This window comes from Mercurialis annua, linkage group LG8, assembly GCF_937616625.2.
Source record: "Mercurialis annua linkage group LG8, ddMerAnnu1.2, whole genome shotgun sequence".
NCBI classification, from domain to species: Eukaryota; Viridiplantae; Streptophyta; class Magnoliopsida; order Malpighiales; family Euphorbiaceae; genus Mercurialis; species Mercurialis annua.
Window position 1 is genome coordinate 3,136,115 of NC_065577.1, and position 126,810 is coordinate 3,262,924.

Genomic DNA, 126,810 nt, shown 5'->3' on the forward strand with positions numbered 1-126,810 from the left:
TATTTTTAAGTTAAAATTAAAAGTTCATATCAAATACCAAAAACACGTGAAAGTTCATGATTTTTTGGTGCATTTAAACTTTTATTATATACTACTCGTGTTTACTAGGTACCGCTTCTCCAAATTACCTCCATACCTTTTTAACTAAAACGCAATAATGTTTCCTCTCAACGTCATTTGAATTCCAAAACTGTAATAGCTGATCACGACTCCAATTCGTCGGCAAAGAATATCAAGAATACTGAATGGAAGATATATTGATTATTTAGACAGAAAAACTAGTCAAATATATAAAATGTACATTCTTCAGTAACGATAAAAGTTTCATACATTAGCATAATCAGGTTAGAACAATCCAAGTATCGAAGATTAGAGCCGAGAAATAATCATCATCTAAAACATAAATATTACATATAGATAATAAGTTCAAATTGGATAAAATTAATAACATCCAGAAAGTCTTGCAAAAAGTAGAACTATGTTATGCCATCCTAATACTAATACACATCACAGATCATGGATATGGCCATCAGCAAAAGTATATATAAATAGGAATATGCCTGACATGTCCACAATTCATAAAGAATTTCTGTCATCTTGATGAATACGATTAAGCTTGGATAGCTGCCAAGAAATCAAAAACGCAAATTATATTATGAATATAGTTTCTATGTTATTTAGATTTAATTTAGAGTATCTAAAATTGAATATTATTAAAGTAATGCAACGCTAGCAAAGAACGGATATTATTTTTTGAAATTGAATATTATTAAAGTAATCAAGTTTTAAAAAATATATATTAAAAAACCAGTTATCTCTCTCAGCGTCCAAGTTATTACCGTGATGGCGAGAAAGAGATCTAAAATTCCGACTGCTGCTCCGGTGAAGACGACTCCTCTTGTTCATAACATAATGATGATTCTTGCTCCCCCATTACTGATGCTCCTGTTGTTACATGCCCTAATCCCTCTCTAGAATTTCAATGTGATTCTAAGCTAGTTGTTCCTGAAAATGGAGAAATTTATGTCCCAGTTTTGAAAGTGCCCCAAGTTAATCTGATTGATGATGAAATATTTGAGGAAGTTCCAACAATTAAAGAAGAAGTTTTAGATCCAGTGGCTCATGAGCAAAAAAAAATGGAGTTCTGTTTGATAACAGAGCCCGATGTGATTCAAGCGAGCTTAAATTTATTCCTCCCGCGGTTAAGGACGGAAACAGAATAGTGACAATTAACTCCAAGGAGATCTTTAAGGAGGAAGAAAAATGGAAGTATGTGATTGTTGGTTGTGCTTATGGTATGTTCCTTAAATTTGAGAGAATTAATTCATTTGTTAGGAACAGATGGAATAAGCTAGGTCTGCTTAATGTTTCTCGCATAAATGCATCCATGTTCATGTTCCAATTTGGTTCGGAAGAAGAGTGTACTAATGTCTTAGGGTCTGGTCCTTTCACCTTTGATCAGAAGCCATTGCTGCTTAAAAAATGGCACCCTAGGATAAAAATGGATCCTAATGAGATCAGATATGTTTCTATATGGGTGCAACTGCCTAACATGCCATGGGAGTTCTGGACTCCATATATTTTGAGCAAGATTGTAAGTTTATGTGGTACTCCCTTATACTGTGACCAGTGCACAATTAGTAAGACCATATTGGGGTATGCTAGAGTGTCAGTCGAGATGGATCCAACTGGCTCTTTCCCAGATGTTGTGGAGATGCAGGATGAAAATGGGAACATTTTTACTTAAAGAATAGTTTATGAAAGGAGACCTTTGATTTGTGGAAAATGTTGTAGAATGTGTCACTCTAAAAGTACTTGTAGAGTTATGCATGCCACAAAAAAAGATCTGGCAGAAAAAGAAGTGACGGACAACTCTGAGGTCATAAAAATATATATGAATCATGAGGAATCAGTAGAGGTTTTAAAGAATGATGTTATTGTTTCTGAGATTGTGAATGATCCTGGAGTCAGTAGTAAGGAAGTAGAGAATGAAGGCCAACCTGGTATGGTCAATACTATTACCTCTAACTCCTTCTCAGTTTTGAGGAGTAATGTTCCTAATTCTAGTAATAACCATAATCTTAATATGAAAGTGAGTAGTACCAGTAAGATGTGGGGGGATGCTCCTGGAAAAAGTGTTACCACTCCTAGGCTTAACTCTAGAATGTTAGACATTGATAGATGATCTGTTCTTGGAATGTTAGAGGGATTAATAATCCCAATAAAAAATCAGAGATTATTTCTTTGATTGGCAAGAATAAGTTGAAGGTGCTTGGATTATTGAGACTAGAGTGAATGCCTCTAAGTTTGATAGTATTTGGAAGAATATCAGTAGAAGATTACCTAATTGGAGGGTTGTCAATAATTATAACTGCTCTAGTATGGGCAGGATTTGGCTCATTTATGATAGTAATGACATTGAAGTAGAAGTCCTGGAGAAGTATAGCCCATTCATTCATTTAAATAGTGTGAATGATGATTTCTCTTTTAAGTGCACTATTGTTTATGGGTCCTATGTCTCCACTGATATAATTGAGCTCTAGAATAAGCTTCTTAGTCTTAGTATTAACATCAATGAGAGTTGGGTGGTGCTTGGAGATTTCAATGCTGTTATGTCAAATATTAATAGAATTGGAGGGATTGATATTGACAGACAAGCTGCTGATGAGTTTATTTCTTGGGTCAATGACTCTAATTTGTTAGAGTTAAAAAGAGTTGGTAATTCTTTTACTTGGACTAATAACCAGAGTGGGGAGGACAGAATCTGGAGAAGACTTGATTGATGTTTCATCAACAATCACTTTTATGACAAGTGGCCAGAAGCTTTCTATTCAGCTATGTCAGCATGGATCTATGACCACAGTCATTTACTTGTTCATCTTGACAGTAGAGTCTGTAGAAGGAGACATGGTTTTAAGTTTTTTAATGTGTGGAGTGAGCACCATACTTTCCTTGATTCTGTTAAAAAAGTTTGGGATCAAAATATCAATGGTTTCATTATCTATCAGATTTATCAAAAGCTTAAGGCCCTTAAGAAAGAGGTTAGTCTGCTTAATAAAAGAGAATTTAGTGATATCTTAGTGAGAGTGGACAAAGCCAGAAGTATGTTGGGGAAGCTGCAAGTTGACATTCAGAATGACCCCTTTAATCCTTATCTTCAAGATGAGGCACGAGCCATTTCTAAGTATTTCCATAAGCTGCTTAGCTGGGAAGAAAATATCCTTAGACAAAACTCAAGAATGATTTGGATAAAGTTAGGAGATCATAACTCCAAGTCTTTCCATAGAAATATTAAGTAGAGGCAGACCAGGAAGAGAATTGTGATGATTAAGAATGCTGATGGGGATATGAAGAGTGACCCTGAGAGTATTAAAGAAGTCATCCTTAGTCTCTATAAGAGGTTCTTGAACTCTTCTATTCAGGATAGGAAGAGTGTGGACCCTAATGTCTTCAATGTTGGGAATGTGTTGAATGATGAAGATAAAAATATTATAAGAGCTCATTTTTGTGATGAAGAGATCAAAGCAGCCATGTTTTGTATTAATGATGATAAGGCCCATGAGCCTGATGGTTATGGAAGTGTTTTCTTCAATAAGAGATGGAGTATTATTGGGGATGACATCATTCAATCAGTTAAAGACTTTCACAAATCCGGTAAAATGCTTTGTCAACTTAACTCTATTGTCATTTCCCTTATCCCTAAAATTTATTCTCCTTTGTCCTTTAGTGATTATAGGCATATATCTTGTTGCAATGTGTTGTACAAGGTAATCTCTAAAGTCATTTGTAAGAGGACTAGTATGATTCTTGATAAAATTGTTAGCCTTAGTCAGTCTGGTTTTGTCCCTGGTAGGAGCATTTCTGACAATATTCTTCTTGCTCATGAGCTTGTCAATAATTACCATAGGAATAAGGGGAATTCATGTGCTTTGAAAATTGACTTGCAAAAAGCTTATGACACTTTATAATGGGATTTTTAGAGGAGATCTTAATTGGCCTTAGGTTTCCTAAAAACTTCATCATGATTATTATCAGTTTGTTGGGGTTGTGCCTAATCTTCATAAAAGTTGTGTCTATTTTGATGGGTTTGAGGTTAATAGTAGGAGGGACATTATCAGTTTGTTGGGGTTCAAAGAGGGGTGTCTGCCTGTTAAATATTCAGGGCTCCCTTTAATTTCTACTAAACTCTCTAAAATTCATTGTTCTGGGCTGATAGATAGAATTACCAAAAGAATCAATTCTTGGGCCTTTAAGTGTCTTTCTTATGCTGGGAGGCTTCAGCTAGTCAAGTTTGTTTTGCTTAGTATGCATGTGTATTGGTGCACAACTTTCCTTCTCCCTAAAAATGTCATTAAAAATGTTGAAGTCTGCTGTATAAATTTTCTGTGGCATGGCTCTGATTCAGACAAGAAGGAGAGTTTGGTTAACTGGAATGAAGTTTGCTCTAGAAAGTCTAATGGGGGTCTTGGAATCAAGCAAGTGTTTAATTGAAATGTGTCTGCTATTTCTAAACATGTTTGGAATTTAATTTCTATGAAAGCTACTCTCTGAGCCACTTGGGTGATATATAACAAGCTCAAGTTATCTAGTTTTTATGAAATTGCTAAATCCTTAGACTATTCCTGGAGCTGGAGGAACTTGCTTAAAATAAGGTTTTTGATAGCCCCTTCTTATGAGTATAATATTGGAAATGGAAATAGATTTTTCTTTTGGCATGATCTTTGGCCAAATGGTGTTTCTCTTGCCGAGAGGTTCCCTGAAGTTGATATAAAGCTCTCTGATGTTCCTAAGAGATATAAGGTGAGTGATGTGTGGTATGGGAATGAGTGGAGGTTACCAGATCCTCTGGATGAAGCTACCAGAAGAGATTGGTTCTTTGTTGTGGACAATTTCAAGATCAAAAACAATGTTGAAGATTTAGAAAAGTGAAAGGGCAATAGATCTGGAGTCTTTACTGTTGGTAGCATGTGGAAAATGTTGAATCCTGTTATGGATAGAGTTCCCTGCTATGGATAAACTTTGAGGTTGATGATGATCAATAGAAGGCCCCTTTCTTGGCGTAGAGAAATTGTTTTTTTCATCAGAAGAGCTGCTGGCAGGTCCAAAGTTATTGTGTGTAAAAGAATTATGTTTGCTGCTATTGTTCATCATATATGGCAGGCCAAGAGTGATCTAATTTTCAACAAAAATATTCAAGAGATATAGTCCATAGTTTGTAAGATTGATTTTGCTGTTAATAGTTATGTCTAGCCTGTTGGTGTTTGTTTAAAAGCAGGGTGTTGCCTCAGATTTTAGCCTGTTATTTCTCTATTTTGAAAGAATTGTTTTCTTGGTCTATAGCAGCTGGGTGCTTCTTTTTTTGGTGCTTTACCAAAAAAATATTTTATTAAAGTAATGAAACGTTAGCAAAGAACATATATTATTTATAATTATTTTGTATTCCTTAATTTATAAACTTATTAAAATCTATTAATACTTTTTTTATAATCTCATTTTAATATTATTTATAATTATTTTATAAATAATTCGTACGTTAATTATGTTTATTCAATTAAATGTTTAAATCATAACTCTAATTCATTCTTTATCTAGGTAGGAAGTCCAAATGTTCAATTACTCTATTTTTAATCCACCAAAATCTAACTTTCACGATGATTTTGTATAGATTCCCAATTTAACTCCTATCTTATTGCCATTGGAGTATTTCAAGTTGTATTCCAACATAAAGAATGAAATCATCATACCAGCACGAATTTTAAAATGTGGATAATGAGGATATTCTTTTATGAAAATAGATTAATTGAGAATTAAAGAATTTAAATGATGCATTGAATCATGTACGTACAATAACAGTTCCACTAATAACATTGTTTAAATTACTTTAAAATTTATTATTTTGATAAAAGTTCTATCAAATAAGCTTGCTCTTGTTTGAAGTTTAATGAATTTCTTCCAACCAAATACAATATAAAGAATTCAAAAATTGCAGCTCTTCTCTTTATGCTGCATACGAATTTTCCATAACTCAAAAAAATCAAACCAACACTTATCAACATAAAAAAAAAATCTAATAACCGCAAAACTCATATGATTCAGATTAGAGATAATTAGCCTACATACGGATTTAGGCATTTTTAATGAAAAAATTACGATTCCAAATATCAGTTTGGACTTTTACGGTTACCATTTATATTTTTCGAATTATATGATTTTGATTAGCAATAATATACTTTTCAAATTAGAAAAAAAAGCCATTAACTGAAATGGTAACCTCCATCTCCCTTGTTCATTTTACATGTTGCCATTTCAAATAGATTATTCAGAGAATCTCGCCGAAAATAACTCCACATCCCACTTACCAAATCTTTTCACTTTCAATTAAATACACCAATTCCATTCACTTTTTTTTTACTTATTATCAAACTCCAGCAACATTGTCATGGGTTCTTCTTTTCCATTTCTTCTTCCTTTTTTCTGCTTAAAAACTATAATAAAACAAACTAAATGATGGGTTTAGGTTTTAGACTCAATCTAAAGTTGGGTTTTTCTTTTCTCTCTCAATCTCTCTCTAATTCACCTTCTAGACTCTCTTCATCATCATTATCACCTTCTGGTCAGTTCTATTTTTAATTTATTCAGACTGACATGTGCTCAATTTAATTAGGTAATGACTAATGGGTTTTGATTATAAAAATGATACAGTTAAATGCAGGGAGGCTTTTAAGACTTATGTTTATTCATCTGCAGTTCAAATCATTGAGAATGATTATTCTCAAACTGGAGGGTTTAAGGTTTCTAATTGTAATTAATTATTGAATTTTACTATGTATACCTACTATAATTAAATATTGTGCGTCGTAATCTTTATCAGGTGAATGTTGGCAAGAGATCTAATTATATGCAGTTAACCAATGATTAACTATGTATAAACTGACAGTTAACCAATATTTTTTTTACAGAAAAATGAAGCATACTAGCATACTAGCAACATTGACAGCGATGAGGAGGTGGAACCGAAACCAAAACTGAAGGGGGGCAGAAGGATTAGATGTATTGACAGATTGGAAGATTTAGGTTTAATTTTGTTTTATTAAATGAAAACGGTTGTAATTGTGTCACTGATTTTAGGCTAGTCTTTTTTTTCTTTTATTTTGTTATGAAAACATTTATTATTGTCAAACATATATTATATTTTGGTTACCAGTTGGTGAACTTTTTAGGTTTAATGTGTTGTGTGTAAATTATATGCACTATATATGTACTATCAATAAATTTAAATTAACTAATAATGTCCTACCAGTTAACTGCATGTTAACTTCATGTTAATTTTATTTTTCAACCGAATGTTAAGTTATTAAAAACAAATTTATGTTTTTTAATGAGTAGTAGTATACTAATAGTCAACTAAAAGTAAATCCAATGTCCTCATAAAGAAACTTTTGAAGTAGTAAATTTATAGATAACATGAGAATGGATTACAAAATAATAAAATACTAGTTAACTGCATGTTAACTTCATGTTAACTTTATTTTTCAACCAAATATTAAGTTATTAAAAACAAATTGATATTTTTAATTAGTAGTAGTATACTATTAGTTAACTGAAAGTAACCCCAATATCCACATAAAGATCTTCCTGCATTTATAAAAAAATTTATTAATTTTCATATTAGTTAACCATTAGTTAACTATTAGTAAAAGTTTATTATTTAAAAAAATTCAAATCGTTTTTTTTTTAAGAAATAATTACAGCTGCTTTAAATAAATTGGTATTATTTTTGAAGAATCATGTATTTGAATAATTATGTATTTGCCGTTATATATGAGAATTACATTTAAATAAATTGTTATTGTAATTAATGATTCTTGAAGATTCTTGGAAATCTTTTCTATATATGTAAGTTTGAGATTTTTTGATTTTTAGAAATCCACATCGTCTTTAATTAAAATTCTCTTGATCTTAAAATTTGAGTAGTTAAGATCTTCATCCCAAAATCCGTCATAGTAAATAACAACCTTCAATGGTGGTCATTCCTGCATTGATAATATATAAAATTTGTTAATTTTAATACAGGTTAACCTTCAGTTAACTATTAGTTAATTGTTGCTATTATACATACAAATTTCATATTTTCTCTTAGTGAGTATTACAAACTTACAACGACAGTTTACTAATATGATATAGATTGCATTATTTTTTAAATAAATTATGCACGAAATTGCTTTAACAATGCCTTTTTTATGTTCATCATACAAGCTTCCGAATCCAAATTTCATCACATAATTTCAGATGTTCATAGTTTTTTATTTAATTCCGAATCATATCTACATAAAATCATTGTGTCTTTCAAATCATTGATTCACATTTAATTCACCAATTAAAACACATCATTTCCAGAAAAAGCTTCCAATTCAGTTAATTACATAATCAAATATGATTTTAAGAACACTAACCTTTTTGATTTGATAATTTCTTAATTGTCTTCTTTGCTGAATTTTTTTGATTTCTTAATGAGTTTCTGATTTGCTATTTGTAGAATGGTGGTACGTTTTTAAAGAATCATTAAAATTTCATAATATATGGAAAGTTTGTTAAATGCAATATTATTTATCTTTATGGATCTTGAAGATTCTTGAAAATATATTCTCAATATGTTAGTTTGCCCATTTGTAGGAGATATTAAAAATCATAACAGTTGATTTCCTAATTCATGCAAACCGTATTTCCTATATTAAAATTGATATTTGTGCAATTTGAAATTTAGTAACTGCATTATTCAACTTTGATTTTTTCTCTAGTAAAATTTACAATATTTTCACACATCTAGGGTATTTGTCAATTTTTCTCTTCAGATTACACTAAATTCTAGACTTTCATTTTGAGGATATTAAACTCGATAAGTTACTCAGTTATTCATAAATTATAAAAAGAGTATTGAGTTAATTTTTATTAAAAAAAAATACCAAACTATGATTTTATTACAATGGAAGACCATTGTTGTAAGAAAAGGTCACTGAGTTTATCGTGAATTATAAAAAAAGATATCAAACTATACATTTTAAAAAAATATCACGTTACACCTCATTTTATAATTTTGCCATGTCAAATTAGCAAAAACACCGTATTTTAAACATTTCTTGAAGACAATGACTTCTTTTGTAATAAAACCATAACCGAATGACTTTTTTATAATGAAAGTTAACTTAATATTTTTTTGTAATTTGTGAATAGCTCAATAACACAAGAAGTTTAATACCCCCAATTTGACTGACTTTACCATAAAACTCGATCAATTTAAACCTAAACAACGAATTACGCATTCATACAATATATTCGAATAATAAGAGATATGGCAAAATTATTGCTTATTTCAGAGTCCTTCACAATTTTTAAATACTCCTCATAGTCCTTTTCCTGCTGATCGTTTACAGGCACCCAGAAATCAAATTAATTTTTTTTTTATCTGGTGAGTTCAGCAAGAAAATTGTAGAAACACTAAACCAGAAATAAGAGAAGTGAAACATGGAAGATATATTGAATATCTAGACAGAAATACTAGTCAAATATATAAACTGTACATTCTTCAGCAACTATAAAAGTTTCATACATTAGCATAATCAGGTTATAACAATCCAAGTATCAAAGATCAGAACCGAGAAATAATCATCATCTAAAACATAAATATTACATATAGATAATAAGTTCAAATTGGATAAAGTTAATAACATCCAGAAAGTCTTGCAAAAAGTAGAACTATGTTATGCCATCCTAATACTAACACACATCACAGATCATGGATATGGCCATCAGCAAACGTATATATAAATAGAAATCTGGCTGACATGTCCACAATTCACAAACATCTTCTGTCATCTTGATGAATACGATTAAGCTTGGATAGCTGCCAAGAAATCAAAAACGCAAATTATACTGTCAACAGATAGCAAACAAAGTCTCTATGTTATTTAGATTTAATTTAGCGTATCTAAAATTGAATATTATTAAAGTAATGTAACGCTAGCAAAGAACAGATAACCGTAGACAAGCTATTTTCCTAATTCTGTTGGAAGAGGAGAAAGGGATAATAGAAAAATATAATGATAGAGCTTAAATATGAAAACAGAAAATAGCTTAAGACTCTCAAAAAACTAAACTAACTATGATTTGCATAGTCGTCTATCCCCAAAGGTTACGAGCAACGGATAAATCCAATTGATTATTCATATCTAACGCTACGAGAAGAAGTCAGGTGGCGGATTACTTGCACTAAGGCACCACAAAGTCGAGAGCTGAACGTAGAGTTACGGATGCCGGGGAATCAAGTATGAAACTATCAACAACATTAGATTTACCATAAAGCACAGGCATGGAGTAATCAAATTAAATCCAGAAAAACAAATACTTTATTTGGTACTGTAGGACTTGTTGATTTTCACACAGAAATATAATTGACATTCTTTAATAAAGATGACAGTTTCATGCGTTAGCATAATCAGGTTGCGAAATCAAAAAGCAGAGTAGCGTGGGTATAATCACAAGACATGAATTAATTTTAGCACTGTCCAATGCATTCATTAAAAGACATGCAATTTTTGTAAAAGAGCTTGCACCAAGCAGCAGCAGGATCAAATACATGGACTACAAACTTAGAAATGATGACATCGAACAGTCTAGTTTCCACCTAAAACAGAAAAAAAGATGGCTGAACAATTATCGAACCTTTAACAGCCAAACATTAGAATAAGTTAGGTAAGAAGTTGTTTATGCTGCTGAGTTCGAAAAAGAATAGGCAAAGTGATAATTAAGAGCTTTCTCATAAAAACAAATGATCATACAGAAAATATTAGTACCTGTACTATCTCCACTTGGTTTAAGCCTGAACAATTCGACTCGAACCATGCCAGTAGACACATTGTAAAACATCTGTGATTGATAAGTGTCCAGCTTTTCTGTAGTCTTGTTTCTAGCTATAAAGGTTACCCAATAATGAATGCATCCTGTAAAATTTGCCTTAGTCACCTCCACAAATTCCAAATTTTCACCCTGCATGACAAAAATCCATGATGCAGTGACATGAATTTGAACAAAAATAGCATTAAAAGTCCTCTTAATACTGACCTTCTCCTCGTTGCGATGCTTAATTACAACAATGAGAGCGTCAATGCATTCCGTAAGAAGAGCATCATTGAAATTCTTCACATCAATTTCGTTTCTACCACCAATATGATTCGTAGGGGGATCCTTTCCGAGATCAAAACCCTAAATAAAACAGAGAGAAGCAAGTAAGCATAAGCTAAACACAATGACATTAGCATATTCATTATAATCTTACATCAGACTCCTCCAGAATTCTGCAATACTCCCGCATTTTATTTCTTTCTTCCTCGTTTTCAAAACCAGCAAAATAAGCTTCGGCAGATTTAGCAGCAGCAGCTTTAGCGGCAGCTTTAGCGGCAGCTTTAGCGGCAGCAGCTTCACCGCCTTCAGAAGCAGCAGCATCTTCACCGCCTTCAGAATCAGTATCGTCTTCGCTAGCATCATCATCAGAAGCATCATCATCAGAAGCATCTGCCTCTCCGCTGCTTTCAGAATCCTTCTTCTCCTCGTCATCAAAATCAGCCTTTCGCTTCAGCCTTTCATGATCAGCATCAATGTTCAACTCCGACACGATGTTAGCCATGATTTCTTACAAACCCTAGAAAATACAATTTGGGGATTTTGATTTTGAGTTTGTGCCGTGTTTTAGGCGTGTCCTTTTTTTTATTATACTATTATACTTTATACTATACATGAATCCTAAATCGAAACTACGCACAAGTCTAAACGACAACAGCTAAATACTTACAGTGCTTGCCGTTTCTTAAACAAAAAGCAAAGCAAGTCGATGAAACGACACAGTAACTCATGGGTTAAGATTTTTGCAGTGCGTGTATATGGCAACTTATGGGTTAAGACTTGGCACTCTCGCCTAATAAGCCAAATAAGATGACAAAGTAACATGTTTGCTCCATATATGTTTTAGAAGTTATACTTCAATCCTTAAATATTATTTTTCAACATTTAATTGTTTTTGATTTTTTTTAATTTGATAAATTATGATATTTTATTAAATTATTAAAATACACGTGTTATGTTATTATAGTACAATAACTAATAGTTTCAAATAATATTTTCTATATGATCACTTTTATTAATTATGGACAAAAAATTAGGGTAATAAATTTAAGATAATGAAATATATTATATTTTTATTTTAAATTTTATGAAGATATTTCTTATATATTTATAATTTGATGTGTTTAATAAATTTCAACATACATACTATGTCAATAAATAAAATTCCACATATGTAAACGTTTAGGTTAAAAATGATAAAATAAGCTCCTAATTTGATACTTTCAACTACAAATGCAAAGTATCACTAAATATAATAAAGTGACGTGAGTATACGATAAAAACATATATATAAAAAATAAAATTATTTTAGCAAATAATGATCTTTATTTGTTTTTATGCATGTTTTTATTTTGGGTTAATCTTAATAAAATATCAAACCTTTTCAGTTTGTGTCAGTTATATCCAAACCTTTTAAAATTGTCTATTTTAGCCATTTTTGCGATATGTTAAACCTTTTTTAGCCATTTGCGGTTCGATTCAAAAAAATTGACAGCTCACATGCCACATCGTTGTCCAGTTAGCAAAATTCATCTGAGTTAAGCTTAGTTGGCATAATTTAAAAACCTATTCAAACCAAAAGACCGAACCACTAACCTACCCGACCAAAATCAAATCAAACCCTATGTTACTACTGAAACGATGTGTTTTATCCTAAAATTTCAGAAGCAAAACGCACCGTTTGTAAACCCTAATATGTTCAGCAACACCTTCGTCAAAATAGGAAAAATCCCACCTTCATCTCAGAAAAATCTTCATCTCTGAAAACCCTAAGCCATAACCAATGTCTATGTCATCAATCTCTGAATCATCACGCACTATAGAAAATGCGATGACTGAGTGTTCCTCCCGCCGTTTGTCTCTCCATAAACAGCTTCGAGCTGTTAAACGAAGAAGCGAGGGTTGATCAACGAGAAGAACTAAGGCTTTGAGACGAGAACACAGACATTAGGGTTTTTCAGGGAAGATTATTGTGGAGTTAATCAGTTTTGACGAAGGTTTTCTAGAGAATGTGTTTTTCTATTTCGAATAAAGGTTTTTAGGGTTCAGAAACGCTGCGTTTTGCTTCTGCAATATAGGGTTTGATTTGATTTTGGTCGGGTAGGTTAGTGGTTCGGTCTTTTGGTTTGAATAGGTTTTTAAATTATGCCAACTAAGCTTAACTCATTGAATTTTGCTGACTGGGCAACGATGTGGCATGTGAGCTGTCAATTTTTTCGGTTCGATTTGCAAATGGCTAAAAAAGGTTTACAATATCGCAAAAATGGCTAAAATAGACAATTTTAAAAGGTTTGGATATAACTGACACAAACTGAAAAGGTTTGGTATTTTATTAAGATTAATCCTTTTATTTTAAAAATCATTACATGGGTTCTTCTTATAATAGAAATGGAAGTGAAAAAAATATACATAGTTAGAATAAAAAAGTAAAGAAAAATATTCAAGCGTCAATAAATAAACATTATCCTCATCATTTAAAATTTTATAAGAAAATTAATATAATATTTTGTTTGAGTTTTCTTTTAACCGATATTTGCTTTTTTGTTTGAAAGTTTTTCTTTCTTTCGCCAGTTTATTTTATTATCATCTGATGTTAAAGTTTTAAAAAGAAAAATAAAATTTAATTTAAATAGATATTTAAATAATAAAAATAAGAATATTTGTCCTGGGTAGTTTAATAATATCATCCTATAAAATATAGCTATTAATTTAGATATATAAAGAATAACAAAAATTATATACTACAAGTACATATATTTTTATATGGGTAACTATATATCTTATATCCGGTTAAACTATCAAATAATTGAGTAAAATGATTTTTAATATAAAACTACTACAAAAGTATTAACATCGTTATATAAATATTAATTAAATTATAATAAATAAATATTAATGTGTTTTGCACCAATAAAATACAGTCAATTTTCTTTTCATATTTAATAAATTAATAAATTATTAATTAATGTTTTTGTGGATCTAATAATATTTTATTTACAAAGTTTATCTCCAATTATTTTCATTATAAAAATTCTTTAAATGTATATAATTAATTTAAATTAACGATAGTTTTAAATTTATTTTGTTATTAATTTTTAATTTATTTATTTTTGATAATCGGAGAGGAGCGCTTGTGACAGGATTTGAACCCACGACCTAACAATTTGCTGTTATAATTCAATAGAATATATTTTTATTGATATTATTTTTCTTAATGAAATATAAAACTCTTATTAAGGTATATTATTATATTTTAATAAATGATATAACTTTTAAAATAAACGTTGTGTAATAAAATAAAATTGAAATGTTTAATTTTTTTACTTCAAATAATATATTATTTTAATACTAATTATTTGATTAAAATTAAAAAGTCAAAGCAACGCTTGACCATTTTATTTTATTTAATTAAATTTATTTAGGTAAAGATGGTCTTAATCATAAGAACTCTTCAATGGATATGTGTATATTCGTGGTGAAAGGCATTATAAAAACGTTGAATAGAGTGCATATGCTTACTAATCAAGATTTTGGTCATGTTATTGAAATTAATAATCAAATGCCAAAAGTTATAATTGTTGGAAATTTTATGGAGGACAAAAAAATATATATCTTGCTTTGCATAATACTTTATTGTAATCCGATCAAATACTTTTTAATTTTATAATAGAATAAAATATACTTACATATTATGAGACAAAAGTTTATAAATTAGTAATAATCATTAAAGATGTGATATAGTAATAAAAGATTATTAGGAAAAATGGGCAATAAATATTACTTTATCAGTATAATATCCAATTCCATTGTATTAATGTGTTTTTTTATAATTTTTTTTGATGTTTTACATACACTTTTATATTATATAATGAAAACCCGCAGCGTAGCGCGGGTGTTATGCTAGTTATACATGAAACCTAAAGAAAAAACGACATCAAGGACAAACGGCACAAAAATGAAAGCAAAATGGATATGGTGCACACTTAAGATGATAGTGTATATATTTTATTTTGAATTTTATAAAAAAATTGTTATATATAGATGAATTATGTGTATTTGTAATTTAAAGACATATAGTGTAATAAAATGAATTAAAACTTCATATATGCAAAATTTTAAAAATTAAAAATGATAAAGTGGGCTTATAACTTAATTTTTTTCTTCACAGTAAAATATAATTATTAACTTAGCTATATAAAGAGTAAAGAGGAAATTAGACGCTCCACTGTCACAACCCATTTTAATTTGAAAAATACAGTTTCCGTTTAGCGTGTTGAAAAATACTGTGTTTAATTGTTACATACGTTCTGCAGTTGCAAAATTATATTTTAAATCTTCTCCTCTTCTCGTAACATTCCAGATCTGATAATAACAAAACGAAACGGAGATGGACACGGAGACGGCGGACGTGGTTGAAGCGGCAGAGGAATCAAAACACAGCGAATTTGGCGGCGACGAAGATAGAGAAAAGGATTTGATTATGTAACATTTTTGCATTAACTTGACCTTATTGGAATTTTTTTTTTTTTTGAACTTTTGTCCAATAAAAAAGGTCAAATTAATGCTATGGGGTACAATTGAAACGAAAAAAATACAAATTAGGGTATAATTATTGACCAATTTTCAACGTCAGGATAGAATTGAAAAAAAAAAGTTAAAAGGTCGGGGTTTTTTAAGGGATTAGGCTTATTTTTTATTTTTATTTTTATCGGAGAAAACAAACTTGTTGACCCGTTCGTCTTTTCTGGTGAATAAATCTATATGGGTCTTTTCATCGGAGAACAACTTAGGGGGTTTACTGGCTATTAGGGAATTTTGTGATAGGGGTCTAAAGTCATATGCCATGTTTAATTAATAGCTAAAATATAGATATGCTAATTATTTTTAAATGAATTAATTTTCTATGTATTTTAATATCAATTAAACAACATTTCAATATATTCTAATCCGTCAATTTGGGATCCAATTCGGAATTTTTCTTGTGAGGTGTTGAGAAGGAATCGGATAATATAAAATTAATTAAATCATTTGCGATATCAATAAAGTATTATTTATAAATACATTATGAGCAAATTATTTAGATACTTCTCACATGTACCATAATTTAGAATTTCAAACTTGAAGACGAATAGATCGTCGTGAAATGGCGGCAGGTTTGGGGGTGATGGGCAGTGGGTGGTCGCATGTGTGAAGGCGGCGGAAATATGTGGAGTGGAGGAGGCCGAAGTGGGTGGCAGCGGAGGTGAGGGATGGTAGAATATTAGGATTCTTTAATTTTTAATTTTTTAAATTATTTTGGTTTTTCTATTTTTTCGTTTTTTTAATAACGTGTCAGATGACATGGAGCTGATTGTGCGTCTGTTTTTTAAATGTCACTTCAACATTATTGTTCCTTATAAAAATACACATATCATTGAGTATTTGCATATTTACCTAAATAATAAAAAAAAGGCTTAATTCCTTTCAAAACCCCCGCCTTTCACTTTTTTTCGTTTATACTCTAACCTTGTAAAAACACTATATGTACCCAATTTTGGATTTTTATAATTCATCTCTACCCAAAATCATTAATTTGTACTCTTTTTATTTGAAAAAGAGTTTAAAACAATCATTTATTTTTAACCTATATACTAATTAGATATTAATGCTATTAATAGCACAAAAATGCCATCTTCTTTAAAAAAAATTAAAAATAATAATATTTTTTTTAATTTTTTTTTTTTAAATATTTCTGAAACCGTTGCCGCTCTTTTTCATCGGAGAAGAAGCGATGAGAAGTAGCGGCGGTCGCTCCTTCTCCAAAAGTGGAGAAGGAGGAGCAGCTCCTTCTCCGAATCGGAGAAGGAGCGAGCCTTTTTGGAGAAGGAGCAGCTGCTCCTTCTCTAAATTGGGAAAGGAGCAGCGACGGTTCCATGTTGGTTCCAGATTTTTTTTTTAATTCTTTTTAATTTATTTTATTATTTTATAAAATTAACAAATTAATTAATTATTAGGATATATTTGATTATTTTTTTTAAGTTTAAGAACTTGTTTGTATTTTTTTAAAAAAAATATGATATAAACTCTTTTCCAAATGAAATGAGTACAACTTAATGTTCCGTACAAAAAAAGAAGGGCTAACGTTTCGTACAAAAAAATGTTTTATTTCCCTTTAACTCCGAGGCTGCAAAGATTGTACGCTTCCAAAGCCACAACTAAACATATAACATGGCACGCTGAACATGAAATGGAAGACGAGAAGATGTGTCATCCTTCTAACTCTCCGGCTTGGAAACGGTTCAGTGAGTTGCATACAGATTTTGCTGATGAAACAAGAAATATCAGGCTAGGATTATGTACTGACGAGTTTCAACCATTTGGTAGTTTTAGGAAAAATTATTCTTCCTGGCCAGTTATTGTGACGCCGTATAATCTGCCTCCTGGCATGTGCATGAAGGATGATTTCTTATTATTTTTTTTTATTTCTTATTATTTTTTTTTAAATGTTTCCAAAACCGCCGCCGCTCTTTTTCATCGGAGAAGGAGCGGCAAAAGTGGAGAAGGAGGAGCAGCTCCTTCTCCAATTTGGAGGAGGAACAGCTCCTTCTCCAATTTGGAGAAGGAGCGAGCCTTTTTGGAGAAGGAGCAGCCGCTCCTTCTCCAAATTGGGAAAGGAGCAGCGACGGTTCCTCATTGGTTCCAGATTTTTTTTATTTTTTTTTAATTTTTTTTATTATTTTATAAAATTAAAAAATTAATTAATTATTAGGATATATTTGATTATTTTTTAAGTTTAAGAACTTGTTTGTATTTTTAAAATAAAAAAAATATGATATAAATTCTTTTCCAAATGAAATGAGTACAACTTAATACTTTTGGGTAGGGATGAAACATAAAAATCCGAAATTGGGTACAACTGGTGTTTTTACAAGATCAAGGTATAATCGAAAAAAAAGTGTATGGTGGGTTTTTTTTTAAGAAATTAAGCCATTAAAAAATTACAAAATACTATCTCAATAATAATATATTATCCATGCTTAGGAAATAAAGTTGCATCAAACCATGTCTAATTTGATGTAGCAAGATAACCTAATCCATGTAGGACTTATTTGCCAGCTGAATGAACAAATTCTGTGGAGCACAAGAAATCTAAGGCTTCATATACTGTTTTAAATATAACAATCCAAGTATCAAAGATACGAGCCGAGCAATAATCATAGTCTAAAACATAAATAGTTAATATAGATAATAAGTTCAAATCGGATAAAGTTAATAACTTCCACAAAGTCTTGCAAAATGTAGAACTATGATATGCCATCTTAATACACATCACAAATATGGAAGTCATAGATGGTCATCAGCAAAAGTATATATACAACCTAAATAGAAATCTGTCTGACGTCCATAATTCATAAGCATCTTTCGTCATATTGATGAATACAGTTAAGTTTGGATAGCTGCCAAGAAATCAAAAACGTAAATTATACTATCGACAGAATAACAAACAATAGTCTCTGTTATTAAGATTTAATTTAAAGTATGTAAAATTGAATATTATTAAAGTAATGCAACGCTAGCAAACAACAGATAACCGTAGACTAGATATTTCCTAATTCTGTTGGAAGAGGAGCAAGGGATAATAGAAAAATATAATGATAGAGCTTAAATATGAAAACATAAAATAGCTTAAGAGTCTCAAAAAACTAACTATGGTTTGCATAGTCGTCTATCCCCAAGGTTACGAGCAACGGATAAATCCAATTGATTATTCATATCTAAAAGCTACGAGAAGAAGTCAAGTGACGGATTACTTGCACTAAGGCACAACAAAGTCGAGAGCTGAAACTAGACTTATGGATGCTGCGCGAATCAAGTATGAAACTATCGACAACATTAGAAGGACCATAAACCACAGGACTCTTCCACAGGCATGGAGTTATCAAATTAAATCCAGAAAAAGAAATACTTTATTTAGTACTGTCGGACTTGTTGATTTACACACAAAAATACTTGTCAATTATATGAAATTGACATCCTTTAGTAACGATAAAAGTTTCAAATGTTAGCATAATCAAGTTATGAAAACAAAATCCAGAGTTGTGTGTGTATAATCACAGGACATGAATTAATTTTAATACTGTCTAATGCATTCAATACAAGACATGCAATTTTTGTAAAGGAAGTTGCACAGAGCAATAATTAACAGCTTTCTCACAAGAGGATCATATAGAAAATATTAGTACCTGTACTATCTCTACTTGGTTTAAGATTGAATGAATCGACTTCAATCTCGCCATCAGCCAAATTGTTATAGATCTTCGATTGATAAGTGTCCACCTTTCCAGTAGTCTTGTTTCTAGCTGTAAAGGTTACCCAATAATAAGTAAATCCTGTCCAATTTGCCTTGATTACGTCCACAAATTCCAAATTTGCACCCTGCGTGAAAAAAATAAACGATTTGTTGGATAAATAAAACATCCATCATGCAGTGACATGAATTTGAAATAAAAGTGCACATGGACTGCGAATTCCCCCTTAATTGTAACCTCCTAATACTGACCTCCTCGTTCTCTAGCTCAATTGCTACAGTGACAGCCTCAATGCAGTCCGTGGTACGAGCATCTTCCAAATCTTTCACATCAAGCTCGGCTCTACCACCAATATAATTCTTTGTGGGAGCTTTTCCGATATCAAAACCCTGAATAAACACAAACAACGAAGTCAGCATGGAGAATTCTAACCTAAACAATCACATATATTAATTAAAAAAATAGCGCTATTAATGCTTACATCAGACTCTTCCAGAATTCTCCGATACTCCTGCATTTCCCTTTCTTCTTCCTCGGTATCTTCAGAAGCAGCATCATCTTCGCGGACTTTAGAAGCAGCAGCATCTTCGCCGCCTTCAGAAGCAGCAGCATCACCATCGCTCGTCTTTCTTCTCCTCGTCAGTATCAGAACTATCGTCCAAAGCAGCCTTTCGCTCTTGTCTAATTTGATGTAGCAAGATAACCTAATCCATGTAGGACTTATTTGCCAGCTGAATGAACAAATTCTGTGGAGCACAAGAAGTCTAAGGCTTCATATACTGTTTTAAATATAACAATCCAAGTATCAAAGATCTGAGCCGAGCAATAATCATCGTCTTAAACATAAATATTTAATATAGATAATAAGTTCAAATCGGATAAAGTTAATAACTTCCACAAAGTCTTGCAAAATGTAGAACTATGATATGCCATCTTAATACACATCATAAATAAACTCCTATGGAAGTCATAGATTTAGTCATCAGGAAAAGTATATATACAGCCTAAATAGAAATCAGAAATCTGTCTGACATGTCCATAATTCATAAGCATCTTCTGTCATCTTGATGAATAGAATTAAGCTTGGATAGCTGCCAAGAAATCAAAAACGTAAATTATACTATCGACAGAATAACAAACAATAGTCTCTGTTATTTAAATTTAATTTAAAGCATTTAAAATTGAATATTATTAATGCAACACTAGCAAGGAACAGATAACCGTAGATTAGCTATTTTCCTAGTTCTGTTGGAAGAGGAGAAAGGGATAATAAAAAAAATATAATGATAGAGCTTAAATATGAAAACAGAAAATAGCTCAAGACTATAAAAAAAAAATAACTATGATTTGCATAGTCCTCTATCCCCAAGGTCAAGTGACAGCTTACTTGCACCAAGGCACCACAAAGTTAGAGAGCTGAAACTAGACTTACGGATGGGTGGTCTATTCCACAGAATTCAAGTAGGAAACTATAGTATCAACAGCATTAGAAGGACCATAGACCACAGGACTCTTCAACAGGCATGGAGTAATCAAATTAAATCCAGAAAAACAAATACTTTATAGAGTACTATTGGACTTGTTGATTTTCACACAGAAATACAGGCCAATTATATGAAATTGACATTCTTTAATAACAATAAAAGTTTCATATGTTAGCATAATCAAGTTATGAAAACAAAATCCAGAGTTGCGTGAGTATAATCACAGGACATGAATTAATTTTAGTACTGTCTAATGCATTCAATACAAGACATGCAATTTTTGAAAAAGAACTTGCACCAAGCAATAATTGAGAGCTTTCTCATAAGAGGATATAAAAAAATGACCATACAGAAAATATTAGTACCTGTACTATCTCCACTTGGTTTAAGATTGAATGAATCGACTTCAATCTCGCCAGCAGCCAAATTGTTAAAGATCTTCGATTGATAAGTGTCCACCTTTCCTGTAGTCTTGTTTTTAGCTGTAAAGGTTACCCAATAATAAGTAAATCCTGTCCAATTTGCCTTGATTACCTCCACAAATTCTAAATTTGCACCCTGCGTGACAAAAATAAACCATTTGTTGGATAAAACACTCATCAAACAGTGACGGAAATTTGAAATACAAATGCAATTGATGTTAGTACTGACCTCCACCTCGTTCTCTAGCTCAATTGCTAGAGTGACAGCCTCAATGCAGTCCGTGGTACGAGCATCTTCTAAATCTTTCACATCAAGCACCTCTGTACCACCAATATGATGCGCAGTGAGAGCTTTTCCAATATTGAAACCCTGAATAAACACAATCAACCAAATAAGCATGGAGAATATTCTAACCTAAACACAATCACACAAAATGTACTAGCATATTGATTATGAAAAATAGCGCTATTAATGCTTACATCAGACTCCGCCACAATTCTCAAGTACTCCTGCATTTCCCTTTTTTCTTCATCGGTGCCCTCAAAAGCAGCATAATCTTTGCCGCCTTCAGAAGCAGCAGCGTCCTCGCGGCCTTCAGACGCAGCAGCATCTTCGCCGCCTTCAGAAGCAGCAGCATCACCATCGCTCTTGTCCTCCTTCTCTTCGTCAGTATCAGAACTGTCGTGAAAAGCAGCCTTTCGCTTCAGCGACGGTGATTCGTAAACGGCAAGGCCTTCATTATCAACAGCAATGTATGACTTCATCAACTCCGACATGATTTGCTAGAAACCCTAGAAAATACTACAATTTGGGGATTTTGAGTTTGTGCCTTGTTTTAGACGTGGCGTTTTATCTTTATATCTAGGCCTAATGTCTTAAAAAAACCCCGACCTTTTAGCCCCTTTTCAATCATACCCTGACGTTGAAAATTTGTCAATTTTACCCTATTTTGCATTTTTGTGTTTCAATTGTACCCTGAAAAATTAAATTAATGTCTTTTGCGTTTGGAAATTTGCTTAAAACATTCTCCATGTCTAGCATATATTGATTGTATATTTTTAAAATTTATTTAAATTTAGTTAAATTAATTAAGAATTTAAATTAGTGTTAATTTGATTATGGTTTTTAGTTAGTTTTTAAAAATAAAGGACTTATTTGTACTTTTTTGAATAAAAAAGAATTTAATTTCATGTTTAGACTTAATTAATTGAATGATTTCATCATTTAAGTAAAAAAAATAACAAAAATTAAAATATTGGGGTACAATTGAAAACGGAAAATTCAAAAGTGGGTAAAATTGACAAATTTTCAACGTCAGGGTGGAATTGAAAAAAAGTTTAAAGGTGAGGGGTTTTTGAGTGATTAGGCCTTATATCTATTACTCCCAACATATTAATTAATTTAAAATACATTTGGAAAAAGGAGAAGTCTAAAATGACTTAATTACCCCGTCTCTAAATTACCTCCCACCATATCAATTAATTTTAAATTAATCATAAAAAATAGGCTAATAGGCTGAAAAATATCTAACCTTTGTTTTTGTTTTCAATTCCACCCCGACATTGAATTTTTTCAATTTTACCCTACTTCGCATTTTTTATTTTCAATTGCATCCTGAAATAAAAAAAAATTATTTTTATTATTATAAGGATTAAAATATATAAGTAATTATATTTAAGGACCATTTCATACTTTTTTTCATGTCGACAAGTTTAAACAAATGTCAAATAAATAAAATTTTAATTATAATTAATTATTAATTTTCAATACATTTCACTCCGCTTTCATCTACCAATGTGTAGATTTTAGAGAGCTCTGACTTCTAATTTCTCTTCAGTTATAGTAGAAGAGTTATTTCATTTCTATTGTGTTCAATGACTACCTTAAGTTGGAACATCCGTGGGCTACGTAACCCACGTTCAATTCATGTCCTCAAGGACATTGTCGCTGCCAAAAAAACCAGATTTTGTGTTTTTGATGGAAGTAATGGTACGACGCGACAGAGTTCTACAAGTTTGCAGAACACTTGGTTTTGATGGTTGTTTTGTTGTAGACTGTAAAGGGCATGGAGGTGGCTTGGCAATGTAATGGAAGAATAAAAATACAGCCAATCTTCTTAGCTTCTCCAACAATCACATTGATATTCAGATTACCATTGAGGGTATGCGAAGTTGGCGATTAACTGGCTTCTATGGGCATCTTGAGAGAAGTAACAGACAAGAATCTTGGCAGCTTCTTCGAACCTTAAGCTCCAAATCCACCCTTCCTTAGTGTTATATTGGTGACTTTAACGATCTTTTAGCTTCGCATGAAAAGCAAGGTCTTCATATTCACCCAAGTTGGCTTATGGATGGTTTCAGATCTGCACTAGATGACAGTGGCCTCCAAGAAATAAGCATGGTAGGATATCAATTCACCTGGGAGAGGAGACGAGGCTTTGATGACTGAATTGTGGAAAAATTAGATAGGGGCTTAGCCAATTCTAGTTGGTCCTCTCTGTTTGTTTCCGCTAGAGTTTATAATTTGGTTGCTCCTGTGTCTGATCACAGCCCTATTCTACTTAATCTGCATATGGACATTCATTTACCTCGAGTTCCTCATAAATTCAAATTTGAAAATGCATGGCTTCATGACAAGGGTTGTACCGATATTGTTAATAAAAGTTGGAACTACTTACCTAATTCTGAACTCACTGATCGCATCAAATTTTGTGGTCAAGAATTAATGACTTGGGGTAGCAGAATTAGACGGGATTTCAAACAACAAATTACTGATTGTAAGAATGAAATGTTTCGTCTACGTGGTCGTCGTGACTGTTTCTCCGTTGCAAGGTACGCTCAAGTCAAAGATACCTACAATCAAACCTCTTTTTTTTAAAGGGTTGTGGATATTTCATTAGCTAATCAGGAGGTATATCTACTACTAACAAATGATGTTCCGGTTGTATAGGAGGATTGGTTGTATAGGAGGATTGTCAAACCATTTAGGATTATTAACTAAACGTTTGTGCTTAGCGATCCAATGTTGGTTTTGAATTCTTCTAATAACATAGAAATTTAAAGAGACGAGATTTTGTCAAATTTTAAAGGAATGAGCGAATACGCCATTTTTAGGGAAAATATACATATATGTCCCTAATTTTTATCTCAATATTTTATTGTTTAACTAAGTCACAACAGCAAAATTGATCACTTATCCTAAAACCTTACATGAGGTATCTAGCTATACATCTTAAGCAGTAGTGCAAAGTGCCTATGTTTATATCATATGCTTCTTCTCTCGTTGCAACGACACCTGATTTAACCGGAAACCATTTTCTTCGCTAAGTTCACAATACAACACACCCTTGCCTTGATCCTTTGATGGTTCTATTTGTTTCTTTCTCGATGAGTTTGGCACCGGCACTTCGATCTTGACAAAGCCATCAACTCTTACCTTGCATAACAAAAGCCGAAACTCAATTAAGTAGATTACATGACTAAATTTATCTTGAATATATGGAGGACGTTTCTTCAAGTAGAACGAACTTAGACTCATGATTTCCCTGATATCTTTTCGTAATGAAAATGAGAAATGTCAAATTCTTATGATTTTTGTGTATTTTACCTACATTAGTTTTGTAACATCAATTGCTTGTCCATCAGTTTTGCTATAAGGTCATCTTTGGCCTGTATCTCCATAGAGTCTCGAACAAGTCGATTCACAAAATCTACATCATCGAACATTAACCTCATGTCCTTGTTGTAAATACTAAACTCTAAACTATAAACCTTAAATTCTAAACTCTATAAATTTATTTGTTTATAATTACTAATAATGCATATTATATAAGAATTTATATTAAGCGGTAAGAAATTATTGGAATATTATTAATTTTATTTTCTTAATTGATATATCATAAATAGTTAATATAAACAGGTCTGAAGATGTCTTGGAGCAACATTTGAAAACTGAACATTCTTTCGAAAATAAGACATTCCTTTTGAAAATTGGTAATAATAATAAAATTAATTGATTGGCATCAGTATACTTTAAAAATTATTAAATTAAAATATTGTATTACAATTGTAGTCACGTGTCACGGTGTTAGATATAAAAAATTCATATGTATTAGACAGAAGTTACAAAAAAATCTTCGACTTTTTCTCAAAAATACATATTAACCCTTTTATTATTTTTAGACACAATTAAGCACTCATATTTTTAAAATTGACAACTAAACCCTCGTTGTTTTAAAATCGAACAAATAAACTCTTTTATTTTACTTTTAGGACACTTACCCCCTCAAATTTTCGGTAAATATTTTAAATATTAAAATTATTTTTGAACTTTTTTTATATGATTATGAGAGACATGTCAGCCATTAAAGAGTGTTTCTTGTTTCAAAAAAAGAGTGTTTCTAATGGTATTGGACGAAAGGGTTATTTTGTTCTATTTGAAAATAAAAAGGGCTTAATTATATCCAAAAAAATAAAAGCACTGATCTGTATTTTTGTAAAAACTATAAGGTGTTTTTTGCACCCTTTACCTATCTATTAACTGACAAAACAATCAGTTTTCCCTTACTATAAGAGCATCTGATTTTAAAAAAGATCAGGTGTGACAGTGCACAAATACTCTCGTGTGAATTGAGTTTTGAATTCGTTTTTTCTAGGGTTTCTAGCAACTCAATCATGGCTAACCAAAGCCATATCGAGTCAGCTCCGATGAATTCGAACATTGCCGGTGATAATGACGGCAATGCGGATGGCCATGCCGTAAAGGAAACATCCTCGCATAAGCGAAAGGCTGATTTTGACGACAACTCTGTTTCCGACGACGAGGAGGAGAGCGGTGACGATTCTGATTGTGATGAGGTATCAGATAATAAAGGCAGAGAAGAAGAAGAAATTGCATATGACGGGGAAGAGGATGATGGTTATGAAGGCAGCGAACAGCAGGAAAAGGACTATCAGGAGTATTTGAAAATTGTCAAGGACTCTGAAGTAAGCTATAATTTCTCAATATCTTTTATTTTTTTCGAATAGATTTTATGGATGCTTAATTCGTTGTTTATGTTTTAATTGGTTGTTTGTGTTTATTTAGGGTTTTGAAATCGGAAGGTTTCAGAGGGAATTATTTTGGTATTAAGAACTTAGTCAATCTAAATGATCCTGAAGATATTTACACCAAGCAATGCATTGAGGCTGTTCATTCTGTAATTAAGCAACAGAACGATGAGAAGGTCAGAATTAAGACTAGTAATTCTTTTTCCTTTAGCATTTGCTCCTACTTCAGTTTTCGTTTGTTATAACCTATCCCCATATGCATCTTCATGATTAGTAGCTAACATTTGTTGTTGTCGCGTTAATTATGAAGGGTGCGAATTTGGCATTCGTGGAGCTGACTAGCGCAAATTGGACATCATTTGCTCTTTATTATGCAACCTTTAAAGCTAGAAACAAGACTACTAATGAGGTGAATACTTATCAAACAAAGGTCTTTCGCTGTTTAATTGATGGCGAGACTGAAATTGATTTGTTCAGGCTTAAACCAATTCGAGATAGTACAGGTACTAATATTTTTGTTTCTATGATCATGAGAAACCTCTTAATTTTTGCTTACATTTTCTTTCCGAACTTCTATACTCTGGCTGTCAAAGGCTCTATAATTGTTTAGTCATATTTGGTTGTTTGTTTTAGGTGGAAAACTAGACAACTCAATGTCCTCATGTCTAAGTTTGTAGGCATTTGCTGTTGTTGTTGTTTGGTGCAATTTCTCTTACAAATATTGCTTGTCTTGACCGTTCTAGAATGGATTCATGTCTTGATATTATACTCCTGCAACATTGGCTTTCTGTATAATTTATTTCATAAAGCAATTATGCTAAATTGTGAAACTTTCATGTCAATTTATATATTTCAGAAGTATTCTGTGTGAAAGATCAATACTTTTTCCATGTTTTTCCTTTCACTTCTCTTATTTCCGCTATAATGTTTCCACGATTTTATTCAGAAATAAGTCTCTTGCTGAGCTAATCCGATAAAGTGGATTTGATTTGATTTCACCTTGCCTGTGAAGAGTCATGTATGGTCCTTCTATGATGTTGAAAGTTTTATACTGGAAATCTGTGGAATAGACCACCCGGCCTTCCTAAGTCTAGTTTCAGCTTTTGTGCGGCCTTTGTGCAAGTAATCCGTCACTTGATTTTTCCTTGTAGCATTAGATATCAATAATCAAGTGGATTTGTCTGTTGGGCAAAGAGGATTATGGAAATTATATTTCATTATTTTATTTCGATAGTCTAAAATAAAAGATATCATTATTTGTTTATATTATCCCTTTCTTCTTTTCCAACAGCATTAGGAAAATAGCTATTCTTTGTTAAATTCAAAAAGCATAGAGACTATTTCTGTTGATAGTATAATTTACTCATTTGTTGTATTGGCAGCTATCCAAGCTTAATTGTAGCTGCAAGATGGCATATGATGCTTATTGATGGTGGAGATCTCCGACAGATTCTTATTTCCGGCGTTGTAAATAGGTAGGTAGTATGAAATGTTTTGGCTGGGACCATATGTGTGGTTCTCGTAGGAGTTTATTTGTGATATGTGTAGTTCTACATTTTGGAATCATGAACTTATTATCTACTGTACACTAAGAATTTGTCTTTAGATGATGATCATTGCTCGGCTCTTATCTTTGATGCTTAGATCCTCGTATTTAAAATTCATACTACATCCCAACGGTTAAACCACCGTCCTAGTTTTAATCAAAATAGCATTCTTTTCTTCAGTTGCCTACTTTTTTTTCTTATTCTATATCAGACTGTTTGTTAAGTTCTCTGCATGGTAGGGAGAATTTGCTCAAGAATTGCTCCACATGGTATTGCTTAGAGCATTAGGGGAGTGAATGCGTAAAGCGTAATACCTGGGTTGTTTATAGAGTTTATTACTTTTTCATAATTTATTCTTGTTAAAAACCTATAAAAAATTACGCTTTAAACTAGGAGTCTTTCAAACTAAATTTTTTAAAATGTTTTTTTTTATATTAACTTTTATTTTTTACATTCTCTTTTACTTTTGGGATTATCCTAAAATTACCTTACTTTTAGAAAGTAATTGCTCGTATTGAGTTAAGAATTGCTAATTACATTTAATATCCAATTTCATTAAATATTTACAAAAGATGCATTTTTTAACCAGCGTCTATTTACCAAAAATTATCATAAATATATCATAAATACACTATAAATATACCATAATTACACTACAAATACACTATAAAAGCACAAACAAACAAAAAGCACCAGAAAGGATATTTTTGAAATTAAAAAGACAATTTGAAAAGTAAAAAAAGATGTGTACCGCTGCAATTATTTTTCTAAAGTAGGATATTTTGAGAATTATCTCTTTATTTTTATATTGTTTTGCTCGTTATATTTTTGCGCTTATTACTTATCTTTTTATTTATTTTTGATTTTTTGAAATTTTATTCAGGTAGATATTGACAGATACAAACTTTCTTTTAATAAGGATCCAAATTAAAAATATAAAAAGTAAACATGATTTATTTTAAAATTAAATTTATATAAACTAATAATTATTTATTTTTAAAAATAATTAAACTAATATAGATATATCGTAATGGTATAATTTTTATAATGTAAATCGAGTAATGATATGGCCTAATGGCAAAAAAAACCCAAACCTTTACGACTTGTTGCAATTATATCCAAACCTTTTAATTTTTGCAATAATATCCAAATTGCATTATTTTGTTGCAATAATATCCAAATTGTATTTTTTGTAGCAATAATAGTCAAATTGATGGCTAGACTTGTTGTTTTTAATTAAGATATTAAGCTATTATTATGTTTTGATGTATAATAATATAGTAAAAGTCCTAAAAAATGACAGAAAACTCAAAAAAATTCACATAAAAAGTGCAATTTGGATATTATTGCAACAAAATAATGCAATTTGGATATCATTGCAAAAATTAAAAGGTTTGGATATAATTGCAACAAATCGTAAAGGTTTGAGTTTTTTTTGCCATTAAGCCTAATGATATTCATCAAACTAAGATATAAACAAATTACATATGTAAGTTCCATGTATTCTTTGAAAAACATTATGTTAGTGAAGTTGGAATGAACCTTTTAATAAATAATCACATCTTTCAAATCATGTTGATTATGTATCACCGAATACACTTTTTAAATCTCCTTTAATATTTATACAATCAAATCATATTTAAATGAAAAAAATGTACAAAAAAATATACAATGTTAAAACAAGTGTTGTTTTTGTTTATATATCTTTATATTGTTTCATATATAAAATTTAAAAATTATACTTTTATTTAAAAAAAATTGAGTTTTATTTTTTGTAAAATATAACAAACAATTAATTTCTATTTATTTGTTTTTTTATTTGAAATTACAGAATCTTTCAGTAATTGTACATTGTAAAATTTATTAAAAAGATTATTTACAAATATTAAATGTATAAATATATTATGTGGTGATTTCTTTTATTTTGTTAAAATATAACTTTGATTAGATGAAACGAGTATTGGAAAGTTATGTATGCAAGCATCCCCACTCCCATGTTTAGCTTAATGCACAGATTGACCTTTGAATTTATACCATTTTATCTATCTAACTCATAAATTTAATATTTCACCTATCTAACTCATAAATTTAATATTTCACCTATCGAACTTCTGAATTTATTAATCCGATTTGACACCTAAACTTGATATATATATGTAAATGTTAAATTTTTCCGTGTCCGTCTGTCACTTGGAATATTTTAAAAGAAATTGTGTATAGAGGGCTTCAATGTTTATATATTTATCAAGTTCAGGGGTCAAATCGGATTATTTAATAAATTCAGAGGTTCGATAAGTGAGACATTAAAATTAGGAATTAAATGAGTAAAAAGGTACAAATTCAAGAATCAACCTATGTATTCAGCCCTCAAGTTTTGCTCAATTCTAGCAGGCAACAAATAGAACGAAAAAAATGTGAAGGGCTGAATTTTTCATTCTACTTTTGAAAGGAATTTTTTTTTAAAGAAAATTAAGAGAGCGAGAGCGCTTGTAGAAGAATTTGAACCCACAATCTAGACAGTTTACCGTCTAGTGCTTATAACATTTGAATTACAACTCGTTGGTTTGGAAGGAAGTTTTAACAACTAATTATTATATATGACTCCTGACTTTTGCCTTCTTTATAATAAATTTTAAAAGTCAGTCAGTAAATCTCATGTCCTCCATTTTACATTAACACTGTTAAAAATTATTGAGGTGGCACTTAAAAAATAGACACAATAATCCCACGTGATAAAAAAACTGTAAAAATATAAAAAAATTAAAATACTCTTAAAAATTAAAATGAAAAGATTATAATATTTTACTCATCCCTCATCTTCAGTACCGCCACCCACCCTTGCCTCTTCCATTCCACTTGTTGTCGCCACCTTTGCACTTGCGGCCACCCAGTCCCATAACCCCAATCTTGTCGCCGCTCCCTTGAGGACGTCTATAAGGGAGGAAAACTTTTTGTTCATTCTTTGAGGATAAACTGTGAGTAGAGATAGCAATTCGTGTCACCGTATTATAAACATGTTGTATATTCATTTAAAAATAGATAATTTTTTTCAATCCGTTTAACTAATTGTGTTAAAATGTCAAATCCGAACCCGGCCTGTTTATTAAATGGGTTAACACATGTTGAACTGTTTAAACCGTTTATCAAAACAGGTCATAACAGGTCGCATGTTTAGATTGTTTAACACATTTATTAATAACCCACCTAACACATTTAACATATTTTTTAATTAAATAAGTATAATTAAACCCCAAAACCCCAAAATAACCATAAATCTCAATATAACAACCAACAATTAATAAATGGTTAATTACATATAAAATTATGACCTTTGCACCAAATTTCAAAAATAACATGACCTTTAAAACGTGTCAATTACATGCACCATCTTTTATTTTTATTTTTTTAAATAATATCGGCAATTTTTAGTGCCATTTTTTACTGACGTGACATGACACATGGCAGACAAAGTCAGCAAAATTTCACCGAAAAAATATACCGTGATGAAATTAAAAAAAATAAAAAGTGGTATCTGTGATTGACACGTTTTAAAGGTCATGTTATTTTTGAAACTTGGTGTAAAGGTCATGATTTTATATGTACTTAACGCATTAATAAATGATATGCATTATATGAATATATTTGGTCACATATGATAATTTAAATTATTATTATAATTAATTGATCAATTTAAACATGTCTCAACGTGTCTTAGATGAGTTAGGCATGTTTATCCAGTTTAACCCGCTATTTAACTGTGTCATAAACGGGTTGATCCGTTTATGACCCAAATCCATATAAACTCAAACCGAACCCATTTAACTTCGTGCCGTGTCATGTTAACGGATAATGTAGAAAATTGTCAGCCCTAACTGTGATGTTCGTCCTCTCAAAAGAGACGAAAGAGCTGTAGTCAAAGTGGGTATGGAGGCAGCGTGAGTATCGATAAGGGGCAACATGGCCCAAGTTGGTGTGGGATCTTTTAAATTTTATTTAATTTTTTAATTAAATTTCAATTTTTGTAGTTTTACTTTTAAAGGTATTTTGAAATTTGAAGAATTTTGAATGATACTTTTCGAACAATGTACCGTTCAAACGGACATTGTTCGTCGTATCGACGGCTATAGCATGTTGCAGATGCTAGAGATTGCTGATGTAGTTGTGCGGTAAGCGGCATGCATGGTAACGACGATTGTTGTTAAAGGGTGAAACTTAATTAGGTTTTCATGGTTAATTTTGGTTAATTAGTATAATTAAAGTTAATTAGAATTATATTTTTATAAGACATTAGCCCATTTAAAATTCAGGGTATATGGTTTAATAATAGACGTTTTTAATCTTTCCCTACAAATATTAATTATCTCCTCGTGGTACATTTAGAAACTTTAAAAACAGTATAATTATGCTCCTTTATAAAGCGGAGTGTTTGAAAGAGGGGTATAACGCAATAAAAGGAAAAGATCGAAAGGCAGTTGGGACGGCGGCGGTGTTAGAGAGAAAAAATTAGGGCTTTTTCAAATTGATCAAGAAATCATTGTTTGGAGATGAAATTGAAGTTAAGTAAGGGTTTCTGAAGACATCAGCAAATTGAATTTGGTTTTATAAAAGCTTTGGAGCAGAAGTTGAAGTTGCAAGCATGGAAACTTATGAGGCGGGGAATTGAATTTCACTTGAATTTTGCAAAGATGGGCTGACTTCTTCCATTTTTGTTGTTTTGTGGTTCTCATCTTTTTCTAATTGTTCTTTTTAGCTTCTTACAAGTTATAGTTTCTTAGTACCAGAATTGACTAATCAAATTGTTGAAATTGGGCGTCCTTTTTGGGTCTCCATTTTGACACTATCAGTACTTTTGTTAGTGCTTATCCCTCTTTCGGCAGTGCAGTTGTGGATCCTTCTTTCATATCTTCTACTGTTGCTGCTGCATCTGATATGGCCATGGGGTTTTTTGCGGTTCATACTCAGCATGAGAAGCGTAAGCGAGCTATGGTTTCAAATATCTATGAGGTTGAAGCTTCAGTCTCGGTTAGTTATATGTCCGAGGAGGAAACTTCATTACTCATTTTGGTGTCATCTGATATGGTGGAGGTAGCCAGCCCCTACTGGCTCCAGACGGGTCCATGAAAATTCTATTTTGGAATTGTCAGGGTATCGGGACGACTCTGACAAAGAAACAGCTGCTTTGGCTCGTCAAGTCCCACGGTCCAGATGTTTTTTGTGTTTCAGAAACTAAGACGCACTCTGAAGCTACTATAAAATATGTTGCTAAGCTGGGGTTTCATAATCTGTTTCGAGTGGAACCGATAGGTACTGCAGGAGGGTTTTTATTATTCTGGCATGACCATGTAAAGCTAAGTATTCAGTCCTACTCCTCCTTTATGGTTGTTTGTACAGTGAATGACTCTACTACTAGTATGTTTGATGTAATTTTTTGCCATTTGCATAGTTCCCCTAGGGAATTAGGTCAGCAACTTGAAACTTTGTTATCTTTTAACAGGTTGTTAATGCCTTCTTATGCAATCATGGGGGATTTTAATGCAATTCTCCATCCTTCTGAAAAGGAGGGTGGTGTTCCTTATTTGGCTCGTTCTTTTACCTTATTTTCTCGCTTTGTTAATACCCTTTCAGTTCATGATTTAGGCTATGTTGGTTTTCCTTTCACTTGGACAAATAAACGCAAATATCCTTTTCTGGTGAGAGAACGTTTAGATCGAGTTTTAACATCGGATACTTGGTTCAACAATTTTCCGACTGCTTCAGTATATCATCTTTCACCTATTGGATCTGATCATACACCTTTACTATTATCTACTTGTCCTCAATCAATCATTAGACCACGGCGGTTTTTTTTCGATCAACGATGGGGCTCTCTGGATAATGTACGAGCTATTATTTCCGCTGTTTGGGACACTACAGTTTCAGGTACTCTAATGTTTCAAGTATTTACCAAGCTTAAATGTACTCGTAGGCAATTGGTTTCTTGGCGTTCTACAAATCAAACTAATTCACAGAAACGTATTGCTTACTTCCGGGATCAAATTGAGCTGGCTCATCAACAAATTGCTGCTAATATTCAATGGCCATTCATAAAAAGTTTGGAGAGTCAGCTGCTTCATGCTCAACTTCAGGAAGAGGCCTACTGGGCACAAAAATCTCGTATTAGTTGGCTCCAATATGGTGATAAAAATACTACTTTTTTTCATGAACATACAAAGTCTCGCAATCAAAGGAACAATATCTCTGCTCTTCAAGATCATACAGGTAGATGGCTCACTCATGAAGTTGATATTGCAGCTCTTATTCATTCTTACTTTGAGGAACTTTATTTATCATCTCAGCCATCCAATATTTCAGAGGTACTTGATCTTTTTCCTACCCAAGTTACTACTTCTATGAATGATTCATTAATAGCTCCAGTCACTTGTGAAGAAATTAAACAGGCTGTCTTTGATATTCATCCATCTAAAGCACCGGGGTCCGATGGTTTCACAGCTTATTTTTTCCATCAGTATTGGGATATGATAGGATTGTCTGTTACTTTGGCAGTTCAAGATTTTTTTAGGTCAGGCAAGTTATTGAAAGGGTTTAATCACACTCTTATTTCTCTTATTCCTAAGATTGCCTCACCTGTTCAAGTTTCAGATCTTCGACCTATTAGTCTTTGTACTATATTTTATAAGATCATTTCAAAAGTTTTGACTTCTAGGTTGCAGAAAATTCTACCCATTCTTGTTCCTGATACGCAAAATGCTTTTATTAAGGGTCGAGCTATCTCGGATAATATTTTGATTGTACATGAACTGTTTCATTTTATGAAAAATCAAAAAACACAGCGACATCCGTACATGGCTTTGAAACTTGATATCAGTAAGGCTTACAACCGCTTGGAATGGCCTTATTTGCATACTATTTTACAGTGCTGGGGTTTTCATAGTATTTTCATTCATTGGATAATGGAGTGTGTTACGACAGTGTCATATTCGTTCCAACTTAATGGGTCAGTCCATGGTTATATTATACCAAGTCGTGGTTTGCGTCAGGGCGATCCTTTATCTCCGTTACTGTTTGTCTTAGCTTCACAGGGACTATCTTTTATGATCAATAAATCAGTTCAGCTTCATCTCCTCCAAGGTTTAAAGATTAATCAGCATTGTCCTTCCATTTCACATTTATTTTTCGCTGATGATGCAATTCTTTTTGCGCCTGCTTCAATATATTCAGCCATAACAATTTTACAACTTCTGAATGACTATGCTTCTGCTAGTGGGCAGCTTATCAATTATGATAAATCATCGGTTTATTTTGGAGGTAATGTTTCTGCGACTCTTTCATCGGCTATACTATCTAGCTTGCATATGACTCTGATGGATCCTTGTAAACATTATTTAGGACTGCCTGCAGTTTTATTAGGTACTAAGACAGAGTCATTTGTTTATATCTTATCAAAAATTAAGAGCAAGCTAATTGGATGGAAAGAGCAATTTTTAAGTTTAAGTGGAAAGGAGATCTTATTGAAAGCAGTGATTTTTGCCATTCCGATATATACTATGATGTGTTTCCGTTTGCCTATCTCTCTCTGTAAGCAGATTAATCGGTTGGCAGCTAATTTCTGGTGGAGTTTTCATAATCATGAGCCTAAACTTCATTGGCTTTCCTGGGATACACTTTGTCTTAGTAAATGGAGTGGGGGAATGGGTTTTAAAGATGTTATTCAGTTTAACCAATCACTTCTGGCGAAACAAATGTGGCGAGTTATTCAAGATCAGGAATCTCTCTTATTTAAACTACTCAAAGGTCGTTATTTTGCTCAGTCACATTTTCTGCAGGCAACAGCAGGTCGTAATCCATCTTGGGGTTGGCGAAGCTTGTCATTTGGGTTTTCTTTGCTTAAGAAAGGACTCCTTTGGCAAGTTAATTCAGGTAACCAGACATTTACACTTCGGTCTCCTTGGGTAGCTAGTGCTCCTTTGTTTATTCCTCAGCTACGCACGGATATTCAGGTAGATAGTGTTCCTTTATATGTTTCTGGATTACTTTCTGCTTCTGCATCAGATTGGAATACTCCTCTTATTAAAAGTTTGTTTATCACTGAACATGCTGATTGTATTCTATCCCTTCCTGTTCCTCTTTTTCAACAACGGGATAGGTTAGTTTGGCTTCATACGAGATCAGGTATATACTCAGCAAAATCAGGTTACTTTCAGGCAACAATCGACAAACCAGTTTCTTTAGCCATTCAACAACTCACATTTACAAAGTCTGACTGGCAAGCTCTATGGTTTCTTCCTATTGCTCCTCGAATTAAAACTTTTTTATGGCGTGCTATTCATGGAGCAATTCCAACAGGTGCTGCATTAACCCGAAGACATTGTCCTGTTTCCTTAGTGTGTGTTCATTGTGGAGATGAGGAATCGTTAACACATATGTTGTTTTTCTGCCCTTTTGTGCAAAGAGTTTGGTTCGTTTCTCCTTTAAACTTGTTAGCTGTGAATCTACCAACTCTTCCTTTTCCTCAACTTTGGAAACATATTATGCAGGAACTTGCTATTTTGGATAATACACATTATGCATTGGGCTTATGTTCTTATATTTGCTGGTCTCTATGGAAATGTCGTAATCTGCTCCTATTTGATCATGTGGCTCACGGTGAGCAGGAGGTTGTCTCTTTGGCTATTTCTGCATTTGAAGAGTTTTGTTCTTTGCCACCAACTAATCCTACTTCGTTATCAGTAAGCAGCTCAGATTCTATTCAGGTCAGTTGGATTGCTCCACCGTTGGGATTTATTAAGATTAACTTTGATGCTGCTACTTCCTCTTCGCATCATTGCGGTTTCATTGCAGCGGTGGCTAGGGATTCTTCTGGATGTGTTGTTAATAGGTTTCATGCTTGTTACCGACATATTTGGGACCCAGGAATTTTGGAATTCTTAGCATTACGTGAATCACTTAGCTGGGCGATTTCATGTGGTTGGTACCGAGTCATCTTTGAAGGAGACGCTCTTCAGGTTTCACAGGCTGCAAATTCGGGCACTGTTTCGGATTACAAGACTTGGGGAATCTGTCAAGATATTAGTCGACTCCGTCGCTCTTTTACTTCTTGTTCAATATGCTATGTCAACAGACGTTTCAATATGATGGCTCATGAGTTAGCTAGTTCAACAAAAAGTTTGTATTTGTCACATTTGTAACTGCAATGTTTCTATCAATATACTAAATTATTTGACAAAAAAAAAGAGGGGTATAATTGAGTATTTATTTTTAAAAAATAAAAAATAAAATTAAGTGTCTATTTTAGACAAATTTGTTACTAGGGGCAAAATATCCGTTTCCCTTTATAAAAAGGAAACACAGGGTGTAAGATAGTATAAATATAGTCTCGTGTTACTTTCCTTTTGAAAATCACCCCCAAATTGAAATTTAGGGTTTGTAGCAATTCAATCATGTCTAACTTAGACTGCGTGGAGTCGGTGCCGATAAAGCTAAACGCTGCTGTTGACGATGAAAGGAATGTGCGTGGCCTGTCGGACTACGAATTACCCTCGCAGACGCCAACACGAATAGTTTTGGTGAAGAGAAAGGCTGGTTTTGACGACAACTCTGTTTCCGACGACGAGGAGGAGAGCGGTGATGATTCTGATTGTGATGAGGTCTCAGATAATAAAGTCAGAGAAGAAGAAAAAATTGTATATGCGGAGGAGGAGGAGGATGATGGTTATGAAGGCAGCGAACAGCAGGAAAAGGACTTTGAGGATTATGTGAAAATTGTGAAGGAGTCTGAAGTAAGCTATTATTTCCTTCTACATGTATTCTCACATGCTAATAGATTTTGTGTGATTGTGTTTAGGTTAGAATTATGAATGCTTAATTCGTTGCTTATGCTTATGCTTATGCAGGGTTTTGAAATCGGAAAAGGTTACAGAGGGTTTATTATTGGTGTTAAAGCCTCGGTCAATCTGAAGGATCCTGAGGATATTTATACCAAGAACTGCATTGAGGCTGTTCATTCTGCAGTCAAGCAACAGAACGATGAGAAGGTCAGAATTCAGATTAGTAATTCTTTTTCGTATGTTTGCTTGTAGTAAGGATATTTTAATTTCAAATTCATGTCACTGCATGATGGATGTTTTATCTAACTATCGCCTTTTGTTGTCACTTAAATCATGCAGGGTGCAAATTTGGAATTCATGGAGGTGACTAGCGCAAATTGGACTTCATTTGCTCTTTATTATGCAACCTTTAAAGCTAGAAACAAGACTACTAATGAGGTGAACACTTATCAAACAAAGGTCTTTCGCTGTTTGATTGATGGCGAGACTGAAATTGATTTGTTCAGGCTTAAACCAATTCGAGATAGTACAGGTACTAACATTTTTGTTTCTATGATCATGAGAAAGCTCTTATTTTTGCTTACGTTTTCTTTCCGAAATTCTATACTCTGGCTATCAAAGGCTCTATAAGTGTTTAGTCATATTTTGTTTTTTGTTTTTGGTGGAAAACTAGACAACTCAATGTCTTCATGTCTAAGTTTGTAGTGCGTGCATTTGCTGTTGTTGTTGTTTGGTGCAAGTTCTCTTACAAAAATTGCTTGTCTTGACCGTTCTAGAATGGATTCATGTCTTGAATCTGGATATTATACTCCTGCAATACTGGCTTTGTGTATCATTTATTTCATAACGCAATTATGCTAAATTGTGAAACTTTCATGTCAATTTATATATTTGAGAAGTATTCTGCGTGAAAGAATAATACTTCTTCCATGTTTTTCCTTTCACTTCTCTTATTTCCGCTTTAATGTTTCCACGATTTTATTCAGAAATGAGTGTCTTGCTGAGCTAATCCGATAAAGTGGATTTGATTTGATTTCACCTTACCTATGAAGAGTCATGTATGGTCCTTCTATGATGTTGAAAGTTTTATACTGGAAATCTGTGAAAGACCACCCGGCCTTCCTAAGTCTAGTTTCAACTTTTGTGCGGCCTTTGTGCAAGTAATCTGTCACTTGATTTTTCCTTGTAGCATTAGATATCAATAATCAATTGGATTTGTCTGTTGGGCAAAGAGGATTATGATAATTGTATTTTATTATTTCAGTAGTCTAAAATAAAACATATCATTATTTGTTTATATTATCACTTTCTTCTTTTCCAACAGCATTAGGAAAATAGCTATTCTTTGGTAAATTCAAAAAACATAGAGACTATTTCTGTTGATAGTATAATTTACTCATTTGTTGTACTGGCAGCTATCCAAGCTTAATTGTAGCTGCAAGATGGCATAAGATGCTTATTGACCGTGGAGATCTCCGACAGATTCTTAATTTCGGTGTTGTAAATAGGTAGGTAGCATGAAAACTTTTGGCTGGGACCATATGATATGTGTGGTTCTCATAGGAGTTTATTTGTGATATGTTTAGTTCTACAAAACACATTTTGTTAGCTTTTATATAAAATTTTAACCGGTGGAGAAAAAATAACCATATGTTTAACAGTACAGGGTTGGCGGCTATAAGAGAGAAGGGTAAAGTGAAAACAATGTAATATATGTCACCTTGCTTCAATGGTCCATATCATCCTTGCTATGATCAATGGTTAAATTAGTGGTTATAATAGCTTCACTTATAAAACAAGTCGACTGGTATTTTTGGTTCAGTAGTAAAAAAAGAGTCGAAAGATATTATGTACAAGTTTTTTTCTAATGAATATTATGTACAAGTTTAATGTTACTTATATTAAAATAATTTTATTATACCTATTTAAATGACTTTATTAGTCATTCTTACTCATACATGGCATAGTTTAATTTTAAATTTTTAAAAAGATATATCTATGCTAAAATATTTACTTAGATAAAAATTTACTTTTTATTTAGATCTATTTTTTTCTTTGAAATTGAATGATTTGATATGAATTGAAAAAATAATATTATTGTGCCATTGTGATTTAGTTATTTAATAAAAAAATCAATAAGTTTATTTTTATAAATTTTGGTGAATTAATAGAATAAATAGGCATAATTAACTACATATATGGTAGAAAATGACATTTTATCTCTAAGATAAATCAGACTATTACTATATATACATGTTAAATATTTCATGAATTATTTTGCATTTAGCAATTATAAACATTACTATATAACTTACTATTTAGATAGCATTTATATTTTAATTTTTTGTTAAATTAAAGCGAGGGTCGTTTTACTAGTATACTATAAAAGCACAAAAAAAAAACACCAGAAAGGATATTTTTGAAATTCAAAAGGCAATTTGAAAAGTAAAAAGAAGGATACCGATGCAATTATTTTTCAAAAATAGGATATTTTGAGAATTATCTCTTTATTTTTTATATTTTTTTGCTCATTATATTTTTACACTTATTACTTACTTTTTAATTTAATTTTTGATTTTTTAAATTTTATTCAGGTAGACATTGACGGATACAAACTTTCTTTTGAGATGGATCCAAATTAAAAATATAAAATGTAAAAATGTATGATTTATTTTAAAATTACATTTTTATAAACTAATAATTATTTATTTTTAAATATAATTAAACTAATATAAATATATCATAATGGTATAATTTTTATAATGTAAATCCGAGTAATGATATTCATCAAACTAAGATATAAACATGTTACATTTGTAAGTTCCAAAAAAAAAAAAAAGTTCCATGTATTCTTTGAAAAATATTATGTTAGTGAAGTTGAAATGAACCTTTTCATAAATAATCAGATCTTTCAAATCATGTTGATTATTAGGTTGTAGTCATGTATCACCGAATACACTTTTTAAATCTCCTTTAATATATTTTTATAAAATCAAATAATATTTAGATGAAAAAAATGTACACAAAAAAGGAAAATTCTTACCTAGTCCCGGTTTATGAATTTTCCATGCACCTACCCAATGAGATGTTAGAAAATCTAACACAATTTTCTCTTTTTCTTATTATTTTCTCTTTCTTCTCATTTCTGTAACACCTCATTGGACAGGTCCATAAATTTTTTATGGACCGGGTTTAGGTAAGAACTTCCCAAAAAAAATATGCGATATTAAAACAAGTGTTATTTTTTATTTGTTTATATATCTTTATACTGTTTCATATATAAAATTTAAAAATTATACTTTTATTTAAAAAAATTGAGTTTTATTTTTTGTATAATAAAATAACAAAAAATCAATTTCTGTTTATTTATATTTATATTTGAAATTACAGAATTTTTTAGTAATTGTACATTGTAAAATTTATTAAAAAGATTATTTACAAATAGTAAATGTATATATATATATTTTGTGGTGATTTCTTTTATTTTGTTAAATTATAAATTATATTAGATAAAACGAGTATTGCAAAGTTATGTATGCAAGCATCCCCACTCCCAAGTTTTGTTCAATTCTAGTAGGCAATAAAGAGAACGAAAAAAATGCGAATGGCTGAATTTTGCCATTCTACTTTTGGAAGGAATTTTTTATTTTTTTTGAAAATTAAGGAAGGACTGTAGAAGGATAATTTTAACTTACGATTTTGACAATTTGTTGTCCAACGCTTTTACCATTTAATTTACAGTTCGTTAATTTGAAAGGAGTTTTACCAACTAATTTGACTTTTGGACTCTTTTATTATAAATTTTAAAATTTTATTTTTAATCAGTTAGTAAACCTCTTATTCTCCATTTTACATTAACACTATTAAAAACTGCTGAGGTGGCACTTGAAAAAATATCACAATAGTCCCACGTTATAAACAAAACTGTAAAATTATAGAAAATTTAAAATACTCTTAAAATTTTAAAATTAAAAAATCATAATATTCTACTCATCCCTCAACTCCGTCGCCACCCACCCCTGCCTCTTCCATTCAACTTGTTGTCGCCACCTTCGCACCTGCGACCACCCAGTCCCCGTAACCCCCAAACTTGTCGCCACTCCCTTGAGAACGTCCATAATGAAGGAAATTTTTTGTTTTTATTTTTTGAGGATGAGTTGTAAGTAGGATGGCAATTTGTATCACCACATCATAAACGTGTCGTGTACTCATTTAAAATTAGATAATTTCTCTAAATCCGAACCCGACTCGTTTAACTAATCATGTCAAACCCGACCCGTTTATTAAAACGGGCAATACATGTTGAACTGTTTAACCTGTTTACCAAAATATGTCATAACAGATCACATGTTTAGCCTGTTTAATACATTTAATAATGATCCATCTAACACATTTAACATATTTTTTCAATTAAATGAGTATAATTAAACAACAAAACTCCAAAATAACTATAAATCTCAATAAGACAAATAACAATTAATAAAAGGGTTAATTATATATAAAATTATGACCTTTGCACCAAATTTTAAAAATAACATGATTTTTAAAACATGTCAATCACAGACATCATTAGGGGTGTGCATAAACCGTATCAACCGAAATAACCGGACCGAACCAAACCGAATTGTGGTCTTTGATTCGGTTATTTCGGTGAAACAGTGCGGATCAGTTAAGGAGGGGGGTGAAATGCAGTTTATGAAAGTCGGTTCGGTTAAAGTCCAGAACCGACCGAAATAACCGATAAATCGACGTGATAAAACGACGTTGTTTTATCCCACCCCTGGCACGCGTGCAAAAGGTTCAAGAACTGAGCCATGCGTGTGATTCTCCTTGACAAAACGGTGAGTTTTTTCCCTGATATATAAACTCTCCCTAAAAAAAACCTTAACCCTAAAATCACTCTCATCTCACTTTCATTCTCTCTCGCCTCTCTCATCCACTCTGATCGCTCTGTATACTCACAAACCCTAACCCTAAAATTACTCTCATCACTTCAATTACTGCTCTAAATCAATGGTTTCTCAATCGATTCTTACCTTCCACCACTTAATTAGCTCTGTTTAAACCATTTTCTGTTCGTTCTTTGTGATTGCTCTGTCATCTCTGAGTCTGAGCTTATGTGTTCTTGTTGTGGTTCATTTGAAAGAAAATAGATCAGAATCTTATTAACGATTTGTTAATGATGATTCATGAAGAAGATGGGATGATGGTTCACAAATGGTGAGTTTCTTATTTTTGATTGTTCACTTATTTTTGTTCTTATTTGATTATTTGCATATTTTGAACTTGATCCAATGGATTTGTTGGAGAAAAGCTTCGAGTTTTAAGGTATCTGTGACCTTAAGGTAGGCTACATTGTCTCTGTTTCTTCGTTTTATTTGATTTTGCTGGTTGATTTCATGGTTCATTTGTATACTCTGTGTTTGATACTTCTCTTGTGTTTCTCTTTATGCATATTTGGAGAACTTTAAGTGGTGGAAGCTATCTGAATCTAATTGGCCATTGATTAAAGGTGGGCTCTGTTTTTATTATTTTGTTCTTTTGATTGTGATGTTCTTTACTATTCAGTGTTTGATACTTTTTGTGTTTCTCTAAACATATTTGAAAGAAACATGGTGGTGGAAGCTGTAATCTATTCTATTTTTTTCAATCACTGATTTAGAGGTAGCCTCTTCCTCTTTTGTGTTTTTTTTCTGAGTTTTTAACTTTTGATGATATGTTAATCAACAATTGATACCTTTTTGTGTTTCTGTGTACATATTTGCATAAATTAGGTGGTGGATAGAAGCTGTGAATCCTGTGATCTATCTGTGATTTTGTTATGTCATATGTGAATTAAAAAGAAAAGTTCTATGAACTGGTGGAAGCCTAAGTCCCTTATTGGCGGATGGAAACAAATTCACATGTATGATTCTGCGTTTTAAGTCACTGAATAGAATGTTGTTTGTGGTTTGTCTCTGTGATTTAGAATAGATACCTGAATCTTGTGGCTTGTACTTTATTTTTTGTAGATTCCAATGGTTGAGCGAATTGGGACTGAGAGCAATCTTGCTCCCAGTTCTATTGCTCCTTTTGATGGTGTTGCTGCTGTGGGTAATGTTGAGGGCTCAACATAGGCTCAACCAGAGAATGTAGTTGAGCCTAATGCAAAAAAGAGAAAGCCTATTGTTAGAAGGTCAGCTGTTTGGGAACACTTTGAAAGTATTTATGATAATGATGGTAGAGTAGTTTTAAATGCTTATATTGTGCCAGAGTCTATTAGTGTCATAGTAAGACTAATGGGACTTCAACACTTAGGATACATATGCTTGCTTGCTTAAAAAAAATCCTCAAAGTAAACAAACTAGGCAGACCTTGTTAACTTTGCAGAATGTTAACTGTAATGTCATTGATGCTAGGGGGGATAAAGTAAACCTAGGGGCTTGGAAGTTTTGCCAAGATGCCATTAGAGAGGCCTTGGCTTACATGATAGTTGTTGATGAGTTGCCCCTTAAGTTTTGTAGAAGGGTTGGGGTTTAGAAAGTTATTGAATACTGCTTGTCCTAAGTTTAAAATACCTTATAGGTGGATTGTCACTAGGGATGTTTTTAAACTTTATGCTGATGAGAAGTTAAAATTGAAAACCTTCTTAAAAGACCATAGTCAAAGGGTTAGCATTACAACTGACACTTGGACGCATATACAAAGGATAAACTATATGTGTGTTACTTGTCACTGCATTGATGATTCATGGAGATTGAATAAGCGTATAATTGCTTTCATGTCTGTTAGCGGTCATAAGGGTGAATATATTTCTAAGTGTCTAGAAAATTATGTTGTTGATTGGGGTGTCAAAAATGTTTTTTCAGTTACTATGGACAATGGCAGTAGTAATGATGTTGCAGTCTCTGTTTTTAAGAAAAAAGATGATGTCTTGGGGAACTGGGTAGCTAAGGGGAAATATCTGCATATGCGGTGTATTGCTCATATCTTAAATTTAGTTGTTAGTGATGGTTTGAAAGATGTCAATGTTTGTATTAAAAAGGTTAGAGAGTGTGTGAGGTATATCAGAAATAGTCCTGCTAGACTTAAAAAATTTAACGAGGCTGCTGATTTTGTTGGGGGTGGAAACTAAAAAGGGTTAAGTCTAGATGTACCTACTCGTTGAAATTCAACCTTTTTAATGCTTTCAACAGCTTGTTTATATTGAAAGCTTTTGAAAAATATGCAGAGGATGAATATGCTTTTAAGAGTGATTTGAGTGGTAATATTGACTGGGAGGCAGTTAGGAAATTTTCCAACTGTCTTTCACATTTTTATTCTGTCACCTTGCGTATATCTGGCTCATTGTATGTTACTTTTAACATACATTTTCAAGAAATCTGTGATTTAAATATGGTGTTGTGTGAATGATGGAGAGTGAGGATTTAGAGATAAAGAATTTGGGTGGGAAAATGAAATTTGATAAGTATTGGGGTGATCTAGATAAAATGAACAAGTTGATGTTTTTTTTCTTATGTTTTTGATCCCTCAGCTAAGTTAGAAGGGATGGAATATTCATTGTGTCTTATGTTTGGCTATGTGAATGGTGCTATATTGTACAAGTCTGTAGTTGATGAGCTTAACTTGTTGTTTAATGAGTACAAATCCTTGTACGAATCTGGTGGGAGCAATTCTGTCAGTGAGTTAAGCTCCTAGACTCAGTTACTTGCCTCTGCCTCTGTTTCTGATGCTGCTGCTAGAAATAAGAAACATCCATCAGTAATAAAAGCATGATTCAAGCAACATAGGAGGAAAATGGAAACCTCAAGTACACGAAGGAGTGAGTTGGATGTTTATCTAAGTGAGGACTTAGTTGAGAATGATGATGACCTTGAGGTCCTAAGTTGGTGGAAGCAAAATGCTTTGCGCTTTCAAGTTCTCTCGCGACTTGCCCGCGATATACTTGTTGTTCCCATTTTCACCGTTGCGTCTAAGTCTGCATTCAGTGTTGGTGGGAGAGTGCTAGATTCTTTCAGGAGTTCCCTAACTCCTAAATTAGTTGAGGCACTAATTTACACCGAGGATTGGCTGAGACAAGCAAATAATCCTCTGGTTATTGAAGAATCAATTGATGAGGTTGAGATATTTGAGCAAGGTTATGCACTTCTTTATGTCTTTATTTCAAGTTTATTTTCCTTTGTCATTTTTTAGCATTACTCTGCCTTATCTGTAATATTCTGAACGGTTATGTCTTTTGTTTTGGCTATACAGAGTTGCCAAATATTGGCCCTCCTGCTGCCTGAAAAAGAACATGATCAATGATGCAATATTTTTGCTTTTTGAACACATGTAAATCATGTGTACAGTTTGGAGGTGGTAGAAGCCAAATTGGAAAACTGATCCAAGTCCCTTGTCCCTTTTGATATCTGAAGCTGTGATCCTATGAAGCTCTGAAACTGAAAAGCTATGCAACTAATGTTCTTTTGATGGATCCTACCCCTTTTGACCCTTCTGAAAAACTTTGATGTTATCATTGGATTGCTATGTCCCTTATTAATCTGAACTATGCTAAACTAGTGGTGGGAAGTAAAAGAAAAAGTATGATTTTCTAACTCTTTCTATAGCACCCACATTTAAATTGCATATGGTCATGCTCATACATTTCATGCATTTCGATGGTCAAGAGTAAGTGTCGTTCATTAGCATTTACATGAGAATGTAAAGTAATGATTGATGTTAATTAAACGAAAATGATGGGAGTTTGATTAATGCTATAACTATTTAAAATGAATAATAAGTAGTATAACGACCAACAAATATATCAGAACTAAATTGAAATAAAAGTACGTCGGTAAACTAGGTTGATTTGAGTGGTTCGAAATGAAATTAAGCTTAAGAATTGAACATATAAAACATTTCAAGGATTATATGAGATATTAGTATTGATAAATGATTCTATGAAACCAATTGTATACTATCATAATAAACCCTAACTACATGTTAAATATCACCTCTTAAGCTTTCTCCTTATCAAAACTAAACCTAGAAAAAGAAGAGAGAAGAAGAGGAAATCTATTGCTGATATTCAGAGATTATTCCATCAATTAAACATAAAATCATTTAGGTTTTAAAGTTTAATCAAGAATTGGAAGAATTAAGGTACGTGGAATCATTTGAGTTAGTTGTTTTAGGTTTTATGTTTTAACTCTGTTTCTGGCCAAATTTGTGTTCATGTTGTTTTTGTTATGAGTCGGGTTATACAACTCCAAATTGAACGATTCTTGAGTCTATGGAAACTATAGCCATTCTACTACAATTGTTATTCTTTGAGTTTTATCATTTGGAATCGTTATGATAGCCTAATAGTCCATACCATTTTGTTACTCTGTCTGCCTATACAGCCTGATAGAGTATCACCAAAACTTACATAACTCGTTGTATGGATATCTAATTTTTTGATATATTTTATAGATTCATATACCTATAACTCCATAGAAGGTTTTGCCAAATTGTGTTTATATTGATGTGTGGATTACTTTGAATGCATCTTTAACTACTTGTAAAATTGATACAATAAGTTATGCATGTCCAAATGATGCCATTTTTATTTCTGTGGATCCTTTAGTATGTTAACTAAAACTTTTTAGTTTTGACAAAAGACTAATTCTATCATTTAGATGGTGAATAAGGAAGAAACATTTAGTTGTACAATCTGTCTAGACAGTTAACCTAGTTGTATTGTAATTTACATAATTTGCTTTAGAGTAATCCAAATGATGTGCTTCTAATTGGAATGAAACTAGACTCAAATATTCAGGACTCCTATTAATATTTTGCATAAATGATATTTATGTTAGGATTTGTACCTATTTGAAGTTGGTACATGAAATCTGCCTAGTAAAGAGGATTGCTATTACTAGTTTGCTTATTTATGTAAATTATCAAAATACTTATTCCTTGTGAATGAATTGAGATTGTATATGTGAATAGGTACTTATAGATAAGAAGATAATACGACGGACAAGCCTGGAACTTCACGAGTTTGAGACTCGGTGAATTGAGTAAGTGAATAGATAGTGTTATACTTGGTATATACGTTTGTTTGCAATTACAAGTGTGTATTAATTTGAGACGTAAATGCGCTTGTGAATTATGGTTGAATTGTTTGCGCGAGTCATGTTTTAGTTTTGAGAATCACGTCATGCTTATGTTTGGATATTCAATGAGAATTGAGATAGTCGTTGGTTGCCTAAAATGGCGATTCGGGCCAACGACGTGAGATTGAGTTATTGGTTGCCTAAAGGGCGATTTGGGCCAATAATGTATGTTGGTTGCCTATATGGCGGTTTGGGCCAACATGTGAACTATGCGCATGATTGAATATCCTGTAAGCTTGATGTTGAATGGAAATGTGTGAAAATGTTTGGTTTGAATTGAACATTGGACCACTATGTTTATTATGGTTATTGTTTATGTTGAATGGATCATCGCTTGAGTTTTATTTTAGTTATTTGAAATGTTTATGAATGTGTATATTTAGTATGCATATATCTATTTGCTTATTGAGTTGCAGGCTCATCGCTCTGCGTTATTTTTGTTCAGGATACAAAGAGTTGCATTGAGTGGACATTTGCATCTGATAGAGGTTTCAGGTGGGCTAATGAAGAGTTCATTGCACGTGCATATATTTGAAGTGTTTATGTAAATAAGTTAGATAAATGAAACGTTTGTATTAAGAGTTAGTGTTTTATGTGAGATAGTACGAATGCATATGGATATGCTTTTAGCTAACACTTTTGTGTCGTCACATGACATGTATGAAATGGATAATGTTGTGTTTGTTATAACTTTATGAGTAAATAATATTTTAATTAAGAGGGTGTGACACTTTCTAACTTTTTTACATTTTTAGTTTTAATCTGTTTTGAAACCCTTGGTTTCAAATGCTTCTTTTAACTTTCAAACTTTCTGTGAAGTTTCTTTTGAAATTCCTTATTTCAAATTCATGTTTTATCTCAATACAACTTATGACTTGTAACTTGTAGTTGGAACTCTTTCTGATTCCTGTGTCTCAGGCCTAATTTGAAAACTCCTGGTTTCAACTTTGAAACCTATAAACCTGTTTTGATATTCCCTGGTTTCAGTTTTCAACTTTCCAGATTTATTTTAAAATTGTTTTAAACTTTCAACTTTCCAGTTTTAAATTGTTTTGGGCAATGATGAAGGTTCCGCCACTCTCAGATATTGTAATGCCTTCTTTTTTGATATGATGAAACGACCTATTTGAGCCACCGTGTCATAGATCACATTACAAATGAACCGATAAGCAAATTTTTGAGCCCCTGTTTTTAGTCAATTCTTTTAACCTTAAATTATTTAGTAGGTTTATAGTCAATAGTTTATTCTTTTGTTTTATAATCTGTTTCTTTCTCTCTTCTTCTGCAAACAGCTGGTTGATGCTTTACAATCAGTTACAGATTGCATTTGCTGGGAATGAGATTCATTAGATGGGATCTGATTTTAAACTTTGAACTCAGAAGTTCATTTTTTTTGTATATATGAACTTGAATTGCTGTAAATTCTAGAATTTATAATTTGTATACTGCTGTGAATAGCAATTTTGTATATTTTGTATCATTGGAAAGGGAAGTAAATGAATATAGTATAAATCAGTTTATTTTTTTATAGTCTAAATTTGTAATCTGTTGTTTAGTTTTTTCATGAAATTAAGGCCCTGTATTCGGCCCATTTGAAAGCCCAAACCGAATGATAAAACCGAAAACGAACCGAACCGACCGACAAATTTCGGCACTAATTTTAGTCCATTTTAATAAAAGATAATGACAAATTGGTTTATAAATATATAAAGTTTAAAACCGACAGTTTCTGCATTTTTAAGATCGAACCGAAACGAACCGACCGACGTACACAGTAAACACCACTTTTTAAAAATAAAATAAAATAACATAGAAATACATTTGTCTTAATGTCAGACGCTTTTAATATTTTCCTCTAAAATTAATAATCTCCTCGCGGACCTGGAGGTACGTCTGTCTACATATACCCTGAAAGTTTGACTATATAAAGCGTAGGACATATTTTGCAAGAAGGGCATACTTGGGCTTTTGAAGAAAAAAAAATTGACAAATTTGTTATGAGGGGTTTATTTGTACTTTAGTATAAATACTAGGGGCAAAATAGATTCGTTTCCCTTTATAAAAAGGAAACACATGGTATAAGACAGTGCAAAGCCAAATATAATCTCGTATTATTTGCCTTTTGAAAATCACCCCCTAAATTGAATTTTAGGGTTTCTAGCAATTCAATCATGTCTAACATAGACTGCGTGGAGTCGGTGCCGTTCAAGCTAAACGCGGCTGTTGACGATGAAAGGAATGTGCATGGCTTGTCCGGCTACGAATTACCCTCGCAGACGCCAAAACGAATAGTTTTGGTGAAGCGAAAGGCTGATTTTGACGACGACTCTGTTTCCGACGAGGAGGAGGAGGAGGAGGAGGAGAGCAGAGATGATACTGATTTTGTTGCGAACAATGAGCTCAAAGATAGTGAAGAACAAAAAACTGCATATGAGGAGGAGGAGGATGATGGTTATGAAGGCAGCGAACAGCAGGAAAAGGACTATCAGGATTATTTGAAAATTGTCAAGGACTCTGATGTACGCTATAATTTCGTAATATCTTTTATTTTTTCTTCTAATGCAAATAGAGTTTATGAATGCTTAATTGGTTGTTTATGTTTATTCAGGGTTTTGATATCGGAAAAGGTTTCAGAGGGAATTATTTTGGTATTAAGAACTTGGTCAATCTAAATGATCCTGAAGAGATTTATACCAAGCAATGCATTGAGGCTGTTCATTCTGTAATTAAGCAACAGAACGATGAGAAGGTCAGAATTAAGACTAGTAATTCTTTTTCCTTTAGCATTTGCTCCTACTTCAGTTTTCGTTTGTTATAACCTATCCCCATATGCATCTTCATGATTAGTAGCTAACATTTGTTGTTGTCGCGTTAATTATGAAGGGTGCGAATTTGGCATTCGTGGAGCTGACTAGCGCAAATTGGACATCATTTGCTCTTTATTATGCAACCTTTAAAGCTAGAAACAAGACTACTAATGAGGTGAATACTTATCAAACAAAGGTCTTTCGCTGTTTAATTGACGGCGAGACTGAAATTGATTTGTTCAGGCTTAAACCAATTCGAGATAGTACAGGTACTAATATTTTTGTTTCTATGATCATGAGAAACCTCTTAATTTTTGCTTACGTTTTCTTTCGGAACTTCTATACTCTGGCTGTCAAAGGCTCTATAATTGTTTAGTCATATTCGGTTGTTTGTTTTAGGTGGAAAACTAGACAACTCAATGTCCTCATGTCTAAGTTTGTAGGCATTTGCTGTTGTTGTTGTTTGGTGCAATTTCTCTTACAATATTGCTTGTCTTGACCGTTCTAGAATGGATTCATGTCTTGATATTATACTCCTGCAACATTGGCTTTCTGTATAATTTATTTCATAAAGCAATTATGCTAAATTGTGAAACTTTCATGTCAATTTACATATTTCAGAAGTATTCTATGTGAAAGATCAATACTTTTTCCATGTTTTTCCTTTCACTTCTCTTATTTCCGCTATAATGTTTCCACGATTTTATTCAGAAATAAGTCTCTTGCCGAGCTAATCCGATAAAGTGGATTTGATTTGATTTCACCTTGCCTGTGAAGAGTCCTGTATGGTCCTTCTATGATGTTGAAAGTTTTATACTGGAAATCAGTGGAATAGACCACCCGGCCTTCCTAAGTCTAGTTTCAGCTTTTGTGCGGCCTTTGTGCAAGTAATCTGTCACTTGATTTTTCCTTGTAGCATTAGATATCAATAATCAAGTGGATTTGTCTGTTGGGCAAAGAGGATTATGGAAATTATATTTCATTATTTTATTTCGATAGTCTAAAATAAAAGATATCATTATTTGTTTATATTATCCCTTTCTTCTTTTCCAACAGCATTAGGAAAATAGCTATTCTTTGTTAAATTCAAAAAGCATAGAGACTATTTCTGTTGATAGTATAATTTACTCATTTGTTGTATTGGCAGCTATCCAAGCTTAATTGTAGCTGCAAGATGGCATATGATGCTTGTTGATTGTGGAGATCTCCGACAGATTCTTATTTCCGGTGTTGTAAATAGGTAGGTAGTATGAAAACTTTTGGCTGGGACCATATGTGTGGTTCTCATAGGAGTTCATTTGTGATATGTGTAGTTCTACATTTTGGAATTATGAACTTGTCCAGTTTGAACTTATTATCTTCTGTACATTAAGAATTTATGTATTTAGATGATGATCATTGCTCGGCTCTGATCTTTGATGCTTAGATCCTCGTATTTAAAATTCATACTACATCCCAACGGTTAAACCACCGTCCTAGTTTTAATCAAAATAGCATTCTTTTCTTCAGTTGCCTACTTTTTTTTCTTATTCTATATCAGACTGTTTGTTAAGTTCTCTGCATGGTAGGAAGAATTAGCTCAAGAATTGCTCCACATGGTATTGCTTAGAGCATTAGGGGAGTGAATGCGTAAAGCGTAATACCTGGGTTGTTTATAGAGTTTATTACTTTTTCATAATTTATTCTTGTTAAAAACCTATAAAAAATTACGCTTTAAACTAGCAGTCTTTCAAACTAAATTTTTTAAAATGTTTTTTTTTTATATTAACTTTTATTTTTTACATTCTCTTTTACTTTTGGGATTATCCTAAAATTACCTTACTTTTAGAAAGTAATTGCAAGTATTGAGTTAAGAATTGCTAATTACATTTAATATCCAATTTCATTAAATATTTACATAAGATGCATTTTTTAACCAGCGTCTATTTACCAAAAATTATCATAAATATATCATAAATACACTATAAATATACCATAATTACACTACAAATACACTATAAAAGCACAAACAAACAAAAAGCACCAGAAAGGATATTTTTGAAATTAAAAAGACAATTTGAAAAGTAAAAAAAGATGGGTACCGCTGCAATTATTTTTCTAAAGTAGGATATTTTGAGAATTATCTCTTTATTTTTATATTGTTTTGCTCGTTATATTTTTGCGCTTATTACTTATCTTTTTATTTATTTTTGATTTTTTGAAATTTTATTCAGGTAGATATGACAGATACAAACTTTCTTTTAATAAGGATCCAAATTAAAAATATAAAAAGTAAACATGATTTATTTTAAAATTAAATTTATATAAACTAATAATTATTTATTTTTAAAAATAATTAAACTAATATAGATATATCGTAATGGTATAATTTTTATAATGTAAATCGAGTAATGATATTCATCAAACTAAGATATAAACAAATTACATATGTAAGTTCCATGTATTCTTTGAAAAACATTATGTTAGTGAAGTTGGAATGAACCTTTTAATAAATAATCACATCTTTCAAATCATGTTGATTATGTATCACCGAATACACTTTTTAAATCTCCTTTAATATTTATACAATCAAATCATATTTAAATGAAAAAAATGTACAAAAAAATATACAATGGTAAAACAAGTGTTGTTTTTGTTTATATATCTTTATTTTGTTTCATATATAAAATTTAAAAATTATACTTTTATTTAAAAAAATTGAGTTTTATTTTTTGTAAAATATAACAAACAATTAATCTCTATTTATTTGTTTTTTTATTTGAAATTACAGAATCTTTCAGTAATTGTACATTGTAAAATTTATTAAAAAGATTATTTACAAATATTAAATGTATAAATATATTATGTGGTGATTTCTTTTATTTTGTTAAAATATAACTTTTATTAGATGAAACGAGTATTGGAAAGTTATGTATGCAAGCATCCCCACTCCCAAGTTTAGCTTAATGCACAGATTGACCTTTGAATTTATACCCTTTTATCTATCTAACTCATAAATTTAATATTTCATCTATCTAACTCATAAATTTAATATTTCACCTATCGAACTTCTGAATTTATTAATCCGATTTGACACCTAAACTTGATATATATGTAAATGTTAAATTTTTCCGTGTCCGTCTGTCACTTGGAACATTTTAAAAGAAATTGTGTATAGAGGGCTTCAATGTTTACATATTTATCAAGTTCAGGGGTCAAATCGGATTATTTAATAAATTCAGAGGTGCGATAAGTGAGACATTAAAATTAGGAATTAAATGAGTAAAAGGGTACAAATTCAAGAATCAACCTATGTATTCAGCCCTCAAGTTTTGCTCAATTCTAGCAGGCAACAAATAGAACGAAAAAAATGTGAAGGGCTGAATTTTTCATTCTACTTTTGAAAGGAATTTTTTTTTAAAGAAAACTAAGAGAGCGAGAGCGCTTGTAGAAGAATTTGAACCCACAATCTAGACAGTTTACCGTCTAGTGCTTATACCATTTGAATTACAACTCGTTGGTTTGGAAGGAAATTTTAACAACTAATTATTATATATGACTCCTGACTTTTGCCTTCTTTATAATAAATTTTAAAATATTATCTTTAGTCAGTCAGTAAATCTCATGTCCTCCATTTTACATTAACACTGTTAAAAATTATTGAGGTGACACTTAAAAAATAGACACAATAATCCCACGTTATAAAAAAAAACTGTAAAAATATAAAAAATTTAAAATACTCTTAAAAATCAAAATGAAAAGATTATAATATTTTACTCATCCCTCATATTCAGTACCGCCACCCACCCCTGCCTCTTCCATTCCACTTGTTGTCGCCACCTTTGCACTTGCGGCCACCCAGTCCCATAACCCCAATATTGTCGCCGCTCCCTTGAGGACGTCTATAAGGGAGGAAAACTTTTTGTTCATTCTTTAAGGATAAACTGTGAGTAGAGATAGCAATTCGTGTCACCGTATTATAAACATGTTGTATATTCATTTAAAAATAGATAATTTTTTTCAATCCGTTTAACTAATTGTGTTAAAATGTCAAATCCGAACCCGGCCTGTTTATTAAATGGGTTAACACATGTTGAACTGTTTAAATCGTTTATCAAAACAGGTCATAACAGGTCGCATGTTTAGATTGTTTAACACATTTATTAATAACCCACCTAACACATTTAACATATTTTTTAATTAAATAAGTATAATTAAACCCCAAAATAACCATAAATCTCAATATAACAACCAACAATTAATAAATGGTTAATTACATATAAAATTATGACCTTTGCACCAAATTTCAAAAATAACATGACTTTTAAAACGTGTCAATTACATGCACCACCTTTTATTTTTATTTTTTTAAATAATATCGGCAATTTTTAGTGCCATTTTTACTGACGTGACATGACACATGGCAGACAAAGTCAGCAAAATTTCACCGAAAAAATATACCCGTGATGAAATTAAAAAAAATAAAAAGTGGTATCTGTGATTGACACGTTTTAAAGGTCATGTTATTTTTGAAACTTGGTGTAAAGGTCATGATTTTATATGTAATTAACGCATTAATAAATGATATGCATTATATGAATATATTTGGTCACATATGATAATTTAAATTATTATTATAATTAATTGATCAATTTAAACATGTCTCAACGTGTCTTAGACGAGTTAGGCATGTTTATCCAGTTTAACCCGCTATTTAACTGTGTCATAAACGGGTTGATCCGTTTATGACCCAAATCCATGTAAACTCAAACCGAACCCATTTAACTTCGTGCCGTGTCATGTTAACGGATAATGTAGAAAATTGTCAGCCCTAACTGTGATGTTCGTCCTCTCAAAAGGGACGAAAGAGCTGTAGTCAAAGTGGGTATGGAGGCAGCGTGAGTATCGATAAGGGGCAACATGGCCCAAGTTGGTGTGGGATCTTTTAAATTTTATTTAATTTTTTAATTAAATTTCAATTTTTGTAGTTTTACTTTTAAAGGTATTTTGAAAATTTAAGAATTTTGAATGATACTTTTCGAACAATGTACCGTTCAAACGGGCATTGTTCGTCGTATCGACGGCTATAGCATGTTGCAGATGCTAGAGATTGCTGATGTAGTTGTGCGGTAAGCGACATGCATGGTAACGACGATTGTTGTTAAAGGGTGAAACTTAATTAGGTTTTCATGGTTAATTTTGGTTAATTAGTATAATTAAAGTTAATTAGAATTATATTTTTATAAGACATTAGCCCGTTTAAAATTCAGGGTATATGGTTTAATAATAGACGTTTTTAATCTTTCCCTACAAATATTAAAATAATCTCCTCGTGGTACATTTAGAAGCTTTAAAAACAGTATAATTATGCTCCTTTATAAAGCGGAGTGTTTGAAAGAGGGGTATAATTGAGTATTTATTTTTAAAAAATAAAAAATAAAATTAAGTGTCTATTTTAGACAAATTTGTTACTAGGGGCAAAATATCCGTTTCCCTTTATAAAAAGGAAACACAGGGTGTAAGATAGTATAAATATAGTCTCGTGTTACTTGCCTTTTGAAAATCACCCCCAATTGAAATTTAGGGTTTGTAGCAATTCAATCATGGCTAACTTAGACTGCGTGGAGTCGGTGCCGGTAAAGCTAAACGCTGCTGTTGACGATGAAAGGAATGTGCATGGCCTGTCCGACTACCAATTACCCTCGCAGACGCCAACACGAATAGTTTTGGTGAAGAGAAAGGCTGATTTTGACGACAACTCTGTTTCCGACGACGAGGAGGAGAGCGGTGATGATTCTGATTGTGATGAGGTCTCAGATAATAAAGTCAGAGAAGAAGAAAAAATTGTATATGCGGAGGAGGAGGAGGATGATGGTTATGAAGGCAGCGAACAGCAGGAAAAGGACTTTGAGGATTATGTGAAAATTGTGAAGGAGTCTGAAGTAAGCTATTATTTCCTTCTACATGTATTCTCACATGCTAATAGATTTTGTGTGATTGTGTTTAGGTTAGAATTATGAATGCTTAATTCGTTGCTTATGCTTATGCTTATGCAGGGTTTTGAAATCGGAAAAGGTTACAGAGGGTTTATTATTGGTGTTAAAGCCTCGGTCAATCTGAAGGATCCTGAGGATATTTATACCAAGAACTGCATTGAGGCTGTTCATTCTGCAGTCAAGCAACAGAACGATGAGAAGGTCAGAATTCAGATTAGTAATTCTTTTTCGTATGTTTGCTTGTAGTAAGGATATTTTAATTTCAAATTCATGTCACTGCATGATGGATGTTTTATCTAACTATCGCCTTTTGTTGTCACTTAAATCATGCAGGGTGCAAATTTGGAATTCATGGAGGTGACTAGCGCAAATTGGACTTCATTTGCTCTTTATTATGCAACCTTTAAAGCTAGAAACAAGACTACTAATGAGGTGAACACTTATCAAACAAAGGTCTTTCGCTGTTTGATTGATGGCGAGACTGAAATTTATTTGTTCAGGCTTAAACCAAATCGAGATTGTACAGGTACTAATATTTTGTTTCTATGATTAGTTTTTTCTTCATCCTCTAATGAGAAAGCTCTTAATAATTGCTTACCTAACTTATTTTTTATTTTAAATTCTGTCTATCAAAGGCTCTATAAGTGTCTAGACAATTCAATGTCCTCATGTCTAAGTTTGTAGTGCTTGGTGCAAGTTCTCTTACAAAAAGTGCTTGTCTTCGAGCATATATTTGTTTATAGTATCCCTTTCTCCTTTTCCAACAGCATTAGGAAAATAGCTATTCTTTGGTAATCATAGAGACTGTTTCTGTTGATAGTATAATTTACTCATTTGTTGTATTTTTCAGCTATCCAAGCTTAATCGAAGCTGTCAAGAAGGCATAAGATGCTTATGGATTGTGGAGATCTCCAACATTTACGGTGTTGTTTTTTGGTAGTATGAAAACTTTTGGCTGTGACCATACATAGGAGTTTATTTGTGATATGTGTAGCTCTACATTTTGGAATTATGAACTTGTCCAGTTTGAACTTATTATCTAATGTTACATTAAATATGTATGTCTTTAGATGATGATCATTGTTCGGCTCTGATCTTTTATACTTGGATTGTGATACTTAAAATAGGAGCATTTATTCCAAATTTTATCTGGTTTCAATTTCTTCTAATTTGCAGTACACCCTCATGTTTAACATAGCAACTGCTTCATCAAAGCTAAAGTCATCTACTATCTTCATGATTATATCGACATGAGAGGTAGAAGCCATAGGTTGTTTGTTGCTGCTTCTGAGATGCAGAATAAGGAAACCAACCTGCAGAAATAACATAAACCCTTCAACTCTCATTGGTTAATTACATGTATCTCTTCAAAAATCAAGAGTTTCAACCAAACGACGACGTCCTTTTCAACATCGGAGAATCCGACACTTAGTGAGAATCATGTCCATTGTTGGTCCGGTGGGATATCTTCTTTGTCATCAATTTTAGCTGACGTTGTCTGTTGCGTCGCTGCTCTCGTCTTTCCGGTGAGGAAGATATGCATCTGAAAATTGAGAAAAAGTAAAAAAACCTAATTAGCAAATTATTAGTATAAAAAGACATTAAAGCCCTTTAGCATTTTTTACGTGGCAATATAGTCCTGATCATCACTTGCTTTTTCTTTTCCATTCTCACTAAACCATGCGTGTATGACACGAGCAAACAGAATGTAACAGAAGGACTTATATTAAAGGTTTCTGATAGTGTAGGGAATTGTTTTACACTTTTTTAATGCAGGGATCCATTTTAGAAAAAGGTTATAGTGCAGGGACTTAAATATACGTTTGGCCTTTTTTTCCATTCTGCATCAGACTTTTTTTTAGTTCTGTACATGGTAGAAAGAATTACATCGAGAATTGCTTCATGGCAGCATAAGGGGAGTGAATGCGTAATAGTTGGGATTGATTGTAGAGTTTACTACTTTTTTCATAATTTTTCCTTTCTTACAACTTTTTTTTTTTTACAATTTATATAGGTTATCTATCAAGCTAAATTTTTAAAACTATTTCTTTTATATTAACTTTTATTGTTTAATATTTATTTGGCTAAAGTCATTCTAAAATCTTTATACTATTAACTTTTATTTTACTTGGTCCCTCGTAATCTTTTGTATATTACTAGTCTCTTAACTATTTATTATGTACTCATGTGGTCCTTTTATGCATAAAACATTATCGTTCCATGCCGATTAAAACGACAATGTTTCGTTCATAAAAGGACCATAAATGTATAAAATAAATAGTTAAGAGACAATTTAAATGTAAAACATTTGTGAGGCACCAAGTGAAATAAAAGTCAACAGTATAGGACTATGATGGTTTTATCCTATTGTCTTTTAATTTTTTAGTATTATTTTGCTTATTATTATTATTTGATACTTGTTATTTATTATATATTTAATTTTTTTCACGTATAGTCAGTGGCGAGTATATACCTTTTAGGAGTGTTCAAATAAAAATATTAAAAGTAAAGAATGTATGATTTATCTCAAAAAAAAAATTATTTACTTTTATAAATTATTAAACTAATATAAATATATCATAATGCTATAATATTAATAATGTATAACGAGTTATGATATTCATCAAACTTAGATAAAAGAAAAGGCAAAATCCATGCAAAAACCCCTCTACTTTACCGGTTTTATTCGAGAGACCCCTATTTTAAAGTTTGTCACATTTGAGTCCATATACTTGTCAATATTCTAATTTTAAGGCCCTTATGTGGACGAAAAATGGAGATTATAATTTACTCTCCGTTAATGAGAATGTGAAAAGAAAAAAACTCTTAACATTTTTACTTTTAATCCATATAAATATACATAAAATTTAAGGACTTTAGATGTATTTTTCCTTCTCTTCACTTCATCTTCTTCACCAACAATCGAACAGAGAATTAAGCCTAAAACAAACAGATAAAATGATAAAAATATTTCTAATATGATTATTAAAACATGGTTTAGATTATCGAAAAGACATAGCTCAAAATTTAAGCTTATACAAAGAACCCGTAGAGCAAACATACAATTAAAAATTAAAGCAAATCGGCATTTACATACAATTTAAGAATAAGATAGACTTTAGACCAACCTCATTTCTCTTCACCTTTCTTTTCTCCTCTAATGGTAGATCAAACAACACTTTCACAGCTTTTTTAAATCTCTTGACGGAGCTTCGACGCAGGAGTCTCCGATCTCTGAAACTAGTTTTTGAATATCGCTAGGATTTGAAGCTGAAAGATTTATAACTGGGATTTGTTCTTCGAGTTCGAGTTGTGGAATTAGATTGAATTTAGATCTTTGTTCAAGGTTTTGAATGAATGATGGATATGATCACTTATATCAGTTTTTTTATTTGTGTTTTGAAGTTCAGCATTTTCAAGGAAGAAGATGATGAAAAAGTAACAATTTTATCATAAGATTTATTTTGTTTTACATATTTCAATTAAATTGTAATTTTAGGTGATATAGGTACTAAAAATTAATGCCACGTGGACCTTAATATATGGAAAAAAAGTTCCACATCACCATTTTCTGTTAATAACGGAGAGTGAATCACACTTTCTATTTTCGTCCACATAAGGATCTTAAAATTAGAATATTGACAAGTACAGGACTTAGACGTGAACAACTTTACGTCAGGGGCCTTTCGAATAAAATAAGTAAAATACAAGGGCCTCTTTGTGGATTTTGCCTAAAAAAGGTGACGCTATTGTCAGAGTAACAATTGATAGGGCTGGAACAAAAAGTTTATTTCGACAAATCACCCTACAATATTGATAAAAGGTTTAATACCTTAATAAATATTTATACTAAAACTGCCACTGGTATGAAAATAATGCATAAATTATTTTCGTATAAGATAATAGCCGATCTACCTCATGGATGGATAGATAAAAATTTGAATTTTTGCGATTATTTTTTAACAGCAGTTGCTGAATATTAAAAATTTATTACGCGAAATTTTATTGTTTTAGTACGAGTTGAGAGAGTAGGTGTTGTTACTGGAGAGGGGGCAATTAATTAGACTTTATCAAAAATTATAAGAAAAGTTTTGATTTAGAGAAAATCTATTTCGAAATGGAGAGAATATTGTACTCTCATAGGCAAAAGATAGGGAGACAAATTTTGATACGATTTTGTAAAAGTTCGAATTTTTTTAACTGGTTTTCGTTAGATTGACTTTTCTTTTATATTTTAGAGCAAATTATTATGAAGCCCCTCACATTTGACATAATTTACACTTAAGTTCCTCCTGTCTGAAAACTAAACTATGTGGCCCCTCATTTTTATTTCCGTCAACATTTTAATCCCTTCATCTATTTTTAGTGTTAGTCAACAAAGTCAAATGACTTATAGGTAAATTAATTATCAAAACTGAGGGACGAAATCGTTGACAAATATAAATGTGAGGGGTGAAATCGTTGAGTAAAACAAAAGTGGAGGACCATATAGTTTTGCTGACTTCGTTTAACATTCAAATGGACGGAAGGATTAAATCGTTGACAAAAACAAAAGTGAAGTGCTATATAGTTCAATTTTCAAACAAGAGGAAATAAATTGTGAATTATGTTAAATGTGAGGGTGTCATATTAATTTGCTCTATATTTTATGCCAACTTAAATGATCTTCCACGTGTAAAAGTTAAACTTTAGGCCAAACCTTTCTATAGAACCCTGTACTTTACATTTTTTCTCCGTAAGTCCTTATATTTCATTTTTGTATTATCTGGTCTCTCTATTTATCTATTTTTTATTTTCAGGTCCTTTTTGAGTTTTTTCCAATCATTTTGTTTGACTGGAGGAAAAAAAATGGTAAGTAGAGGGACTGGAAAAAAACTCAAAAATGACATGAAAATCGAAAATAGATAAGTATAAGGACCAGATAATAAAAAAATGAAGTATAAGGACACAAGAAAAAAAGTGTAAAGTACAGGGGCCTTTAGATGGGTTAAGCCTAAACTTTTAAAGAGAGTGTTTTGAAAAGGGATATAATTCATTAATTTATAAATTTTAAAAAAAAAATTTATAAAGTATAATTTTAAAGTGTAAAAAATTTCAAAAATGCAAAATTGTTAGAGCGAGAAGAGAAAGTTCATAACCATTTATATTAGAAAAATTTAAAGTGAAATCTAAGAACATTTTGAGTGAACTGTTTTTGAAAAGAGGAAATCATCAATTTAAGACAGCATATTTTAAAAAATAAAAATTTATATATTGTAAAGAGATAAATTTTTAACAGATGGTACAAAAAATTTAAAATGGAAACATTTTAAAGAGAATTTTTTTTATAAAGTTGTAGAAAGAAAAAATTAGCAGTAAAAATTTATAACTTTTAGAGAACTTTTTTGAAAAGGAATAATTCATTAATTCTATAATTTAATATAAATTTTAAAGAGAGAAAATCATTAATTTTAGAGAAAGTAAATTTTCAAAAAATGAACAATTATAAACTTTTAAAGAAGAAAATTTCGAAAAAAAAATCATTCAAAAAAAAAAGAAGAGAAGGTTCATTTTAAAAAAAAAACAATTTTGGAGAGAAATTATAAATTATAGATTTAAAATTTTGATAAGACATAATTCATAAAATTTTAAAAGACAAGTTTATAAATTTTGAAGGAATATACTTTGAAAAGGGATAATTCATAAATTCTAAAGAAAGAGAATTTTAAAGAGAGTGAATTTCAGAGGGAAACAATTTAAGAGAAATAAAATTTATCAAATTTAGAGAAATAACATCTTGAAAAAATTCATAAGACAAGTGATGATATCTTAATTAAATTTTAAGTCGCACTAGCCGCATTAACAATTAACATAGAGTAGATCTATTTCTGATTAAAAAAGAAAAGATAACACCAAATAAAGATGAAACAATCGCATAAATCAGTGAGAATGGAGGTAACTAGTATGAAAATTTGAAATACAATAAAATCTCAAAAAGTGATCACTAACTGCAAACTAAGTCTTCAAGCTGACCATCTGTACAAAATTAACAAAAATAATTAATAAAACAGAAATTGAATATTAGTTAAATAAATAAAAATTGGTTACCTTCGGATACCAAATTTTGCAGAATAGCGACTTTTCCCCAGGCTGTCGAAGAACCATCCCGTATCCATCTTTTCCCCATTTTTCCCCTCTTGAATTTCTGACCGTCCAAACATGAGTGATTTTATCACCATCAAATTCCGTTGCCATGGAAACTATCACCACAGCATGAAACCCGTCTCTCTGATCGTTACATCCCGCAATCGGCCCCTTCCAGATTTCCTGCAAACATAGAATAATTAAAAATTCAAATCACTTAATGTAACTCATTTTTAATTTAACTAGTCTGAATTGAAAAAACGCTATTAAAATAAGATATATTTAACTTACCCCAGCCTTCAAGCAGGTAAAACTAGTATAGACCCCTATAACACCTAACACTGGCCCTTCTTCAAGCAGTGTTGCGATGTAATCGTCTGAAATGATCCCTTCTTCATAATCCGCGCTCTCGATAGTGAAAAACGGAGGCTGGGGTTTGAACTGAAAATTCACATAATAAACTAAATTAAAAAACAAATATACAAATGTTCAGAATTTTAAAGTTAAAATACTATATACCGTCTTGTAATTGTCCGGCAATGTCCCTTTATAAGGGCACCCTAACTCAGTACATATCCCTACATCTTTCAACCACTCAGTCACTGGCTTAAAATCCTTTAAACTTAAATCAGGGGTCAAAAAACCAAAGTTGTTCACAAGAATTTGCGGAGAGAACTCTTTCCGATCATCTTCATTTTCAAACTTCTTGTTGTAGTTTCCCTCCAAAACCAATCCAGCTGCAATGGCCCAGCATATGTCTATCAAAACAATGTTACATGTTATCTACGTGGAAAACTAAATAAATAATTGTATAATGCCATATGATAAGGATCTAATTGACATTTTCTGATTTCATGTTAAAATTAAGCAATTAGAATATAATGAAACCAATAAGAGGCAACAAATTTACATCAGTTTAGTAGCTCCAGTAATCACAAGTTTTTTTTGATCTTTTGTTATCCGCAAACAAATTAACGAATAAAACATCGAATTTATTCATAAAACCATCAAATTTAAATAAGATATAGAAATTGATAACTTGAATGTTTCAAAAACAAACAGAAATACATGCATTTTTAGGGAGATGGCTTAATTCTAAATCTACTGAGTCAAGATTTATTGGTTTAGAAAAGATTATAAAAAAGGACTTGGATATAAATTTTATTTCACCATTTAATTCAGAAAAGGTGGATTAAATCCTTATAATACTTAAAATTACTTAAAATTAAACAATACTTAAAATTACTTACTTTCTGATTGCTTTCGTATTTTACTTTTCAGGTATTTTTGCCAAGTCACGATTACTTTGAGTCTTTTCTGTAAAAAAAAAAGAGCAATTAGATAAGAAATTAAATAAACTATATTTATCATATTTTAATAAAAAACCAGCAACAATATAATCTAAAAAAAATCCTAAAATATAAAACCTATTTTAAACTCTAAACATGATTCAAAATTAACATATTAACTTAACAAGAGTAAGAGACAAACACACTAACCAAAAGATAAACCTAAGCCAAAATAAGTTCTGGGTTTTAATAAAGATTTAATCTTTGGTAGTTTTGGATAGATTTTTGATATGGGTTTGCTTAAAAGTTCTTGACCAAGTTCATCAATTTGGTTCTTCAATGTTCACAATGTTTATATTGCATGGGACAACATTTACAACTAAGAATGTTTACATTGATAAAGATTGTTCTACAATATCATTCAAGAACATAATTTTTCAATTTGAAGGACACAAAAAAATAAACAAACATTCAAGTTAAAATAGATTATGGGTTTTGATAAAGTTTCAATCTTGGATGATTTTGGGTAGATTCTTGATCTGGGTTTGTTCAAGAATTCTTGACCCAGTTCATCAATTTGGTTCTTGAATGTGGCTGTGTATGTATTGCATGGGAAAATATTTGCAAGACAACATCAAGAAACCCTAAAAGATAAAACTAATTTGAAACTAAAACCTGGGTGGCTGCATCTTTTTCTTTGTTTTTCTTTGGAGTTTTTCGTTTTGGAGGAGCCATGATCAATAGAGCAGAAGAAAGAAAGAGTTCTTGGTGATTTAGCAAAGCTGAGAAAGAAAAGAAGCGGACTGAGATATATAGTGTTCTTGAAAGACCATGAAAGAAAAGACCATGAGATTATTTTTTATCCAAACAGTTAGTCACGTGAAACAAAACAATTGAAATGTGATTTTAAAAACTTGGATGGTTAAGACTCAAAATGTCTTGTCCATACCAAATTATAACTTAATAAAAAAATTTGATTTTAATTTATTTATACTCAAATAAATTGTTAGAATTAAACTCTAAAATTTATAAATTGGCTTTTAAAAGGTTTGACTGGAATCAACGCATACGGAAATGTTTTTTTTTTTACAATATCCATAAAATAGCTATATGGTTTGTATTTTTCTAAAAAAATCAACCATTTTCAGAATTTGTATTGTAAAATCAAGCCAAATTACCGTTTATAATTCTCCCACCACATCGATTATTTTAAGATCGAATTAGATCAACTAAAATCATTAAACACATTAAACTGTAAAAATCTTTGATGTTATTTATTTTATTGGTTAAATTGTGATTTTTTCATTAGTTTTACAATTCATATTCTATCAATTAAATATTTAAATACATAGACTTATTTAAAAAATATTCATATGGTCATTGGATATGTTTATTTTTAAATGGTTGAAATGGTGATTAAATCGTAAACTAAACGACGTACTAGCTAATTCGATTCGACCATTGGATTAATTTTTAAAACATTCACCACATATCAACCTATTTAACTGAACATGACATTTATAATAGGTTGAGATTATACTCCATTTTCTCATTTTTTTTAGTTCAATTCGCAACTCGATTATATATTCGTCCGGTAAATTAATTTATACATGTCTGACATGTAATTAAATACACAATTAGGGTTAATGCATCCAATAAATTTATACACATTTAACACATATAATTATTCATTTTTAAAAATATTTAACTAAGTATTTTATTTAATTGGACCAGATTAGATTGGTTGTCAAAAAATTATATTCCAATGGTAAACTGCATAAAAGAAATGTGAGTTACTGAGTAACGGTAGAAATGAAGTTTGGTCAGCAACAAATCATCAAGTTAAGGCCACTTGATATTCCTTTTTCTGCAACAATAAAACTGACAGATACCGCAGCTTCCCCAAAATAACCAAATGTACGATTTCTTTGTTTTTTTCTTAATTTTTGTAGTTATCCGACTTCTATTAAATATTATGTGTTTTTTTATCAAAAAAAATATTATGCATTTTCAAAAACATTTGTTGTGTTTTTTCTTTTACAAATTTTATCCAATATCTATTGCAAATGTTTTCTTATAGTATAAAAATTTAAAAAAACGACATGACTAACATAACACTTAATTTTTACAGTGCATTAAGGTAGACAATGGTGTTGTGATGTGTGAAGATGACAAAAAATAAAAGATAGAGACATCTTATATTTATTTCATAAAACTCATCTTTAGTTTCTATATTATTATATTTTTCTAATTGGACCTTTCTATTACAATTTGTATACATTAATTTTTTCCGTCAAAATAAATATTAACATTCTCAAGTCAAACTAAAAAAAACAATTGAAAGACTTATTGGGTTTCAAGTATTGTTTTCAGCAGTTGCTCCAACAATAACCTGATTATGACTAGTATTTCTGTGTAAATAATCACAATATCGTCCATGTTCCGGGTGCCCGTAAACGGTCATGTGCTCTATAGTCCTTTCATTGTTGTTGATAGTTTCATTCTGAAAAATACTCGTTGAATAGACGCTCGACCATCGGTTAGTCTAATTTTAGCTCTCGACTTTGTGGTGCCTTAGAGCAAGTACTTTGTCGAGCTTTCGTTCGTTTACTTTGCGGTAGCCACACAACATATATAGCTGGATGTCAGAGGGGTAGTAGATCGGAAAGCTCTGTTTCACATTTTATTTTTCTAATAATATCCAAATTTAGGTTCTCTAAAATGAAATTTAAATATCAGAGACTATTTGATTGTTCGATATTTTGTTGATAATAATGATTTTACACATTATTTTTTTGGCAGCTATCCAAGCTTAATTGAAAATTATCAAGATGGCATAGGATGCTTACGAATTGTGGAGATCTTCGAGAGATTCCTACAAAAAAATTTCCGTTCAATATTGTGGTCACTATTATTTTCTAAATAGCAATTAATATTTCATTAACTAATCAGGACTGCTGCTACTAACAAATGATGTTCCAGTTGTATAAGAGGATTAGCAAACCATTAAGATTATAAACTAAGCGTTTGTTCTTACGGATCCAATCTGCAGGTTGGTTTTGGATTCTCCTAATATTTAATAACATTGAAATTTAAAGAGAAGATTTTGTCAAATTTTGCAGACATATAGATCTGGTTGTAATTGACAAGTTATCAAATTTTATAGGTATTGCGAGCAGGTTGTAATTACGAATTTTTTAAATTTGTATTTAAATTGTAAAACACGCTAAAGTTCATGATTTTTAAAGCAATTAATCCTTAGATGGATTTTTAAATAATATACAAAATACATCGCTCTTTATTTTAAATGTAATATATATATATATATATATATATATATATATATATATATATATATTAAAATTAATATATTGTGTGAGAGGTTAAATGGATAAAAAAATAGTTTAGATGTTCATTGAGAAAAACATTTAGTTAAGGGGTTAAATAGAACAATAGTATAGTTTGAGGGGTTAAATAGAATAGAAAAATTAGTTTAGAGATTCAATGGAATAAAAAATTAGTTTAGAGGTCACATCACATGAAATAAAGTGGTAAGGTTGAGCAATTAAATAGAAAAAAAAAATAGTGAAGAGATGCAATGCAATAAAAAATTAGTTTAAAAACCGTATGGAACAAAACAGTAAAGTGTGGGGGTTAATTGATATACTAAGCCATTATAATTTTTAAAAAGGAAACACACGGCGTAAAGATAGTACAAATATAGTCTCGTGTTACTTGCTTTTTGAAAATCACCCCCAAATTGAAATTTAGGGTTCGTAGCAATTCAATCATGTCTAACTTAGACTGCGTGGAGTCGGTGCCGATAAAGCTAAACGCTGCTGTTGACGATGAAAGGAATGTGCGTGGCCTGTCCGACTACGAATTACCCTCGCAGACGCCAAAAAGAATAGTTTTGGTGAAGCGAAAGGCTGATTTTGACGACAACTCTGTTTCCGACGACGAGGAGGAGAGCGGTGATGATTCTGATTGCGATGAGGTCTCAGATAATGAAGGCAGAAAAGAAGAAAAAATTGTATATGCGGAGGAGGTGGAGGATGATGGTTATGAAGGCAGCGAACAGCAGGAAAAGGACTTTGAGGATTATGTGAAAATTGTGAAGGAGTCTGAAGTAAGCTATAATTTCGCAACATCTTTTATTTTTCCTTCTACATGTATTTAGGTTAGAATTATGAATCATGTGATTGTGTTTAGGTTAGAATTAGAATGCTTAATTATGTGATTGTGTTTAGATTAGAATTATGAATTATGTGATTGTGTTTAGGATTTTGTGTGATTGTGTTTAGGTTAGAATTATGAATGCTTAATTCGTTGCTTATGCTTATGCAGGGTTTTGAAATCGGAAAAGGTTACAGAGGGTTTATTATTGGTGTTAAAGCCTCGGTCAATCTAAAGGATCCTGAGGATATTTATACCAAGAACTGCATTGAGGCTGTTCATTCTGCAATCAAGCAACAGAACCATGAGAAGGTCAGAATTAAGACTAATAATTCTTTTCCTATAGCATTTGAGCGTAGTAATGATATTTTAACTTCAAATTCATGTCACTGCATGATGGATGTTTTATCTAACTAATTGCCTTTTGTTGTCACGTTAATTATGAAGGGTGCAAATTTGGAATTCGTGGAGCTGACTAGCGCAAATTGGACATCATTCGCTCTTTATTATGCAACCTTTAAAGCTAGAAACAAGACTACTAATGAGGTGAACACTTATCAAACAAAGGTCTTTCGCTGTTTAATTGATGGCGAGACTGAAATTGATTTGTTCAGGCTTAAACCAATTCGAGATGGTACAGGTACTAATATTTTTGTTTCTATGATCATGAGAAAGCTCTTAATTTTTGCTTACGTTTTCTTTCCGAACTTCTATACTCTGGCTATCAAAGACTATATAAGTGGCAGCCGAAAATTGTACAATATTCAGATTTAGATTCTTTGGATTAAATTTAAATTATATAGAGACTATTCTTTGATATGTTCTGTTGATAGTATAATTACACGGGCATTTGTTTCCTTGGCAGCTATCCAAGCCTAATTGAAATCATCAAGATGGCATAGGATGTTTATGGATGCTGGATTCTCCGAGAGATTTTTACAGAATCCGTTTATTCAATATTACGGTCAAAATCTGTCTCTTGAAGGATGATGGATATTTCATTAACTAATCGGGAGGTATATATCTACTAACAAATGATGATCAAGTTGTATAGGAGCATTAGCAAACCATTTAGGATTATAAACTAAACGTTTGTGCTTACCGATCCAATCTGCAGGCTGGTTTTTAATTCTCCTAATGACATTGAAATTTAAAGAGACAGGATTTTGCCAAATTTTGCAGAAGATATAATGATCAGGTTGTATATGACAAATCAAATTTTTAAGGTATAAAGAGCAGGTTGTAATTGACCTAAATGTGCATGAATATGCTATTTTTAGGGTAAATATACAGATATGTCCCAACCTCAACATTTTGTTGTTTACACTGAAGTTAGTCACAGTAGAAAAATTGATCACTTTTCCTAAAACCTTACATGAGTTTGATTTGTATCTATACATCTTCAGCAGTTCTCGGGCAAGGTGCCTATGTTTCTATCATATTCAACTTCTCCGTAGCATCGTCATTTGATTTAACCGGAAAACCATTTTCTTTGCTAATTTCGCAATACAACAGACCCTTGTCTTGATTCTCTGACTGTTCTATCTGTTTCTTTCTCGGTGATTTCGGCACGGGCACTTCGATCTCGACAAAACCATCAATTCTTACCTTGCATAACTTAAACCGAAACTGGACGAAGCAATGGATACATGACTAAATTTATCCTGAAGGGAGGAATATTCTTCAAGTGGAACGAACATAGAATTTGACTGATTTCCTTGAATATCTTTACAGAAAATAAATGAGAGATGTTAAATTCGTACGATTTTTATTTATTTTACCTGCATTGGTTTTATAACATCAATTGCTTGACCATCACTTTTGCTGAGGTCATTTGAGCTTGTATCTCCATAGAGTCTCGGACAAGTCCACTCACAAAATCTACATCGTCGGTAAATTTTAAACCTTAAACTATAAACCTTAAATTTTAAACTCTATGAATTCATTTGTTTTTATATAATTATAAATAATCCATATTATATATATAAGTACTTATATAAAATGGCAAAAAAATTATTTAAATATTTTAAATTTCGATTTTCTTAATTAATACTCCCTCCGTCCCAAATTGATAGGCAGTTTAGGACAAATACGAGTATTAAGAAAATTAGGTTCTCTAGACAAAATGAGCTAATACATAAAAAAAATACCATATTTACCCTCATTTAATATAGTGACAATTTTTGTCTTTTAGTGATTTTTATTATCTTTTCAAAATATTCTCTATAGTTAATGAGGGTATGTTTGCCAATTACTTAGTGACATAAATATCTAATGCCTATAATTTGGGATAAAAGAAAATTGAAATAGTGCCTATCAATTTGGGACGGAGGGAGTATTTCATAAATAGTTAAAATCATACATAAAATAGATATAAAAAAAAGAATGGCAAAATGGATTTTTATAAAATAATTTATTTCTATTTACACTAGGCTAAGTGTTAGTTGTAAGTGTTAATTTTGAAAATTCAGTTTTCGGAGATGCAAAGGCGTGTGTTGCCATCCGGGCCAACACTCACTTGCAAAAAAAGAAATTATTAATATTAAATAAAATTATTTAGATTGGTGAAATTTTAAAGTAATTATGATAGAAAATAATAATTGTTGTTTTGATAAAATAAATAAATTAAATTAGTGTAATTGTTTAATAAAAATAGGAAAAGGAAATTCAAAAAAAGTAAATAAGGAGAGAAACGTATAAATATGTATTCACTCTCGAGTTAATTGCCTTTTTGAAATATATTTTTCTAGGGTTTCTAGCAATTCAAGGTTTCATCGATCATGGCTAACCAAGGCCACAATGAGTCGGTGCCGATGAAGCCAAGCACTGCTGTTGATAATGACGGCAACGCGCACGGCAGTTCTGATACTGACGAGGAGAAGAAGGACAGGAGCGATGGTGATTATGCTGCCTCTGAAGGCGGCGAAGATTATGCTGCTTCTGAGGGCACGGAGGAAGAAGAAAGGGAAATGCAGGAATATCGGAGAATTCTGGAGGAGTCTGATGTAAGCAATTACGCTATTTTTTAAATGAATATGAATACTGACATGCTACTATATTATATGTGATTGACTTGGTTGTTTGTGTTTATTCAGGGTTTTGATATCGGAAAAGCTCCCACAAAGAATTATATTGGTGGTAGAGCCGAGCTTGTTGTGAAAGATTTGGAAGATGCTCGTACCACGGACTGCATTGAGGCTGTCAATGTAGCAATTGAGCTAGAGAACGAGGTGGAGGTCAGTCAGTATTAATATCAATTGCATCTGTATTTCAAATTCATGTCACTGTATGAAGAATGTCTTATCCAACGAATCGTTTATTTTTGTCATGTAGGGTGCAAATTTGGAATTCGTGGAGGTAATCAAGGCAAATTGGACAGGATTTACTTATTATTGGGTAACCTTTTTAGCTCGAAACAAGACTACCGGAGAGGTCAACACTTATCAATCAAAGATCTATAACAATTTGGCGGATGGCGAGATTGAAATCGATTTATTCAGGCTCAAACCAAGTGGAGATAGTACAGGTACTAATATTTTTGTGTATCATTCATTTTATAACCTGATTATGCTAATGTATGAAACTTTTATCGTTACTAAAGGATGTTAATTTTATATAATTGACTAGTATTTCTGTGTAAATAATCACTATATCTTCCATGTTTCACATGATTTTCGGGTGCCCGTAAACGATCATGTGGTTTATAGTCCTTTTCATTGTTGTTGATAGTTTCATTCTTAAAAATACTTGTTGAATAGACGCTCGACCATCGGTTAGTCTAATTTTAGCTCTCGACTTTGTGGTGCCTTAGCGCCAGTACTTTGTCGAGCTTTCGTTCGTTTACTTTGCGGGAGCCACACAACATATATAGTTGGATGTCAGAGGGGCAGTAGATCAGAAAGCTCTGTTTTGCATTTTATTTTTCTAATATTCAAATTTAGGTTCTCTAAAATCAAATTTAAATATCAGAGACTATTGTTTGGTTGTTTGTTGATAATAATGATTTTATGCATTTATGTTTTTGCCAGCTATCCAAGCTTAATTGAAAATCATCAAGATGGCATAGGATGCTTACAAATTGTGGAGATCTTCGAGAGATTCCTACGAATTTATTCCGTTCAATATGGTGGTCGATATTATTTTCTGAAGGGTAATGAATAAATATTTCATCAACTAATCGGGAAGTATAACTGCTAACAAATGCTGTTCCAGTTGCATAGGAGGAGTAGCAAACCATTTAGGATTATAGATTAACTAAGCATTTGTTCTTACCGAAATCTGCAGATTGGTTTTGAATTCTCCCAATAACATTGAAATTTAAAGAGACAAGATTTTGTCAAATTTTGCAGACATATAGATCAGGTTGTGATTGACATGTTGTCAAATGTTAGAGGTATAAAGAGCAGGTTGTAATTGACCTCAATGTGCATGAATATGCTATTTTTAGGGAAAATATACAGATATGTCCCTAATTTTACCTCAGAGATTTGTTGTTTACACTAATGCTAGTCACAACAGCAAAATTGATCACTATCTATACATCTTCAGCAATTGTCATGCAAGGTGCCTATGTTTCTATCATATTCTTCTGCTCCGTAGCAACATCATCTGATTTAACCGGAAAACCATTTTCTTTGCTAAGTTCACAATACAGTACACCCTTACCTTGATCCTCGGACTGCTCTATCTGTTTCTGTCTTAGTGATTTCTGCACGGGTACTTCGATCCCGACAGAACCATCAACTCCTACCTTGCATAACAAAAAACAAAACTCGATTAAGTAATGAATAGTTGATTGAATATATCCTGAAGGGAGGAATTTTCTTCAAGTGGAACGAACATAGAATCTGACGATTCCCACTTTTCGGAACGAAAATGAGAAATATCAAATTCTTACGATATCTATGTACTTTACCTGCATTGGTTTCATAACATCAACTGCTTGACCATCAGTTTTGCTAAGGTCACCTTGAGCTTGTATCTCCATAGAGTCTTGAACGAGTCGACTCGCAAAATCTACATCATCGGACATGACACCAAGTCCTTTCAAAAGCTTAGAGCCAAGTTGCAAACCTGTCTGCATGAAGTAAGCTTAGTTAGGGAAGAACAACTTCTTCCAGTTTCTTGTTTACACTAATGTTTTGTGTGCATCTGCTGCTGTTGTTGTTTGGTGCTAGTTCTCTTACAAAAATTGCTTGTCTTGACAGTTCTAGAATGGATTTATGACTTGATTTTATATTATACTCATGCAACTCTGGCTTTGCGTATCATTTATTTTATGAGTGTATTTTGATACATTATGAAACTTTCTGCTCCATTAAAGAATGTTTTTCAATTTAATTTAGAAATAATTTTCTTGCTAGTCTAAGCTATTTTCTGTTTTCATCTATTTTCTATTATTGCTTTCTTCTCTTCCAAACACAATAGGAAAATATATATTCTCCGTTTATCTGTTCTTTGTTAGCTCTACATTTTATCTTAATTATATTCAAATTATGATTCTTCAAACTAAATAAACAACATAGAGACTATTGTTTGTTATTCTGGTGATAATATAATTTACACCTTTGTTTTCTTGGCAGCTATCCAGGCGTAACTGAAATCATCAAGATCGCATAGGTTGCTTATGGATTGTGGATATCTCCGAGAAATTTGTATGCCATCCCGTCCCTCTGTCATTGTCCGTAGCAACGTCATCTGTCATCTGATTTAATCGGAAAACCATTCTTTCCTAAGTTCATAATACAACACACCCTTGCCTTGATCCTTTGACTGTTCTATCTGTTTGTTTATCAATTATTTTTTGCACGGGCACTTCGATCTTGACACAATCAGCAACTCTTACCTTGCATAACAAAAATCGGAACTCGATAAAGTAATGAATGCATGATCGAATTTATCCTGAGGGGAGGAATTCTCTTCAAGTGAAATGAACATAAAATCTGAATGATTCCCTTGAATATTTTTACATAAAAAAATGATAAATATCAAATTCTTATGATTTTTATGTATTTTACCTGCATTTGTTTCATAGCATCAATTGATTGACCATCACCTTTGCTAAGGTCATCTGGAGCTTGTATCTCCAAAGAGTCTCGAACGAGTCCACTCACAAAATCTACATCTTCAGACATGACCTCAAGTCTTTGTAATTATTTCCTAAAATATAACTCTTAAATTTTAAATACTATAAATTCAATTTTTCTATAATTATAAATAATCCATATTATATAAGTATTTATATAAAGTGGTAAACAATTATTTAAATATTTTAAATTTTGATTATCTTAGTTAATATTTAATAAAAAGTTAAAATAATACATAACATAAATATAAAATAGAATGGTAGAATGGGAATTTTTATTAATTTTATAAACTAAAAAATTATTTAAATTGATGAATTTTAAAGTAATTATGATAAAACGAGTAAATACTACTACAGTACTACTATTTATAAAAAATTTGATGAATTTTAAAGTAATTATGATGAAAAGAGTAAATACTAGTACTACTATTTATAAAGAATTAAACGAGAAAAGAGAATAATTGTAATTTTGATAAAAAAAAAATTAAATTAGTGTAATTGTAGAATAAATACAGGAAAAGGAGATTTATAAATATGCTTTCACTCTAGGGTTTTTTCTAGGGTTTCTAGCAATTCAAGGTTTTTCTTGACCATGACTAATAACCAAGGCCACTATGATTCCGTGCCGACGAAGCCAAACACTACTGTCGATAATGAAGGCAGTGTGCATGGCCATGCCGTTGAAGAACCACCACGGCAGGAGCCAAAGGAAAGCGTGTTTGACGACAGTTCTGATACTGACGAGGAGGATGCTTTTGACGAGAGTTCTGATACTGACGAGGAGGATGCTTTTGACGACAGTTCTGATACTGACGAGGAGGATGCTGATGCTTGGTTTGGGAGATTTGATGCTTGGTTTGGGGAATTTCTGAAGGAGTCTTGTGTAAGCATGAATAGCGCTATATTTTTTATTTGCTTATAATGAATATGCCAGTACATCAAAATTTTATGTGATTGTGTTCAGTTTAGAACTCTCCGTGCTTATTTGGCGGTGAAAGCTTTTGAAGATGGTCGTGCCACGGCCTGCATTGAAGCTGTCAATGCAGCAATCGAGCGAGAGAACGAAAAGGAGGTCAGTATTATTCGGAGGTTACAGTTTTATTTATTTCAAATTCATGTCATTTCATCCAACAAATCGTTTATTTTTGTCACGCAGGGTGCAAATTTGGAACTTGTGCAGGTGACCAAGGCAAAGGCACGATCTACTATTTATTATGTAACCTTTTTAGCTAAAAACAAGACTACCGGAGACATCGACACTTATCGATTGAAAGCTGGTGGCGAGTTCGGACTTAGTAAACCAGTACTAAGATTTCTGTATGATCATCTTTCTTTTATAGCCTCTTATGAGAAAGCTCTTAATTATTTCTTTACGTGTTCTTTCCGAACTCAGCATAAACAACTTCTTACCAATTGGAGATATTCGATCCGTTTATCTGTTTTTTGCTAACATAGAGACTATTGTTTGTTGGTCTGTTGATAGTATAATTTACACATTTGTTTCCTTGGCAGCCATCCAGGCGTAACTGAAATCATCAAGATCGCATAAGATGCTTATGGATTGTGGATATCTCCGAATTCTTTTGTGGAAACTATTCGCTCAAAATTGTGGTCAAAATCATTTCATGAACTTCTTACCGATCCAATCTGCACCGGTTGGTTTTGAATTCTTCATATAGCATTGAATATAAAGAGAATATTTTGTCACAGAAGACGTAAAGATCGGGTTGTAATTGGCAAGTTGTCAAATTTTAAAGGTATAAAAGGCAGGTTGTATTGACCTAAAAGTGCATGAATATGCTATTTTTAGGGGAAGTATACAGATATTTCCCTAATTTTTACCTCAGAGGTTTGTTGTTTACACTAATGTTAGTCACAACAGCAAAATTGATCACTTTTCTAAAACCTTAAATGAGGTTGATTGTATCTATACATCTTCATCAGTTGTCATGCAAGGTGCCTACGTTTCTATCATATTCTTCTTCTCCGTAGCAACGTCATCTGGTTTAACCGGAAAACCGTTCTCTTTGCTAAGTTCACAATACAGTACACCCTTACCTTGATCCTCTGATTGCTCTATCTGTTTCTGTCTTAGTGATTTCGGCACGGGTACTTCGATCCCGACAGAACCATCAACTCTTACCTTGCATAACAAAAACCGAAACTCAATTAAGGAATGAATAGTTGACTGAATTTATTCTGAAAGAAGAAATTTTCTTCAAGTGGAACGATCATAGAATCTGACTCATTCCCTTGAATATCAAATTCTTATGATTTCTATGTACTTTACCTGCATTGGTTTCATAACATCAATTGCTTGACCATCAGTTTTGCTAAGGTCATCCTGAGCTTGTATCTCCATAGAGTCTCGAACGAGTCGGCGCACAAAATCTACGTCATCGGACATGACACCAAGTCCTTTCAAAAGCTTAGAGCCAAGTTGCAAACTTGTCTGCATGAAGTAAGCTTAGTTAAGGAAGAACTTCTTCTTCCAGATTCAACTGCTAATAAAATTATGGTGGTAAAAAGTACCAAAATTTATGGATACCTCTGCATTTTCGAGAATCGCATCAGTCACGCCTGCTTTCTTGAGATCCAAAAGATGATTAAGATCTGTAGCTCTGGCGTAAATTGGGATCTGCCAATTGGATTTAGCGTAAATTTTAGAGTAAACAACCGGAATTGATTCGGGCCAGTATTTCTCGAGACAAGAGACACAACTTTTGAATCTAGAAAGAGTGAGTGCGAAGAATTACTGCAGGAAAAGCAAGCCGCAGTCTTTCGACAGCCTCGACCGACCTCTTCTTTCCAGTATGCATGATCATGAAAGCTTTCGGAGAAGCAATGCCGGCAGTTTCTAATACTTCTGGTCTCGATCCATCTCCATACAATACCGGAAAACCAAGATTCCGAGATGTCTGAGTAAAAATACAGAACTAGTTTTAAAATCCGAACATCGATCACGTCAGAAAAATAAATTACAGAAATTTTGAAGAGCATAATTTTAAGTAAAAGTGAAAATCTTGTTGACCTTCACTACAGAGGGATCCAAATCAAAGGCCACAAAAGGCCAACCAGCAAGATCTATATCTACTCCAGAGGCTAATGGAGCTGATAAAAAATTGGCCAACACCTGTTTGCAGCAAAATGAGAACATAAGGATAAGCAACCTATAGCTCAGCTAAGGGTGTGCATTTGGTTTGAACCGAACCAAAAACTTTACCGTTTTTAAAACAGGATCTAATAAATTTTTCAAATCGAACCAACCAAATTAGTCGGTTTGGTTTAATTGTTCAGTTCAGTTTGCACTAAAACGTAACTGAAATTAACCGAGAAACTGATTTTTTTTTTATATCAAACCAAAGTAAACTGAATTTATTGATTCAGTTATCTGGTTTGATTCAGTTTTTGCACACCCTAAGCACAGCCAAACTGTCTGTTTTTTTCTTGTATAAAAAGATGTACCTGACCCATTTGTCCAAATCCAAGGATTATAACAGGTTCACTCCCTTCAAAGTTTACCAACTCAGCAACTTTCTGGAATCATGAAATAGTTAAGCATTGTTAGTATGTTTTATGCCATCTGAGATGTCCTTTAAAAGGTAACCTTGTTCAAGATTTGACTTGAAAAATATTTGAAATCGACTCATTATTAATCGAGTCGAATTCAAATTTGAGATACTCGAGTCAATTGTCGAGTCGAGTTCGAGCATTAAAATATCTGACTCAATAAACTCACAAGCCTAATTGAATTGCAATAATATTCTTAGTTTTATATTAAAATTAGAATTTTAAATATTTATACTGATAATTGAGTCGAACCGAGCCGAACTCGATTCTCAATTATTCTACCGAGTTCGAGCCGAACTCATAAAATAAAGCTCGACCAAATTCAAGTTGAGTTTCTATTTTCAAGTTTTAGAATCTAATCGAACCGAGTTTGATGGTATTTCAACTCGATTACATCCTATGTGCTCAGTGACAAAAAACTCCAAAATAAAAAAGAAATCAGAGAAAACATACTTCCTCTTTATCAAGTTTGTCATCTATAAAATCAGCAGCTCTTCTTCCAACATCATTAAGCAATGGAGTTAACGCCATCGACAGTACAACGACAATGATTAGCAACTTGTTAAGTTCAAGTGGAAGCACTCCAAGCCTGCAATTCCAGGTGGTAAAAACATTAGTATGTGCAGAAACTAATGGTAGCTAATTAATGCACTGTCAAAACTTATTTCAAACCTGTTTGCTAGAGAGAAAACAACAAATGCAAACTCGCCTCCTTGTGATAGTAGAAATCCGATTCTTACACTTTCTGGTATGGTGAGTCCAACACGGGGACCTATTGCACTTATAATTAGTGTCTTGATGATGATTAGACCTCCCAAGAGAGCAAGTACATTTGGCCACTCTCGAAAAAGAAGCTGCATAGAGGATAAAAGGACTTGGAGTCTATAATTATTGATAACTCTGCTGTTTTTTCAAACAACATTAACAATGGCATATTCAGAAATATTATTCAGTGAAGGCAACATTCATATAGATAAATGATATCAAAACAAAAAGAAATGTACAATTATATTAAAAGAATTACAATTTTTCGTATTTTGAAATCATTGCAAGTTTTTTCTATACAGCGCTTTCTATGGTTACTTTGTTTTAAACAAAGTAAATTTGTTCACTTATCACCGCTGCATGATATATAATCACTAACCATAGGAAAAGCCTTTCTATATTATTAAATATGTTGTTTACTATTAAAACTCACTTTACAATCATTCAACCACTAATCTACAATACGCTTGTATAGTAAAGTCTTTATAATGTTCATGACAAAAAAATCCAGTGGAGCAAGCCTATGTATGCCGTATATATCCTAACGGAAATTTAGACATCAGACTATGCATCTCACGAGAACTTGTTGAGTCATACACTTCAGTGTTTCATTTATAGAAATATTTCTGAAACTCGAAAATTTTGTAATTATAACATGTTCTTGTGAAATACATTTGTTCTGCCAGTTTTTCATTTCAGCATTTTTGTTTCCCTGCAACATAACCTGATGTCATATATTTCTTATTATGTCTATATACAGAAAGATCAAGGGAGAAAATGTTATCACTTCTCAACCATGTTTTTACAAAAGAGAGCTACTTACCAAAAGGTATGAACTATACCTGTGTGTCAATAGAAGTGCCTGTGGTAACAAAAAATAAACCAAGAAGCAAGCCTCTGAATGGCCTTATGTCGGCTTCAATTTGTGTCCGAAAATTTGTTTCTGCCAATAATGCCCCAGCTAAAAATGCTCCAAGCTGCATAGTGAAATCAAAATCAGTTGATTAAAAACCATCTATACTAGTCATTCTCTATCACTGGTAAGTAAGTAGGAGTGTGCAAAAACCGAACCAAACTGAATAATCAAACTGAAATTGACGAATGCGGTTTAGTTCTGTTTGACAACAAAATATATTAATTTTTCGGTTAGGTCGGATTAGGACATAAAAAGAATTCAGTTCACTTTTAGTATACACAGACAAAAACAAAAATTAAGGGGACATATTGTCCGGTTTGGTTTGAATAATACTATATTCTTAACAAAATCAGTTTGGTTCGGTTCCATTTGAAGAATGCACACCGCTTCTGGTAAGAGAGGTTCAAACCGTGTCACTAAAGCCCAACATTTGAGTGGCAAGTGATGTTCCAGCTACAGTTAGCAGACAAAGAGCAACAAATGCCTCCGAGCTTCTTGCTTCAGCAACAACCTGGATAATTTAATTTAGTGTCTGCAAACTGCACAAACGTTGCTTTTGTATTCTAAGGTTCGAAATCTTTTTAAAAAAGTTATTAAACAAAAAGAGTATAAATACCTCAAAAACCCGCCTCAAAATGTATTTTCCGCCAAGAGAAAGTATTCCCAGTCCACCTAAAGCCTTCAAACTTTCTTTAGCAAGCGTTGGCCAGATACTTCCCTCAACCAGATTCTTCAGAAAAAAATAAAGCATGATTCATATATAACTATAGAGGAACAAGAATTAATAATAATTATTACATTGCTAAAGATTCATGTTTCTCAGTAAAGATTAAAAAATTAGGAACTTAAATATAACTCTGTTCCACACCTGGGTCTCTAGCACAGGAAGGATCACCAACAGAGGGACAACTGCTATATCCTGAACACACCAAAGAGTGAAGTTCAAAAGGTTTATTCATATCAAAACTTGATCACTCCTTTACATGAAGATCGGAAAAAATTCAACAGTGCTTATTAGTTTAACATGGACAGAGGAGCTTGAGCACAAAGGGGAAAATGAACCTGCAGCAGAAGAATTCCGAGAGTTGCCGAGCCAAATCTTGTCGGGAGCTCACCTTTTTCTGCAAGAAGCTACATATTATGCTTGATAAGCTTTAGGATGTCCCATTGAAATTTTATATAGATCCAAAGACAGATAAATATGTAATATATCCAAATAACAAGTATGTGGCATGGTCTATAAAACCAGTGATAAGCACGCATAAGTAGAGTACCTGAAGAACAAAAGCTGAAGAAGACAGAGAAAGAGCAGCACCGATAACAATAGCCTCGTCAATACTTCTAATATTCACCTGAATTCAATTAGAGTATATAACAAAATCATACTAGCTTTCTTGTAAAATGTACAGAAAGTAGCTTTATACAGCAAGTATTTCAGCAGCCAGACAGCGCACAAAGTACTCACCAAATCAGACCTCGAATGGAAAAGGAACTCCAAAATTCTAGTTCCAATAGCCCCATTAGGTGGAAGTTCAAATGCCGTGAAAGCAAGAGTAGATAACACAACCTTCAAGAAAAAATTAACAAAGAATTCAGGAGTATGCCTAGATTTTGAAGGAATATAAAGGGCCATTGTTGCATACTGTTAAGCTCATAATGATATGCTAAAACGTAGTCCCAATCTCTATTGCATGGAAATGGAATGCTAAATTGGAGAACTCTCAAACGAGAAACGGAAAAACAAAATTTGTTACAAGAATACATTATAATAGAAAGTTCCAAAGTTACAGAAATATTTTTGAAAATGGAAACAAAACGCTGGAAGGTAGAATTCAACAAGTTTCTGTGCAATATAAATTCTAATCATCACATATCATCAATGTAATACAGAGTCATTCCCACCTATTTAAGTCAGTTTCATATACTAGATAACTAGACAAAACCACATGCAGCATACCACTTTCTAATGCCAATCAGACCACTGTATTTGAAAATTACCTGAGTTAATCCCATTCCAAAGGCAAATTTTGCTAGAGCTTTTAGACGTGCAAGTGAAAGCTCCAAGCCCATCTCAAAAAGCTGGAAAAAAAAAAATATGTACCGTCTTCAATTGTAAGAATAATCTTCGATGCAGATGATGCATAAAACCAAACAATAATTCAAAATAAAACTACCCAAAGAAATTGATACAGAAATGAAAGGGCAGGTGAAGCTTAAACCCTACTGCATTTTTCTTTTTCCAGAAAAGGAGCTTCAAATGCCAAACATTGCTTTTTTCTTACTCCGGACGAAACCTCCAAAACGATGATTTGCTTGCTTATATTCAATAACCATTTAAAATGATCTAAATGACAGAGAGATGGACATGACGAAGGATGCTCAAAGGAGCTAGAATGTATGCACGAGCAATTATGGTCATCAACAATAATGTACATGAATCAAAAGAAAACGCATGATTATGTTCTACACTTGTAAACTCGCTCAACGCAGTGGCAAGGATATTAAACTGCAACAGAAGTACACGTTCAGAAAATGTGCATTAAAATTATAGGGTGAGTGTACTCACCAAGAAGAGGATCCCCCATTCTGATAGAACCTTCACATCTGTGATATTTCTTATGACACCAAATTGATTTAGCACAACGCCAGCAAAGAAAAAACCAAGTATCTGAAAGACAATAAACATACATTGTCATCATGAAAAAAACAGCACAAAACTTTATATTCATGCTTAACGTAAACAACATGAAATTGTAAAAAGGTCAAGATATAGAAAACTAAATTTTAAATTTGGACATCAATCTTACAGAGCTAGCTCTAAGAGTCTTGAACACAGGAACGACCACGACAGTGACAGCTAAGAATGTCAACGTATCAAATCCTAAATCATTGATAACATCAACAGCACTAGCAACATCTACAGATGCACGTAGTCGGGATATTTTCCTATGGTGCAATCTCCGTTTAGAGAGGCAGAGACCTTCCCGACTGGACAATGAGGAAGGTAATAAACGTCGGCCTTCAGAAACCTTTTGCGAAAGAAAAGAGCATTGAACTATTCTGTAACTTAAGGTACATAGAGGGGCATGAATTTTATGCCTTGGAACACAAGAAGTCTTAAAACTATGTACATAAAGATGTGATAAATCATTTAAGCAAGCTCTAACTGAGCTTTTTTGTTTGTTGAAATCGTCTCCCTGCATGATAACACAAAAAGAAAATAGATCAGCATAATAATTCGTTTCATCAATTGACATGAAGTAGCAAACAAACACAAAACTACAAGTGGGCTAAAAATTTGTTAATGTTTATAAACTAGATTCTCAAATTACAAATGTCAAGCAGCACCTTCAAATGCATGTAATTGGTTCGTAATCAGTTCAGTTAATTGGTAAAAAGTAGTAATGTGTATGCATCATTTTGAGGAGGTTGAAACAATTTGGGCCAACTTTGAGCATAAGTTTGAAGTTGGGAGGCCAATTGCAGACTAAAAACAAGGAATTCATGCCAAAAGCATAGCTTATCACCAAATGAGAATAAATTGTAGGAAAAGAAAAACATGCAGAAAGTGACACTATCGAGCTAAATTCAAATCAGAAACGTTCGCGATCATAGAACTGCTGTTAAAGTTTCATCTAATGGTTTAAACTTTTGGGTGTAATGGTTACTCGAAATGCTATGGATGTCAATAATTGAAAAACTTACAATTCATGAATTCAGCCTTGATAATTTCAATTTAATAATCTCAGTATAAGCTAGAGTAAATCTACTTATTCAAACTTCAACTCTGATGCACATTGGAATGAAAATCCAATAGGCATTCGCGGGCAAGTCCAACGAAATTTCACGTGGCCACGACAGTGTGTTAGAAATCATATCTCACCTAAAGGTTTAATCTTTTCTATGAACTGATTATTATTTAACAAGTTTGAATGAAGTAACCTCAATTAAACTAAACACAATTATTCTAAAGCTAATGCAAAATAAATGTTAAAACTAATCAATACAGCCCTAAAGAACATTCTTTTCCTACAGTTCAAGATACCCAAATCATTAAAACAGAGATTAAAACTTAAACTAAAACTAAAAACAGAAAGAAAAAAAATGATCACCTTGGGAAAATGGGAACATGTAATAGATTCCAACATAGTGGCAACTCTACAAACAAATTCAAGCAAACTGTTGAGTTAGCTTCAATGCCATTTATTGTATTGATTCTCCAAAACTAAACTAAACCCACAAAATTTTGTAATCTCAAAACTTGATTATACTTTTAATGGCTAAAATATAAATATTTATGGCCACAAATTTAAAAAAAGACAAGATTTTTGGAGTTTATAAAGAGAGAGAAAAATGGGACTTTCTTATTTTTGATAAATTTGTGTCTGAGAATCTGTTGTGTGGAAATGAAATTGGTAACGTTATTACAACAAGTCAAGAACAACTTGGAGCTTACTACTTGTGTCCACGTGGCAGATTTGTAGTGCTGACTGTGATTATCCACTTAAAATTATTGTATTTTCTTTATATTTTAGCCTTTTGTTTCATTCAATAACTGATTTACCTTTCTAGTATATCTAACAGTAATATTTTTTTACAAAATTGAAGCTTAAGGAGGTTAATTCATTTATGTTAGAAATAAGAGCAAAGTGAAATATTTAGAGATGTATAAAAACCGAACCAAATAAAAAAAAAATCAAACCGAATATTTAATTTGGATTTATTTGACACTTTAAAAAAAATTGATTTGGACAAATTATTTAACCTAATTTAAGTACAACTACAACTGAAAAAACAGAAACAAACTGAACCCTTGAAAATTTTCACATCTTTGTAAATTTAGTTTGATTTTTTTTTTTAAATGAGTTCCACTCGGTTCGAACCAAATTCAAGCTCCCAAATTTTATTGAATTACTGTTTCACAAAATGGGGAGAAAATCAGGAATTGGGAACTTCCATTAATACAAAAAAGAACAAACAAGAGGAACAGAATACAAAGATTAAACCTTCGTATCTACTAATAATTCATGCATCTATGGCAAAATCCGAAACCAAGATGCATCATTACACAACAGCAAATCTTTATTTCAAAACATTAACAATACTAACAAAAAAAGAAGAGAGAGATCCGTTTTTTAATTCGTTTTCTGGTAAATGCAACACCGTTACCATGTTTTATACAAATTTATAACATAAACAAGTTTATAGCTCGTCACTGGGAAGAATTTTCAGGAGTAAACTTGAGTGAGATGCTATTGACGCAGTGACGTTCATTTGTAGGAGTTTTAAACCCTTCACCTTTAAATACATGCCCCAGATGTCCACCACAAGCTGCACAAGTTATCTCAATTCTCATTCCGTCTGCGTCCTCCTGTTAACACAAAAGCCGATTATATGAATAAATATGTACAGATAAATTTCTCGTAAATCTTTAATGAAGACAAATAACAGCATAGAAATAAGTACAACTAGGGTATGCATTCAGTCGGTTCAGTTACCAAATTATGTTCCTTTCAAATTTCAGAATTGAACCAAACCAAAAAAGATTACATTCAATTCTACTGATTTCTTTACAATATATTAACAAATTTTGTTGAACATTTATGTTGGGAAAGAAAATAAAATCACTTATTACCAGTGCTGGCATACAAAACCATAAATTTAAGGGATATAAAGAGTCTTATGTCACTCAACCATTTCAAGAAGTTATTATATAATTAAAATATTTAATATCTAAATGAATAATTCGGCCGGTTCAGTATTTTTTGGTTTTCATAGCAAAAATCAAACCCAACCGAACAGTATAAGAACCAAACCAAACTTATAAGTTCCGCTTAATCTACTTCAGCTTTTCAGGTTTGGTTTGATTGTTGCACACCCCTATAGCCCTATTACAACAAGGGAAGAAGCTTACAGTGCGATTAATGGCTCCAGGGAGACCCTCGTAGAATGCAGGCCAACCACAACCAGAGTCAAATTTGGTTGTGGATTTATACAGAGGAGTTCCACAACCTGCACAATTGTAGACACCATCTTTGTAATACTTGTTATATTCCCCAGTGCCTGGATACCTGTGTAGCACCAAAACAATTTCGAAAGTTATGCATCATAGAGTGACTGACATACAAGTTTTACGAGATACCTATGAATCAATGGTAGTTGAAGAAGCTGCAATTTTTATCCAGCGGCATAAATGTCAGCAAAAATTTAAGCAGACCGCAAATAATGTGAATTCTAATCTATATCTCTAGTCCTCCAACTTTTAAATTTCAGTTGAAAAAATAATTTGAATCTTCCATATGTCGGAACTTTTCTTTTGAGATCCTATTACGCTTTGGAAACAACATCTTAGAATTACATGAAAAAAAATACTGATTAATCAGATAATATTCTGCTATCAAAGATCTCTTCAGCCGTCCAACCTAAGTAAACCTGTAAAAGGTTCCCCTACTTGCATAAACTTGTTCAAAGTAATATTTTCCTTGGCCAGCATAAATTGCAAACTAAGCATCTCAAATTAAACAATGAACAACACGGAATATTCCTTCTATATTTGGTTTTCGAACTTCTAGTAGACAACTGCAGCCACCATAATGACGAAAATTACATTGTATCTACTATCTAAGCAGGCTAGTAACGTTGAAATGGTAACGTCCAAGGACATGATCTCGATCGATGGGTACCAAGTAAAAAAGCAATAGTGTTTGTATCATCAAGTTGCCACCATTAGAACTCTAGTCAACCTTTCATAACCAAGCACAAAATTTCTAGCTTTGACAATCATTAATAGAGGAGGAGCGTAATCATACAAATTTAGATTTCAAACCTAAATCCATTTTAAGACTAATAAAACTTTTAAAATGGAATTCAATCCATCCTTCTCGTCATTTCTACCATTTAACGCACCATAACATATCAGGGTGAAAATACTTCCGATAATAAAAACTTTCACAATAAAAAGTCAATCTTCGTCATCGCATTCCATACACAGAATATCAAATGCCAGAGAATAAGCAAAATTGGCCACATGTCACACTTGAACTCGGAATGTCTCGGAAAGTTTTGCACGAAAATAATTCCCCTACAACTACTGGATTCAATATTATTTGCTACAATTTTGTGCAACAATTCTCAAATTACATTACTTAATTCATTAAATTCGTACCAAAACTTCTCAAATATATAATTCAATCAATTCATCTCTAAACCAATCCTCATCAAACAAGGAGTCATAACAATGCTTAAAATCTCTAAAAACAGACTCATATCAATATCCATTAGCTTCCAAATAACATAAAATTCAACTCAATTATCATATTACACACAACAACACTGATAAAATTCTAAATCTTTAACCCAGAAAACCAAACTCGAAAAACCAAACCAAAACTCACTCGGTTCCTTTCTGCCTCAAAATCCGAAACTGCTCCGGCGACAGAACCGCACGCCACTCGTCCTCAGACTTCTGCACAGAGCCAGAACCAGCCATGGCAATAACCCCACCACGAAAGCTACGGTCTTTCCTGTAAAAACTTAAGCACCCACCAACCCCAGCACCAGAAATGGAGTTAAATACGGGCCGGGTCGATGAAAATCCGAAATGGGTATTGCTAAATGGGCTCGGACGTGGAGGAAAATGGCCGGAAAAAGTGGGTTTGGTGGTGGTGATGAAGAGATTTGGTTTTGTTTTTAAGATATTGTGATTAGTGAAGCACTTCATTGTGTAAGATGATGAGGTTTGGATATTGTTTCTTTTTTCGGTTAAGTTTTTAGACCGGTTCGGGTGTGAAAGGTATATTCTAGACTTTTATTACGTGGCATTCTCTTTGACCAATTATTTTCTTTTTATTATCATTATTTATTACATAAAGGTAAAATATTAATGTATACCCTTAATCTTATTTTATTCTCCAAATATACTGTATTTTTAAAAGGCTTATCCCTTTAAAAACCCCTCACCTTTTACTCCCAATTCGTTTGCACCCTCACATTGCAAAACCACCAAATATACCCAAATTACGACCTTTCACTTTCAATTGCACCCTCAAGCATTAAATTGGTCTCTTTTCACTTGAAAAAATAGGTTTATTTTTGTTTTAAATAAAATATTAAGTCCTATTTTAAAATATATGCTAAAATTTAAAGTATTGATTTGAACATTTTTCAAGTGAAAAAAGGTCAATTTAATGTTTGAGGGTGCAATTGAAAGTGAAAGGTCGTAATTTGGGTATATTTGGTGGTTTTACAACGTGAGGGTGCAAACGAATTGGGGGTAAAAGGTGGGGGAATTTTAAAGGGATAAGCCTTTTTAAAATCATGTTATTTCTAATTCTACCATTAATTTTTCGGCTTTTGAGAAATATACCACAATCAATTTAGATTGATGTAGCATTGAATGTCTATATATGTATGATTAATCTTACAATATCGAACGTCGCGCCACATCAGCTCCATATCGATTAAAAATATATTTAGCAAAATCAAGAAAATGATAGTATAAATAAAACGATTTTACATATATAATATATTTTATAAAATGATTAAAATTGTAGATATATACATATATATATATATATATATACATATATATATATATATATATATAATATTTTAATTTAAATAAATCAATATTTAAGCAAACATAAAAGAAGTTCCAACTAGTATTTTTTTAATGGTACAAAAAAGTCATTATAGACACATATAAAAGCTAATTATGCTAGTAGCTTAAAATATGCATTGAGGTAAATATTATTCTGTTCACATGGGATGTTATTTATATTTCCTTGTTCTTTAAGATTTCCATGCTAATTAATATTAGATTGAGTCAAAATCAAAAAATATTTATGTTTAATTTTTCTCCTGTTTAATAAAAAATCAAAGAAAAAAATAAAATATTCACAATGTAGCAATTCGACTATTTTTTATATATGAAATTTAGTTATTGCAGATGTGAAATAAAAGAAACTAATTGGTTATAATTCTATAATTTTATACATAGTTGATAACCATATCATTATTATTTTTCTTAATCAACAACAAAAAGATAACAAAAATATAGATACTTTTTATATCTATCTTTTTATAAAATATTTTATTTATTTATCATCATTAAATAAACAATAATTACATTTATCTAAGATTTAATAAATATATTAGATTAGAAATCAATTTAAAATTTTAAAAAAAATTGACCGGTACTGGTCAAAATTGGCTTGTGGAACAAACGTGTTCAGTTACCATTTTTCAAAGTCCATGCTTTAAAAAGTCATTTTGGCACCAAACCAAACCATCAACCTAACCTAACCGCTTATTTCTTTTTTTCCAACTTTTCACCCCAAAACATTCCAAAACTGCTCAATCAGCTCCTCAATTCTTTAGCCATTTACATTTCCTAAACCCTTAATTTTCTCTATCTCACGTTGCCGCTGCCTGAAAATCCCCCCTCTTCTATTTCGTTCTCGCAATGGCGGTGGCGGCGACGGCCGGAAAATTCGCCGGTGCAGTTGCTTTGAGGCGAATGCAATCAGATTCATCACCGGCGGTTTCTTCTTCGTATTGTTATTCTAATTGTCTGTGTTATGGATCGAAAATATTGAACAAGGAGAAGAATTACAGAGAAATTTCACTGAGATGTGAAGCTGGTTCTCAGAATTTAAATCCGATTGATAAAATCGAGACTAAAAAATCGAATCTGTTAGCTCTTGAACAACTCAAGGCATCTGGAATTGACAGTGAGTTCTCTAATTTTTGTTCATTTATTTTTTAACTTAATTATTTTTATTTATGTTTGATATTAGAAGTGTTGTTAATGCAAGTTAATTGAAAAGTCAACATTTTATTGTATTTAGGAGTTTAGATAATCCTGTTTTTTTAAAATTTAAATTTGTTGATATTTGATAAAATAAGTTGAAATTTATCTAAGCTTTGAAGAATTTAACTGGATTTTGTAAGATTTCTTTGTGAATCATTGTAGTGAAGTATTGTTCAGATTAATTATAGGCTATGTTGTACGGAAATATATCCGGTGTCTACGTTTCGGCATTTCGTTTCTGTTGTTCATGGAATTTAGAAATGCTTCATAAACTATGAAACTTTAGAATTATAATTTATTTTTGTAAATAAATCATTTCACCGTTTTCCGTATCAATGCTTTCTGCTTCAGCATTTTCGCACAATATGGATTAAAGGTATCCTATTTATCCAGAATATATTTTCCAGAGGGTGATTGGGTTTCGTATTGCCCGAGTATGTAATTATCACAATTATAATGAACAGCTCTAATTGTTAGATAGGTCGTGTATATGATGTGTCTTTACTTCAGTAACAGCGTGTAGCTTTAGCATGTTTCATGCAATGTGATTTCTGAGAAAATAAGGTTAATTGATTGAAGATTCTGATATATGACTTTTATGCTTTGTAATTTTATATTTTAGACCTTACGGGTTTGATTGATTTTCGACATCTATATGCCGTTATGTGATTGTTGTCTTAGAATTTCAAGTGCTTCTTTTATTGCTCTAGTTGAAATTTACTTTTTATTTCTAATCCAATTGTTGGATCTGCATATTTTCACATAATTGAATTAAAGCAGAAATTATGCTGATTTTTAACATGTGTGAGAATCAATGTATTTGGACTAATCATTGGAAATCTTCATGTTTCTTTCTCAGGATATACAAAGGAAAAGAGCAGCATTGTTGTCATTGGACTAAACGTGCACACAGCACCAGTGGAAGTACGGGAAAAGCTTGCCATTCCAGAAGCCCAGTGGCCTCAAGCCATCTCTGAGCTTTGTGATTTGAATCATATAGAAGAAGCTGCTGTTCTTAGTACATGCAACAGAATGGAAATATATGTTGTGGCTTTGTCTCAACATCGTGGAGTTAAAGAAGTGATCGAGTGGATGTCTAAGGTATTTGTTCCTTACTTTGTTTTAGTATGTGAAATGGATGAAATGAATTTTACATTTTGACTTATTATTAGTGTCCCGTTGGTGTTTTTAGTCGTGTTATTTTTTATCTTAGCTTTCAGACCTCAATATTTTCTAAATCTGCCTATCCTAAGAATACAGAGATATTGAAATATTGACCATAATATGGTTTTTCTTTCTCAGATTAGTGGAATTCCTGTTTTGGAGCTATGCCAGCACCGTTTTATCTTGTATAACGAAGATGCTACGAGACACCTATTCGAAGTATCTTCTGGTCTTGACTCTGTTGTTTTAGGAGAGGGTCAAATTCTTGCACAGGTGAGACAAGTTAAAAAACTTGGACAAGGAGTATCCGGCTTTGGCCGGAAAATCAGTGGGCTGTTTGAACATGCAATCATTGCCGGGAAGCGGGTTCGAACTGAAACCAATATATCCTCAGGCTCTGTTTCAGTCAGCTCAGCTGCTGTAGAGCTCGGTCTAATGAAGCTTCCAGAGCCTTCATATGGTTCGGCAAGGGTTTTGGTAATTGGAGCTGGCAAGATGGGGAAACTAGTAATCAAACACTTAGCTGCAAAAGGATGCACCGATATGGTGGTTGTGAATAGAACCGAGGAGCGAGTTGCTGCTCTAAAAAAAGAGCTTAAAGATACCGAGATCGTCTATAAACAGCTTTCAGAAATGATGGTTTGTGCTGGTGAAGCTGATGTAATTTTCACCTGCACTGCATCAGATGCTCCTTTATTCACTAAAGAGCATGTACAAAGGCTCCTCCCCGTGGACCCAAAATTCGAAAGGCGGCTTTTCATTGATATTTCCGTACCTAGGAATGTAGAACCGATTGTCTCAGATCTCACAGACGCGGAAGTCTACAATGTCGACGATCTCAAGGAAGTCGTCGAAGCTAATAAGGAAGACCGACTCCGAAAAGCTATGGAAGCGAAAACAGTTATTTCCGAGGAACTGCGTAAATTTGAAGCTTGGAAAGATTCGCTTGAGACTGTTCCGACCATCAAGAAGCTGCGTGCTTACTTTGAAAGAATTCGAGCTTCCGAGCTGGACAAGTGTTTGTCAAAGATGGGTGACATATCAGATAAACAGAAAAAGGCTATTCATGATCTTAGCATTGGGATGTTGAAGAAGTTTCTCCATGGTCCAATGCAGCACCTTAGACTCGATGCAAATGACTGCCGGAAACCCGAAGAAGTACTCGAGATTATGAACGCCGTCAATAGGATGTTTGACCTTGAGACCGAGATAATATTGGAGACTGTTCGAACAAAGGTAGAACGAAGCCGGAAGTAAGTTCTTTGAACAGTTTAACAGATCGGTTTTTGCCCTAATTATATCATTACAAGATCAACAATCATACATTAACAAAAAATTCGTTCATTTCGATATCTTTGGAGAATATTTTGTTCTCCATTTTTCAAAAACAGAAACCTCGGCTGCCTTCATTGAAGAAAATGAGTTGAAAATTGTTACCTGAGCTTGATTTTTGTATCGACATACTTCAATACTTGTACTATTACTAATCATTGAATAAAGCCATTTATGCAATACTTGTACAATATAGTCCTGGGTTTATCTTCAAATCTGAGTACTGATGTAATGATTCTATTAATTTGTCTAATTATTTTGTTTATTTTTTTTTTGTAGTAAGTCCATTTGATGATAACAAAAAACTATATTTCATGCCATTTCCTTTTAAATGAGTAAATCAAGAATGGTGTCTGAGTTTATTAATTATGAATAAATAATAGTTTCAGTATCATTTCGTGTCCTTAAATTTTAATCAATTTGTACAACAGATAGTATTTTCTAATCAAATGGATGATAAAATCAATCAATTATTATTAATTTGATCAAATATTAATTCACATGCAAAAATAAAAGGCCAAATGTTGTAAAAAGGCCAAACCTTTCACAAAAGTTTCACAAAAGTCCTGACCTTTCAATTTTGTCGATTTTGGCCAAAAAATGATTATTTGGTTTCACAAAAGTCTTAACCTTTCAATTTTGTCGATTTTGGCCAAAAATGAATTATTTGGTTTCACAAAAGTCCTGACCTTTCAATATTTGGCATGCCACATAGGCGTCACATAGCCAAATTGAAATCAAATTGAGAGTTGGCCACAATTGAAACCAAATAATTTGTTTTTGGCCAAAATCGACAAAATTGAAAGGTCAGGACTTTTGTGAAACTTTTATGAAAGGTTTGGCCTTTTTAGGACATTTGGCCAAAATAAAATATACACATAAAATTTTAAAATAAAAAAAAACTTACACTACATTACCATCACCTTCAAATTAGAATATATATAAATAATTTTTAAAATAACCATATCGGAATCATTACAAACGGTAGAAACGTACTTTTGCTGACCTGACATATAACGATATATTTGAGTAAAAATGTGTGAATATTATTAAACAAATTCTAAAATCAAATTATTTGAATGTTTAGCTTGAATAAAAAATCAATTAACTGTTGATTAAATTAATAAATATTAAATAAATATAAAAAACTTTTTAAAAATTATAAGGGCAAAAAAGTAAAAGTAATTAGAAAACACGATACACACGTGTGGTGGAGTCCAAATCTAACTAACAATTTCCTCGATTCCTACGTTTTGATGACACTTTCCTCTTTTCTCTTCAGTTTTCACTTCTCGCTTCTCTGGTAATTTCTTCATTATAATTCTTTCCTTAATTATATTCGTGATTTTGAAATTCAATTTTGATAGTAATCTTAGTTATTTATTTTCACCAATTTGAAATTTATTTTTATTATCATGATCAGTATAGAGGCAAAGAGATTATGATTCGTATCTAAATGAAATTTGTGTATGTTGTGCTATGTAAGTGTTTGAGTTTTTTTTTCTGTCAAATTTTTGTTTGTTTGGTTGCTGAGAAAATACGAGAAAACAAGGAATTTGATTATAGGTCTTAACTTTGTATTATGTGATTTCTAATGGATTGGATTCTAATTTTATGGTTACATGCTGTTTCTGAAAGCTGTTCGCGTGCCATGTAAGTTTGTGTTAATTGAACACGGGTTGAGAAAAATTGTGTTTGGAATATTAATGGCTGAGATCACAGATTGTGTGATGAAGCTTGAGCATTTATACATCATTGCTCTTATTAATCTTCGTATGTTTTTACTAGCTATACGCGAAATTGCTCTAAAAATACAGATTGTGTGATGAAGCTTGAGCATTTATACATCATTGCTCTTATTAATCTTCGTATGTTTTTACTAGCTATACGCGAAATTGCTCTAAATTACCCTTACTTGGCAGCTAAGTAGGATGGACAATTTACTCAATCAACATTCCCTTATCAGAAACTTGGTGTTTCAGACACAAAATTGCAATTTTTATTGTGGAAAATCTTAAAATAACAATGACTTGACGTCTACGTGTCCATATATAAGTGTCTTGTTTACAAGTATCCGAGTCCGTGTTACATAGCTTGGCAGTTTTAGTGTACCTTTATGTCGATACTGGGAGACTTTTATGTTGGAGCTTGAAAATTTGAAAGCTTGAAGTGAACCTGAGCCAGCTTAGTGTTGTTTTACTTGCCTTGGAGGTTTATTACCTTACCTACAAAATGTTACTTTTTGCACTGCTGAATTGGACCAGCAGTTTTACTTTGACAAGCACTATAAATATCTGAAAAAGAGTGCTGTAAATCTGTGTGCATACTATGGGTTTAATTTCTGGCTTTTGTTATTTTCCGAATTCCTATTTTCGTCTGGCTCATGTCAACATGTTCTTTGTGATTTGAAGATAATCTCATTGGCAGGTGTTATTTCAATTTCAAAAGTGCTTATGCTCTTCTCATTTGTATTTCGCTGTCATTTTGTTTCTTTTTCAGAAATGGAGCTCAGTACTGTAAGAGATGCATTTGATCGTGTTGTAAAGAAGCAAAAGCTGTCATCATCAAAATCCCAAGAAGTAATTGATCAGATCAGTCATGTGGTTGAACAAGCATTATCAAAACTTGAGTCAATTGGAGGCTCCATATCTCTGGTTGATCAGAAATCCATACTTATAGAGTTGAAGGAAAAGCTGAGTGCAATGTGTACGGTTGACCAGCTAGAAGGGTCACAAAAGGAACTGAAGTATTCAAAACTCTTTGAAGGGTCACAAAAGGAGCTGAATTTTGAGCTGAGCAAGTATTTAAAAATCCTCGAAAAATCTTTCAATCCTGATATTTCCAGGACATATATAAATGATGATTTTGACTTCCATCTGGTGAATCAGATATTAGGTTGCCATTTTTACCGGCTAGGCCACTTTGATGTTGGAGATTGCTTAATAAGTGAGGCTGGAGAACCAGAAGCAGCAGTTTTAAGATCTCAATTCTTGGAATTGCATCAAATACTAAACGCTATTAAGGTTAAAAACCTCGATCCTGCTCTTAAATGGGTCTCCTCCAACCGTGAAAAACTCGAGAAGATCTGTTCAAATCTCGAGCTGAAAATCCATTGTCTACAGTTTCTGGAAATTTTAAAGGGAGGAAATCGAGTTGATGCGCTAAAGTACTCTAAAACGCATCTTTCTCCGTTTGCTTCGCATCACATGAAAGAGCTTCAAAGGGTTACAGTTTCAGTTCTATGGACTCGTAAGCTCGAAAACTATCCACATTCCGAATTGTTGTCACCAATTCACTGGGAGAACTTGTCGGAGGAACTGACCCGCGATTTCTGCAATCTCATAGGACAGTCCTGCGGGAGCTTATTCAGCTTGGTAATAGCAGCCGGGTTTGATGGGCTGCCAACCCTTTTGAAGCTAGCTGAAGTTATGTCTATAAAGAAGCAGGAGTGGCAGGCAATGAAGCAGCTACCTGTGCCGGTGGAGTTAGGAAGAGAATTTCACTTTCATTCCGCTTTTGTTTGTCCAGTGAGTCGCGAGCAAAGCAGCGATGAAAACCCACCGATGTTGATGCCATGTCAGCATGTTCTCTGCAAGCAATCGATCACCAAGATGTCGAAAGGCACCTCTCAGAGATTTAAGTGTCCGTACTGCCCGGCCGAGGCGACCGTCGCACAATGCAGGCAACTACATCTATAATTGTTTATAGGATTTGCTTAGGATACTGGAAGGTGGATTTGGTAATTTTAAGATATAGATTCTCTTGTGGATTTCTGTATATAGACATTCTTTTTGAATGTCCTTTATTTTTTTATTTTCTGCATAAATACCAAAGAAAGAAAGAAAAAACCTGTTTATTTGTGAAAATGATAGATAATGCAATGAAGTAATAAGCAATTTAAAGCTTATGCATGATTTCAGTACAATTTTTTTTTGGCCAAATCACCAAAAGAGGAGCAAGAAAAATGATGCAAATTAAAAGTAAAACTAACCAATATATTTTACTATTACATGAAAATATTGAAATAACGAAGTAGTAGGAATTGAAAACCCGAAATATTCAAATAGAAATGGTTATTTCATTTGCACACACAAGTTCTTTTTTTTTTAACCTTTATAGTGATATTTAAGTATTAACAAAGGATTACCAACGAGCTGTAATTCAAATAATATAAGCGTTAGACAATAAACTGTCAAGGTTGAAGATTCAAATCCTTCCATAAACTTTCCCGCTCTCCAATTATCAAACAAAAAAAGTACGACAAAGAATTACTGGCAATTCACGGTCTTACCTTTATTTTTTGATATATTTGATCAACCACCATGATTCAACAATGATTAATTCATTCTAAAACTGTCAGAACGATATTATTTGTTGTAACAGTATTATTTTAGATTAAAACAATCAGTAACAATTGAAAATATTGGATGCCCATCTTATATATTAGTTTTTAAGTCGCTAGAAAGCTAAAAAGATTGGACTTTTATTACAAATATTTAAATAAAGAATACAAATAATAACTATATTTTATGAAAAAATGAGATTATATTTTAATAAAAAGAAATGGAAAACAGAATAAAAAACATGGTATTTTTTTATAAAAAGACATTATAAATACAAAATTCCAAAGCTTTGAAACATTAAACAATAAATTCATAACCGAAATATTAAAATAAAATATCATATTTTTTATAAAAATAATATAAAAATAATATTTCCATCTTAAATAGCTGAAATACCGAAATTAAAAAAAAAATTAACATTCAATAAGTTTCCTGTAATATAGCTGAAAATACTTTTTTTTAGAGGAATATAGCTGAAAATACTTGCATAAAATAAAATGATGAAATGACATACATAATTTCAATTACATTATGGACCTACATCATAAATTCATAACATATGCTAAAACAAAATTCATTTATTTTCAGAAAACCCCATTAACCTCTTCAAACCAGGAAAAATTTCAGAACCATTCAAACTTTTTTTTTCTTCAATTAAATACTCCTCGATCATTTCTCTTACAGATTTAGCCGACAACGGATGAAAATTAACGCCCCATTCATCAACAAACCGTTTAACCAGGACCCATTTCTCATCCGGGTCCAATTTGCTCCACTTAATTTTCAGTTCATCTTCATCCAAATCTAAATAATGGGTCAGCTCGGTGAACAGTAGTTCTTTGCTCTTCTTCATTGCTTCTTCTCTTTGGAGTATTTGGGTGTTTAATTTGGCCACTTCTGTAGCGAAATCTGACGCGAGATCGGAGTCGGTGATTTTGTTGGGTTTTTTGCATCGGGTTTGGGTTTTGAGATGGGTTAGGGTTAGGGTTAGGGTTTGGAATTTTCGTGGTTGTGATATGGTAATTGGTGATAAAAGATGGAGTTTGAAGGACATTTTAGGGTTTGGGTTTTTGGGTCTGTTGAGATTTTGGGAGGAATTGAAAAATTAGGGTTTATGAGTTTGGGAATTTGTGAGATTGTTTACTCCATTAAAACTAATGAAGGAAGCTTGTGGGGGAAGATAAATTGGATTAATAAATGGAGTAATTTTGACCTATAGTCCCTACATTTTCATCTATTTACCAAAACAATTCATACTGCAAAAAAAGGGATCATTGTGGTCCACGAATTTCTACATCAAAATCAATTAATTTATATTTAATTAATTAAGATAATAATATCTAATTTTAAATTGATAATAATCTCGCCATATTTGTGTTTTATTTTTTTATTTAAAAGATTTAATCATCGAAAAATATCCACTTTTTATGGTCTAGACTTTTAAATTTTAAACTTTAGTCTATTTTTAATTTTTACTTCCAATTATAGTAATTCGTTTAAATTAAAATCAAAATGTTCAATATAATTTTCATATTGTTTCATCTTTATAGCAAATTGGAACAAATGAACCGATTTAAAGAACACATTCTAAAGTTAGATTGAATATAGGACTATAATTGAAATTGAAAAATAAAAAAAATAGACTAAAATTGTCGAAATTAAAAATTTAAACCATAAATGAAAAATGGCTTAATTATTTTAAAAAACCCCACCTTGAATTTGTTTTTTCGTTTATACCCTGATCTTTTAAAAAAAATCATTTATACCCAATTTTGGGTTTTTAGGTTTCATCTCTATCCAAAAGTACTAAAATTGCCTCTTTTCACTTGAAAAAAACTTTAAAATAATCCTTTAATTTATGGTTATATACTAATTAGACGTATGATATAACCTTTTATTTAATTGTTTTTAATTTTTTCATCCTTTAATTCATTAAATTGTCAATTATATTTTTATATTGGGTAGAGATGAAACCTAAAAACCCAAAATTGGATACAAATGACTTTTTTACAAGATCAGGTATAAACAAAAAAAAGTTCAAGGTGAGGTTTTTTTAAGTAATTAGGCCATGAAAAAATGTATGTATCAGTCTCGTTTGCCATGCTTCATAGGTATAAATAATCTAGAGGAGTTCTAAAGAAAGTACAAATATCCTAAAAAAAAAAATTAAGATGCTGGCATAAAGTTTTTACTTATCAAAATACTTGAATGAAATTTAATTTGTGGAAACAAGATTTTCAATACAAGAAAAAAGAATGAATAAACGGTTTACAAACATTATTTCAAAAACAATAACCTATCTAAACAGCAAGAAGACTTCATTCAACAAATCTTTCCCATTTCGGATAAGAAATCTTAAAATAACACCATCACGCCATGTTTTGAGTCCAAGAATTTCCGTTTCTCTATATCCGTATCCGGTACATACAGGATGTTGTGGAAGAAAATTGCAGTTCTTCAGTAATCCTTCAAAATAGTTCATCTCTAAGGTACTAAGCTTTCAAGCTCCAAGCTGTTCTGATGTATACCATTTTACAGCGTAAATGAACAGATATTTGCAAAATGAGATCTCCATCCAAATTAGTACTGTTTTTATATCTATTCATCGCGTACGCTCAGTTGAGCACCGATGATGAGCTCAGACAAGATATCGACCCAAGTGTCGGGAACGCCAGGGAGGCACCAGTGCAGGCAATCTTGGCCCCAAATTTCTACAGCATCCTTCTTTCCTAGCCAAATTGCTGGGTGAGCATCTGCTCTAAATTCACTCAAATGAGTTATATCCAGCAGCTCGATATTTGTGCCTTGCAATGCCTCTTCAATTGCTCCATTAATTATTCTTGCTTCTTTGTTCACTCCATTGTTGCTCGGATCAAACCACAAGTCAAGCTGCGCGAGTATACATAATCCATCAGATTTGGATGTGAAAATTAAATCAATGATGGGACTATTAACTGAACCAAACCGAACTGAATTTATTTTTTCAAACCTGAACCTATCAGAATTTACAATGATGTCAATACTTTCAAGCTAAACGGGACTGGATTTGTAACAGCCATGGTGTCGAAGATCAAAATTTGAAATATTTCGAGTATCAATTAAGATGTCAAATTTTCAACATTTCTTAAAAAAAAATCCTGAAGGTTTGGTATTGATCTCTAACATGAACTACAATGCAGAACTGTTGTTACTATGCGCAAGTCTGTAAGGAAGTAAAAAAAGTGATTTCTAACCTCACTTTCCTTGAGAGGTTCTTTGAACAAGCAACTTCCATTTTGATTCCAGTCACCACCGTAAAAATGTCGTGGAGATTGCAACCTCCAGAACTTGACTGTCTCGCTAGGGATTTTCTTTTGTATGTACGAGACCATATTCTCAAGAACAACTTTAAGTCCATCAAATAACTCGAGCGGAGGAAGTATTGGTTGACCAGCACGGTAAAAAACAAGAGGATCCTCTTTCGGGAATTTGTCGTAGCCCCACCTGTTCAAGACAAAAAGAACTTTTAAATGCATAGGCACTTAAAACTTTCTGGTTTATTTTCTATTTCTAGTAATTATATGAATGATTATTTTTGTTCAAGCTTTACAATGCAACCTAGTGAAATATGTAGAACAGAAAGAAAAATTACCAATGGCCAGTATTAAATATGAGAACATCGTAGAAGTCAGCAATGGTAGCCCAATCATCTGCAGGTACATCAACATCTACACGGCATATTTTCTTTACATCATCGGCAAGTCCGGACTGTTTTGGCTGGCACCTTTATTTGATCAGTTACGTGTAAGTAAGGTTGTATTAAAAAAATAAATTATAAGATTTAGATCAAGAGCATTCAAAAATCAAAACCAAGAATTTCACCTGACTAAACAAGAAACAGAAACTGTAGCGCACTGACACGGCAATCAATAACATCATATACACGGACAAGAATTCAAAAAACATGCATTGGTGGTTTTTAGCATCAACTTTTTACATGGTATTGGCATAACTTAAGCATCTACTACTCTAATGAAGTCTTAACTTTCTCATCATGTGGATGTATTCAATATGTTGAATGAAAATTCTCCCATCTGAAACCAATAAAGCCTCACTGGAAAAGCTAGATCCAAGTTTCATGGAGATAAGCATAGTAAATGGATTTGAACTGATAAACAGATAAACGGACCCACCGAGATAAGCCAATCCACAGCACATCTCGGACCGACCGATATAGGGCAAACATAACGTGATAAACAGATAAACGGACCCACCGAGACAAGCCAATCCACAGCACATCTCGGACCGACCGATAAAGGTCAAACATAACAAACAGAACACATCAGGGGCGACACACAACACATCTCGGTCTCACCGAAATACACCAAACGCAACTAATAAAGAATAAACCGAAATGTCACAACATCACAAACCGATCAGAATGTACTCTGACATTCACTCCGAACACACGGGACAAATCTGTCAGGACGTACTCTGACATTCCAGACAAAACAGCTGCACAGACAAAGAGAATGAAGTCAGACCTGTCGGCCAGACAAAGAGAAACAAAGAACTTAATATAAAAGGCAAAAGGAAAGTAGGTAAAAAGGTTTAATTCTCTTTCTCTCTCTAATACTTTTAGCCTCTTTTCACTTCTTATTCTTTCTCTCACTAAAATAGTTACTAATTAGACCGTCGGAGTGGTTTGCCGGAATCCCCTTCCGGCACCCTTCTCACGGTTGTTTGGTGCCTTGTAGGAACGGCCTTGAAGTGTCCCACGGAGCTAGCCACGATTCAAGATCACTAGTTATCATTTGGCGCCGTCTGTGGGAAAGAAAATAAGAAAGCTTCCCCCTTTCTATCCTTTTGGAAACTAATAGGATGAGCAGAATAGAAGGAGATGATCCTGCAATCGGAGACAATAATACGCAAAGCAGTAAAACGGGAGAGGGACTCAACGCTCCACCGAGAAAAGCTGGTGGTGAAAGCTCGTTTTGCCCGGTCACTACATCGATGGTAGGCGTTCACCCGAGTCCTATGTCGGGGATTACTACTTATTACCCGTGGGGAATGCCGTCGTCAAGTAACGTTCCTCCAACATCATACTCCACCCCTACGCACCAAACCACTCAAACCTTCTTACGACCAGGCGTGTCCCCCATCAACCTCACATTCACCCCAAACGCCACCCCCACACCTGGGCAAGCCACCCCAGAAGTCCAAAATCCTACACCAGCACAAATTCAAGAATACATCGAATTTCATACTCGGCAGCTAGCTTTCCTCCAACAGGTACAACAGGTCCATACTCGACCAACAGCCCCGACTGCAACCCAGGATAACATTACCACTCCGCCGTACATACCAACCGCACCACCTCACCCGCAGGAATTCTACCAGGGCCAAAGAACACCCGAGGAAGCATACCGCGAGAAAAATCCGCGAGAACAAAACCAAGAACCAACACAGACCGGACATAAAACTCCAGAGGGGCATAAAAAGACACTAAAGCGGGTAGAGATCGAGGAGAGCGTACACAGCTCGGGCGCTGATTCCCCAAAGAAAAAGAACCTGGAGCAAGAAATCACCGAAAGGGTGAGAACCGAGATGGAGAAATTTAGAAGAAAGGAGCCGAAAAACACAAGCTTCCTGAACATCGGAAATCCTCTGTCGGCAGAAATACGAGAAGAACCCTTCCCCTTAAACTACAAAACACCGCAGTTAGACGATTACAATGGAACAGGGGACCCGATCACGCACTTGAGCTGTTTCCAAGTGGTCATGATGGTACAATGTTTGTCCGAAGCAGCTGTCTGCAAACTTTTCCCGACCACCCTAAAAGGACCAGCGGCCATCTGGTATCAAAGCCTAAAAGAAGGCTCCATCCGAAGCTTCGACGAGCTGGCAAGAGCTTTCCGAACACATTTCGCACCGAGCATACAACGAAAGAAAAAGTCCAGTGACTTAAAACTCTGCTACCAGAAGCCAGGAGAAAGTCTGCAGAGTTACATCGGCCGGTTCAACGCAGAAGCGGTCGAAGTGGGAAATCTGAATGATGATACTGTGATAGACGCAATGAAAGACAACACAACAATGATGGCCTTCCGGGATAACCTGATAACAAACCCGGTACAAACTTACTCCCAGCTGATGGACCGAGCCTGGAACTACATAAATTTAGACGAAGAACAGCGGCGAAAAGCCGCACAGACTACAACATCGTTCCGAACACCGAGGCCTAACTTCGATCAAAGTGCCAGGCACGATAGATTCGGACCAAGGAACCAACAACAAGCCGGTCCGCCGCGAGCAGACCCACACCGACCAGTAAAAGTAGAAGACCAAGCTTTCATTCCACTCAATACCCCGAGATCACACATCTTGATGTGGATACAAAATAACAATGAGCCAGTGAGATACCCACCCAAACTACAATATGAGGGAGACAGGAAAAAATATTGTCAGTTCCATGACGGTCACGGCCATGTTACCGACGAATGCGGAAGCTTGAAAAAAGAAATCGACCGTTTGGTACAAGTCGGTCGGTTAAAAGACTTTGTAGCACAGAGCAAAAATTACAACTCGGGAGGAAGAAACCAAAGGGATAACAATGGAAAAAGAGAGGAAGCACCGCCACCAAAAAGACAAAACGTGTCAGGAATAATCAACACAATAGCAGGCGGAATGGCAGACCCGGAATACAAACGAGGAAGACGGAAAAGGCAGAAGATGGTAATGAACATATCAATGGCGAAAACTATGCCAGAAGTAAGCTTCGGTCCAACTGACGGGGAAGGAATAGATTTTCCTCACCAGGACCCGCTGGTAATCTCGGGTCTGATAGAAAATTTTTGGGTGATGAGACAATTGGTAGACGAAGGAAGCTCAGTTAACCTAATCACGAAACAGGCATACCTCGGAATCGGCTGCTCAATACTGAATCTTAAACCAGTCAAAACCCCCTTAGTTGGCCTAGGGGGAACACCGGTACAAGCCGAAGGAGTAGCAGAATTAACGGTAGAGCTGGGGAAAGAAAACGGATCCAAAGAAGGAGGCCTGGTCGGCATCACTAAGAAATTTAAAACACTATTCATGGTTGTTGACATGCCACTTGCTTACAACGTCATACTCGGCCGACCTATGTTGTACAGCACAGGAGCGGTCACATGCATTAAATACTTGTGTATGAAGATACCAACCGAGGAAGGAGTAGTAACAGTCAGGGGAAGGCAGGACATAGCCAAGCAGTGCTACTTGGTATCGATGGAAGCGGTATCAGAGACACTGGCCATTGAAACAATGGAGATACCAGACTCGGATGAAGGAAAGCTCGAACCACACGGAAAGATAGAAAGAGTTAGCCTGGCAGGAATAACACCCAGATCGGTCCAAGTAGGCGCAGAACTACCTAAGCCAGTAAAACAGGAGATAACCGACATGCTAATCAGAAACGAAGTCGAATTTGTCAATACACCAGGCGAAATAGAGGGAGTCGACCCGGCCATAATATCACATAAACTCAATGTCGACCCAAAACACAAACCAGTCAAACAAAAGAAAAGAGCTTTCGCAATAGACAGACAGATCGCCATCAGAGCCGAGGTAGACAAACTGCTAGCAGCAGGTTTCATCAGAAGAGTATACTATCCGGAGTGGCTATCCAATGTCGTGCTCATAAAAAAGCCGAACGGAAAGTGGAGACTATGCATAGATTTCACAGATCTAAACCGAGCATGCCCAAAGGACAGCTACCCCTTGCCAAACATCGACCAGTTGGTCGACTCAACCAGCGGCTACGAGGTGTACTCGTTCATAGACGCAGCCCAAGGATACCACCAAATCCCAATGCACAAAGACGATGAAGAAAAAACAAGCTTTGTCACCGACAACGGCACATACTGCTACAAACAAATGCCATTCGGACTAAAAAATGCAGGGGCAACATATCAGCGTCTAATGAATTTCGTGTTCAAAGACCAGATCGGTCGCAATATGGAAGTTTACGTAGACGACATCATCGTCAAGTCCAAAAAAGTAGAAGATCACGCGAGAGACTTGGAAGAAGTCTTTACAAAGCTTAAAAAATACAAACTCAAGCTAAATCCAGACAAGTGCGCCTTCGGAGTCCCAGCAGGAAAATTCCTAGGATATCTTATCTCCCAGAAGGGTATCGAGGTAAACCCAGAAAAAACAAGAGCAATCCTAGATATGAAGGCGCCAAAATCAGCTAAAGAAGTTCAGAAGCTAAATGGAAAAATCACAGCCCTCGGTCGATTCGTGTCCAACTCGGCCAAAAGATGTCTCCCATTCTTCAAAACATTGAGAAATGCAAAAAAGTTCGAGTGGACCGATGAATGTCAACAATCTTTCGAAGAACTCAAGAAATTCCTGAGTTCACCACCATTGCTCGGAAGGCCGGAAACCGGAGAAGTACTATACCTATACTTAAGTGTCACTAATGAAACAGTGGCATCGGTACTGGTGAAGGAGGAATTAACTGAGCAAAAGCCGGTATACTACACGAGCAAGGTGTTGAAAGGCCCCGAGATCCGATACAGTAAAATTGAGAAGTTTGCACTCGCATTGGTTTTAACAGTGGAAAAGCTAAAAAGATACTTTCAAGCTCACACTGTCGTAGTCCGAACAAACCAACCCCTACGAAAAGCACTGGCAAGACCGGAAACATCAGGACGGCTAATCAATTGGTCAGTCATGATAGGATCGTACGACATCAAATACGAGCCGCGAACAGCAATGAAAGCCCAGATCTTAGCCGACTTTGTAGCCGAAACAACAACACACGACCAACCCACCGAAGTAGACAAGGGTCTTACCAGCTGGACACTGCAGGTCGATGGGGCATCAAATATAACCGGAGCCGGCGCAGGCATAATACTAAGAGGACCACACAAAATCAAAATGCAACACTCAATCCACCTTAATTTCCCAGCAACCAACAATGCAGCAGAGTATGAGGCTTTGATGTGAATGTGGAATTCGCACAAATAAATTATTTAGCAAAGTGGAAGCCTGAACCGGCAATGAGGTTTACAGGAGTGTGTCTAACAGTCTAAGCTAACAAATAAAATGGCTGCTCTATGCTGCAGCAGCTGCAAATACTTCTATAACTTTGAAACTTTAAATGTAAAATGTATTCTTATTAAAAAAACTTGTTTCGCCGATTTCCATTTCTGTGTAACATAGGCGTTGCTGCAACAGAATGATGTGGAGACTATGCTCCACAGCCTTCATTGATTCTGTCAGTTTCTTTGGAGTCTATGCTCCACCAATCTATAACTAAAATGGAATCTTCTCTTAAAGAGAAGAACAGCATTTTGATACCCGAATCAGCTTATTGTGATTATTTGTTCCCATTTTGTGTTCCTCGCAACTTCTCACTACAACATCCCTCTCATATTATCATCTTACTGTAATGCAGGTTCAACGCCCTATGCTGGAAGTAAACTAATCTAGTTCTATACTTTCGCCATTTTCTGTTTCAGCATTTCCGTGTAACATAGGTGACGGCATTAACAATTAGGTGACTGCTATATGAACCTATTCGACAACCATTCAACAGGTCCTTTTTTTCTAATCAACACAAAACAACCAATTTCACATTACTTCAATCTCTGAGTTTTAAAATGACAATTAATCTGTTTAATTCCTCCTAGCAGAAACAGAAAGCATAAGAAATTCAAGCACTCAAACAGACTAAACCTAACAGAACAACATTTAATACTGAACAATTTTCAAGACACTAAATTTAAAGCAAACACCAAAAAGTCAAAAAACTTACTCATATTTAGCCAGCAAAACAGCCCTATGATAAGCCAGAGTAACATTAAACTTAGGAAAATAAGCCCCTCTCCAAGCTCCCTTCTTTTTCCATTTCTTAGCACTGTAATCACCACCTCTCAGACTACAAATAAACGAAACCACAAAATTCTCATTCAAAGAGTCACCAACAACCCCAATATTCCTATTTCTCATAGCACCCAGAAATTTCTCCGGGTCAATTTGCCTCAAGTTACAATCTTTAGGCACCCATTTCCAAGAATTGATGATACCCATGTTGTCCCTCTTGTTTCTAATGCAATTCCATGAGTTTCTGTGAAATGGGCATGAGTCATTGTAAATGGGTTTTCTGTGATTCGGGTCGAATACCCAGGTGCCTTTGAAAAGATTGCAGGGAGTGGGAGGTGTGGAAATGGTGGGTCGGGTTATGGGTTTTAGGATATGATCGGAGAGTGATGAAGAGTAGAGGTAGAGGAGGAAGATTGAGAGGAGAATTAAGGCTGGAAATGAAGATGGGAGCTTTGATGGCATTGCTGATCAAAGTGGCTACTGGTTTGATTTCAGTACATTAGTTGAGAACAATTTAATTAATTAGAGGCAAAATGATTCAAAAAAAAACACCAATTTTTAGTCCTTTTTTAATTTTATTTTGACTTTATTATTCTATTTTTTTTATTTTTAATTGTATCCTAAAATATTAAATTTATCTCAATATCATTTGAATTTTTAAAAATTCTTCATATTTAGTATATAGTTCAAATAGTTTTTATTAGAATATAGTAAAAAAACTCTTCTCACCACATATTCAAATAATTATTATTTTATTTAAGATAATCTAATGTTACTAATTTTTCTACAAGCGTTTTCAACACTAAAAACGTCTCCAACCTCGCCACCACCTTCCTCCGACCTTGTAACCACCGTCCTCCGACCCGCAACCAGATCAACATTTGGTTGTGTGTTAAAGGAGTGTGGTTGCGGGTCGGAGTAGGACTGCATTAAAGTCGAAGGCAATTTAATGTGGGAATGAGTATGACAGTTATTTTTTTTAATAAAATTTTAAAAATAAATTATATATCTAATAAATATATTTAAGTTTAGTTAATATAATAAAAAAATTAAATTAGTTTTAAATTTTATTATGATTTTAAATTAAATTTTAAATATGAATGATTTATTTGAATTTTTTCGAGTAAAAAAATATGATTTTATCCTCAAATTTAGTTTACTAAATGGTTTCATTTATTGAGCAGAAATTTCGTTCCTAATTACATTTAGAGTATTGAAAGTGAAAAATGCAAAATATGATAAAATTAGAGATTTTACAAGGTTTGAGTAGAATTGAAAATGGTTAAAAAAATCGGTGGTTTTTGAATCATTTTGCCTTGATAAAAGTAATTTTTTTAGATGTTATAATATATAAAATAATTAAATATCATAAATATTTGTACCAAAAAATAATAACCTAACAGATAAAAATAATTTACTTAAACAAAAAATTTAGTTAAATTATCATAATGTTTATAAATTAAAATAATTGTTAGATATTAAATCTCTTAATGCATTTGTGAAAGAAGTTGAACACACGAATTTGGCAGTTTACTGTACAGTGGTGATACCATTTGAGATAATTAGAGAGAGTAATTTTTATAATTTTAATTTATATAGAATATAAAAATATCAGTTTCTAACATATAAAATTTAGGTATATTTTATAAAAATATTGTAATCTTTTAAAATTAAAGTAAGGAGGTGTTTTAAGTCTATTGGTTTTTCAATTAAAAATTCATGGTCAATCCAATAACATAATTGATCTAATATATTAATATACATATTATTTCAAACACCGTATTATTATTTTTAGACAGGTTCAAACACTAAATTAATAAATATTTCAAAATAAAATCCTCAACTCCTGGTTTCTATTCCCGCTAATTATTGTCAATATTTTTTTATAATTTGAAAGGAAAAGCGTTTATGCAAGGAATTGAACACACAATCAAACAGTTTGTTGTCCAATGCTTATGTTATTTGAATTATAATTCGAAATTATTATCGTCAATTTTGTTTGAGTTATCATTATTGTTGCTGCCTCAGCCCATATATCGTTGTTGTTGTTGTCGTTGTTATTGACACCGCTACTTGGATCATAAAATCCACACATAAAAAGCAATCCAAACATGAATCTTTATGTTTCATTTTTTCACACTAAAAAACTTAATAAAAGAGTTTGAAGAATCCTTATATTATGACTGATCCAAAACATCCTTTAGTGATTGCAATGATGGATGGTGGTGGACCTGGTGGTTGCGAGTGCGGATAATTGTTGAAGGAAAATAAATTTGTGGGATAAGATAATTTTTTAATGGGAGTTAGAGAGTCATGTGAATTTAAAAGATTTACTGCCTACAAAATTTTAAGTGTAAGTCTTTTTTTTTGAACTATTATAACATTTCATATAAAAATGTTACATTTTATAGCACATATTATTAAGTCAGAAGCTTTATCAGTAAAATTTTGCTAAGCAGAAAAATTAATACTAGAATAATTAAATAAAATTTAAGGGACAATATAAATTTTGGATGATAATAGGAGGAGAAAATTAGTACATAAAAGACTAGTGAAAAGTATTTAGATGAAAAACTAAGCTTAACCTATCAAAAAGCTTTTGTATATTTAATTGTTTATTTATGGTTAAACCTATTTTAAGGCCCCTAAACTATACAATTTTGGTTCATCCGGTTTTTTAACTTTTATTTGACTTTTTCAAATCCTTAAATTTTTATTTTTTGGTTCATCAGGTCCCTCAACTCTGCTTTGACTTTCTCAGCTCCCTAAACTTTTGTTTTTTGGTTTATTAGATCCTTAAAGGGAGATCCGTTTAAGGACTTAATGAAGTAAAAAAACAAAAGTATAAGGACCTAAGGAACCAAAAAACAAAAGTTTAGAGATCTGAAAAAACCAAATAAAAGTTGAAGGACATGATGAACCAAAAAAATAAAAGTTTAGGGACTTGAAGAAGCCAAATAAAAGTTGAAGAAACTAATGAACCAAAAATGTATAGTTCAGGGACCTTAAAAAATAGGTTTAGCCTTTATTTATCTAGTCCATCTTGAAAGTTTATTATTAGCTAAATCTATTTTGAGGTCCCTAAACTATACATTTTTGGTTTATTAGGTCCCTTAACTTCTATTTGACTTATTCGGGTGCTTAAATTTTCATTTTTTGGTTCATCAGGTCCTTCAACTTTTATTTGTCTTTCTCAAGTCCTTAATTATTTATTTTTTGGTTCATTGGGTTCTTAAATGGATCTTCGTTTAAGGACCTAATGAATCAAAAAACAAAAGTTTAAAGACCTGAGAAAGTCAGATAGAAGTTGAGGGACTTGATGAACCAAAAAAATGAAAATTTAAGGATTTGATAAAGCCAAATAAAAATTGAAGGACTTGATGAACCAAAAAATGAAAGTTTAAGGACTTTAAATGGATTTAGCCTTTATTATTCAATGAGTTTCTATGCCATCCAACTTTTGTTTAACAATTTTTTATGGACGAAAATTGTGAGCGTGTTGCTCAAATCATTGTTAAGCTAAAAAATTAATATTTTTCAAGCGGGAAATAATTAAAGAAGAATGTTGTTTTAAGTATGTGTCCATTTAGTCTTTGTAATATTTTTTATTGAATAAATTTTTGTATTAATAATTTTTTATTTGTATGGTCGCTCTTAAATTTGATGATATGATATATTTTGTCAATAAGTCGAGTAATTGAATATTTGAATTTGTTCTCACACACGTTTAACAACAAGTATAATGCATACTTTCTTTCAGTCCAAAAAAAATTTAAAAATTCAAAAACTAAATAGAAATCAAATTTTGAGCAAGATTAGATAAACAAAATATTAAAAAACAATAGCCTAAAGGAGAATTTAGCTTAAAAACTATTAACTGTAAGAAAATCAATTTTTTTGTGAACTAAAGCAAATCAATCGAACAAATTAAAATAAGTCGGCTAAATGATTTAAGGAAAATGTTATTTAATTTATCTTTTTTGAGTTATTTTATTGTGCCATCTATTAATTCGGTTAGCCGGATAGTTTGCTCACCTTACATAGAATTATTGAAACAAAGGGTCAACGCGCCCCCTAAACTTGTGACACAGCGTCATCTAATCCAATTTATACTTTTTTGAGCAACTAACCCCAAAACTCTTTATTTTTGGGTCAAATAACCCCATAATTATATTTTTAAAACGCGTAAAATACTAACCGGAGGTGAGGGATGCAAAAAAGTAATTAGATATTTCCCTAATTGTTGCAATATAGTGTAAATCTATTTTTTAAAATAAAAATATAAATTATGGGGTTATTTGATCCAAAAATAAAGAGTTTTGGGGTTAGTTGCTTAAAAAAGTATAAATGGAGTTAGATAACCTCGTGTCACAAGTTCAGGGAGCGACTTGATCCTTTATTCTAAAATTATTTTATATGTGTGTTTTTCTAAATTCTTCATTTCTTGGAAACGATTAATATAGTATAAAATAGCTTCATTTATATCCACAATTAAAGTAATGCTAATAATAATTAATTAAGTTCTTGATAATTTTCTCTTATTCCCCCAATCACGCGGCTTTCTTGAATTGTATAATATAACACTTTAGCACGTCAACTTTTTTTTTTAATTTTCATATATCTCATTTTCCTGTCTCAAACCAAATAATTTTGACTATTTATTTCTCCAATCTTCATCTTCTCCTGCCAAAAATTATTCAAAATGAAGTCCAAAAAAATTTCAGTTATGACGGTACTTTTTGTAATTGCTGTGGTTATAGCTCTCATGGTAGCATCAGCAGAAGCACAAAGGGGCGGCGGAGGCGGCGGTGGTAGAGGTGGAGGCGGCGGTGGAGGTGGTAGAGGCAGCACTGGCGGCAGAGTTGGTGGTGGTGGTGTTGTGGCAGGAACAGGCGGAGCTACTAGAAGTGGATCAAGCTCAGGTTCAGTAAGATTGGGTGTTGGTTCTATTATTGGATTCAGATTGTCTTTAATTTCTATTATTTTCTTATTTATTTAAAGGATGTGTGTATATTTGTTGTTTTATTTGGGGTAATTGATCCTGACCATCACTGAAGTTTCAAGTTTTTTCATTTCAGTCACTGAACTATTTTTTTTTCATTTTGATCATTGAACTTTAAATTTTTTTCATTTTGGTATTTCTGGCCAAAAATGCTTAGGTGGCAGCCAGAAGTTGACATGTGGCAACCCGATTTTGCTAGTTTTACTTTGAAAATTTAGCACAAATAAATAATTTTACTTTGAAAATGAGTTTTTTGGTCAAATTATGCATACATGACAAGTTTTTAGATGAAAAAAAATATATTCCGGCTGACACCTAAGCATTTTTGGCTGGAAAATATCAAAATGAAAAATAATGAAAGTTCAGTGATCAAAAAGAAAAAAAAAATAGTTCAGTGACTGAAATGAAAAAACTTGAAACTTCAGTGACCTTCAGAATCAATTACCCTTTTATTTGTAACTTATTACTTAGTTTTTATTATTTTTATTTCATTATAGAAGGAAAATATGTATCCACTGCAAAACTATTTCAATTTATTTTTGTTTTCTCGTTTTATTCACCAATCTGTTTTTTTTTTCCTGTCCAAATGATGATATATTGAAACTAAAATAAAGGACCGCAACAAATCTTCCAATCATAGTATATATATATATAAGGTTAATTGGTTAAAGAAAACTTGACCTTTCTTTTAATTTTCAACTCCACCCTGATATTGTAATTTTTTCAATTTTACCCTATTTCGCATTTTTAGTTTTCAATTGCACCCTGAAATAAAAAAACTTAAATAATTTTATTATTATAAGAATTAAAATATCTAAAATAAATATGCTGAAGGATCATTTCATACTTTTTTTCATATGGAAAAATTTCAATAAATCCATAAACTTAAAAAAGTTTCAAATAAATCCATAATTAAATCTTAATTATAATTCATTATTAATTTTTAATACACCTCACTCCGCTTTCATCGGACCTACCATCACCGGACCAATTGACCGAACTCCTCTTATCACCTACCATCGGAAACCACCGGAAAGCCATCTTCTCAATAAAATAAAATAAATAAATTAAATTTAAATTAAATTAATTAATTTTTTAAAAAAATTAACTTTTGGGAGGAGGAGCAGATGCTCCTCCGGCAAGGAGCAGCCGGAGGAGAAGCAGCTGCTCCTCCTCCCAAAATTTAAAAAAAAATAAATAAATTAATTTAAATTTAATTTATTTATTTTTATTTTATTGCGAAAATGGCTTTTTTGTATAATTTATAACTTTAAAAAGTATTTAGATTTTTTGATAAATATAAAGGATCTATTTTAAGTATTAGCCAAATAAAAAGAGTTCAATTGAATGCCTCAGGGTGCAATTGAAAACTAAAAATGCAAAATAGGGTAAAATTGAAAAACTGCAACGTCGGGGTGGAATTGAAAATCAAAACAAAGGTCAGGATTTTTTCAGCCTATTAGCTCATATATAAATATATTTCAGTAACTTTTTATGATATATTTTTTCTTTTGGAAAATTTACGAAATTGACATAATTAAACAATTAGGTTCAGATGCTCCAATAAAAATGTGATCTGATTGCTATTTACATCATGAAAATTTATGAAATTCTCAAGTCGGAACTTAATTATATTTATGAGAAAAATAAAAAAATATGACATATAATAATAGTGAGAAAATAAATTATTTATAGCTTACGGTTTATTAGACATGCCATATTTTAGTATTTAAAATTATATCATATATCATTATACAAATAATTAATTAATTTACAACTCATGAAAGATATCATCAATATAATGTTTTACCTGATAAAGTATTTATCATGTTTATATAAGGATATTATACTTTTACTTATCTAATTAGTTTAGCCTATTGATATGCATATTTTGTATAGCGTGTTCCAAGTATAATTGTTAGTAATATTTCATATTTTTGGAAGAAATTATGCTTGGAAAGTGTTTATTTTCTAGATTATTGTTTATGGAATAAAGTTTGAAGCGTTTGCATAGAGTTCAAATTTTTTCGGTGTTTTCTGAAAATTCTTGCCGGATTCTTTGATTTTGATGAATTTAGCAACTTGGCAAAATTGAAAAATTCGGAGAACTTCAAAACTCGGCAAGGAGGCTTTTGTCAACCTCGCTTGCTGGGTTACATAGTGTGACGGATGGCAAAATCTAACAATTGATGAGAATTTTCCTATAAATTAAAAGAGTCATAAACCCTATTCCTACTCGGACTTCGAATTATTTTTTTATATATATACATAATTTTTTTTACCAACACAATATGAGATAGAAAAACATTAAAATTGTACTTTTTTGATCTACACCGTTCACTTTGTAATGAACGGTAGATCGTGAACATGAACTTAAGGGAATCCTAATCCGTTAATGAGTATAAAACTTCTATTTAGTAATAAATTGAAAAGGATTTGTCTATCCCCGATCTGTGTTTTTATATATAGCATAGATATCGTATGGATTGTGATGTAAAAGTTGTTTCGGTGTCTCCTGATTTTAGAAGTTGCTGCCTTTTTCTCACAAAAGAAGAAGAAGAAGTTTTGTTGCTATTTTAAAAGGAAACCCTAATTCTGACGTTGAAATTGAATTCCCAATCGATTGAATTCAATTATGTTTGTCGTAATGGATTCGCATCATTCCGAATATACTTTGAGCGAGGAGCTTACTAATATCGATTTATCTCTAGTTTTCGAATCATCATCAGACTCTGAATCGCCTCTTGCCAAGAAGCCCAAGCTCGAGAATAGCTCCGACCAAGATTCCGATGACCACCAAGAGAAGAATGATCCGTACTACCAACACTATGATGTCCCAGTAATTTTCTATTTTCTATTTCTTGATTTTGATTTTTAAATTTTCTTGTTTTCTGAATTATTTTATAACGTGTTAGGGATTTCGTGCTCTCTATTTTGAGGACCAACCCCTATGGAGCAGATGGATGAAGCAGGGTACTTTGCTTGCTGTTGAAAAGTTCAATAATCTTGGCAAGGTTAACTCTTTTTCTTCATCTTAATACATTTTGTTATTGACATGCTAATCTGAAATTCAAGTTTAAACCATATTCAAATGCAGTATCCGAAGCTGAATTTAGTTGAAATTCAGAGGGCCACGCATTGGACTACTGCGTATTACGTAACCTTTCTTGCTAGAGAAGAGGGTTCTCCCATCATCCGCACTTATCGATCGCTGTTCTTCCATGCCGCCCGTAACCGCGTAAATGCCACTACTCAAGTTTTCTATATTAGATCAGCACCACCAATAAACCGTAAGTCATTTCAACCCATATTTGCTCTAATTTATTATTCCGTGACTTGAGAAATTTAGTCTTTGTGTTGAATCTATGTCATTTATACCAAGTATTATCTTCTTGCAGTATTGACTATACTTTTACGAATTGCCAGAACATAATAATTTGCTTATGGTATTTAAGTTTTTTGCATCACAGATCAAGGAAAGTAACTGTCCAAGATAGATTTGCTTTCTTAAATCGTTTAATAGGGGCTGGTTCTATTCCTGCTGAATGAACTGTAAAACTTTTAGTAGGATATTTTGCTGGGGTATCCATCCTTCGTAGTCAAATAATCGAAGGATACATTATCATATGCGGCGTACATATAATCTTAGCACAACTATCAATGTAGGTATTGATATATAAATTACTGATTCATCGACCGGTGATTCAAACTGAGTTTGGAAAATTAATCATCAAACGGGACCAGTCCAAATCTGTTGGTTTCATAAATGCTCGGTTTGGTTTTGGTTTGAAAACTTTATATCAACATAGTTGGTTTGGGTTAGCATACACTTACTCCCCTAATTAGTGCAGATTGAGTATCTGGCTTCTTTCCATGTGTTGCTACTTGCTATGAGTGAGGTTCTATGGAGTTTTTCTGCTATTGGGCTGTTGTGGCATGCCATTGATAGATCATTTAGGTTGGTTACATTGTTATAATTGGAAGTAATATGAATCCTTGGCCATCCATTTATAGAGAATTTTTTAGCGGAAATCTTGTCCGGATATGTATTTAGCTCTTTTTTTATTTTGATTGTGCAAGCTTTCAGTATAAATTTCCTAAAGTACTGCAGTGATTGCATTTTCAGAAGTTGGTTACTGTTTTCTTAGTTTTGGTGGGCTTGCATTTTTGTAGTTTCTGTATATCATTTATGTTCTTTTTTTATCGGATCATTTATGTTAATCTTACTCTAATAGTGTCTTAAGATTTATTTTCTCACTTTTTCTTTAACTTTACTCTAATAGATCATCACTTTGGGATAATCCAGATGTAAAGCAAGTTGCATTGTAAATAAGATGTTTTCATTGGTTGAGAAATTAGTTCCTTTTGTTATTTTCAGATGATCAGGAGGAGAGTGATGACGGCGAGGAGGAAAGTGATGATGATGAGACAGTGGACAGAAGCAGCATCATGATGGAAGGAGGAGCAGCATCGCCGGCAGCGTGAAGGCAGAAACAGCAGCGGTATGATAGCAGTAGCGGTGGTGGTAGCAGTGGCGACAATTTCATTGATTGAGAAATTAGTTCCTTTTGTTATAAGTAATTAAATTTATTATTAATGGCTTTTCTCTTTATGTTCATAAAATCAACGTAGTTTCAAATTTATATAATCTGACTAGTAGATTTTGAATATAATTCATTATATAAATTATAAATTTTGTGATTTAATTAAATTATGCATATTGTGCACTAAATTTTGGAGTTTTATATGATTGTAATTATAGAATGTATCATTAAGTATTTCATAGTTTTAAATTTGTGTTTTTTAGTTTCACGTAAATATTTATTTTATGAATACTACAAAATTATAAAATGGGAATGAATACAATATTTCCTAAAGCTTTTTCATCTTCAGTGTAATTTTATTTCTTTCTTAGTTAGATTTAAACCCACTTTATTTGTTTGATTTTCTGATTTTATTTTCTTTTACATTGTTATTATTTCTATTATAAATTTAAATTTTTACTCGAATGATTAGAAAAAATAGACAAATAATTATGCGGAGGAGTGATTAATGTTTTAATATTAAACTACATCTTTTGTGATTATATGATAATCCGGATTATATTTTTTTAGATTTAATCATAATATTTTACATCATAAATTTATTTTTAGAAAGATCGTAACATTATTAAATTTTTATTTTAAGAACTAATATGGATAAATTTTGTGTGGAGTAATACATAAACGTAATCTCGGACTATGAAAATTTCATCCCCGTTTGGGTGTTTTTTTCCCTCTTTACGGGTGACTATATCACATAGTTGATTTATTATTATGTAGAGTGTTTTAAGTTTTCATAAGAGGGGCCTCCCAATCGGCCCCTCTAACTCCTATTTTCGGTAGATAATTCGGGAAGTCTCCTCCAGCATCAGGTATGATTACACTAAACTATTATTTTATTTAAAAAAATAAATAAACAGGTATGATATGGTGGGGAATTTTTCTGGATAGTTTTTCAATCTACGCTACTACATGGTGCAATAAACTCACAAGGTACTACTATAGTATCATATCATTTCTACCAATGGTACGTGTCTTGTTCATCTTCAATATTGTCAATTTATTTTATCGTTCTACCGTTTGTTTAACAAATTATTTAAACTTTGGTTTATCTAAATTTGTTAAATGGATGTGTATTTGAATGGCTCATATAGTAGCTACAAAGTCCACATATTGTTATTTGTTTAAAAAAATGGCTCATTTCCTTTCTGAGATGGTCATTCTTCTATATTTTTACATATTGTTATCTCTGACAAAAAAAAAACTATAAACCAAATTGTAAGTTTTTTAATATCAAACCGATTGACTTTTAACCAAAATTTGTCAGTTGGTTCAATTCTGTGTCGGTTCAGTGTATTAGTTTGGGCTTTTTGATGGGTCTTAAAATGGACATTTAATTTGGGCTTTTTTCACAAATCCCTCAAAACAGGGTCTAGTATATGTTAGTGAGATATAAATTTATTTGTGCAAAAATCTCTCAAAAACAATTTTTTTTAACAAATTCTTCATAATCCAAAAAAAAAGTAGATTTATAATAAAACAGGACAAGTTTAATATTAAAATTACAATTTTTAATTTAAATATACTAATATTATTAAAAAAAACAATATTTATCACTTGATAATAAATAAAAAAGCATTAAGAATTATAAAATATAATATTAATGACATTTATTATATTTTATATGCCAAATGATATTATTTCATATAGTATAATTTCAAAAAGAGTGTAACTTAAAATTGTTGTAACTATTCAAACAAATAATAAAATAATTAGATTATTTATTCAAACAGTTTGTGCCAAATTAGAACAAACTACCACTAGAAATAATCTGGCTGAGTTGCTGACTAGGTCGCTCTCTTTAAAGTGTTTCGCGGTTTTGCCAGAGGTGTAAGACAACCTATCAACCACGTCGTCCCAGAGATAAGATATCACTCAAATTTGAATACGATGACCACTGCACTATGTATTATTGTTCGAAGTAAACCACCAATATTGCTAAAAACATTGTAATAAATAATCAGGACAAGCTATTCGTATTTTCTTAACTCAGACAGAATTCTGGTTTTCGTTGTGTGTTTTGACAACAATTTAAATAGCCATAAATACGAAATCCACTTACATAGAAAATGTTGCCATTATTAAATAAGTTAGACGAGTTATAAAATAAAAGGTCAATGCACTTTTTGAATTCAATCAAAATCTTGACAAATTTAATTTTTAACTTATTAATATTAAGTTCGGGTTTTTAAAACCGTATGTAAATCAAATTAATAATTTCATCCAACACCTCTTTAATTTGTCTTAGAATAATATTCAAAATATAAAATGATTTATTTCCTTACTAAAACTAAGGTTACAGACTTATTGTTTAGAGCTGCAGGTAATTAATTAATACTATAAACAAACATCCTTTCTAATATTAGAATAAGTTTACACATGCAAGTAAAAAACTACAATAGTTTAGGCTTCATTTAACCTTTAAATGTAGGGCTGAGTATGAAATACCTAAAAAGGAGTTTGGTTCACATTACTATATCACATTTAATTTTTCACCTTTTTACCTACTTTAAATGTAGGGCTGAGTATATGAAATACCTAATATAGAAGTTTGGTTCACATTAGTGTATTACAATTGTTTTCCGAAAATCCCATAAATTTAAAAGTCCTAATTACTTAAAAACCACCCACTTTATAACTTTTTTTCATTTATACCATAACTTAGGAAAATTTTCAATTGTACCCTATTTTCAATTTTTATGTTTCGTTTGTACCCCAAAAATAAACTTTTTGATAGTTTAATTAATTTAAACATGAAAATATGAAAAACAAGATATATAAATGATTATTATTAACGTTTAATTAGAATATAGGTTAAACATGAAGGACTAATTTAAACTCTTTTTTTTTAAAAAAAAATAGGTCAATTCAACTCATTAGGGTAGAGATGAAACATAAAAATCAAAAATAGGGTACAATTGAAAATTTTCCTAAATCATAGTATAGATGAAAACAAAATTACAAGGCGGGTGGTTTTTAATTAATTAGGCCAATTTAAAATAAATATATTTTAATTAAAAAGAGATACTATAACATCTCATTGCTACATATGTATAATATGTGGTAAATGTGTTTGACCTGTTTGTTGCCCTTCGACCACACGTCGGCCAGCGATTTGGTGATCTACGATCAACATACCTGACTTCTAAACATGCATTAAAGTACATTATCACAAATTATGTTTAAACGGCCATGACTCTAAAATTAGCTACCTCCCACCAACACTGGTCGACGTTGGCGCCCATGAACAGCCACAATCAGTTTCGTTTGATTCGATTTATTATTAAAAAAATATGAACAAATTATAATACTTATATCTATTTAAAATTATATTTAATTTCCGTAAACTACTCATGCTTAATTTATTTTGAAACTTTACTTCAATTATACTGCTTTTATAAATATATATTTTTGGCGATTTTATACAGGTTTATTAATTTAAATTTTAAAATTAGGCTAATATTTTAAAGTGAATTTTATATGTTAAAATAGTATCTATCCTAAAAAGTTTTAATATATCCTAAAAAGTTACTAGACATTCTAAATAGGGGTGTGCATCGGTCGGTTCGGTTCGGTTCGGTAGTGAAACCTTGAAAACCGACTATGCCGATTAATCAGAAAATTAAAAACCAAATTGCCTATTTTTTTTCCAAAAACCGATTGATTTATAACCGAATTTTACTGGTCGGTTCGATTTGATTTCGGTTCGGTAGTTCGATTTGGGCCTTATTGAAAGCCCATTTGAAAATGAAAAAATTTACAATTAACTTATACAAAATTATATAAATGCCCAAAAATTACAGGCAATAAAATGTCCCCCAAAAACCCAATTAACCTATATCCCATACATACATTTGAATCCCTCTAATTACAGCAATCAGATGTCAACTTAGCAATACATATTGCTTACAGATTGTACAAAAATTAGGCCCTTAACAGAATGTACAAAAATTTATACAGATTCATTAAGCAAAGCAAAAAAATAGGCGAATGAATCTTGTATTGTATTTTCCTCCAAGCAGAGTCAGCTCAGTTCAGAAGAAAGCTGTGAAGAATGATTAAAACACAATACAGCAAACAAAACGAGTATAAGTATTTACAAGTTAGAAGTTAGGATTTAGGAGAAATACAAATTGTTAAAATTTGAAAACCAGAAGGAATTTTTAAAAAATGGGCTCAGAAATTTGTTTATCTTTCATTTGTAAAGCGATCAAATGACATGGTGGCTCAAAAGGTGCCAAAAACATCATATCAAAAATTGAAGGCTTTACAAAATCTGAATGTGGTGGAAGCTTCATCACTGCCCAAAAAATAGTTTAAAATAGTTTACAAAAAGTTAAAAAAATAAAAAGACTAAAAGCAGTTTAAAAGTTAAATAACAGGTTCAATATAGAAGCTTGAAAGTTTCAAACCATAAGTTAAACAGTTTCAAAGTAGCTTGAATCATATGAAGAGAAATAGAAGGAGTAGAAATATCAAAGTCATAAACATTTGAAAATCAATAGAAATATCAAAGTTAGAAAATCATACTTGCTGCAGTTGCAGACAAAGTCAACAGCCAGCATTTGCTATGCTTCCACCACCACATTCTTATCAGAATTCAGAAGGGACAGGGACAGAAATGATCATTAGATCACTTTCAAATCTGAAGGGACAGGGACAAAAATTGATCCTTAGATCACTTTCACTTCTTAAGGGACAGGGACCATGCATTTCTGCTTCCACCATAAGGTCCAAACACTTCATGTGTTTCCAAAAAACAAAAAATCAGCATTTTCCTTGCATAATTCAAATTGCAGGTGGACCAACATTTGGCAACTCTGGATTGACAAAGAAAAGTATAAAAGTTCAGAACAAATAAGTGAAAATAAATGTAAATAATTAAAACCAAAATACAAAGGAAAGAGTGCATAACCTTTTTCAAAGGAGTCCAATTCATCCAAGCATTCTTCAACTGCAAGAGGGGCCTTACAAGCTCTTAGCCAATTTTGTGTGCAGATTAAAGCCTCCACCAATTTAGGAGTTAATGAACTCCTGAAGCAATCAAGTACCCTTCCTCCCGTACTGAAGGCTGACTCAGAAGCCACAGTGGAAATGGGAACACCAAGAATATCCCGAGCAAGCTTCGATAGAATTGGAAAACGATGAGCATTTTGCTTCCACCAGGTTAAAACCTCCAATTCATCACCATCTTCCACCAAATCCTCATTGAGGTAAACCTCTAGTTCACTCTTTCGAGAACTTGAAGCTCCCATTTCCATTCTGTGCTGCTTGAATCTTGCCTTACTGACAGAAGCAGGCTTTCTAGTTATAGCAGAACTAGACACAGAAGAGGCTAAGACATTGCCTCCTTGAGGTTGAGTCAGCTCAGATTGAGAACTCATACATGATACATTGTTTCCACCACATTCATACAAACTGAAATACTCATTACACAAAATAGTTAACTCATCAACCACAGATTTAAACAGACTCCCACCCTTTTCAGGACCAAACATGATTTTCAAATTGTATTCCATTCCCTCCAACTTAGAGCTAGGATCAAAAATATAAGCAAAGAAAATCAGCTTGTTCATTTTTTCAGGATCCCCCCAATACTTATCAAACTTGGTTTTCATTTTTTCACCCAATGTTTTTACCTCAGTGTCATCACTCTCAATCATATCACACAACACCACATTCAAATCACATATTTCCTGAAAATGCATATCAGCAGTGACATACAAAGATCCAGAAATGCGTAAAGTGACAGAGTAAAAGTGAGATAGACAATCAGCAAACTTTCTGACCATTTCCCAGTCTTGAGCATCAGGTATATTACCATTCAAATCAATTTTGAAAGAGGACTCATCCTCATCATACTTTTCAAAAGCTTTTTCAAACAAGCAAGCAGTACTAAGCATCAAGAAAGTTGAGTTCCAACGAGTAGGCACATCAAGACATAAAGATTTTTTAGTTGGAATTTCAACAAAGTCAGCAGCCTCTTTGAATTTTCTCAACCTAGCAGGACTATTTCTGATATATCTAACACAATCTCTCACTTTTTTAACAGAAACATTCAAATCTTTCAGACCATCAGTCACAACCAGATTCAAAATATGTGCAATGCATCTCATATGCAAATACTTCCCCTTAGCTACCCCAGTTCCCCATTGCAGCATTTTTTTCCTAAATGCAGACACTGCTGTATCATTGCTACTGGCATTATCCATAGTGATACTAAATACATTTTTAAGACCCCAATCAACCAGACAATTTTCTAAGGACTTAGATATGTATTCACCCTTATGGCCAGTGACAGGCATGAAAGCTATGATACGTTTATGCAACACCCAGAAATCATCAACCCAATGGCAAGTAACACACATATAATTAATTCTCTGAATGCTAGTCCATGTGTCAGTTGTAATACTAACCCTTTGACTATGACTCTTAAACAGAACTTTCAATTTTAACCTCTCTTCTTCATACATTTTAAAACAATCTCTAGTCACAGTCCACCTAGTGTTCATTAGTCTTTTAAACCCCATACCCTCAACAAACCTAAATGGAAGTTCATCCACAATGATCATATAGCATACAGCAGCCCTAATAGCATCTTGATTAAATTTCCAGGCTCCCACCATAACATTATCATCAACAACATTTAAAGGATTAACAACAGGAATCATAGTTAGCAAAGTTTGTCTGGTCTGTTTACTATGTGGGTTTTTAAGGCAAGCAAGCATGTGAGCTCTCAAAGTGGAGGTCCCATTCATTTTAGAGTGACAGTTATAAAGTCTAGCACAATATAAACATTTAGCATGTAAGACTCTACCATTTTCATCACAGACCCTTTCAAAATGATCCCAGACAGGAGACCTACTTGTCATTTGCCTCCTCTTTCTTGTTGGGGCATTTGTTCCCTCTGCATTAGCAGGCACAGGTTGAGGGCCATTTATGCCCTCAACCTCCATCAACGAAGCAGTAACCACAGGAGCAGGACTGGGAGCAAGATTGCTCTCAGTCCCAACTTCAAGAACTGTGGGCATCTACAAACACAAAGAAACAAACAGGAATTAGTATCTTTTACAAGAAATATGGAACTTGTGAAAAAAAAAAGTATCCAGAAAAATGCTTACCGTTGGGTTCATAGCCATTTACAGGATGCAGAGAAACAAGAAAGAAAGGGATTAAATTTCAGAGGCAGAGAACTTCTGGGACCAACAGAATCAATGGGATCAAGTTTTGCTTCCACCAAAGAGCATGAAATAAGACTTCAAAATTTTCAATTCCACCACACAGAATAAGATCGATGCTTCCACCACTTGATTGCTCAAAAAATCAGAAAAAAATAAGCATCAGAAACACACATTTACAGAAGTTCTTGCACAATAAGAATATACAACTGAAAAAGAATAAGACTGAAGAAGACTCACCCTTTTTAAACTGCAGTCAAATGAATCGTTTTCTCAAACATTAGATCCAAGAGAATCAGATGAAGCACCAAACCAACACGTGAATCAAACAGAAATAAAGAACAGTTTAGTCACAAACCCAGAATCAGATAAAGAACACATGAACTTCAACAAAAAGGAAAGAGATAATTAAAGACTCACCGATTAATCTGTTGTTCATAACAGAGAGAGATCGCCAGTCAAAAATTAGATCCATGTTGATGTTCCATAAAAACGAAAAAAGTTAGGAAGAATCAAATAATAACAGTAAGAAGAAGGAACTTAATGTAAACAGAAACCAAAACTGAAAAAAACACTCACCGGTGATGTTATACATCATGCATGTTCCTTCGAGAGAGAACGAAGGTCGAAGGATATGAAATATAACATCATCGAGCACTAAAAAGTATAAAATGGTGGAATCTGTATGATTAAAACCTTAAAACGCTAGCTTAATCGAAGTTTTAGAGGAGAAACCATTGCTGTTTTAGGATTTGAAAGGGTCGAGTGATGAAAAATGCAGAGAATGGAGACGAAGAGTTTGGGATTTCAGAGAGAAAAGGAAGAGAATCAGAGAGAAGTAGGCGGTGCAAATGAATTAGGTTTAGGGTTTTTTTTAAGAGGCGAATTTATACCCTACACAAAACGCTGCGGTTTGTGTAGGGTTAACTGGAGTGTCACACGTGCATGAAGCCATCCTCACATGTGCTTCAGCCCCCTCTCAAAACGACGCCGTTTCACTGGTTCGGTTTTTCGGTTAAATCGGTGGTCATCTACCCAAAACCGAATTGATTATCATAAACCGAAAAAATCACCCAACCCAACCCAAACTGTGCCGTTTTGCTTGAAACCACCGAATTTAATTCAAAATTTCGGTTTAATTCGATTCGGTTTTCGGTTCAATTCGATTAATGCACACCCCTAATTCTAAATGGGAATATGAAGAAAAACAATAACTCGCATTAATGAGTCACTGACTATTTTGTCACATTACATGTATAAAATATAAAAAAATTAAAATAATTTCTCATTTTATTTCATTTTCAAATTAATATTTAATAATTTTTAATTTTCATTTATAATTATATTTTTAAACTTGAAAAATCAAATTTATTTTTAAATGAAATCAAATCCTAAATAATTTCTTCTTCTTCTTCATCCGCCGCCATATAATTGTTTCCGTTCGAGAACGGATCTGTTCTCGTGAAAAGAACAGACCAGCTGTTCAAAAGTTCTTGTTTGCGAACAGACCCATATATTCTTGTCTGAGAACAGAGAGACTTTTTTTGCCTGAGAACAAATTTATTCTCAAACGAGTCTGAATTGGTGGCCGGCGGTGGATTAGGATGGAGGGCGGTGAATTAAATGGTCGGCAGCGATTTTAAGTTTAATTAGCCTTTTAATTAATTTGAGTTAATTATAGTTAATTAGAATTTTACTTATATTTAATTAACTAAATTAGATTAATTAGGATTAAAATTTATATTAGGCAATCTCACTCTTCTTTCTGTGTTAGAGGAGTGGGTCTGATGCTCGACTAGTTTGATTTATTTTCTTCGAAAATGACTCATGTGCTAAATTTTAATTTTACTATATTATAATAAAATAAAGTTAAGTAGTCCATCTTATGGCTCAAAATAATTCTAATTTTCTTTTTTCAAAAGGTAACCCTAATGATCCAAAAAGTTTAACATCAGTGAATTCATCCTTTGTTCTATGTAATGTTATGTCTGTCTGTTTCGTGGAAAGAACACTTCACTTGATCTCATTTCATCCCCTATATATATATATAATCTCTTCGTATTATAATACATTACTCCTGTGTCAAATTTAAGAATAAATATAAGAATTTTATTTCTTCCATCAACTTTATTTCATATCTCAAAATTCAAAAGGATCAATGAGCCAGGCAAGATTCTCAGCAAAAAACGTGGCAATTATAATTCTGGTGGTTTTAATAGTTGCTGTTCTGGTCACATCAGCGGAAGCTAGAGGGGGCAGCCGCGGCGGAGGTGGAGGAGGAAGAAGTGGTGGTTGGCGGAGTAGAGGTGGTTGGTTTAGTGGTCGCGGTTGGCGTAGTAGAGGCGGTTGGTTTAGTAGTCGCGGTGGGCGTAGTAGAGGCGGTTGGGGTCCTGCAACTGCAGGTGGAGGTGTAGGCGGTGGTCTTTGGTTCGGAACCGATGCCCACGGCCATGGTGGCCACGGTGGCCACTCCGGTTCGATAAAATGGGATGCAGCTGCTTCTAATTATGGAATTCCTTTAATGGCGCTCATCTTGTTGCTGGTGATTTAGTACTTAGAACATTATAGAACTGAGTGTTCATTCTGTTCTACAATCTTGCATGTTGGTAGAGAACTTGAATTTAAATAAAATTTTGATATTTTATTTTAATTGATGATTTTAAAATCTGTTTAAATTTTATGTTTCTATTGTTTTTAGTTAATATTTGTAGGGTTAATTACTATTCTATGAGTCTAAGTCTAAAATGTTGTTTTTTCCTCATTTTTTAAAAATCACTACTATTCTCAAATCCAACTTGTTCTTCGATGGGAATGACTTATTTGAACGTTTTTTAAAAAAGATCGATTTAGTATTTATAAGTACAATTAAAAGTGAAAAGTGTAGATCTAGATACAATTAACTATTTTAAAACATCAGGATGAAAGTAAAAATAGACTAAAAGGTCGAAATTTTTGGCGCATTAGGCCTATTTAATATTAGTTAAAAACATAATTATTAAAATTTAAATCATCTCGATAATATTTAAAAATATATTAACGTTTCAAAAATGCCCGACCCCAAAAATTAATGATTTATTGATTAGATGGTATGTCGATGCGTGCCATGTCATAATATATTTTTAAATATTACTGAAATAATTTAAACGTTTAGTCATTATAAAACTTTTGCTAATGTTTGATCTTTTTAAAGTCTAATTTTATCAACGTGGAATACACAGAAATGCCAACACATCAACACAAGAATGCTCACTTTGGGGGTAAGACAATTTCGAAATAATATAATATATTTTTGGATATTATCGAGATAATTTAATTAAACGTTTGGATATAATGCGGATTTTCGCTAAACGTTAGGCCTAATGTTTACACTATAAAATTGATATTTCTAATTAAAATATCCTAAAATTATTAAAAAAAAAAACAGGATTTATCACTTGAAAATAAATAAAAAACATTAAGCGTTAAATATAATATTAATTACAATCATTATATATTATATGCCCAATGATGTTATCTCATATAGTATCATTTTAAAAAAAGAGTGCCATTAATTTTAATTTTTAAGTTATTAATAAATCAAACTAATAATTTCCTCCAAAGCCTCTTTAATTTATCTTAGAAAAATATTCAAAATAAAAAGTAATTAATAGCCTTATACTAAAACTAAGGTTACAGACTTACAGTTTAGAGCTGCAGGTAGATACTATAAACAAACATCCTATCTAATTTTAGAATAAGCTTACTTTGCAAGTTAAACTATAATAGTTTCATTTATGTTGGTTTACATTTTATAATAGTTTAGGCTGACTATATGAAGTACCTAAAAAGGAGTTTGGTTCACATTACTATATCACATTTAATTTTTTTTACTTTTTTTACCCACTTTAAATGTAGGTCTGAGTTTATGAAATTTACTTTTT

At 32.5% G+C, this 126,810-nt stretch overlaps 19 protein-coding genes and 1 long non-coding RNA gene across 29 annotated transcripts; 10 read left to right on the plus strand and 10 right to left on the minus strand.

The window, feature by feature from the left end:
• Positions 1 to 394: 394 nt before the first annotated feature.
• LOC126660119 (uncharacterized) lies at positions 395 to 11,761 on the minus strand. Of its 2 annotated transcripts, none has more exons than XM_050353459.2 (4): positions 11,333 to 11,761; positions 11,119 to 11,259; positions 10,851 to 11,043; positions 395 to 624 (listed from the first exon to the last, which is right to left on the minus strand). In XM_050353459.2, the coding sequence occupies exons 1-4, from the start codon at positions 11,678 to 11,680 to the stop codon at positions 611 to 613; spliced, it is 696 nt and encodes a 231-aa protein (XP_050209416.1). In that variant the 5' UTR covers positions 11,681 to 11,761; the 3' UTR covers positions 395 to 610. The 2 variants fall into 2 exon arrangements, with proteins under 2 accessions (XP_050209416.1, XP_050209414.1); XM_050353457.2 differs by lacking the exon at positions 395 to 624 and adding an exon at positions 9,667 to 9,901.
• A 6,610-nt stretch (positions 11,762 to 18,371) lies between these two features.
• LOC126660128 (uncharacterized) lies at positions 18,372 to 20,177 on the minus strand. Its single transcript, XM_050353472.2, has 4 exons — positions 19,945 to 20,177; positions 19,715 to 19,852; positions 19,398 to 19,590; positions 18,372 to 18,611 (listed from the first exon to the last, which is right to left on the minus strand). The coding sequence occupies exons 1-4, from the start codon at positions 19,978 to 19,980 to the stop codon at positions 18,598 to 18,600; spliced, it is 381 nt and encodes a 126-aa protein (XP_050209429.1). The 5' UTR covers positions 19,981 to 20,177; the 3' UTR covers positions 18,372 to 18,597.
• LOC126660121 (uncharacterized) lies at positions 20,083 to 22,221 on the minus strand. 3 transcript variants are annotated; one of them, XM_050353463.2, is made up of 4 exons: positions 21,850 to 22,220; positions 21,599 to 21,739; positions 21,313 to 21,505; positions 20,083 to 20,209 (listed from the first exon to the last, which is right to left on the minus strand). In XM_050353463.2, exons 1-4 carry the CDS (start codon positions 22,144 to 22,146, stop codon positions 20,184 to 20,186), a joined length of 657 nt encoding a protein of 218 aa, XP_050209420.1. In that variant the 5' UTR covers positions 22,147 to 22,220; the 3' UTR covers positions 20,083 to 20,183. The 3 variants fall into 3 exon arrangements, with proteins under 3 accessions (XP_050209420.1, XP_050209419.1, XP_050209421.1); XM_050353462.2 differs by having other exon boundaries at positions 20,114 to 20,242; positions 21,850 to 22,221; XM_050353464.2 differs by lacking the exon at positions 20,083 to 20,209 and adding an exon at positions 20,290 to 20,554 and having other exon boundaries at positions 21,850 to 22,219.
• A 3,735-nt stretch (positions 22,222 to 25,956) lies between these two features.
• On the plus strand, positions 25,957 to 28,048 carry LOC126660129 (uncharacterized). Its single transcript, XM_056104015.1, has 4 exons — positions 25,957 to 26,355; positions 26,456 to 26,594; positions 26,729 to 26,921; positions 27,801 to 28,048. The coding sequence occupies exons 1-2, from the start codon at positions 26,044 to 26,046 to the stop codon at positions 26,498 to 26,500; spliced, it is 357 nt and encodes a 118-aa protein (XP_055959990.1). The 5' UTR covers positions 25,957 to 26,043; the 3' UTR covers positions 26,501 to 26,594; positions 26,729 to 26,921; positions 27,801 to 28,048.
• A 9,257-nt stretch (positions 28,049 to 37,305) lies between these two features.
• LOC126660123 (uncharacterized) lies at positions 37,306 to 39,746 on the plus strand. 3 transcript variants are annotated; one of them, XR_007635224.2, is made up of 5 exons: positions 37,306 to 37,741; positions 37,856 to 37,996; positions 38,129 to 38,321; positions 39,205 to 39,297; positions 39,451 to 39,746. XR_007635224.2 is itself a non-coding variant. In XM_050353466.2 (4 exons), the coding sequence occupies exons 1-4, from the start codon at positions 37,403 to 37,405 to the stop codon at positions 39,216 to 39,218; spliced, it is 687 nt and encodes a 228-aa protein (XP_050209423.1). In that variant the 5' UTR covers positions 37,306 to 37,402; the 3' UTR covers positions 39,219 to 39,746. The 3 variants fall into 3 exon arrangements, 1 of the variants encoding a protein (XP_050209423.1); XR_007635225.2 differs by having other exon boundaries at positions 39,456 to 39,746; XM_050353466.2 differs by having other exon boundaries at positions 39,205 to 39,746.
• A 10,234-nt stretch (positions 39,747 to 49,980) lies between these two features.
• LOC126660120 (uncharacterized) lies at positions 49,981 to 52,139 on the plus strand. The gene is made up of 4 exons (XM_050353460.2): positions 49,981 to 50,426; positions 50,516 to 50,656; positions 50,791 to 50,983; positions 51,862 to 52,139. Exons 1-4 carry the CDS (start codon positions 50,079 to 50,081, stop codon positions 51,873 to 51,875), a joined length of 696 nt encoding a protein of 231 aa, XP_050209417.1. The 5' UTR covers positions 49,981 to 50,078; the 3' UTR covers positions 51,876 to 52,139.
• Positions 52,140 to 56,241: 4,102 nt separating this feature from the next.
• Positions 56,242 to 57,763, plus strand: LOC126660122 (uncharacterized). Its single transcript, XM_050353465.2, has 4 exons — positions 56,242 to 56,635; positions 56,750 to 56,890; positions 57,023 to 57,215; positions 57,540 to 57,763. The coding sequence occupies exons 1-4, from the start codon at positions 56,297 to 56,299 to the stop codon at positions 57,551 to 57,553; spliced, it is 687 nt and encodes a 228-aa protein (XP_050209422.1). The 5' UTR covers positions 56,242 to 56,296; the 3' UTR covers positions 57,554 to 57,763.
• A 35-nt stretch (positions 57,764 to 57,798) lies between these two features.
• LOC126660130 (uncharacterized) lies at positions 57,799 to 60,140 on the minus strand. Its single transcript, XR_007635228.2, has 2 exons — positions 59,818 to 60,140; positions 57,799 to 58,232 (listed from the first exon to the last, which is right to left on the minus strand). It is a non-coding gene; the product is annotated as an uncharacterized LOC126660130 (long non-coding RNA).
• Positions 60,141 to 62,963: 2,823 nt separating this feature from the next.
• Positions 62,964 to 64,919, minus strand: LOC126660597 (uncharacterized). Its single transcript, XM_056103985.1, has 5 exons — positions 64,777 to 64,919; positions 64,063 to 64,129; positions 63,332 to 63,549; positions 63,100 to 63,253; positions 62,964 to 62,995 (listed from the first exon to the last, which is right to left on the minus strand). The coding sequence occupies exons 1-5, from the start codon at positions 64,834 to 64,836 to the stop codon at positions 62,964 to 62,966; spliced, it is 531 nt and encodes a 176-aa protein (XP_055959960.1). The 5' UTR covers positions 64,837 to 64,919.
• A 2,892-nt stretch (positions 64,920 to 67,811) lies between these two features.
• On the plus strand, positions 67,812 to 69,587 carry LOC126660125 (uncharacterized). 2 transcript variants are annotated; one of them, XR_008789756.1, is made up of 5 exons: positions 67,812 to 68,230; positions 68,449 to 68,589; positions 68,725 to 68,917; positions 69,143 to 69,293; positions 69,395 to 69,587. XR_008789756.1 is itself a non-coding variant. In XM_050353468.2 (4 exons), exons 1-4 carry the CDS (start codon positions 67,892 to 67,894, stop codon positions 69,154 to 69,156), a joined length of 687 nt encoding a protein of 228 aa, XP_050209425.1. In that variant the 5' UTR covers positions 67,812 to 67,891; the 3' UTR covers positions 69,157 to 69,587. The 2 variants fall into 2 exon arrangements, 1 of the variants encoding a protein (XP_050209425.1); XM_050353468.2 differs by having other exon boundaries at positions 69,143 to 69,587.
• A 159-nt stretch (positions 69,588 to 69,746) lies between these two features.
• On the plus strand, positions 69,747 to 74,043 carry LOC126660127 (uncharacterized). Of its 4 annotated transcripts, none has more exons than XR_008789757.1 (6): positions 69,747 to 70,169; positions 71,028 to 71,282; positions 71,373 to 71,513; positions 71,611 to 71,803; positions 72,306 to 73,363; positions 73,860 to 74,043. XR_008789757.1 is itself a non-coding variant. In XM_056104072.1 (4 exons), the coding sequence occupies exons 1-4, from the start codon at positions 71,058 to 71,060 to the stop codon at positions 72,317 to 72,319; spliced, it is 573 nt and encodes a 190-aa protein (XP_055960047.1). In that variant the 5' UTR covers positions 70,961 to 71,057; the 3' UTR covers positions 72,320 to 72,754. The 4 variants fall into 4 exon arrangements, 1 of the variants encoding a protein (XP_055960047.1); XR_008789758.1 differs by having other exon boundaries at positions 72,306 to 72,427; XR_007635226.2 differs by lacking the exon at positions 73,860 to 74,043 and having other exon boundaries at positions 71,373 to 71,517; positions 72,306 to 72,754.
• Positions 72,845 to 73,391, minus strand: LOC130014935 (K(+) efflux antiporter 3, chloroplastic-like). The gene is made up of 2 exons (XM_056104073.1): positions 73,193 to 73,391; positions 72,845 to 73,027 (listed from the first exon to the last, which is right to left on the minus strand). The coding sequence occupies exons 1-2, from the start codon at positions 73,358 to 73,360 to the stop codon at positions 72,845 to 72,847; spliced, it is 351 nt and encodes a 116-aa protein (XP_055960048.1). The 5' UTR covers positions 73,361 to 73,391.
• Positions 74,044 to 74,819: 776 nt separating the features above from the next.
• LOC126660126 (uncharacterized) lies at positions 74,820 to 76,210 on the plus strand. Its single transcript, XM_050353469.2, has 4 exons — positions 74,820 to 75,245; positions 75,327 to 75,434; positions 75,519 to 75,679; positions 75,875 to 76,210. Exons 1-4 carry the CDS (start codon positions 74,955 to 74,957, stop codon positions 75,909 to 75,911), a joined length of 597 nt encoding a protein of 198 aa, XP_050209426.1. The 5' UTR covers positions 74,820 to 74,954; the 3' UTR covers positions 75,912 to 76,210.
• On the minus strand, positions 76,112 to 84,004 carry LOC126660116 (K(+) efflux antiporter 3, chloroplastic). Its single transcript, XM_050353452.2, has 19 exons — positions 83,726 to 84,004; positions 82,421 to 82,810; positions 82,180 to 82,281; positions 81,612 to 81,692; positions 81,079 to 81,180; positions 80,888 to 80,965; positions 80,676 to 80,744; positions 80,482 to 80,532; positions 80,230 to 80,343; positions 80,023 to 80,124; positions 79,540 to 79,674; positions 78,605 to 78,786; positions 78,386 to 78,521; positions 77,828 to 77,899; positions 77,394 to 77,495; positions 77,119 to 77,280; positions 76,911 to 77,000; positions 76,653 to 76,814; positions 76,112 to 76,505 (listed from the first exon to the last, which is right to left on the minus strand). The coding sequence occupies exons 1-19, from the start codon at positions 83,759 to 83,761 to the stop codon at positions 76,323 to 76,325; spliced, it is 2,349 nt and encodes a 782-aa protein (XP_050209409.1). The 5' UTR covers positions 83,762 to 84,004; the 3' UTR covers positions 76,112 to 76,322.
• A 547-nt stretch (positions 84,005 to 84,551) lies between these two features.
• On the minus strand, positions 84,552 to 87,387 carry LOC126661323 (peptide methionine sulfoxide reductase B5-like). The gene is made up of 3 exons (XM_050355146.2): positions 87,008 to 87,387; positions 85,528 to 85,684; positions 84,552 to 84,984 (listed from the first exon to the last, which is right to left on the minus strand). Exons 1-3 carry the CDS (start codon positions 87,331 to 87,333, stop codon positions 84,826 to 84,828), a joined length of 642 nt encoding a protein of 213 aa, XP_050211103.1. The 5' UTR covers positions 87,334 to 87,387; the 3' UTR covers positions 84,552 to 84,825.
• Positions 87,388 to 88,897: 1,510 nt separating this feature from the next.
• LOC126662151 (glutamyl-tRNA reductase 1, chloroplastic-like) lies at positions 88,898 to 92,195 on the plus strand. Its single transcript, XM_050356043.2, has 3 exons — positions 88,898 to 89,344; positions 90,284 to 90,525; positions 90,727 to 92,195. Exons 1-3 carry the CDS (start codon positions 89,077 to 89,079, stop codon positions 91,843 to 91,845), a joined length of 1,629 nt encoding a protein of 542 aa, XP_050212000.1. The 5' UTR covers positions 88,898 to 89,076; the 3' UTR covers positions 91,846 to 92,195.
• Positions 92,196 to 93,132: 937 nt separating this feature from the next.
• On the plus strand, positions 93,133 to 95,845 carry LOC126662262 (protein RMD5 homolog). Its single transcript, XM_050356187.2, has 2 exons — positions 93,133 to 93,223; positions 94,420 to 95,845. Exon 2 carries the CDS (start codon positions 94,422 to 94,424, stop codon positions 95,616 to 95,618), a length of 1,197 nt encoding a protein of 398 aa, XP_050212144.1. The 5' UTR covers positions 93,133 to 93,223; positions 94,420 to 94,421; the 3' UTR covers positions 95,619 to 95,845.
• An 888-nt stretch (positions 95,846 to 96,733) lies between these two features.
• On the minus strand, positions 96,734 to 97,465 carry LOC126660787 (uncharacterized). The gene has a single exon (XM_050354462.2). It carries the CDS (start codon positions 97,315 to 97,317, stop codon positions 96,838 to 96,840), a length of 480 nt encoding a protein of 159 aa, XP_050210419.1. The 5' UTR covers positions 97,318 to 97,465; the 3' UTR covers positions 96,734 to 96,837.
• A 970-nt stretch (positions 97,466 to 98,435) lies between these two features.
• On the minus strand, positions 98,436 to 106,627 carry LOC126661063 (protein trichome birefringence-like 12). Its single transcript, XM_050354823.2, has 4 exons — positions 106,042 to 106,627; positions 99,895 to 100,026; positions 99,497 to 99,746; positions 98,436 to 99,152 (listed from the first exon to the last, which is right to left on the minus strand). Exons 1-4 carry the CDS (start codon positions 106,569 to 106,571, stop codon positions 98,862 to 98,864), a joined length of 1,203 nt encoding a protein of 400 aa, XP_050210780.1. The 5' UTR covers positions 106,572 to 106,627; the 3' UTR covers positions 98,436 to 98,861.
• A 6,974-nt stretch (positions 106,628 to 113,601) lies between these two features.
• LOC126659560 (uncharacterized) lies at positions 113,602 to 115,822 on the plus strand. Its single transcript, XM_050352860.2, has 4 exons — positions 113,602 to 113,950; positions 114,027 to 114,125; positions 114,209 to 114,401; positions 115,490 to 115,822. The coding sequence occupies exons 1-4, from the start codon at positions 113,747 to 113,749 to the stop codon at positions 115,594 to 115,596; spliced, it is 603 nt and encodes a 200-aa protein (XP_050208817.1). The 5' UTR covers positions 113,602 to 113,746; the 3' UTR covers positions 115,597 to 115,822.
• The last annotated feature ends 10,988 nt before the right edge of the window (positions 115,823 to 126,810 follow it).

Coding starts and splice junctions, on each gene's coding strand:
- LOC126660119 (XM_050353459.2), bottom strand. CDS start 11,680: ATGGCTAACATCGTGTCGGAGTTGAACATTGATGCTGATCATGAAAGG. Junction 11,260..11,332: donor GAATTCTGGAGGAGTCTGAT/GTAAGATTATAA, acceptor TGTTTTATTTAG/GGTTTTGATCTCGGAAAGGA. Junction 11,044..11,118: donor AGCATCGCAACGAGGAGAAG/GTCAGTATTAAG, acceptor TTTGTCATGCAG/GGTGAAAATTTGGAATTTGT.
- LOC126660597 (XM_056103985.1), bottom strand. CDS start 64,836: ATGGCTCCTCCAAAACGAAAAACTCCAAAGAAAAACAAAGAAAAAGAT. Junction 63,550..64,062: donor AATACGAAAGCAATCAGAAA/GTAAGTAATTTT, acceptor GGGCCATTGCAG/CTGGATTGGTTTTGGAGGGA. Junction 63,254..63,331: donor TGCCGGACAATTACAAGACG/GTATATAGTATT, acceptor GTGAATTTTCAG/TTCAAACCCCAGCCTCCGTT.
- LOC126660120 (XM_050353460.2), top strand. CDS start 50,079: ATGTCTAACATAGACTGCGTGGAGTCGGTGCCGTTCAAGCTAAACGCG. Junction 50,427..50,515: donor AAATTGTCAAGGACTCTGAT/GTACGCTATAAT, acceptor ATGTTTATTCAG/GGTTTTGATATCGGAAAAGG. Junction 50,657..50,790: donor AGCAACAGAACGATGAGAAG/GTCAGAATTAAG, acceptor TTAATTATGAAG/GGTGCGAATTTGGCATTCGT.
- LOC126660128 (XM_050353472.2), bottom strand. CDS start 19,980: ATGCAGGAGTATCGGAGAATTCTGGAAGAGTCTGAT. Junction 19,853..19,944: donor GAATTCTGGAAGAGTCTGAT/GTAAGCATTAAT, acceptor GTGTTTATTCAG/GGTTTTGATATCGGAAAAGC. Junction 19,591..19,714: donor TTGAGCTAGAGAACGAGGAG/GTCAGTATTAGG, acceptor TTTTTCACGCAG/GGTGCAAATTTGGAATTTGT.
- LOC126661063 (XM_050354823.2), bottom strand. CDS start 106,571: ATGCCATCAAAGCTCCCATCTTCATTTCCAGCCTTAATTCTCCTCTCA. Junction 99,747..99,894: donor ATATTTAATACTGGCCATTG/GTAATTTTTCTT, acceptor TGTCTTGAACAG/GTGGGGCTACGACAAATTCC. Junction 99,153..99,496: donor AACCTCTCAAGGAAAGTGAG/GTTAGAAATCAC, acceptor ATACTCGCGCAG/CTTGACTTGTGGTTTGATCC.
- LOC126659560 (XM_050352860.2), top strand. CDS start 113,747: ATGTTTGTCGTAATGGATTCGCATCATTCCGAATATACTTTGAGCGAG. Junction 113,951..114,026: donor ACCAACACTATGATGTCCCA/GTAATTTTCTAT, acceptor ATAACGTGTTAG/GGATTTCGTGCTCTCTATTT. Junction 114,402..115,489: donor ATCAGCACCACCAATAAACC/GTAAGTCATTTC, acceptor TGTTATTTTCAG/ATGATCAGGAGGAGAGTGAT.
- LOC126660123 (XM_050353466.2), top strand. CDS start 37,403: ATGTCTAACTTAGACTGCGTGGAGTCGGTGCCGATAAAGCTAAACGCT. Junction 37,742..37,855: donor AAATTGTGAAGGAGTCTGAA/GTAAGCTATTAT, acceptor ATGCTTATGCAG/GGTTTTGAAATCGGAAAAGG. Junction 37,997..38,128: donor AGCAACAGAACGATGAGAAG/GTCAGAATTCAG, acceptor TAAATCATGCAG/GGTGCAAATTTGGAATTCAT.
- LOC126660129 (XM_056104015.1), top strand. CDS start 26,044: ATGGCTAACCAAAGCCATATCGAGTCAGCTCCGATGAATTCGAACATT. Junction 26,356..26,455: donor AAATTGTCAAGGACTCTGAA/GTAAGCTATAAT, acceptor GTGTTTATTTAG/GGTTTTGAAATCGGAAGGTT.
- LOC130014935 (XM_056104073.1), bottom strand. CDS start 73,360: ATGCAGACAGGTTTGCAACTTGGCTCTAAGCTTTTGAAAGGACTTGGT. Junction 73,028..73,192: donor ATGTTATGAAACCAATGCAG/GTAAAGTACATA, acceptor TTGTTATGCAAG/GTAGGAGTTGATGGTTCTGT.
- LOC126660125 (XM_050353468.2), top strand. CDS start 67,892: ATGTCTAACTTAGACTGCGTGGAGTCGGTGCCGATAAAGCTAAACGCT. Junction 68,231..68,448: donor AAATTGTGAAGGAGTCTGAA/GTAAGCTATAAT, acceptor ATGCTTATGCAG/GGTTTTGAAATCGGAAAAGG. Junction 68,590..68,724: donor AGCAACAGAACCATGAGAAG/GTCAGAATTAAG, acceptor TTAATTATGAAG/GGTGCAAATTTGGAATTCGT.
- LOC126662262 (XM_050356187.2), top strand. CDS start 94,422: ATGGAGCTCAGTACTGTAAGAGATGCATTTGATCGTGTTGTAAAGAAG.
- LOC126660127 (XM_056104072.1), top strand. CDS start 71,058: ATGGCTAACCAAGGCCACAATGAGTCGGTGCCGATGAAGCCAAGCACT. Junction 71,283..71,372: donor GAATTCTGGAGGAGTCTGAT/GTAAGCAATTAC, acceptor GTGTTTATTCAG/GGTTTTGATATCGGAAAAGC. Junction 71,514..71,610: donor AGCTAGAGAACGAGGTGGAG/GTCAGTCAGTAT, acceptor TTTGTCATGTAG/GGTGCAAATTTGGAATTCGT.
- LOC126660787 (XM_050354462.2), bottom strand. CDS start 97,317: ATGTCCTTCAAACTCCATCTTTTATCACCAATTACCATATCACAACCA.
- LOC126660122 (XM_050353465.2), top strand. CDS start 56,297: ATGGCTAACTTAGACTGCGTGGAGTCGGTGCCGGTAAAGCTAAACGCT. Junction 56,636..56,749: donor AAATTGTGAAGGAGTCTGAA/GTAAGCTATTAT, acceptor ATGCTTATGCAG/GGTTTTGAAATCGGAAAAGG. Junction 56,891..57,022: donor AGCAACAGAACGATGAGAAG/GTCAGAATTCAG, acceptor TAAATCATGCAG/GGTGCAAATTTGGAATTCAT.
- LOC126661323 (XM_050355146.2), bottom strand. CDS start 87,333: ATGAAGTGCTTCACTAATCACAATATCTTAAAAACAAAACCAAATCTC. Junction 85,685..87,007: donor TTGAGGCAGAAAGGAACCGA/GTGAGTTTTGGT, acceptor GGTGCTACACAG/GTATCCAGGCACTGGGGAAT. Junction 84,985..85,527: donor CTGGAGCCATTAATCGCACT/GTAAGCTTCTTC, acceptor TTGTGTTAACAG/GAGGACGCAGACGGAATGAG.
- LOC126662151 (XM_050356043.2), top strand. CDS start 89,077: ATGGCGGTGGCGGCGACGGCCGGAAAATTCGCCGGTGCAGTTGCTTTG. Junction 89,345..90,283: donor CAAGGCATCTGGAATTGACA/GTGAGTTCTCTA, acceptor TTTCTTTCTCAG/GATATACAAAGGAAAAGAGC. Junction 90,526..90,726: donor TGATCGAGTGGATGTCTAAG/GTATTTGTTCCT, acceptor TTTCTTTCTCAG/ATTAGTGGAATTCCTGTTTT.
- LOC126660121 (XM_050353462.2), bottom strand. CDS start 22,146: ATGTCGGAGTTGATGAAGTCATACATTGCTGTTGATAATGAAGGCCTT. Junction 21,740..21,849: donor GAATTGTGGCGGAGTCTGAT/GTAAGCATTAAT, acceptor GTGTTTATTCAG/GGTTTCAATATTGGAAAAGC. Junction 21,506..21,598: donor AGCTAGAGAACGAGGTGGAG/GTCAGTACTAAC, acceptor TTTGTCACGCAG/GGTGCAAATTTAGAATTTGT.
- LOC126660126 (XM_050353469.2), top strand. CDS start 74,955: ATGACTAATAACCAAGGCCACTATGATTCCGTGCCGACGAAGCCAAAC. Junction 75,246..75,326: donor AATTTCTGAAGGAGTCTTGT/GTAAGCATGAAT, acceptor GATTGTGTTCAG/TTTAGAACTCTCCGTGCTTA. Junction 75,435..75,518: donor AGCGAGAGAACGAAAAGGAG/GTCAGTATTATT, acceptor TTTGTCACGCAG/GGTGCAAATTTGGAACTTGT.
- LOC126660116 (XM_050353452.2), bottom strand. CDS start 83,761: ATGTTGGAATCTATTACATGTTCCCATTTTCCCAAG. Junction 82,811..83,725: donor CATGTTCCCATTTTCCCAAG/GTGATCATTTTT, acceptor GTTATCATGCAG/GGAGACGATTTCAACAAACA. Junction 80,745..80,887: donor CTTCAGCTTTTGTTCTTCAG/GTACTCTACTTA, acceptor CATAATATGTAG/CTTCTTGCAGAAAAAGGTGA.